The sequence below is a fragment of the Bolinopsis microptera genome, chromosome 4 (assembly GCF_026151205.1).
Source record: "Bolinopsis microptera isolate Bmic1 chromosome 4, MBARI_Bmic_1.0, whole genome shotgun sequence".
Taxonomy (NCBI): Eukaryota; Metazoa; Ctenophora; class Tentaculata; order Lobata; family Bolinopsidae; genus Bolinopsis; species Bolinopsis microptera.
The window spans coordinates 3131620-3260581 of NC_087075.1; the positions used below are offsets into that span (position 1 = coordinate 3131620).

At 38.2% G+C, this 128962-nt stretch overlaps 7 protein-coding genes across 9 annotated transcripts in view; 4 read left to right on the forward strand and 3 right to left on the reverse strand.

Annotated features, from left to right (window-relative positions):
• The window catches only part of LOC134813947 (adhesion G protein-coupled receptor E3-like), a 3375-nt gene extending 3364 nt beyond the window's left edge, over positions 1 to 11 (forward strand). Inside the window, exon 1 of the mRNA XM_063821892.1 lies at positions 1 to 11. This exon is cut by the window's left edge and continues 3364 nt beyond it. The gene's annotated coding sequence lies outside the window, so the exon portion shown is untranslated.
• Positions 12 to 1981: 1970 nt separating this feature from the next.
• On the reverse strand, positions 1982 to 12847 carry LOC134813951 (beta-1,3-galactosyltransferase 5-like). 2 transcript variants are annotated; one of them, XM_063821901.1, is made up of 9 exons: positions 12656 to 12847; positions 12327 to 12448; positions 12101 to 12205; positions 11728 to 11876; positions 11469 to 11610; positions 11089 to 11235; positions 10245 to 10335; positions 8547 to 8633; positions 1982 to 2461 (listed from the first exon to the last, which is right to left on the reverse strand). In XM_063821901.1, exons 1-9 carry the CDS (start codon positions 12725 to 12727, stop codon positions 2249 to 2251), a joined length of 1128 nt encoding a protein of 375 aa, XP_063677971.1. In that variant the 5' UTR covers positions 12728 to 12847; the 3' UTR covers positions 1982 to 2248. The 2 variants fall into 2 exon arrangements, with proteins under 2 accessions (XP_063677971.1, XP_063677972.1); XM_063821902.1 differs by lacking the exon at positions 1982 to 2461 and adding an exon at positions 5632 to 6466.
• A 15236-nt stretch (positions 12848 to 28083) lies between these two features.
• LOC134814360 (transformation/transcription domain-associated protein-like) lies at positions 28084 to 74801 on the reverse strand. The gene is given in 88 exon segments (XM_063822457.1): positions 28084 to 28298; positions 28435 to 28535; positions 28772 to 28909; positions 29143 to 29202; positions 29403 to 29600; positions 30072 to 30170; positions 30369 to 30439; positions 31295 to 31381; positions 31602 to 31676; positions 31870 to 31947; positions 32157 to 32277; positions 33233 to 33350; positions 33663 to 33763; positions 33955 to 33962; positions 34093 to 34245; positions 34375 to 34473; positions 35120 to 35261; positions 35836 to 35976; positions 36196 to 36328; positions 36538 to 36708; positions 37190 to 37314; positions 37534 to 37723; positions 37982 to 38083; positions 41469 to 41593; positions 41766 to 41949; positions 42167 to 42259; positions 42404 to 42547; positions 42717 to 42898; positions 43186 to 43294; positions 43420 to 43638; positions 43754 to 43837; positions 43839 to 43949; positions 44116 to 44330; positions 44487 to 44638; positions 44890 to 45292; positions 46151 to 46332; positions 47109 to 47182; positions 47331 to 47533; positions 47846 to 47991; positions 48244 to 48437; positions 48667 to 48789; positions 49237 to 49332; positions 49913 to 50052; positions 50297 to 50384; positions 50704 to 50852; positions 51171 to 51291; positions 51469 to 51620; positions 51959 to 52062; positions 52244 to 52389; positions 52642 to 52809; positions 53016 to 53143; positions 53629 to 53749; positions 53986 to 54147; positions 54339 to 54470; positions 54828 to 55007; positions 55268 to 55462; positions 55572 to 55688; positions 55944 to 56111; positions 56337 to 56455; positions 56710 to 56762; positions 56938 to 57020; positions 57022 to 57083; positions 57242 to 57374; positions 57654 to 57780; positions 58074 to 58165; positions 58346 to 58507; positions 58727 to 58863; positions 59115 to 59208; positions 59427 to 59515; positions 60398 to 60470; positions 60709 to 60848; positions 62405 to 62548; positions 62710 to 62886; positions 65737 to 65818; positions 66136 to 66270; positions 67565 to 67713; positions 67931 to 68033; positions 68274 to 68384; positions 68527 to 68724; positions 71046 to 71228; positions 71533 to 71728; positions 71944 to 72095; positions 72274 to 72402; positions 72585 to 72689; positions 72805 to 72945; positions 73112 to 73233; positions 74029 to 74058; positions 74582 to 74801. Coding segments are annotated over 88 exon segments (11649 nt in total). The 5' UTR covers positions 74745 to 74801; the 3' UTR covers positions 28084 to 28154.
• Positions 74802 to 81098: 6297 nt separating this feature from the next.
• LOC134814361 (zinc finger MYM-type protein 1-like) lies at positions 81099 to 82249 on the forward strand. Its single transcript, XM_063822459.1, has 3 exons — positions 81099 to 81668; positions 81827 to 81949; positions 82181 to 82249. Exons 1-3 carry the CDS (start codon positions 81099 to 81101, stop codon positions 82247 to 82249), a joined length of 762 nt encoding a protein of 253 aa, XP_063678529.1.
• Positions 82250 to 83787: 1538 nt separating this feature from the next.
• LOC134813901 (prefoldin subunit 3-like) lies at positions 83788 to 84521 on the forward strand. The gene is given in 2 exon segments (XM_063821833.1): positions 83788 to 84040; positions 84043 to 84521. Coding segments are annotated over 2 exon segments (546 nt in total). The 5' UTR covers positions 83788 to 83793; the 3' UTR covers positions 84342 to 84521.
• Positions 84522 to 84681: 160 nt separating this feature from the next.
• LOC134814147 (mitofusin-2-like) lies at positions 84682 to 109050 on the forward strand. 2 transcript variants are annotated; one of them, XM_063822186.1, is made up of 21 exons: positions 84682 to 84810; positions 84937 to 85016; positions 85182 to 85294; positions 85469 to 85547; positions 85678 to 85778; positions 86359 to 86480; positions 87347 to 87455; positions 91659 to 91769; positions 91943 to 92050; positions 92307 to 92399; positions 104017 to 104138; positions 104327 to 104454; positions 104950 to 105047; positions 105269 to 105371; positions 105989 to 106064; positions 106178 to 106356; positions 106494 to 106660; positions 106765 to 106884; positions 107038 to 107114; positions 107369 to 107503; positions 108007 to 109050. In XM_063822186.1, the coding sequence occupies exons 1-21, from the start codon at positions 84701 to 84703 to the stop codon at positions 108068 to 108070; spliced, it is 2295 nt and encodes a 764-aa protein (XP_063678256.1). In that variant the 5' UTR covers positions 84682 to 84700; the 3' UTR covers positions 108071 to 109050. The 2 variants fall into 2 exon arrangements, with proteins under 2 accessions (XP_063678256.1, XP_063678257.1); XM_063822187.1 differs by having other exon boundaries at positions 84687 to 84810; positions 106497 to 106660.
• A 6295-nt stretch (positions 109051 to 115345) lies between these two features.
• On the reverse strand, positions 115346 to 116503 carry LOC134814362 (uncharacterized). The gene has a single exon (XM_063822460.1). The coding sequence runs from the start codon at positions 116501 to 116503 to the stop codon at positions 115346 to 115348; it is 1158 nt and encodes a 385-aa protein (XP_063678530.1).
• Between the last annotated feature and the right edge of the window lie 12459 nt (positions 116504 to 128962).

A 128962-nucleotide genomic window follows, 5' to 3' on the forward strand; every position in this document is an offset into this window, starting at 1 on the left:
TTTTTGATTATGCACTAAGTTGTCGTCTTACGACCAAAATCAAACGGGGAATCGTTTAAGATTACTTTTACTTTGAAGCTTCTCATTCTATTTATGTGCTTTTTATGAGGAAATACGTCAGTAGCCTTTTAATTTGAGCTTTTTGTTATCTTTTAAAAGTATTCCAAGTGGTTTATATAAGTGTATATATTAATTGATACATGTTTCGTATCCCAATATCAGAGATAATATTTTCCGCCTTCGGCGGCGCGCGCTTCGCGCGCGAAAAGTGGCATGCAACGTATGTCAATATACATACAGTCATCATCGGTATCCAATCAAAGCCTAATGAACCTCATTAATACACGCTAACGCCTTACTCTTGATCAGATTGGGTGACGAGATCACTAATTGAGTGCAAATATCACTGACTGAGTGCTCGGATCACATATCCGATGGATTTGAAAATGGTCATAACTCAGCCATATTTAAACTAATGAACTTGAAACTTTTGGAAAAGTTTTCAATTATCAAGCCAAATGTGTGCAAAAAATTTTGAGTTCTTAGCTTAAAGCGTTCTCATTTTATGAAGACAATAGTGAAAAAGAGGGAGTGTCACGCCACGCCCACTGTAATTGGGCGTGGCTTACGAAACTTTCAGGAAATCTAAGTTTGACCCATATCTATAATCTCTGAAATTTTGGTGCAATTTGGAGACGAATTACGTGAGTTATTAAGAGGTTGCGTGTGGGTAGTCACTTATGGGCCACCCTGTATTAACTCTCAATACATTGGGTAGGGGGCGAAGCCCCCCCAATAGCAGGTGTCTGGGGGCGGAGCCCCTTGTCGGGGGATAGGGGGGCGAAGCCTCCCCGAAAATTTTTAAGGAAATTAGACGATTTTGACGCATTTTCCAGTACTTGAGGGACACGAATTTACGTTAGCAGCAACTAAAAGAAAAAGTGCTCCCACTCTCCCTCCCTCCCTCCCTCCCTCCCTCTCTCTTCAACCCCCTGGACGGAATTCATCCATCGTTCGTGGTAACTGGCATGGTATTTAAAAATAACACAATGTAGGGGGGGCTACAGTGCAGTGGGGCTACAGAGCAGTGGGTGCGAAAACAATTTACTGTATACCATAGCCGTCTGGTTTAATGTTATGTTGAAGAATAAATTTTCATGTTTTTGTAAACTTGTCCCCCAAATCCCAGGGGGGCAGCTGCCCCCCTGCCCCCCCCCGGTGATGTAGCCCATGTTAGCGGGTGATACTCGTCGTAAATTATTTGTTCCAAGACCAAAGACCATCGATGAGTCCAACTCGTAGCGCATCTTGGTTTACTGGGCCGCGCTCAGCCTGTCCTTCCGCCGAATCTCTATTCTATGTTAATGAAGATTATAGCCTGAGGTCCCCAGGTAAATCTTGGTAGATTATGAACTTACAAGGAATTTGGTGTTGTTTGCGCGCGTAAATTAAATCAATTTTCCTTGTGTCAAAGAGATTAATAAAGACTTCAACTTATTACGTTAAAATATTTTCGCGCGTTACGTAAAACACTCAACTTTTATGCAAATCTGTTCCAAATAAAAAGTTCGAAAATCGAGTGTTTTAGTGAATAACTTAGAATATATTTTTGATTTTCTTGAGAACTGACCGACAGAATTTTCTTCAACTTTCCAGATAGTTACATGGCTATAAGACATGGCCCTTGATATTTTCCTCTTTGATTGTACACCATAAACACGAATTAAATTGAAATTTTGAAGATGTACTTTGAAATGTTATCGTTTACAAAATACATTTACTGCATGCTACTGCATATTTCTGTACAAATTACTTGAAATTCCTAAGATTGATCATCAGCATAAATAAATCATCAGCAAAATTCATTGAAAAAGGTCTTAAAATAATTGCCAGCTTGAACAAGCAATATAACCACCGTTATATCAGAGTAAATTTGTTAGTATATGTATATGAATCAGAAAACCTCGCTGAGAATCCAAACTAGTATTAACAGCTTTCTGGAAACAAACAGACTTCTGAGCATATAATTTACACCACTTGACACAAACCCACCAAGTATTGAAAACACGGAAACATTGACTATCCAAAATGAGAAAAACATACTAAAATGAAGGTCCAATAAGTTAATAAAAATACTGACATGCAACTCAACTAATAAAACAATAGCTTATCAAGTCTATTCAAATCTGTGAAATTAAGCACACTCCTTTTCTCAGCGGATTAACTTGAAATCAATACTTTTAACAAACTAAGTTTTCTTTTTCTTAGGTTTCTTAGGATGATCCAATTTCCACTGTTTAATATGTTCCTCATCACAGAATGTTCCTATCTTTTTGTAAGTTTCCATGAACTCTCTCTGATAGATATCTTTAACATAGTGAGATAGGGTGAGTTTGGGATCCGCACAGTTGGAATGGGGACTGAATGCTCTGAAGGCCCCGTTAAGGGCCACCGGATCTATCTGGAATGTGGGGTTAGGTATTTGGGGCATTTTAGTAATTTAGAATTAGGGAATGTGGTAGATTTAAAGATGAAAGGTAATATGTAGTATTCCCATATTTATTTAGAGAATTGTTAATAATTTATATAAGGAATTCAATCTTCTGAATTTTTATTTACGAAATAATATCATGTCGAATGTATATCAAAACTCAGGTCTTTAGTCACTCCACTGCTCACGAACTAGTCACGTGAGTCGTGACATAATGACACATTATTGGCCCAAATATTTGCAGATTACCTACTTTTAGAAAATACATAATCGCCCGCTAAAATTCTTTACGTATTTTGACTCCACATTATGGGGGGGGGGGGGGGTGACATGTCTCCAATGTCTCCAATGTCTTTTGTCTTTTTTGAAAAGATAGGGTGCAGAGACATGTCCTGGAGACATTGGAGACATTGGAGACACAGCTTTTGGAGACATTGGAGACATTGGGGACATAAGAGACATTGGAGACAAAGCTTTTGGAGACATTGGAGACATTGGAGACACTGGAGACGTAGATGTATGATTGGAGAAGGAGGAGGATCTAGGAGGAGGATGACCCAGGAGGAGGACTCAGGAGGAGAAGGAGGAGGATGAGGACTCAGGAGGACTCAGGAAGAGGACTGAGGAGGACTAAGAAGGAGGAGGACTGAGGAGTACTGAGGAGGATGGCTGAGGAGGATGGCTGAGGAGGATGGCTGAGGAGGATGGCTGAGGAGGATGGCTGAGGAGGATGACTGAGGAGGAGGACCTAGGAGGAGGAGGACCCAAGAGGAGGAGGACCCAGGAGGAGGACTCAGGAGGAGGAGGAGGAGGACTCAGGAAGAGGACTGAGGAGGACAGAGAAGGAGGAAAACTGAGGAGTACTGAGGAGGATGGCTGAGGAGGATGACTGAGGAAGATGACTGATAGGGAGGAGGAGGAGAAGAAGGACTGAGGAGAAGGAGAAGGAGGAAGACCTAGGAGGATGAGGACCCAGGAGGAGGACTCAGGAGGAAGAGGAGGAGGAGGACTCAGGAGGACTGAAAAGGAAGAGGACTGAGGAGAACTGAGGAGGAGGAGGACTGAATAGGAGGAGGAGGAGGAGGGGGACTGGGGAGGACTGAGGATGAAGAAAACTGACGAGAAGGACGAGGAGGAGGACTGAGGACTGAGGAGGATGAAGAGGAGGAAGACCCAGGAGGAGGAGGACTGAGGAGGAGGATGAGGACTGAGGAGGACTGAGGCGGATGGCTGAGGAGGATGACTGAGAGGGAGGAGGAGGAGGAAGAGGACTGAGGAGGAGGAGTAGGACTGAGGAGGAGATTGAGGAGGACCTAGGAGGAGGAGGACCCAGAAGGAGGACTCAGGAGGAGGAGGAGAACTTAGGAAGAGGACTGAGGAAGACTGAGAAGGAGGAGGACTGAGGAGTACTGAAGAGGATGACTGAGGAGGAGGAGCAGGATGAGAAGGACTGAGGAGGAGAAGGAGAAGGTGGAGGAACTAGGAGGAGGATGAACCAGGAGGAGGACTCAGGAGGAAGAGGAGGAGGACTCAGGAGGAGGACTTAGGAGGAATGAGAAGGAGGAGGACTGAATAGGAAGAGGAGGAGGAAGACTGAATAGGAGGAGGAGGAGGGGGACTGGGGAGGACTGAGGAGGAGGAGGACTGACGAGAAGGATGAGGAGGAGGACTGAGGACTGAGGAGGAAGAGGAGGAGGATGAAGAGGACCCAGGAGGAGGAGGACTGAAGAGGAGGACTGAGGATGAGGACTGAGGAGGAGGAGGAGGACTGAGGAGGACTGAGGAGATTGGCTGAGGAGGATGACTGACAGGGAGGAGGAGGAGGACTGAGGAGGAGGAGGAGAAGGACTGAGGAGGAGAAGGAGGAGGACCTAGGAGGAGGAGGACCCAGGAGGAGGACTCAGGAGGAGGAGGAGGACTCAGGAGGAGGACTCAGGAAAACTGAGGAGGAGGAGGAGGAGTGAATAGGAGGAGGAGGGGGAATGGGGAGGACTGAGGAGGAGGAGGACTAAGGAGAAGGATGAGGAGGAGGACTGAGGAGGAGGATGAGGACTGAGGAGGAGAAATGAGGAGTACTGAGGATGATGGCTGAGGAGGATGGCTGAGGAGGATGGCTGAGGAGGATGGCTGAGGAGGATGGCTGAGGAGGATGGCTGAGGAGGATGGCTGAGGAGGATGGCTGAGAAGGATGACTGAGGAGGATGACTGAGAGGGATGAGGAGGAGGAGGAGAAGGAGGAGGACCTAGGAAGAGGAGGACTCAGGAAGAGGAGGAGGATTCAGGAGGAGGACTCAGGAAGAGGACTCAGGAGGAGGACTGAGAAGGAGGAGGACTGAGGAGAACTGAGGAGGAGGAGGAGGAGGACTGAATAGGAGGAGGGGGACTGGGGGAGGACTGAGGAGGAGGGGGACTTGGGGAGGACTGAGGAGGAGGAGGACTGACGAGAAGGATGAGGAGGAGGATTGAGGAGGACTGATGATTGAGGAGGAAGAGGAGGAGGATGAAGAGGAGGAGGACCCAGGAGGAGGAGGACCCAGGAAGTCCGGAGGAGGACCCAGGAGGAGGACCCAGGAGGAGGACCCAGGTCCCAGGAGGAGGACTCAGGAGGAGGAGGAGAACGACTGAGGAGGACTGAGGAGGACTGAGGAGGAGGAGGAGGAGGAGGAGGAGGAGGAGGAGGAGGAGGAGTCTCCAAAAGCTGTGTCTCCAATGTCTCCTATGCCCCTAATATCCATTTTATGTCCCTAATGTCCCCAATGTCCCCAATGTCTCCAAAAGCTGTGTCTCTAATGTCCCTAATGTCCCCAATGTCCCCAATGTCTCCAATGTCTCCAAAAGCTGTGTCTCCAATGTCTCCAATGTCTCCAATGTCTCCAATGTCTTTGTCTTTTTCGAAAAGATAAGGTGCGGGAGACATTGGAGACATGTCACCCCCCCCCCCCCCCCCCCCATTATGTTGCTGCAATGTACTGTACATATTGTACGCGAGCATGACCATTAGTCATTACGCTCTATAAGTGCTTAATGTATAAGCCCGACACTTCAATTTTAAGATGTTTCAACATTATTGTCGGACAGCCTCTTTTAACAAGCGGCTTAATCGTTATTTTGAAGTATTGAACCAATTAAAGAACTGTGATCTAGAAAATTCTGCTCGTAATTATGTTTAGTAATATTATCAGAAATAAAAACATGCCTTACCTATATAAAATCATAAATCATAATGTAATTCTATAATCTAAAAACGTAACAGGATTAATTAACAGTAGCTACATCAACTGTATATTAAATTCACTATTGTGACGTTACACTAGAACTATATAACGTTGCATTTATCTTCAATCTGTTTACCTTAAAATTTCTACATTAATGTATAATCACTATTTATTACATATTTAAGATGTTACCCCGTATCAACAATTACAACAAGTACTTAGTGCAACCATACAATCTATATAATCAACTATTAATTTATAATCATAAGAAGAAGTAATCCGCTACTTAAATAAAGTGTCAAATCTTCAAATTACAAGACTCAAACACAATAATGACTCTTTAGTTAATTTTAGATAGCTCTTCAGTAAATATTTTTAATTATAAATGAAACCCTACATGGAACTGGTATTGATGAGTAATGCTCTTCCAGGATATTACAGAACTAAACTCTGACAGCTTCTTAATCGACCCCACTACAACTCACATTGGTTGATTCTCGATCAAAAACATGGATGGTAAAATTAAACAAATAGAACAACTTAATAAGAAAAAATAACCAAAGTAAACAACTAAACCAGGTCACTGTTTATGATCAAAAACCCATTTTTCATTACAAAACCTCCCCATGGACTTATGAAACTCCATGTAAGTTCGCTGGTTAGACTCTTTAACGTAGTGTAATAAAGTCGACTGGTCGTTGTAACAGAACTTGTGGGGGCTGAAGGCACGGAAATAGGGCACTAGTTGGACTGGGTCTATCTGAAAGTCAGCGCAGGATTAGCACCAGTGCAATATTAGCACGTGCTCGGTGTAAATAGCACGTGATCCTTGGCGAATAGCACACGTAAAATGGGAAATCATGCAGTTTGGTGATCAGCGGGCTCATGCATTTTTTAAAGGCTGTTTTGAGTTAATTAAATCATAGGACACCCCGGATAAGTCAGCCAAAATGGAGGGATTTTAGACAATAATACACGCTATAATATAGTCATATTCATAGTGTTAGCATCTATTAGTTGGATAATATCCGGTTGTTAGCATCTATTAGGATAGAGATTATAGGCACAGAGGCGAAACCCCAATGATGTGTCATCAAATATTGGGAATATTTGGGATTATATAATTATATCAATATAACGATCTCACTTAATATCATAACAGATTGATTACTGGGGACGCAATGAGATTCTCCTCTTACTATAATATCAGTTTAATCTAATAGTAAGACGTGATTTTAGTCCCAAAGCATTGCCTGACTAAGAGCATGTTACTGAACAGGGCGTATCATTAGATAGTTCTGTAGATGTATTATTGTAGCCGGGTATTAATATTCATATTGTATGAATTACCTGGTAAAGATGTTTATACTGGTCTGTAATATTTCACTTAGCTTTTGTTCGAAATGAACGTAATGTAAACCACCTAGAGCTTACAGAGTTACAGTACAACTTTTTAATTATATCACACGAGAGTTAAGATCGTATTGTTACATAGACAATAGACATCAAATTATATGAAACCTCATCAAAGTGCATATAGGGGCCATATAAAATATATAACTTAATAGAAAACATTAGTTTTAATACTTTCAACACTACTATATAACAAATAATTTGAGAACTGAAGAAGACGTAGTTACGTGGAATGATTATTTCTATTCAATAAAGTTTCTAGCTTAAAGTCTGCTGCTTCAATTTGTTCGCAAGTTAAGAGTGTAAAGAGAAATTCTCCAAGAGAAATCCAGAAAACATTAGGTTAACTTAGATATTTATTGAAATTTGATTAAGTTATGTCATATTATTATATCATATCCATTCTGATTGGAATTAATTCGTAATGTTTCATGACACACTGTAATCATTAACTCAGATAATTTACGATTTATCGTCTTCAATAACACAGAGAATAATACAGAAGTCACATACATGTACTTATGTACTGTGTACAATTACATGTACTGTGTACACTGAACAAGTATATGTACTGTGTACAAGTACGTGATATGTACAAGTACATGATATGTACAAGTATATGATAGTACATCATGATGTTAAGTAGTAGTACATGATATGTACATAATAATGTAAAGTACAAGTTATGTACAAATCTGTACATTGTAGAATGTAGATATATATGTTGTCCCGTTACGAAGAAGACTTAAAAGCAGAGACTCTGTACAATGTTTCTAGGTAGACATGAGATTCATCTTCAAAAGTTATGATCCAATTTGATTGTTTTCGTATTTAACGACAAATATAATTTATGAGAAGAATAAAAAAGAAAACCCGCGAAATTAGATAAAATTAGAGCTGATCTTCTATAAAACGGAGATGGAAAAATTATAATAATTATGTAAATATGTAATACAATATTACGATGTTAAATGTACGTTAAAATAATAAATAACCAACAGTGAAATTTTTAAGAGAAACTGTACGGTAAATAGGCAGAAATCAAACAGAAACTGTTGCTAAAATAAAAAATAAATAAAATAATTATTGCTTGCTAGTAGCGAGTTGTTTTAAACCAAATATTGTAAAATGATTATTAACATTTATTTCGTTTAAAAACAACAAAACAAAATCAGTTAAATTATTATTATTTTAAACAGATTGGCAGCCAGCTGCACATGCTTCAATCGTAATTGTTATCATAGTATTCAGTAACAAGAGAGTGTAGTTACAAAAGTAATTAAAGTTACAAGAAGTTTGGTAACTAAAGTAACTAAAGCTGCAAGAAGTGAAGTAACTAAAGTTACTAAAGTTACAATAAGTTTAGTAACTAAAGTAACTAAAGCTGCAAGAATACAGTTACAAAAAGTACCACATTCTTTACATACCTTAGCATGATAAGCCAGTGTCCCCATAAAAGCATCTTCAACCAGAAAAACAGGTTGGACACCAGAGTAGTGGACATCTAGAAATTTCTGAAATTATAGGGTTATGTAAATTATGTTAGAGTTAAAGTTGTAGGTCACAGAGTTACGAAGGGATTAAAATTGCTATTTTTCGCTATTATTCGAGAATTACCAAGATGAACGATAAGCGATGATGAGCCCTCCAAATGTACAGGGCCTTCTTCTTAATACTAATCTTTCAATTCAACAAAAGTGCAAAATCCAAGTTGGCAGTTTGGTCTTTGGTGCAATTATGGAGAGACAGGCGGGTGTCAGTACATTACATCGGGCGAAGTACGAACTTACGTTTACAAGACTATAGAACTAAATAGTTAATAATAATAGTTAATAGTACTATGGTTACAGTATGTACTGAATAGAAGAGGTATCCTAGCAAGTTTCCTGAAATTTTAACAGGTACCCCTCCTCATTTAACCCTCAATTAAGTTTCCTATCATTCGGCTGAGTCGACCGAGGAGATCGCATAGATCCAATGGATCCTTAGCTACTCCCTAAAGCCGTGTGATATATTATCCAGTAAAAGGAGGTTCCTGCAGCACCTTGGTGTGGTTTACGTATTTAACAGTATCACAACTTGTTAAACAACAAAATAACAATATCACGCTTCAGCGAGGAAACACTTGATGTTTGCATTGTGTATTATATGTAATACTGTTAACGAAATACTTGGTGAAACCTTGCTCAAGTTCCTCTGTCAATTTGACCACGTTATATATAATAATATATATGTATAATAATGCATAATTTGCATATATGTTATAACTTTATATCAAACAGGATCTTGTAAGATATCTTCTTAGTTTAGTTTGCACAGACAGATCTTAATCTGTAAGTGCTTTCTACAACAGACTTATAAAGAATGACATTGCTAGTAACCTACATTAGCTGCGCCAGCATTACTTTTCTACATTTAAACGTATTATACATTATACGTTAATGTTAAAACAACTATCCAACTTCTTACACATTTCCCGCTGCTACAAAATGTAAAAGTGCAGTGTAGACTGTAGTACACAGTTGTACGTTAAGGACCAGTAAAAGTAGTGTTGCAGTACAGTGTCCTACATGTTCTACATATCCTACATGTTCTACATGTCCTGCATGTTCTACATGTTCTACAAGTCCTACATGTTCTACATGTCCTACATGTTCTACATGTCCTACATGTTCTACATGTCCTACATGTTCTACAATCTACATGTCCTACATGTTCTATTTTCTGTGCATTGTAGTAAAAGTAGTGTTGCAGGCTACACTTACTCTCAATCAGTACAGTGTTCTATGTGGTGAGTGTAATACTACGTGGTGGGGAGGGACTGCACTTTAACACTGTGGATATACGTGTAAAAGTTCGGGGTAGTAACATGGGACTAGGTGAGGTGAAGTGGTGAGGGAATTTCTGAGGCATTTTTAGGAGGGGTGTTTTAAGATATTATACTGGGAAACAAGACTTGCGGTAGTGCAATGTGGCTAATGACCATGAACATTTGATAATCTCGTGAGTCGTGAGATTGCTAAATAACTGTGTATGCATTGTATTGCTAAAACTAGGTTAGAGTAAGTAAAAAAAGTAAGTAAAAAAAGTAAGTATAAAAGTAAGTATAAAAAGTAAATGCTCACATGAATAGCTTGACTGTTGAGAGTGTAGCCGCCACCAGAACAGTAGGGAGAGAACTTATCAGGGGCCCACTCTTCAGGCTTCACTTCATACCTGAACAAACGGGTAGTGTCAAACCCAGCTGTAATAATATAGTATAATGGTAGTAATATAATGTAAATATATAATATAATATAAAGATCAAAGAAGGAGTTTGTACATTTTTAATGTTTAATCATTTACCTCATAAACAATAAACATGTGATCTTTACTGTTTATAGTAAGTGTAATTTTCAGCTCTATAAATCAGTCTACGATAATTCAATTGGTTTCATGATAATTACAACAAGACAAATCTATTAAATTTGCTGAGGTGATATCCAGTTCATAACTCTGTCGAAAGCCGAAGTAAGTCGAGTTTTCACAAGTGTGTCACCTCCTGATGACATCACACAAATAACGTACTGGGCGCTCACAATCAGATAAGTGATTAGAAAAGGTAACCATCCATTTTTTGTGATCATTACACGGGAAAATAGAGGCTTTTTCTTGTGCAAGACGACTAAGCAAAGTGTTAACACACAAAAACAGGCAGTCTGGAAATTGCAACCAAGTTCAAACTCAAATCGAAAATATCTTCAGGTCAGAACGAAGATGATAATTTAAATGCTGCAGTGCTGTAAGAGGCAGTGCTGTAATATATTTCACAGAAATAATATATTTCACAGAAATAATATATTTCACAGAAATAATATATTTCACAGAAATAATATATTTCACAGAAATAAGACAATAAATAAGACAATAAATAAGACAAGAAATAAGACAATAAATAAGACAATAAATAAGACAATAAATAGCCCTTACCGGCCATGTCTAAATACAGGCATGCCCCCGAATCTGACACCTCCAAAAAAGGGCACTGAGAGATCTTGCTGTTTCATCAGTTCGTGGTACTTGGACATGTTTATTATTGTGTCGTCATCACACTTTACCATGGTGTCGAAATCATATCTGTCGAGTAAAAATATCGTGTTCAATAATGATAATAAATCATGCTGAGATATTCCTGAAATATATGTACCGTGGACCGTGGTGTACAATCCACAATCATGTCATATATTATCAAAATACATAATATTATTATCATGTGAAATATTTGGATTAGCTCACATGAGATTTTGTTATCATCTCAGATTTCAAAATCATTACTAAAATCGATTCAATCATAGACATATTCAGCAAACCTATTAACAGCCCATTCGATGAGCCACAAGCTTTTAAAAACTAAATTCTTGTAAGAGTCCTCAAAATTTCCGATTAGAATGTCACCAAATTCTTTGGCCTCTTGCAGTACTGCAGCATTTACATTCTCATCTTCATTCTGGCCTGAAAAGGATGGGAATTATCTAACTTACTACACAAAACGTTGTTTTCTAAATTTCAACCAATATGGAATTCTCCACAATTACGTAACTCAAAGTACAACAATAAGCTGTTCCTAACCAACAACGAAGAAGTGTTTCCAGTTGATAGGTTTGCCCTCAGAGTCCGTCCAGTTATAGGCCCAGTACCCTTCATCTCTAATGAGAGCCCTTATTTCTTTTTTACCGGGGGCAGTTATTACTAAAACTAAATACTGTACATACTCCTTCCTGATAGCAGGGATTAATGTTAATGAACGATTCCTGCACAATTTAAAATAATTATATATTACTTTACTTTACTTTTATACATTTCATGAAGTTTCAAGATGTTGTGAAAGATAACTATGGTCGGATGAGAACTATTTGTAGATAGAATGAATTGCGCACATGGCTATAACTATAACATGTATAAACTTAACATATTGTATAAACTTATATTTCGTTTTACTTACTGAGTGACCATATCAGCGATTATATTTCTGACCTCTGCGGCACCATCTGAATCTGGCTCAGATATTATAGCAGACGGTGAACCCTTATATTTGTTCCTTAAATTCCTGAAAACAATCAAGAGTAAGCCGTGGCACTATTGGGTGTCGAACAATGATGAACAACACTGCAGTTCTAACAAATTGTTTGAATAAATTTTCAAAATCAGTCTTGTTATTAATTACAAACCTTATAAACAATTGTAGTTTAGTGCGGGGTAAAAATAAGTAGTATCTGAGTTTGTTGAAAGTCTGGGCAAATGATGATGATCTGTTCTCGTGGACTGCCCCCTCTGCTTGCAGGTAGAGAGTCTGTGAATAATGATTAATGGTAGGTTAGTAGCTAACTAATTTGTTTTACATTCCAGAAAACTGTGCTCTGATTGGTACAGGGATGCTCAGAAATTTTAATTCTATCACTTTTTCTTTCACAATGACAATTGGTGCAGAAACAATATATAAATAGTGCATCACTTAATATTTGAATCAACTGTATGTATTAAGTACTTTAACACTAACCTGGACTATCATGATCGAGACTAAAGCACACAGTCCTATAAAAAGGAGAAAGAGAACTCTCATTAATCTCATGACTAGAATCTTTTTAAATATAGGGAGGGGGTATAAGGTAAAGCCCTTCAATGTGCAATCAATCTCTCATAGTCTTTCGTCAGAATATTGTATATGTCATAATATTTACATCTGAAGTTAGATAGTTTTAGTGTGGTCATGGTACAGTAAAACCCTGATTTAAGAAGTAGTTTGGAAGAAAGGAAACATCCGCAATGAATCAGGGTCCACAGGTAAATCAGGGTTTTACTGTATAAAGAAATGTGTAGCTAAAATAGTTTCAGAAGCAAAATCGATCAAAGACACAACCCTAACAATAATTACACATTGTTTTTCAATTAGCACAAAAACATCTTTGATTTCTCTATTGCACATGAATTTGCTGCAATGTAAATTCGTGAAAACTATATAATTTATAAAATCGAGAAAAGTACATTTTCAACTTTTTCCAGTGATGACCGTGGTTTAAATATTAATCCATTGATAGAATGGATAAAAGAGCACGACAGCTGCCACACTTCATGTTAAAAAGTTAAATACATTTTTTTTTAAAGTGTGTCCAACAGTATATTATATAGTTATATACAATAAAGTAATTCAAGTGTTGCAATTGGCAGAGCACAATTATTGTGCTGCCGTTCCCTGAGAGAAGGCAGTAAGTCCATTTTTCGAAATTTTGAGATATTGGTATCAAAATTTTCAGGAGAAGATTCTCTACAACTTAAGCTATGAATCACGTTATAAAAATACTGTTTTAGCTGTCACGAAATGCAGTAAGTCACACAAAACTTGACAATTTAGCACGTTATCCCAAAACCTTCCCTGAGAAAAGGCAGTAGGTCCATTTGTACAGCCTTCTCTGAGGGAACTTTTTCCGTGAGTGAACTTTTTCCCTGAGAAAAGGCAGTAAGTCCAGATTTATTTGCAGTTTTTATAGTTTTTGGCCTATAACTTCCACAGTTTTAGTTATATCGAAATAATTTGTATGTGGTCGTAATCAGCTCAGCAAGCAAAAAATGTTGGTACTAATAATTCAAAATTTAAAGAAATATTATTTTCAAAATTTTTGAACCTGAACACAAGGGTCCCCCCTTGTGTGAATTATTGAAACATTTTTTGAAAAATTTGTTGCTTTGAATATTGTTCAAATATTTTTTTCCAAATTAATGCATCTGACCGAGCTGAATACGATGCTGTAAAAATTATTCCAAAATATTCGATATTTAAGAAGTTATTATAGGCAAAGCCTGCAAACTTGCAATAGATTTCTATAGTCGTCTTGAAAGCACTGAAAATGAACTTCTCTCCGCTGCATTTCACGAGCAGATTATGCTGGGCCTTCCTTGGTACACCAACATCTCTAATCTTCTCACCAAATATAACTTCCCCCACTCATCCTCTTCTAAATCCAAGCTCTCTACCCAAATCAGTCACAACATGAGGGAAGAATTTGTGGATACCTGGAAATCTGCCAAGGCATCCTCACCTAAATTAGAATTCTACAATCAAATTAAACATGATTTTGAACCAGAAACATACTTAGGAGTGGTTAAGATACCCGATGCTCGGAAAAGCTTAACAAGGTTTCGTATTAGCTGCCACAATCTTTACATTGAGAGGGGCCGTTACGAAACCCCCCTAGTACCAAGAGAACATCGATGGTGCACTTTTTGCTTTTTCAGCAAGGGGCTTAAGCCTATTGAGGACGAAATTCATGTTCTAACTGACTGTTTACCCCAGTGGAATAAATTTTAAATATGACTAGGAATCCAATTTGGGAAGAAAAAAAGGCTATATATTTTTCGGCCGCTTTGCGGCCGACTTGTCACTGGTCAGCTCTTCTCCCAGGTCAAGATTAGTTTGAAATGCTTAGCGTATCCATTAGAATAATTACCGGATGAATATGCAATTGCAAATTTTGAAATTAAATAAAAAATTTCTGAGAATTCTTTAATTTATTTGAAACGCAAGGAAATATTTTTTAAAAGAAGTATAGACCCTAGCCCACAGTCATCTCCATACTATTCTTCTTACTAACTCGGTAGATCGAGTTTAAAAGTTTGACTCTCATCAGCATGATCAATTATTCGCTACTCTGAAAGTGGCATCGACCTTGTGTCGATATTTATGGCCTGACTTTGGATCTGAAGCTTGCTTCTGCCAGGTTAGATACAATATTGGACAATGAACAATGATAAACTTCGGACTTAAAGCGGGATAGGGATGTATAATGGAGGGGGTTGTCTGCACTGTACTCTAGATGATCTAGGATGTGAAGCTTGCTTAAGCCTAGAACACACGAGTTCCCCTGATATAGTAGCAATGGCTAGATTCACTTCCTTCCCACTTGCACTGTTGTTGACTTGTAGCTACAATATTAAATTGATTCGTGGAAATCGGTCTCGGATGTGAAGCTTCCTTAAGCGCCAAACCCTGAGAATACTGTATTACTCGAACTTCGAGAATTTTCTAAATGAATCTAGACTAAAGGAGCCAACTTGAATCCATAAAATTTTGAATGCTACATTTTAAAATACCGCTCTATATTTACACCGTTCACCAGTTAATATGGCTGGGAGGATTAATAAAACAAAAGTTAATAAAACAAAAGTTAAATTTATTACCAATTATTCAATCAATACATATCATAAATTCTAATATTGGAAACACAATGCAGAATGGATGTCTTAAACTATAATTTGTTGTCACTAATAATCTATTTACTTTCAAAGTTGAAATTTAGTTAAGTATGAAATGCCACCACATCATAGTTAGGGTAAAATATAATTCTTAAAAATTTTAAAATTAAGAAGATTGCTCTATGACTTAAAATTTAAAATTTAGCTAAAGATGTCTAATTTTTAAATAGTTGGTTACAGTTTATGACAGTACTGGCATGACCAATTTTATTGTGGCTGGTAAAAGGACCCAGTTGCCTGTAAGGGCTTTACCGAACCCCTGGGGACCACAATGTGATAGGATCAGGCCAGATGTTTCTATGTAGAGCAATTTATTTATTTCGGAGCTATGGTTACGTGGTATAGTTGGTGGTCATGTTTAAAGGTCAGTTTATCCTTGTGTGCTAATTATCCATCCAGATGCTTAGTGATGTGAGTAAATCATGCCCTTCTACATTATATAACGTTTAACTATAAATTTGTTTTTACCACAGAAACTGTGGCACTAAGGTCAAGAATTAAAAATTTGTACTCTCATTGATAGTTAAAGCGTTTTTTTTTTTTTTTTCCCCAGCACTACTACACAACAAAAACCTGTCGGCCCACCGAGGAAACACAGTCGCAGAACAAAGAACCCAATTGTGCTCCTCTATTCTGCGATCGTGTGTATTTACTATAAACTAGCTAAATGCAGTTAGTAAAATTTTCTGGAATCATTCAAGTCGTTTGATTAGTTTATGTGTCAAAGTAATGTCCATGATAATCATATTTTTGGATCCCCGGTGGGCAAACACTCGTCCCAAAGGCTAAGGCAAACCTGTCAATGTTTCCCCATACGAAGTAAGGAGAACACATACTCAGCCTACAACTCCACCCATGGGACGAGACGTCGTGAGCCTCAAAATATATAGCATATACCCAGTCAGCAAACACTATACACAACATACATACGATACCAATCAATGTATAATGCCATTACTTCATTTAAAAGAAAATACATCTGCTATCTAATTTTAAAAAATTGAAGAATAAACCTGAAGAGAGGAGAAGGAGAGAGGGGTTTGGGAGAGGTAGAGTAGGAAAACAACAAGATCCTGTGCCGCAGGATTTTAAAATTTGTTGTATGATGATTCGTTTTGTGTCGTCTCTTAGATTAATATAGGTCTGATACCCTTGTCATGGTTTTTTGCAATAACACCGTGGTTTACTCATGTGATTATGTTTACTAAATCAACCTATTTCAATGATAATTCATTTGCATCAAAGTTGTAACTGCACCAAAGTTGTCGGTCATATTTAGACTGTATTGGGAGGATTCATATTAGATTGTCGATTGTTTAAGATTAACTTGATATTTTAGCGTATCAGAGCTGAAATTTTGCATGACTATTTCAAATGACTATTTTACATGACTATTTTTTCATATTCCGGGATGTTGAGGAAGGAGGAATGGATAGCTCGCGTTTTCTGCGCGTTTTTTGGTGTCTGAATGCGCAAAAAATAGTCAAGCAATCTTATAGGTAAGAAATAGTCATGGAATCTAGGAATGCGCTCGATTCGAACTTCGAGTCGATAAAATGATGTAACATCGCGTTAGCCCTGAGAGCGACCAATTTTGATTTAATTTTAAATTAATGTGAATATTTTTTCCACAAGAATCTTTTTTTACCGGTTATCAACAAATTTTGACTAGGTGTTAAATTCCTGGACGCCTGACTATTTGCCACTGGGCTGTTTACTCTACTCCTCAGTTAGAGAAAAATTTAACTTCCATCCCAAAAATATTACTGACCTAGCCGGTTTGCTATCCGATAAAACACTAGACCCTACAAAATTTACTGCCACAGCAAGAGCAATCCATTCAATTCTCTCTGTGAACGAAAATTTTACAGCCTACTATAAGAGCCCAGATTTCCACTCAAATACTGGCCAATGCATAATGCTATAGGACCTCAAAAATAGTATTATAAAACATTTCTATTTTATCCCTACACATTTGTAAATAACTAGAATTGTGTAACCTTAAATTATTTCAGAATTATAACTATTATGAATTCAATAAAATAATTATCACTTTTGTATCCTTGTATCCTTGTATCCTTTGTATCCTAGGCATTTTGAGCGAGAAATTATCCATTTTTCATCAATATTACACACTTGCAATGCACAGGAGGCCCACATAATTATATTGCAAGGATATGATCAAAGATATAGAAATGTTTTATTTTTTGTGTTGACTTTATCTGAGGAAAAATGGACTTACTGCCTTTCTAGAGAGGAATCGGTTGAAATCGATCCTGATAAAAGGCAGTAAGTCCGCAATTCCCTCAGAAAAGGCAGTAAGTCCAATGCGGATGGGAAAATAGTTCAGTTATTCTGGAGAAAAATGGTTTTTATAGATCAGTGTTGGTGAATTTATGCTTTTAAGCATGTTTAGGACATATGACAATAATTCATTTACACATAGATGTCAAAATTAACCCCGTTTATACGAATAAAATTACCTAAAAAACGACAATCACGTTTGTCCCATTTTCTCAAAATGACATCGATGTGACTTACTGCCTTTTCTCAGGGAACGGAAGAATACAGAGGTAACGGAAGAATACAGAGGTAACGGAAATTTTCCACTGCTACCAATATTATATAATATGAAATATCAAAAATCAAATATATACACATCTACTCCATCATAGGGGCAGGGATGAGGTTATAAGAGACTTCTGAAAGTGGTTTCTCATATTTGCTGTCCATTTTTTGATTTTTCCCTCTGTACCCTCGTAGAGCAATGAGTGTGGTTCTTAACATTGCAAATCTTATTCTTGTCCTCACATGTCTTACCACATCGCAATACCTCTCTTTCCTTTTCCTGGCGATGAGGTCTGCTACTCTATTTACAAATCGCTTACATTCTTTGGACATGCCTCCAAAAGTTAAATAAATTGATCTTTATATTATATAACATTTGTAGCGCAACGCGATTGGTGATGCACTACTGGGCGTCGCACATCAAATAACGGGGGATACTCGTAAAATATTTTGTATTTATCCCAAGACTGTTCATGATTCCAACTGGGCACGTGTTATAAATCAAGAGGCTTGCATATAATGAACATATTGACACGGGTGCAGAGTTGAGTCTGTACGGAACCTAGTAGTTTCAGATCCTTGTTTAACTTGCCGTACAGCAAGGTCATCCACTACTTTAGCCCGGCGAGGCACATAACTCCCTCTACAACTCCATGACAAATGTTTCATATATACTAGCCGAGTTCACAAGAATATATCCTAGTGTTTGAGAAGAGCTCGTTAGAACTGCTTCCTTTCCCTTCAGTATCCCACAGTCTCTCGAGTTTCGTAACTGCCAGAGAACTCTCTTAAACAATTACTAGACTCGGTGATTATAAATCAAGAGACTTGCATATAATGAACATATTGACACGGGTGCAGAGTTGAGTCTGTACGGAACCTAGTAGTTTCAGATCCTTGTTTAACTTGCCGTACAGCAAGGTCATCCACTACTTTAGCCCGGCGAGGCACATAACTCCCTCTACAACTCCATGACAAATGTTTCATATATACTAGCCGAGTTCACAAGAATATATCCTTGTGTTTGAGAAGAGCTCGTTAGAACTGCTTCCTTTCCCTTCAGTATCCCACAGTCTCTCGAGTTTCGTAACTGCCAGAGAACTCTCTTAAACAATTACTAGACTCGGTGATTATAAATCAAGAGGCTTGCATATAATGAACATATTGACACGGGTGCAGAGTTGAGTCTGTACGGAACCTAGTAGTTTCAGATCCTTGTTTAACTTGCCGTACAGCAAGGTCATCCACTACTTTAGCCCGGCGAGGCACATAACTCCCTCTACAACTCCATGACAAATGTTTCATATATACTAGCCGAGTTCACAAGAATATATCCTTGTGTTTGAGAAGAGCTCGTTAGAACTGCTTCCTTTCCCTTCAGTATCCCACAGTCTCTCTATATCATAATAAACCTACAATGTTTCTTGCAACCAAAATACAAATTCTAAACACAAAACAACCAGATTTTATTCAAAGTAAGCAGTTACAAGTTAATAACAATTTATCCTTAATTATAAATCAACAATAAAACTAAAAATATATAAATATTCGGTGATACAATAAGGATTAGTCATAAAATAAATAAAAATTTAGATCCATGAAATGCTATTCTAACTTAATGTTTAGTATTTGATATGTAAACTGATCACTGTTTCATGTGTGACTAATTTGCAATTTATAATTATGGTCAATATCTGGATCATCATCACTTTACTTTCAGATTCTTGCTCATATAATGTTTCCATCATTTTCAATTTGTTGCTACATGCTATGAAAGTCAAAGTTTTTATATTTTTGGTATAGCTGTTTTATTATATAATTTATTATATATTTATATCTGGTTCTTTTGTCTTTGGGCTGAGAATTTGTATTTATTGACACGTTCAAAGTTGGGTATTTTGGTTGACGGATTGCGGATGTTACTCGTCTAAATTTCTTCGAAGTAGCGCGCGCCGCTTTCTTCTCGAAAATGGCCCGATGGCAAGTGCTACGAAGTAGCGCGCGCCGGGCCAGATCATTGACAATGGTCAAGTATTTTGGTTCACCTAACCATATTATAGGTTTATATAAGTAGGTATTAGTAGTATTCTATATTATATAAAAAAATTATATATAGTAGGCTATACAGCTTTTTCCAGTCACAAAATATGATCTATGAAAATCAGTATGGATTCCGTAAAAATCACTCTACTAGTCATGCCCTGAATTTCTCAGTGAATTATATAGAATCATGCCTTAATAAAAAGCAGCACGTGCTCGGAATATTCATTGATCTAAGCAAAGCATTCGATACCATCTCAGCTGACAAATTACTGAGTAAGCTAGATAATTACGGAATTCGAGGCAATGCCAACAAACTCATTGCTAGTTATCTCTCTAATAGATATCAATACGTCTCGGTCCTAGGAGAAGAGTCTGACAAGCTTCCAGTTCTCTTTGGAGTACCCCAGGGATCTTGTCTTGGTCCGTTACTATTTATTATTTATATCAACGACCTATATAGGGCAACTGAACTAGGCAAGTTCATTCTATTTGCTGACGATACAAATATATTTGTCGCGGATGAATGTAAGATAAAGTTATATGAACGAGCAAACCAAATTCTCAAACTGGTACAACTGTATATGAAATGTAATCTCCTGCATATTAACATTAAGAAATGCTGTTACATTCACTTTAAACCAACGAATAGAAAAAGCAAGGTAGAACATAATGAAGAAGAACACGTACTTACTCTAAACAATGTAGTAATAAAGCAAGTCAAAAAGGTGAAGTTTCTTGGTGTTATTATTGATGATCAGCTTAAATGGGATGCTCATATACGGTCGCTCAACACAAAGCTGAAATGTGAAAGTGGGAAAATTTGTAGAATACGGCACATTATTCCAGAAAAACTCTACAAAGAACTGTACTACACACTATTTGAATCACACTTGCGATTTGGGATATCAGTATGGGGTGGCCTTAGTAACAACAGGCTTGAACCAATATTTATCACTCAGAAGAAATGTGTTAGAATACTATTTGGTAACCGAGAGGCGTACTTAGAAAAGTTTAGAACTTGTGCTAGAACACGAAGTAAAGACAAGCAAAAATTAGGAAGCGACTTCTATGAAAAACAGCACACAAAACCGCTATTTAAGAAAAATGGTTTACTAACCATACACAGTTTGTTCAAACACACATGTTTATTAGAAATGTTCAAAATCAATAAATTAGAATCCCCAGTCCCACTCCTAAATCTATTTAACAGATCATCAAGACGTGCTGATCGATTCATCACTCCAACCCCATCCACCTCCTTCATATATCAATCGACAAAAATGTGGAACGATTGTAGAAACACTGCTAGCAATATCAACTTCTCTACATCAACGAACCTTGTGAAATCCACAATAAAAAAGGAGTTACTCGGCATGCAGTCCAGGTACGACGAAATAGATTGGTGTGAACTGAACTTCGATTCCAACGAACTGAAATTCTAATGTCTACTCAATGAAGATATGCTGAGCGCTAAAGCCGATTGAAAGTTAATGTCTAAAGTATAAAATTTCGGCGGTCACGCCGCGCATTTTGCGCGCTGTGCCGCTATTTTTGGCCCATCTTATCAGATATTATTTACAATGTACTCGCACAGTACATGCAGGGCATGCCTCAAGATCATATTAGTGTAGGAATCATTATGTTTTCAACAATTCATTATATGTCGAATTCAGCAGTGGGTCCTCTCTTCGTCCGGTTTGTGTGTTTGTCGCCTGTCTGGACTAATTTTTAATTTTTAATTTCTAATTTGTTATTTTAATTTTAATTTTAATTTTTCAATTTTCTAAATGTGTGTTCTGCTCCGGGACTCGATTACCGTATCGGCTTTCTTGAGACTGTAAATTTGGAAAGCCAACTATGCGGGGCGCCTGCCCACCGGCACTGAAGAGTGATCAAAGAATTAACTAAAATTTCCTAATATAACGATTGAATATAGAGTTGTTTAACCGGCGCGGCCATGGGTGTGTGGCCTAGCTTTGGCTGCACACCTATGACTGCGCTGTTGCTGGTGGACAGGCGCAGTTTTTGTTGTGCAGTAGTGTTGCAAGAGAATAAAACCAACTTATTATGTACTAAATGGAATCAAGAATATTATTGACTATATTTGATAACGATGAATTGTAAATTTCGATCAATTTATATTTTTCGGTCTCCAATTATTGAACTGCGGAAGCTGGTTGCCTCAACAATGTTGACTATGCATGGTATGACTGAATTGTAAAAACGTGATAATTGAACGAAAAATAAATGATGAACATGATTCAAAAACTGTAAACCACCAAATGAATTATCGCTTAAATTTAAATAAGTATTTAAACAAAAACCACCATGTGCCGTTAAGCAGCAGGGCGCGGCTCATCTGGGCCACAGCAAATCGGCGAAAATGGGTTCGAAAAAGCCACTATTGGCACTCGAGTCCTTGATCTTTCCGATGGTTCACTGGGGCTTTTGAGCTGCCGTCCTTCAGCTTCTGTAAACTGAAATTACTACCAATCCAAGTTGAAGCAATCAGCCGACGCGCGGCTTTTATGGTTATATATGATATGTTTAATCTGTAATAAAGATCAAAATTCAAATTTGTTTCTCTAAAATTTGTTTCTCTATATAGTAGATTTTATAGTAGCTATAGTAGATTTCTTTCAGGGGAGACAGAGGTGCGAGAAAGAAATTTTTCAATATTATAGATAGTTTAGATTTGAACTTGGAGCCACATGAAGGCCAAGGGTGATTTTCATTTTATAATGATGTGATTTTCTTTTATGTTATTTTATATAGGGTCATTGTGATATTGTGTGTAAATTATTTGAAAAAACACAGCCGCACATGATGGTTTATTAAAATTAAGCCATACTAGCCATTATTTCAGGATTTCCTCGGGTAAAAATCTAAAAAATTAGTCAAATGTGTCCTTTCTTGGAATAATTTTCTGCAGTTGCATTAAATCAACTCAAAAATAATCGTATCGCGTTAAACTAAACAGGTGATATAATACTCGTAATATATTTGTTTCAAATTCAACGAGTCCAACTCGGCCCGCGTCTTGGTAGGTTATAACTATATATATAAACCTACAAGATCGCGTTTGCCTAAATAAAAAATGTTTCCTAATTTCCGAGGGCGCGGCGAGAAGTACCCATTTGATATTATATTTGTATTCTTTATCGAATTTTGAATATTGTCACTTCTTGTATGTTTTAGGTTTATAACATACCACATACCATGCCAAGAGGCGCGCTAAGTTGGACTTGTCGACGGTCTTTACTACTTGGAACATATTATTTGTCATACGTTGTATGACCCGCCGCGCACGAGTGCGCGGCTCCCCCTTTATCGTTGAAACTCTACTATAGCTATATAGTGAAACGACCGTGGGGGTCACGATGTGATACAACATACTTTGTATCACGTTGCGACCCCCACGGTCGTTTCACTATGGTGAAATCGTCCTGACGATACAGGGGGAGCCGCGCACTTCGTGCGCGGCGGGTCATACAACGTATGACAAAACATACTATATATTGATTAATATTTTATATATTTTCGAGCAAATATTTTAAGAGTATCACTCGTTGTGCGTTGACATACGTTGCATAGCCATAACACTTTTCGCACGAAGGCGACTCATATTTAGATAAACAAGCAACATGTGCACGTACTAGACCATTGTGGCCTATGGTTCGCTTCTTTCACGTATGCATGATCCCGAAATAAAAAGAGCGCGGTGCATAGGGAGGGCACGCCTGCGCCTGGTAAGCTAGCAGTAAGATAACTAGTCGACTTACCTATTCGCGCACCTGCATTTGCAACCTGTGCGCGGCAGGCCCCGTTGAGACCCACAGCGTGGGTTTTGGGGCAACAAGCGCCATAACACGAACAAAAAGAAACGAATTATTTTAACTACAATTGACAATATCAAAGAAAGATGTTGTACATCCAGCACCATACTGAAGTAATCAAGTAACTGTAATAATACAAAATGATGACTAAGTCATGGGGGTTTAATCATAAATGAACCCTCATCGGCTAAATAAACCCACATCGGCTCAGCGTGTACAGAAACTATAGTCACTTTTCCCGTTTTAGCTTCATGCTATTTTATAAGTTATCTTCTCATACTTGATGAGTAGTGAAATTTAGTGTCTAAGCATTAAGAACAAAGAACAAAGAACAAAGAAGCAGTTTAAAATATCTTCGACTGCTGGAATAAACAACTATCCAATCATATGACACAGACAAGGTTGAAGGTATAATTCGTGATAAATCGTCAGAAGATTTTATAAATTGGTACTTTTTATGTATTGTAATTTAATAGCTGAAGTATATGAGCAAACGGTAGGACTAAAAGTTAAACATTTAATATCCCTAACAATCTAAATAAATCCGCTTAAATCTGATTTGCCATTATCAAAGTAACAGTTCACACTCACAGTTCATTTAAGCAATATTAATAATAATTTAAGAGTTAAAAATATCAATACTTTGTAATATAATAAAATGATATTTCCTAGAGCCGGATCAGTATTTTACTTTTCAAGAAGCTTGCAGTTATTTACGGCCAACATAAACATGGAACAATGATTTCTGGGCCCATAAGATTAATATAGGCCTTTCTCTTTCCAAAATGTTCTTAAATGCCTAAGCACGACTAGTTAATCATTTTGGCAAAGTCAATAAAGACAGGATAAAATACTGAGTTAAATTGGTAACTCCAGTTATAAAATAGAGCCAACATATAATGCCACCATAAAACTGTTAAAAATAAGTTTAGAAAACACTAAATAAGTCTCTCATGTACGAGAATAAATCGTCCAGGAAGGTTTGTTATCTACCCCAACTCAGTTTGAAGTGTTCCGTATATATAATCAAGGTTAAACTTCGTGTTTGCAACTCCCGTAAGAGCCGACGTAAACACTGTAAATACAGAATTCCTTCATCAGATTTGTCATTTGTAAACAGACAGTCAAGTATGTCTAATCCTGTAAATATTGTAAAGAATCCTCTCTGTATCAGTACATGGGATGTTACTTCTCTTGTCAGTAATTCCAGTAAGATGTATCAATTAGGAAAAGGTGTTGATGATTATGGACTAGAGCTCCTTGGGGTAACTGAAACACATATGGCTGGATCAGGAACTCAGACTTTGAGCAATGGGGCTGTTTTGGTTTATTCTGGCAGGAGCGATGGAGTACGGAGAGAAGGAGTTGGTGTTGTTCTTTCCAAAAAGATGAAGAATACTCTCATATCATACACCCCTGTATCAGGACGGGTTATGACTGCCCGTTTACATAGCAAACACATCAACATTAGTGTTACAGTTGTGTATGCTCCAACTGAGGATGCTGAAATCAGTTTAAAAGACTCATTCTACAAGGAATTGAATGATGTTCAATCGGGACTACCTGCTCATGATATAAAAATAGTTTTAGGAGATTTTAATGCTCGTGTTGGAAGGGATACTGATGCTCACCCTGGTGTTATAGGAAAACACTCATATCACACAGAATCAAATGATAACGGAAAACGGATGCTAGATTTCTGTACAATGCACCAGCTGACGATTGGAGGCACACTCTTTGAACACAAGGATATCCACAAGACAACATGGAGATCCCCAAATGGTAACACCGTCACTCAAATTGACCATATGTGTATTTCGACGAGATGGAGCCATTCTTTGCTTGATGTCAGGAGCATGAGAGGAGCAGATATAAATACTACTCACTATCTGGTTAGAGGATATGTATCTATTAAACTTAAGTGTCCTCAGAAAAGAAAGAAGCGTGTAAGACAGCCTGCTTTAGAGCACCTGCGTGATAGATCTAAGAGCCAGGAATATAGTAACAGAATAGCTGAAGAGTACTATAACAACGATCAGGAGCATGGAAACTCTCCTTTAGAAGAACAGTGGAAAAATTTGAGAGATATAATAACTGATGTTTCATTTGAAGTTCTGGGTGAAAGGGGCCGGAAAAAGAGAACAGAACATCTCTCAAGGGATACTAAGAATCTCCTAAAAGAAAGAGGGGAGATTAAAAAGAAACCCAGCACTGCTGAGAACCGTGCTAAGTACTCGCGGATTAACGGTCTTGTTAGGCAGAACTGTAAAAGAGATGATAATGCTTGGGCTGTTAGAATAGCTGAGGAATTAGAAGATGCTGCCAAGCAGGGTCAACAAAGAGATGTTTGGCAGAAAATAAAATCCCTTACAAACAAGAGAGTAAACAGATCTGCGGCAGTGCGGGATAAGAATGGGACGCTTATATCAGATCCCGAAGCTCAATCACATCGCTGGGCCGAATATTTTGAAGAACTCTTGACGCCAGCAGCAAATGCGGTGGATTTCTCTATATTGGATCAGGATGAACAGTTACTTTCTTTTGAATACCTTAGTAATGATGATGAACCACCGTCCTTGTTTGAAATTGAGGAAGCTATCAAGAAGTTGAAGAACTACAAGAGTGCTGGAATTGATGAAATTTCAAATGAGCAGTTAAAGTACGGTTCTCCTGGACTTCTGCCTTGGTTAAAGGATCTTTTTGAAAATGTGTGGAAAAGTGAGGATATTCCCAATGATTGGAGAAAAGGAATAATCACCATCATCCCAAAGAAAGGGGACCTCACATATTGCAACAATAACAGAGGTATAACTTTACGCTCAACTATATCAAAGTTATTCCAAATTGTGTTGTTAAAAAGACTGAGTAATGGGCTTGAAAAATTACTCAGAGAGAATCAGTGTGGTTTCAGGAGAAACCGTTCTTGTATAGATCAGCTGTACTCACTTCATTGTATAATACACAATTGTATAGAATTCAACGTCCCTTTGTACATAAACTTTATTGATTTTAAAGCTGCTTTTGATTCAATCAATCGTGACTTTATTTGGAAAGCTTTTGAACATTATGGTCTTCCGACAAAATATATCAATGTTTTCAAAGCGTTCTTTAGAGCAACTGAAAGTGCAGTTCGTGTCAATGGAGAATTGACAAGATGGTTTGATGTCGATTCGGGGACTGGACAAGGTGATGTGCAAGGGCCCCCCATTTTTAATCTTGTACTTAACTGGGGATTAGAACTTGCAGAGAAGTTTAAGAATATATCCCGTGGTTTTACACTTCAGTACAGACAAAGTTCCAGACAACCGGAAAAATGTGTCATTGATCTTGACTATGCTGATGACATCGCAGGAATGGATGACACTGTTAAAGGACTGCAAGAAACTACGGACAATATTGCGAAATATTGTGGGCTTGGGGGTTTAAAGATGAACGCAAAGAAAACAGAGATCATGGTCATTGGGAAAGATACATCGCAGCACCCACTCCCAGAGAATAGGACCATAGATATAACTGTCGATGGAAACTCTGCAAAGCAGGTCACTCAATTCACTTATTTAGGTGCCAAAATTACATCAGATGGCAAGATTGATAAAGAAATAAGTGTCAGGATTGGAAAAGCAACCGGAGCTTTTAACCAACTCAACAACATTTGGAAGAATAAGAACATAAGCATTAACAACAAAGTGCGAATCTACATTGCAGCTGTTCTTACCATTCTGACCTATGGATGTGAGATATGGAACACGACTCAAGTGCAGACAAGAAGATTGGAGTCTTTCCATCAGTACTGCTTAAGAAGAATCCTGAGAGTGAGGTGGTTCCATCGAGTAAGTAATGAGGATGTTTTAAGAAGGGCATCAATAACTGCCCTTGCTGACATAATAACAACAAAACGGCTGCGTTGGTTTGGACATGTCAGTAGAATGCCTGAAGATCGGTTACCCAACTATTTACTTGAATGGAAACCCAAGCATGGGAAGAGATCAAGAGGCAGGCCTAGGAAGAGCTTAAATGATGTATTCATTGAGGATGCTGAGCAGAGATTGGATCGTAATGGACTCACGATTGATTGTATGAGAAGATTAGCTGCAGACCGAAAGGGATGGAGAAATGTTACCCGCCGAAGTTGTATAATACAAAGTAATGACGCAGTCGACGCAGACTAATCCTTTTGGATGGAGATCTCGCCATGTAACATGTATGTATGTAAACTTCGTGGAAGGTTCACGAACACTGGAATTGGTGACATCACGTTTTATTATGATGACGTCACGTGACATTTTGATGACGTCACACCTCTTATAACCAAGGATACCATGCTGGGTCCAGTCTGCACAGATTCTCGGGGGTTGTTGTCAAACTTATAATGGAGGGTAACTTGCTTTCTGCTTTGTCAAAGTTCGCTGCCGTCTGTAGGCGTGACATTATCTGGTTCACTGCCGACTGGGGACGAGAGGGTCAATCTCAAACACAAGGAAAGTTTTATTTGATTTTAAAGTTATTTTTGCTGATCACAGTTATACAATTTAGTTTTATTTTGAATTCAAAGGATATTACACTCCAATCCATTTAATTTTACCTGAATATCTTCAATCATACTGATGACTCGCGGTTCTGTCATATCTTTGATACTAGCTTGTACTTCGTCTTTCAATATGGCGGCCAGTATCGCCTCCGTGCCTGAAAAGTACGAGCACTTACAAAACGTAACATTTCTATTCAAATACACAAATAATCTTAATGTTTGAAGGAAGAAATTGTCATAGCTCAAAAGTCAAAGGTTAACATTTCAATTTCACGAGAAAAAAGACTTATTACTACTACTATTATTATTATTCCGTTATTACTCCGTTACTATTATTATGATCAGGAGATTAGGACAATTATTCTGAAAACTGGTAGACAAGACTACTAACCTAGTTTAGGGTCGATAAGACACCTTGCAGCAGCTATCATGGAGAATACCATCGGACCCGAGAGAGATATTGGACCCATCAGTGTAATCATGTTCGGTGTCAGACGGAACGGAATATGCTGCTCGTGTACAAACTCTCCTGAGGTAATGAAGTCACGTGAGCTGAGGGAGTGCGACATTACTTGAAAGACATTTTATCTGTTCAGAATACCCCTTCTATTGTTGCAGTCTCCTTCACTTACCGGTTTCCTTGCTGATAGGGATATGATAATGTACAGTGGACAAGGTGCCAGTCTCCTTCACTTACCGGTTTCCTTGCTGATAGGGATATGATAATGTACAGTGGACAAGGTGCCAGTCTCACTCACTTACCAGTTTCCTTGCTGATGGGGATATGATAATGTACAGTGGACAAGGTGCCAGTCTCACTCACTTACCGGTTTCCTTGCTGATGGGGATATGATAATGTACAGTGGACCAGGTGCCAGTCTCACTCACTTACCAGTTTCCTTGCTGATGGGGATATGATAATGTACAGTGGACAAGGTGCCAGTCTCCTTCACTTACCGGTTTCCTTGCTGATAGGGATATGATAATGTACAGTGGACAAGGTGCCAGTCTCACTCACTTACCAGTTTCCTTGCTGATAGGGATATGATAATGTACAGTGGACAAGGTGCCAGTCTCCTGTGTTATGTAGATGTGTTCAGGTTTGAGACTGCTGAGGAATAGAGCGAACTGGACCAAACAGTCGAGGGCTGTTTGTCGGGTTATCTGGTGCCGGAAACTCCAGAACATTACCGGGTCTGGGTACGTCTTCTTAGCCCAGTCTGAGAGAGGTCAACTAATTAGTTAATTAGGTAAACTAATTGGTTAATTAGGTATACTAATTAGTAAATTAGATCATCTAATTAGTTAATTAGGTCTACTAATTAGTTAATTAGGTCTATTAATTAGGTTTACTAATTAGTTAATTAGGGCAACTAATTGGTTAATTTATTAATAGGTTAATTGTGTAATGAGCGAATAAGTTTGATGATTCTATTTAGGTCCAATCTCCAGTGAGAGGATAAGATTTGGTGAGAGGATAAGTGCCATGATATCATGTGAGAGTGTGTGACGTCACGTGAGTTTGTGTGACGTCACGTGAGAGTGTGTGACGTCACGTGAGTTTGTGTGACGTCACGTGAGAGTTTGTGACGTCACGTGAGTTTGTGTGACGTCACGTGAGTTTGTGTGACGTCACGTGAGAGTGTGTGACGTCACGTGAGAGTTTGTGACGTCACGTGAGATTAACTTACCTAGGAGTACAGTGGGAGGAAGAATGTTTGTCTGTATAAAGTGGTATATTTTGTTCAGAGCAATACGGTTTAGCACTGATCCCTCGTTCTGCATTCGACCTGAAATAATTAACCAACTAGTTAATTAGCTAATTGGGTTACTAGACAATGAGTTTGTTTATTCTGCATCTAATCTTGCGGAGGACAGCACGTTACGCAGATTTACAAAGTTACCTAACAGTTTACAATACGAGCAATCAATAATATCTTTCCAATTAACCAGTTATCTCTCAATCGACCAATTAGACCCTAAATTACCGAGCTGTTCGTAATAGTAAGCAATAGGGGCGTCTACCTCCATTTCTGGGGACCTGTTCTTGCAATACCACCTGCATTATATTATTGGTGTTTTAAATAAATAATAAACATTAAACAGTCATAAAATATACACTGATTGATCATTTAAATTTTAAATAAGTTTAATTTATAATTCAGAGCATATATTACTGAGGGGGGGGGGGGGGGGGGGGGGGGGGCAACCATATTAAAGTATATTAAAATGTAGGATTTTTCCCGATTTTGACCCGGGGATATATTTTAATATACCTACAATATACTTTAATATATCCCTATCTCCTTGGAGGCCTACATCAAAAATTGTTGCCCAAAATAAGCTTGAAATGCAATTCTTAATCGATTCCAAAAAGTTCTCGAAAAAATATTGAAAACTGATGGAGTTATTTCAATTTTAATGAAGTCATTTTGGCTAGTATTCCGAACCGAGATATTATGTGCAATTTTCCCAATTTTGTTCATGGAGGTCTTTTTACTTAGTATCCACTATATTCAACAAACACTGAGTTATATCTTTCACATTGAGTTAGTCTCATTAAAAAATATTGAAATTTTATCGAATTTGGGCAAAAGCGAATTTGGGCAAAAGCGTATGCCCAAATATGGGCATATTTTTTAAAGCTCATAGCTCAGCCAATTTTTGACCAATCTGGATGTAAATTCATGTACTAGTCCTAAAACAGGCTTATCTTGCGAATCTGAGTGAAAAATATAGTTCATCATGTAAATCTTAACGAAGAATATAAATCTTCTAATTGTAGGTATATTAAAGTATATTAAAATGTAGGATTTTTTCCGATTTTGACCCGGGGATATACTTTAATATACTTTAATATGGTTGGCCCCCCCCCCCCCCCATTACTTTTTTACTTGTAGTGATATATATTAACCTGTATATTTCCAGAACCGATATGTTGCTGGTGTTGTCCTCTATAAGCCTGGACCCGGGCGCTGAAGCTACCACTTTAGGCACACTCCTGAGATTAATCAGTTAATTAATTAATTAATCAATTAATTAGAATTTCGATCAATTTATACTCCCTGCAAAGTCCAACGAAATTGAAATTAGATTTAGAAGGTTTGAAGACACAGTTTGGAGAAATTATACCAATTCTCTAGAAACTCTAAGATTTACAATTTAACCAATATGAACTCGTTATTTAGCAAATGTGGAGAAACCCATAGTTTTATACTCACCATTGTAAATTCCTGCGACAGGACTCTTTTCTCTGGAGTAGGGACTTGTTGAACATTCTTAACAGTTGTAAGAACCTGAAATATAAAGACACGTTGTAAGAAACTGAAATATAAAGAGAAATAATTGGTTGTGTTCAGCTTGGAACTGAGATTTATAAGTAAACTTGTAACAAGACAATACAATATTCATATAAAAGCTGCACAACCATTAAGTCTAAGTTATAAGTGATAACTGATAAAGAGTAAAGTAATTTTACAAATTTCTAACCTCTCTTCAGATCTGGCCAGTTTGACGTGAGATGAGGTGTTAACCATCAGATAAGGGTACACTTTACCGTTACTTCCCCTGTTAACACAATATATGGGTTAATAAAGAGTTTGAAATGGTTTAACACAACATCTAACGTTAAGCCACAAAATGTGCACTCGACCGGATATATAATTTAATGTGGGGAGAATTAAGATCTCACACAAACTACGAATAAACTAATTTTTAAATAAGTTCACACAATTTATTAAGAAAAATTCCATTAGTTAAAATGTATATTTATATACCGAATAAAGAGGCGCCTAGCAGTGAGGCTGTGTTTTCTGATCGTCTCAATCTTAGGTAGGAATCTAGCTATTTTCACATAGTGAGCTTTCGGGTTCAGGAACTCTCCGATAAGGTAGACCTCTGAGGAGTGTTTAAAATAGTTAAGATAAGGTAGACCTCTGAGGAGTGTTTAAAATAGTTAAGATAAGGTAGACCTCTGAGGAGTGTTTAAAATAGTTAAGATAAGGTAGACCTCTGAGGAGTGTTTAAAATAGTTAAGATAAGGTAGACCTCTGAGGAGTGTTTAACATAGTTAAGATAAGGTAGACCTCTGAGGAGTGTTTAACATGGTTATTGGTTAAGATAAGGTAGACCTCTGAGGAGTGTTTAACATGGTTAAGATAAGGTAGACCTCTGAGGGGTGTTTAACATGGTTAAGATAAGGTAGACCTCTGAGGAGTGTTTAACATGGTTAAGATAAGGTAGACCTCTGAGGAGTGTTTAACATGGTTATTGGTTAAGATAAGGTAGACCTCTGAGGAGTGTTTAACATGGTTAAGATAAGGTAGACCTCTGAGGGGTGTTTAACATGGTTAAGATAAGGTAGACCTCTGAGGGGTGTTTAACATGGTTAAGATAAGGTAGACCTCTGAGGAGTGTTTAACATAGTTAAGATAAGGTAGCCCTCTGAGGAGTGTTTAACATGGTTAAGATAAGGTAGACCTCTGAGGGGTGTTTAACATGGTTAAGATAAGGTAGACCTCTGAGGAGTGTTTAACATAGTTAAGATAAGGTAGCCCTCTGAGGAGTGTTTAACATAGTTAAGATAAGGTAGACCTCTGAGGAGTGTTTAACATGGTTAAGATAAGGTAGACCTCTGAGGAGTGTTTAACATAGTTAAGATAAGGTAGACCTCTGAGGAGTGTTTAACATGGTTAAGATAAGGTAAACCTTATCGTGAGAAGAGATATCTATATTAGAGATATCTATATTCTATGGCGAAATTAAATTTAATTAAAATTAAACGAAAGTGAAACTAAAGTGAAACTAAAGTGAAACTAAAGTGAAACCAAAGTGAAACTAAAGTGAAACTAACCAGCGCTGGAACTACAGAATTTAGACAAGTAGGAGCAGCGTTCCTCCATATAGTTCTTACTATTGTTGCTCTGCGTCTTATCCAACATCTTAACCCAGCATTTCAGTGTCTTTAATACCTGCAGTATAATTCAGTAAGATGGTTATTGTTCATATCCTTAGTAAGAGTAGGAGAAATAAAATATTCTTCCACAAAAGGGAAAAAGTCGTGCCTCAAATATACATCCATCTACTGAATACTGGACTCCGACAGAAGGGTGAACGAATGAACTTAGGACAGTGATTTCAATTTGGTGGTTAAGTAAAACCACTCAGTCATTCTATTCTCACTAATCAAATAGTAACCCTAAAGTTTAAATATTTACACCAATTCTTCTCCTCACTAAACATACATAAATAAATAACAAGAGGATGGGGGAGGCACTTTTTACCTTATGTAGCTTCTTGCCCTGGTTGTTACTGAAATCAAAATCAGCTTCAAATCTTTGTTTAATGGTAGTCTGCTTGCTAGCGTCCCTAGATTTTGCTGGAACTGGAGAATATTGTGTTTAAATTCTAGAATTAAGGAGAGATTTTCAAGGAGATATTTAAGGAGATATTCAAGGAGATGTTCAAGGAGATATTTAAGGAGATATTTAAAGAGATATTTAAGGAGAGATATTTAAGATAGTGATGATCTAAGTAGCAATCTCCCGTGAATCACATACTCAGTAGTGACATTACAGCCGAAGCTTTAAACAGAACGATTAAAATAATCTCCCGGGCTGAGATGAGGAATTGGACAACTATAATACCCAAGCTCGGAATTAAATGGTACATCCCCAAAAGGTGGTCGTTTATAACTGATGTAATGTGACGAACCAGTGTTGAGGTACTGCATAATCCCCGGTTATGTATTTGTAAATCTGCTGAGATATCTTCACGTTCAACACGTCTTGTCTGTGGTCAATCTCAAATGCTTCGGTCTCGCACATTTGTATAACTGTGTATAACTTCTGTAGAACCTCGTCGTACCTGAGGTGATGACGTCACGTGAGGGAGTGTGACGTCACGTGAGGGAGTGTGACGTGAAAGCAATGATAGTATCTAAAACAGTCAGGACTAGTTCCCCATCCTAACTTCTCCGTTGCCATGGTTACTCACCAAGCATCCTTCATGTAGTGTAGAGTTTCTATGATACTCTCCAGTGCGTTCAGCATAGTGGGGTGTATCTCTCTTAGCACGTGCAGTAGTTTGTTACACCTGATTGTTACTTGTTTAGCACGTGCAGTAGTTTGTTACACCTGGTTGTTACTTGTTACAAGTAGTTCTTATTTACAAATAATGAGATTGACAAAAAGTAAGAAAAAACGTTAGGCGGAACTATGCAAACGCAAAACCAAACGTTTTCCTTCGTAAAGTAAAAGAGCTTCAAGTTTAATTCGTTCTTATCTACATTTTCACTAGTATAATCCTGAAAGCAAATCTTGTGATACACCCCAAGGGGGAGGGGGGGGGGCCAATGACTACCAATGGAGACTTTTGGGGACTAATGGGGACTAAAAATCATGGGGACTAGAGGTCAACTCGTTGCCGTAATTCACCATTTTTCCCCATAAGTCCCCAGAATTTTTGACAGTTATTTATGGTTTTCAAGTTAGTTTATACGATCGAGATGTTTTGTCCAAGATAAGAGTAGGATAAATCTAAATGGGGACTAATGGAGACTTTTGGGGACTAATGGGGACTAAAAATCATCTAAATGGGGACTAATGGAGACTTTTGGGGACTAAAAATCATGGGGACTCGGGGTAAAATCGTTGACGTAATTCCCCAAGTCCCCAAAAGTAGTCATTGGCCCCCCCCCCCCCACCCCAAGACTAGGGAAGACTAGTTACAAAATTCTAACCAAGACATCCTAGGTTTGAGTCTAGCAAACTCTGGGGGCTGATCAGGAATGTCCTTCTTCATAGGGTCCCCGTCAGGTAGGTTCCTGTTATACTCCACTACACTCTTGTGTCTAGCCATAACCTCCTGGTATTCTCCTCGCACTGAAAATACGGAGTCACGTGAGCTGGAGTTTGTGACGTCACGTGAGCTGGAGTTTGTGACGTCACGTGAGCTGGAGTTTGTGACTTCACGTGAGCTGGAGTTTGTGACTTCACGTGAGCTGGAGTTTGTGACGACACGTGAGCTGGAGTTTGTGAGGTCACGTGAGCTAGAGTTTGTGAGGTCACGTGAGCTGGAGTTTGTGACGTCACGTGAGCTGGAGTTTGTGACGTCACGTGAGCTGGAGTTTGTGACGTCACGTGAGCTGGAGTTTGTGACGTCACGTGAGCTGGAGTTTGTGACGTCACGTGGACTGGATTATGACGTCACGTGAGCTGGAGTTTGTGAAGTCACGTCACAGCATTTTAGTGCATATGCTACTTCATAAGTTGAATATAAACATGGCTATTGCGAGTCGTTTGCACTTGTCCAGAAGTCTCTAGCCATAACTCATGCATAGGTGCATACATATTTTGCGACAAAACTATTTGAAGGACAATTTCAATTACTTAAAAACAAGGCACTATCAAGATGATGGAATTAAAAACAAAAATTTAACGAGTTATAATTAGTAACCTGTAAGGTAGACGTTTCTTATAGGAAAGTAAAGAGCCTGAGGGTGGACTCTGCCAATTGTTTGTAGAATAGCATGGAATACCCGGGCTTCCTTTGAGCCCAGTCCAGCAAGCAGCTGTGGAACCCACTCCAACCACTTCTCTGGGGTTATCACGTGGGTTAGAAATAACGTCACGTGGGTTATCACGTGGGTTATCACGTGGGTTTTAAATAACGTCACGTGGTAAACTTTAAATCATGTGTGCTAGAGATTTCGCTTTCTAAAAACAAAAGACGTCAAATGAAAACGTCAAAATTGAAAATGTACAGCTACGAAAACAAACCAAGTTATACAATGATAAACATTAACTCAGAACGAACCGATATGAACGCTGGTATGGAACTGTTCCAAACACTTGGACAGCACCTCCTCAACAGAGTCAAATGTCAGCAGCCACAAGATACGAGATATGTATCTCCGAACTTTGGAGTCGTCTTTCTGTTTACTGCAAGCCTGACAAGTAATGTCGGAGTTCAGAGCTGGTACCTTTTATTACGGTCCAATGTTTTCTACTATATTCTTTTAAAAACCAAAAGTTTCATCCGAATAACATATTCACCAAAATTAACATACAATGTTCTAATTTATAATTAACATAAAGTTCCAACCAGAAGCATATCCACAACTACAGATAAGAACACCCCATATAATAACTAACTAACCTGTAAATAACAAGCAATAGCACTCTCCGCGTGGTACAAGTTAGCTTTGTAAATATTGATCCGGTCCATGGGACTAATCTTCTCCTGGCTCGCCTTCTCCACCTCGTTCTGGAACAGCTCGTCACTGTACTGGGCCCACAGTGCCCACGCTCCCGGTACTTGGTCATTAGTCTGCAATTAAAGGTCATTAGTCTGCAATTAAAGGTCATTAGTCTGCAATTAAAGGTCATTAGTCTGCAATTAAAGGTCATTAGTCTGCAATTAAAGGCTGTGTCTAAAAAAGTGTAATTTAGTGACTTTTTTGTCTCACAAAGGGTATGTTTTATCCTTGTTTTGCCTTTGGAAATGTTCTATGTGGAAACTGACGGGAAAATAATAGGGAAAAAAAAGATTTTGAGAAGGTTAGTGTAAAAAAGTGTAACTTAGTGTACCTTTTTTTACTACACTTTTTATGTGTATAAAAAAGTCAAAAGTGTAGTGAACACTGTACAGTTTACAGTTGGGGACACCGGACAATCAGTTCGACCTACCTGTATAGCTAGCCAGATGTCTTATCTCAGACTGTCCGCTATACCCACGTGACTAAACCACGTGACTAAACCACGTGACTAAAACACGTGACTAAAACACGTGACTAAACCACGTGACCTACCTGTATAGCCTGTGAGAAGGTCTTCATAGAATCTTCACTTCTCCCCAACATAGCGAATATGTGGGCTTTATGAGAGAGAATATCTGCCTTGTGCTCCGGCTTGTTCATTATCCTCATGTTCACCCCTAGCGTTATTAATTAATTTAATAACTAGCGTTAGTAATTACTTTAAATTTAATAAGACTCTTGTTTAGTGCAAATGATTTTAAATACCTAATGTTACATATCAATATATTTTAGTAATCACTATAATCTGCTAAAAATGTTCATTCTTCAACAACGTTATCGCTCGGTTCAAACACAAATTACAAGAAGAAGAAAGCGAAAGTGAAAGAGAAACAAACCCTCAATAACGTCAAGAGCAGCCAACAGGTCCTGCTGAGAAGCGGGAGGCAGCAAGTGGACCTTGATCTGCTCCTTTAGCTTCTTGTGACAATCAGTCAGAGGTACACTGGGAATGGTGTGCACTCTGGCCAGCCACTCTTGTGCACTAGCTGATAACCCGTGCTTTCTAGCTAGACTCGCGTACGTGACCTGCAACAGGTGAGTTGGTGAAAGTGAAACTAATATTTAAACATTTGGTGAATCAAGTTGAACAAGTGAAAGTGAAACTAATTTAGAAACAGCTGATGATGATGAGACATTTATGACAATTCGAACTAAATAAAGATTTACTTGATATAATGATTTATAAAATGAGAAACATTGCTCGTTACAAACAGAGCATTGCTCGTTACAAGCAGAACATTGCTCGTTACGAACAGTACTAAGTACGTTACCAAGGTTACTCACCATGGTAGTCGCAGAGCTCTGCTGACCAATGAGAAGGAGGTTGGGAGCGTTAGGATCTGCGTTAAGATCGATACCGGGCTGGGCATCCAGAGCAGTGTACACCTGCAACGTGACGATATAGATTATGTGTGACGTCATATATTATGTGTGACGTCATATATGATATGTGACGTCATATATGATGTGTGACGTCATAGATTATGTGATGCCACAAATCGCGACAGAAAAGTCAGGTTGTTTTTAAACAATCTGACATTATACCTTCAAGAACTACTTGACTTCAGTCTGAAAAATAACATTTATCCGACTTGTTAACGCCACAGACGATCATGATTTCCCAACCATGTCGATAGTCAGCAACATTAAGGACTACGGGTGGAAGATGAATAATTAAAATTCCAACAGCATCTTGTTCCCTTCATTGTGCTGATTCCGGGAAGCATTCTCTTTACGCTCTGATCATACTTTAGAATGAGATATCGTTTAGAGGAGCTGCGCAATTATGGCATCATCTGGTATCATCTTCTGAAACCCAGCACTGAGTAACATCACCACAATCATTTGTCATCTCACCTGACCTTTAAAATCCAAACGATATGTGACTAATAAGTAATAGCACTATAACACTCACACAGAAAATTAGATAACACACATTATGTTCCTTCTACAGTATATTCTCTACTTTGTGAAATCACCGTTTTCTTGCGTTCCTGAGTTTACTAATACTAAATACTTCTCTCATGCTGTTTATAGTCCAGTTACTAGACTATTGGCATTTCCTGTTCATTAAAAATTCGGAATCATCATCTCCTATAGTTTTCAAGTCATTCCTATTGTTTCGATTTTGGTATAAGATTAGAATTCCAAAGGGGGGCTTAACGTGCCAGCTCCACACTCTGATAAAATTAGAGTACGTTACATTCTATGAGATCATCGCACATAACTTTGAGTTTGTTTATCTTCGCACAAATCTTGTTTCTCTTCGCATTGATCTAACAATTCGTGCTGTTACCTGTTGATACTTAATTCTAGGCTCTTGTATCGCTTCAAGACGTAGTACTGTTCCGGGTAAAAGTTTCTGAACGATTTTTTCCAACTTTAATATCTGTGAAATTGAACTGCAATTAAATAATACGGTATCTCCAACAAGCCTTCTCTATTACATATCGCACGAATGTTTTATATAGTGGGTACGTTGGTATTACCAAGGTATACTGTATAATATGCTTAAATAAACATGATAAAGCCAACTTAAACATGATATTACATTTTCTTTTAGATCATCATTAAAATGAACGAAGAAACAATAATCATAAAGCTGAAGGACGGAGACCCGCTGAATGTCTGCAAACAGATATTAACGAAAGCGGAAAGACAGCCGAATGTTCCGCTACATGATACAGGAACTGAATTATGATGAGCTAGACCTGGAAGACTTCAGCTCTGTGAGTGTAACATTATTTGTTAAATTATTGGACGATAAGAGTGTGGGAGATTTGGAGACAGCTCAGTTTAAGGAGCAACAGAAGTTAGGTCACGTGTTCGAGGTGGTGTGGCTGGTGAAGGAACTTAAGGAATGGCTGGAATGCAGGATGGAGAAAGCTGTGACGGATGAGGAGAAGTTGTTTGCTTTTGAAGAGTCCCTCTATATAAGGAACAAGTGGGAGGAGCATGAATTAATGAACGGTTTTATGAGCAGGTTTTCTGGAAGGTACAACTATTCATTCGTGTTGCAGTACATGACAGAGTGGGGTAAATTAGATTTAGACGTTGTTCAGATTGATCTCATGTTGATTCTTGGAGGATGTAATACTGAACTTTTCCTTCGAATAATGTTAATGAACTTGGAAAACAATAAAATCCTGGATAAAAACAGTAAGTATCTTCTAAGCCGAATGGATCTCACACTTTGCTGGGAGCAAAACAAAGATCTGTTTTTAGAGATGTGTGAGAAGATACAAGATTTGTTGAATATTTCAGCAGAGGATATGAAATATGCGTTTAAACTGACTACAGAGGTAATGCAATCAGCTAGTTCCCGTAGCACACACACAAAGGAAAGGACTACAGAGGTGTGGAACCTTGGTAAAGACAGTAAGGTGTCGAGCAGTTGTAAAACAATCAACAGTTTTACAGATGCGATTGCAGGGAACAGCATCACCTCCATGTTTAAAGTTGTTGAAATGCTGCTTGTAGTTTTCTACGAAAATCCTCCAACCACGGAAGAAACAGAAGCATTTATTAAAATCTTGGAATCATCCTGCAGAGACAAACACCTCCAAAAGGTCTCGAAGCAGCACCTGGATATGATGATCAATACCTTAAACTACTCTCCTTTATCGCAGAGAGTTGAGCTTATCTCAGTGTTGAATGAAATAACCAATAACAACCAGCTTTCTAGTTATCATGAGAATGTTACCCTAAATCAGGATAAGTTGATAGCCGTTTCACCAGGTATTGGACAAAGAGTACTCAGTTCATTGAAACATTTCTTCAACAGAGATGAAAGTTTATCATCAGGCACTGCTTACAATTATCACTTTTCTTTTAAACACCCGGCAATTACATCACAGTGTACAGAGCCTGGTAATTGCGGATTCATCTTGAAGAATTGTAAATACAGAACACAAGGCACCGGCAATGTGAACTTTAACTGGGTATATAAACTGTGCTCAGACAACAGCGACTATAATGGAACAGGACTACATTTGCATGATGTGATCTCTGCTAGTGACATGTACCTTTCTGATACTGTGTCAGGTAACACAGCATCTGATATCAGGGTTCCGGTAACAGCAGGGGCAGGTAATTTAAGTGTATTTTGGTGGGGGAAGTGGTTACCAGATATGACTTACTGGCAGTATAATGAGCATATCTCTGAACTATCTTATAACGTATCTGATTACGTTGTCGCTAAACATGACTAATCATACACTCCGCAAGACTGTCACATGATTTATTTTAAGTGTTTTATTTTATATTTTGGTTTTTGTTTTAAATCATGACGTCATTACAAATAATGTTAACATTTTTAATACGTATTCTACTGTAATACTGCCTTATAAGTTCTGTGTATTAAATCAGTTGATTTAACAGCTAACTTCATAACAAAGCGACTTAGTAACCGAGGCATTAGATAACCACTCATCTTACTAATTAAAGAGATACAATCATGATATTCCCTTGAGCCCTTGGTAATATAGATTGACTAAAATCAAACAAGAAAGCATTCAATGATGACCAGGTCCAATAACTTCCTCGGCCTCTATGATATCATATTGTCAACAGTATGATATTTAATTCTGGTGTTTGATTGGTCAATAGTCGAAGCTGAATGGTCTGTCACATGTCAAAAAAATATGTTTCCAAGAGAAAATATCAAAAAATATCAAATATAGGTCATGTGACGTAACACCAGGTCATGCGACGTCACACCACGTGATATGACGTCACGCCACGTGATATGATATAAAATGTTGTAACTTACCTCAATGATTTTCTGATGATAGTGCTGTCTCCAAGAGAAGATATCGTTCCAGTGCCCGATATCATCAGATATGACAGGCGGTCTATTTCTCCACGCTTTCAATGTCGCCTTGATGTCTATCTTGCCTGCGTAACAGATACGTTACAGATACGTAACAGATACGTAACAGATACGTTACAGATACGTTACAGATACGTTACTCTACGTAACACAACTCTACGTGGATAATTAATTGTTATTACAATATATTTCAAGTACTCTGGTACCATGGTGATGGGAACTAAAGAAAGCACGTACTATTAGGAATACTAGCGCGGTTAGGAAGCAAGTTCTTCTGGATAGACTGAGACTCGTGCAGCTCGGTAGCTTGCTGCGCGAATTGTAACAATGGCACGTGCACGTTTCCCACTATCCGTGGCAGTTTTCTCCATTGTCTGAGCGCGTTTATGGTAGCTTGTTTCCAGTGTGACTCTACCGGGCCCTGAGGGTTATGGGGCTGGTGAGTGGGAGTGTTTTGTTAGGCGTTAGCTGATCATAAAAACTGAGATATTTATCCATGTGTTCGAGAAATATGGACAGAAATATGTTTTAGCGTTTAAAAATAATATGAATTTTCTTTTGTGTTCGACAAATAAGCATTGAAATATATATCTTGTGTTTGACAAATAATACAAAATATTTCCTTGTGTTTGGCAAACCTCAGGACCAGGATCATCGTCCTGTTGAAGGGCGAGATAACCCTTGTAAAGTGAGACAAGGTGGGACGCTCCGTCCGGCATTATCCTGTCCGCCTGTGTAATACAGAGCAGTCAAAGTGAGGAAGTAAACATGATTACAAATTACAGACAATCAGATGAACGGATTATCAAAGAAAAGGTAGTCTTTTGAGTCATTTAATCGCTAAAATAATGTTTTTAAATACGTTATAACTGTACCTGTGAGAGAACGTCCTTCATGGTGTTCCAGTCCCCAATCCGCCAGGAACTCTCGAGCAGCAAGGAGGGATGTTGGGAACCCTTAACTTTAGCTATCTCGTTCAGTATGTTCCACTGTGAGCACTGTCTTGTGCACTCCATCCACTGGTAGGTTTTATTAACGGTCATGTGATCGTGTTTATAGAAGCAGGCTTAAGATTAAATATAATTGAATTATCTAATTAATTTAGGTTGCAACATTTGACGCATGATGCTTCTTAGTCGCCTTTTCTGTTGACTAACGGCCGTCTCACTCGACGAGCTGATAAAAAACCTGGTCCTTCCACAGTTTGAACTCGGGCTGTTGGTTGGTGGTAGCACAAGCGTTCTTCAGTTGAGCAGCTGCCGTCTTGGTAGCACTCTCGTAGGTAGCTTGAGCTAGCTCGTAGAAACCCAGGTTTTGGTATCCTAGCGCTTTTATTGTTTCCGGGTGCTTACATCTTCTGAACCACAAACCTGTCGCGTTTTGGATTGTTAGAAAACAGTTTGTTTCAAGAGGAAAACAGATGGTTAGACAATGAAGGACAATGAATTATGGAAATCAAATATAATGTTTCGCAATATTTGAATTTCAGATCAATATATGCTCTGCCAAAAATGGCTTAATCCTATTATATTGATAACAAAAACAAAGAAAGAAAGAAACAGACAAAGAAAGAAACAAAGAAAGAAACAAAAAACAAAGAAAAAAAAAAGAAAGGAACAAAGAAAGAAACAAAAAACAAAGAAAGAAAAACAGGTACCTGTCCACATGTCATGCTCATTAAGTTGAGAGTACAGTACCGTCAGGCAGTCGATAGCATCGTAAGCTACCCTATCCTGGGCCTCTGTTTTAGGGTACTCTCCCATCACCTGAGATAACAGATTTACAGAAAGAAGGTACTGATACAGCTGGATATTAAATAGTGAAGCAACGGCACCAGCTCGATCAGAACAATGACAGATGGCTGAAATAAGAGAGTAAGAAAGACACGGACCTGTTTCTGATGAAGCTGGAATGAAGCGAAGGTTTCTCCCGCAGTTCCCATTTCCTCTAACCTGAGAGCTACCTGGTGCCAACAGTTGTGCACCGAGCCCAGGTACTTGAGATAACAGGGCTTCAGGGGGACGGGCACGTCACGGAGACTCTCTAGGAAGCAACCTACACTGGAGGGCTGCAAGTCTCCTTGCTCGTGGAGCATTGATGCGCACAGGAACTGTGGGTTGTTTAGTGTGTCAGTCAAATAGCTGAGTAATTAAATAAATTAACAGCAAAATAATTAATTAACAAAATAAATGATTGATAAACTAATTTAACATCTAAAGTCTGACCTGTGGAAGATCCCTACAGAGTCTGGACTGCTGATCCTTGCTGAAGGTGTTCCATAACTCCGCAAACATCTTCACCCACAAGGTGATTAGCAAGTTCAGTGCTGTCGTGAGCCAGCTGACAGACGCTCTGAACAAACTCACAACTCTTGTGGTCTTTCAAGCTCTCTAGGAAGGTGCCGTGCTTCTCGGCTAGCACCTGGGGAATAACTGTGTTATAAACAGGCTAAAAAGAGGTTATAAACAGGTTATACACATGCTAAAAACAGGTTATAAACAAGAAATTAACATTTTACTTAAAACTTTGGAGATAAATCAAACTCCCCGGGACTTTGTGGTGATACTAATTATACAAAGAAAATTACCTGTAAGTTGCTAGGAGTGGGGGAAGTAAGGGGTCCCTCTGAGATCTCCATAGCGGCCGGTACAGGGTTATCAAGTGTAGTTGTGAACATTTCCAGGGAGCTGGTGGAACTGTTAGCAGGGTCGGGCATGGCGGAGACCATCAGAGAGGGCAGCATCAGGTCCAGGTTAGATACATTCAGAGATTTAGCTCCGTCGTTTACTGTCAGCAGCATCTCTGGGTCAGTGTTTGTTAGTTAATTGAAGTTAAGATCCTGTAGCAATATCGAGATGGATAAATATCGGGACTAACATTGAGTAATAAATGAGTGAGTTGAGTTGAACCCAAAAACCTGAAAAAATTATTGCAACTTATCTATTCAATCTGGTTTACCTATGAACTGTTTGATCCAGAAGTGAGGGCCGATAAGTTTCCAGTTGAAGTTGTGAGGTGAGATAAGAGCAACTAGTCTCTCGAACATGTCTGCTGATACGTTCTGTTTCAGTACTTCTGTGAACTTGCAGCGCAACTTCGGGTCTGTGAACCTGCAGTTGGAGGTTTAGTGAACCTTTTTTGGTGTTTAGATTGTTTTGGTGTTGATTTCATTTTATATTAGGGAATTATCATTTATATAAAAGTACTTCGCGAAAAAGGAAATATCCCCAACAGTTTTGTTACAATATTGATCATGGTCGTCTTGGTTACGATCATGGTCGTTATGGTTACGATCTTGGTCGTCATGGTCACGATAATGGTGGTAAAAACAAGAGTTTCTACAGAACAATGTCCAACCAACCTCAAGCCAGTCATGAAAGCGCTCTCCAGTTTAGAGCCCAGCTCAGCCTGCAACACATTATCTGTGTACACATGCAGGATAATCTTCAAGAAGGAAGCCATCAGCTCCTGATCGTTAGGGAAATGGTTCTCATAGTTCTGGTTCATCTTGGTAAGGAGAAGAGTCTTCTCCTTGAGGGTAACCCCGGAGGTGGGCGACTGTACCCAACTAGCCACCACGTCCGTTAGACTCCGCAATAACTTGGGGTCCGGACTTTTCTCTATCAGGGTTATCAGGTTACCGAAGAACATCTTCCGGTTGATGTCGTTGACGAGGATCTCCACTTGGTCCTTGACTAGGTCTATGCAGACCATGATTAGGTCGGATGTGGAGACGTTTGGTGCGGGTCGTTCTCGCGGGTTTCCTGTGGACATTTCAGTAAAATTCACCCGGATTTCTTTCAAGTAAGGATTTAAATACCATGTAATAATTAATATTATTATCACCATTGAAGAAAACTGAATATTCTGGAATCAATCTGACAATTAGCGGGGAGGAAATGTAACAAGAATTGCGCCCGTTCACCGTTGTTTCGTTTTGGCGGACGCTAGATTTCCATTTCACTATAACTATTAATATAAGCTCTAATCAGCTCACCTTATAATAATAATATTGAAACATCAGTATAGACTACGCGTGCCACATTCAAGTTGGGCTTATTACAAAATACTATACATGACTAGTATACATTAAAATACGCTCGTGCCGCGCATTCATTGACCACAGACTAGCTATACACCACATCTCCGCAAGCAATCCCCGTGCGCGTGCGCGCGGCAAGTTGACATGGTAACGAACGGAAGCAAGCAAGTAATCTAAGTAAACTATAGGTAAAAATATAATATTAATCATAAGCTAAAATGTACTAATCTTTGTATTCTAAATGGGGAAAAAGAAGAAACATTGTCAGTCAGTCGAGAAAATTGTCAGTCAGGCTATATGGCAGCTTTGTAGATGTTGTGACTATGCTAGTAGTGGTCCCAGGCTTGCGACTGGAATTGCGGTGTTAAATCGATTTAATGGTACCAACGATCCACCTCCCACTTGTTGTTTGGAACACGACATATATTTGACCCACCTACCGCTATCTCCAAAATCCACGTTTTTCTGCAAAAACGTCCATTCGTAACCTTTCACTATTGCCTTTTTTCAAAAGGGTGAAAAGGAAAAAATCTTGGAAGATGATCAATTCCCGACATTCCAACCAGTAGAAATATCGTACCTCTTTGAGCATTGTCCCTTGCCGAACTACAATGCTCCTTCTGCAACTTCTGCAAGCACTTTATATACTCCTTCACAAACTTCTCCAGATATCGAGGAGATGTAGCACAAGCTGCCTTCAGTATCATGAGAGGAGAGTAGAGGATATCAGCTGCTCCCACAGGGGTCTCCTTGTTCTCGTATCTGGTGAGGAGGGGTTAGGAGGCGAGGGGTTTAGAGGGGAGGGGTTAAGAGGTGAGGGGTTTAGAGGTGAGGGGTTAAGAGGTGAGGGGTTCAGAGGTGAGGGGTTCAGAGCTGAGTGGTTCAGATGTGAGGGGTTTAGAGGTGAGGGGTTAAGAGGTGAGGGGTTCAGAGGTGAGGGGTTCAGAGGTGACGGGTTCAGAGGTGAGGGGTTCAGAGGTGAGGGTTCAGAGGTGAGGGGTTCAGAGGTGACGGGTTCAGAGGTGAGGGGTTCATAGGTGAGGGGTTCAGAGTCGAGGGGTTCAGAGGTGACGGGTTCAAAGGTGACGGGTTCAGAGGTGAGGGGTTCAGAGGTGAGGGGTTCAGAGGTGAGGGGTTTAGAAGTGAGGGGTTCAGAGGTGAAGGGTTCAGAGGTGAGGGGTTCAGAGGTGAGGGGTTCAGAGGTGAGGGGTTCACAGGTTGGATCTTAACACATTAACACAAAGAGTGGAGAGGTTGAATCACGATAGTATAGTGGTAATATCATGGAAAATAGTGTGATTTTGAAGTGAAATCGAGTAAAATTCAGTGGAGAAGTTAAAGGGTGTTATCATGGTGGACATGGTTTATGACAATAGAAATCATTCTGAGATTGATTTTAACAAAAAATTGAACCCGTCCATCAATAAAACTATCATTGAAAGTAATCACTATTACCATTATAGTAGTGATTATATAACTAGTCACCACAGCTATATACTAGTTATAACTAGTCACCACAGCTATATTGTCAAACATACCTTTCAGCTCCCTTATCGTATCTATCCAGTCCATTAGATATTATCTCATTTACACTCTCGTACAAAATACTGACCTAAATTAGACGTGTTATTATTTAAATTTAATTTTAATTCATTTGAGTACTAATCTTATCTTTATTAGGAACTGATGATGAACGAAATATTCGGCTCATCTAGTAAAGATTTAATTGTAACTTTAAGAAAGGTTGTGTGATTGCTAACCTCCTCGTGGTTCACCCTCTGTTCAATAGGGAACATAGTAAACATCTTAGCAAGAAGGGAGTGTACTGTCTTGGTGATCTGCAGGTTGGGGGACTGCATGCAGAAAGAGAGACCACGTGTCATGTGGTAGATGTTCTTTAGGATAACGTCCCGCTGGATGATGTCTAACAGGAACTCTACTAGTTGCAGGATCGTACAGATTCCTGGATAGTTTGGGAATTAGCTGGACACCACGTGAACGTCATCGAAACACCACGTGACGTCATCGAAACACCACGTGACGTCATTCACAATACCACGGGATGTCATCACAATACATGTGACGCATCATCACAATACCATGTGACGTCATATAAACACCACGTGACTTCATCACGACCCTCAAGTGACATCATAAAACTCCACGTGATATCATCAGAACACCACGTGAGGTCATCACAAGACCACGTGACGTAATCACAAGACCACGTGACGTCATCACAAGATCACGTGACGTCATCACAACACCACCCTACCTTGAAGGAAGTAGGCAGGGTTAGTCCTGTCTGGCGGTGTTTTTATTCTTTCTAACTCCCTGTTTGCCCAAGTGTAGATCTTCGCACTGCAGTTCTTAAAGATATCCAGCTCTGGCTTCATGCCTAGTTTTACTAGTTGAATACACCTGGAAAACAGGGAAATATTAGATTAATCCCACGGAATCCAGGAGTTTATCTCACTTTCCTTCACAGATTTCAATCCTTTTAAAATTAAATGGTAAAATGATTATCAAGATATATAGCTCTTTTAGTTTTGATGTTAGAATAAAGTCAACCAATTGTTCAACTATACACGAAGGCTCAAAGTAACAATGAAATTATGAAAACAAACCATAAATATTGAATATATATGAAAATAAACCATAAATAAAACTCACCTCTTAGACAAAGCCTCACTCTGCTGAATATTAGTGTTACTATCACGTGTATAGGCAGAGTAAGAGAGTCTCAACAAGAAGTTGAACACTCCGTCTCCATATCGTGTCTCAAACGAGGACAGAGGCTCAGGAGGGGGAGGTCTCAGAGGACAGGGGTTCAGACTGACTTGGCTGGGAGGTCGGTATGAAGTGACCTGAGTTGGGTTTATTAGTTCAACTTGGGGGTTCAAAGTGTAAAATCTGTGATTGAATGGACAGTTGTTATAATTGGAATTATAAAACATTAAATGAGAAAAAAATAAATTAAAAGTGTATTGTTGAATAGTAAGTTTAATTAACAAATTATCTATATACTAATCAATAACTTGATTAACTAATTACTTAATTACTAATAACCAAATTAAGCTATTACTTGTAACTAACCTCGACCTCACTCTGGTTTATCAGTAACCCAGTCTTCATGGCTATGATATTCTCAAGTTGCTCGTCTGTGAGCCCTACTCCACTAGCTTCGTGTACTCGCTGTATTTCCCACTTTATCACTACCTGGTTAGTTAATTAATTGGTAATTTAATTAACTAATTTGTCAATTAGCTCTTTAGAATACAACAATTGTGTACTCGCTCTATCTCCCACCCTACTACAGGATACAGTGTAGAAAACTCTAACTCGATAATAGACTGGTGCAGTCAAGGAGGTGGTCCGCAGATTGTGTGGTGGCCGTGAAGATGCCCAATTCTAAACCTCTCAATAGGTTCAATAGGTAGGTATCACCACTTGGTTAATTACACAGTATATGTCATATTGGGGACGACATGAGGACGAGCTGAGGTGACTAACATAAATTGGAGTCGAATTCAAATTCAAATTACAGATCATTATAACATAACATAATATCAAATGAATATAGGAAACGAGAGCGGTATATTAGAAACAAGAGAGGAGGGCACCGCCCTTGTGTCCGGTTCCCTATCGATTAGTTAGTATTCTTACCTCTGCCAGATCGCAAGCTAATTTCTGATGCTCGATGGTAACAGCTTGTGTGAACGCAAACTTCTGCATCGCAGTCAACATGTGTTGTATCAGATACTGAAAGTAAATAACTTGACGGTGAGTGATTATAGGTGAAGATAATAAGTTAAATTTAAATGCAGTTAACATAGCCATTATTTTAAACTTTTTAGGATATTATAGAAAATATGTCGAGTTATGTATAGCATGACGTATAGACCCATAACTGTAAAAAAGTGCGACAAAAAGTGCTTAGAAATGGAAACTTAAATGTTGAACTAAATAATCAGAAATGTTAAACTAAATTAAACTAAATTAACCTAAATCAAACTAAATTAACCTAAATGAAACTAAATGAAACTAAATGAAACTAAATGAAACTAAATGAAACTAAATGAAACTAAATTAAACTAAATTAAACTAAATGAAACTAAATGAAACTAAATGAAACTAAATGAAACTAAATGAAACTAAATGAAACTAAATTAAACTAAATTAAACTAAATGAAACTAAATGAAACTAAATGAAACTAAATGAAACTAAATGAAACTAAATGAAACTAAATTAAACTAAATTAAACTAAATGAAACTAAATGAAACTAAATGAAACTAAATGAAACTAAATGAAACTAAATGAAACTAAATGAAGCTACACACCTGCCTCCAAAGATAATAAACGCGGTACTGTTTAACTATCAAGTTAAGTAAATGTACTAGTTGCGAGACGGTGTGACCATCCTCTACTATTATCTTCTTAGTCCAGTGATATAACATCGCCTTACCGTCGTCCATTCGTCCTGGATTATTATAGTTAATTGGTTAATTAGTTAATTTACCAGTTTTACTTTTTGAGTTTGGAAAAATATAGTTTGTTTTTGCAGGATTGCCTGTTTCTGGGTTCGGCTTTAAAAACTTTTAAAAACTAAAAAAACAGTAATGTTTTAATCAGATCGTACATAGTGCCATAATATGGCAATGGTTGAAGTTGTAAACAATAAGAGGACAATTAGAGGACAATTAGAGGGCAATTAGAGGACTTACTGGGCATAGCAGGGGTGATGATCTCCAAAGCTTGGAACACTACGCTTCTACACTCTAGATTGTGTGCCTTCAGCAAACTGTGGAACACCTGACAGGGGAGAGTTCAATTAAATAAACTTATCAGTTGGTGCAATTAAATAAACTTATCAGTTGGTGCAATTAAATAAACTTATCAGTTGGTGCAATTAAAGAAACTTATCTGTTGGTGCATTTAAAGAAACTTATTGATCAAAAAAGTTCATAATCTAATTAATTAATCAATATCATATCAGTTCATTCAAAATTTCAAAAAATCAAAGTTATCAGCTAAATTGACATTTAATTTTACCGAATATTATTCAATCATGTACTTTTCAATAGAATAATTTAAAGTGATGATTAATTGACCAAGTTATGAGATAATTAACCTGAATAACGATCTTCTTGTTTATGGGGAATTTGCTGATGATAAGGGAGAGAACTAAGTGACCGTAGTATTTAGTGGTAGGGTCCTGACTGGATTTGGGTAACATGCTCGGCCATGCGTACTTCATCAGCTTCCTTAGTTTGTCTCCTTCTGAGGTTGTGGTACATTTGGTTACTTAGTAACTGAGTAACATTAGTAACTATCAGTAACTATTAGTAACTGAGTAACTGAGTATCTATTAGTAACTATTAGTAACTATTAATAACTGTTAGTAACTATTAGTAACTTTAAATATTTAGGCAATAGGTGTTTGCATAATAAGTGTTTGCATAATATATCCAGGTGGATATTAGAATATAAATTATGAAAACAGTAAATCTAACTCTATCTTCACTATCCCTACCCGTATATTAGCTCATTAGGGCCATTAGGGGTATTAAGGCCACATGAGGCACCGGTAAATCTAACCTTGTCTCCTGGTACAGTTGGTGGGGTGGATGTACTCAGCAGCATGCCGTACAAACTCAGCAGACAGCTTCAGCAGATGTATCCTGACTACATCCAGAATGTCCCGCTCGTCTACTATTATCTGAGATCAAGGGTTTATTACTTAGTGATGTTAATTGGTTACCAAGTAACTCGTCATGTTTTCAGGTTCCATGAAGACGTTGATATGGTTAACTACTAACTAGTCACCAAGTAACTCACCCTATTTTCAGGTTCCATGAAGACGTTGATATGGTTAACTAGTTACCAAGTAACTCACCCTATTTTCAGGCTCCATGAACACGTTGATGATATTCTCTGCCGGGTTTGCATTTCCGTCTAGTCCCTGACTTCCTTCAATAAGTTTCTCTGTGTCGTTCTTCTCGAACGAGTATTGGAACATGGGTACTATGATGTACTGTAGGATTTTACCTGTGAAACAAGGTTTTTATTTTATTACATTATGTTTAAGTAGATTAGAAATGGACACAGATTTGTTGCTGGAACTGGGAGGAACGCGCATTTAAACAAACTCAAAAACTAGGTTACTTCTTGACTTAGTAACTAAGATTAGGCACAATCTATGTTTAATAGTAACTAACAATGCAACAAATGAACCGAATTGTAATATATTAGTAACTAAATAACAACTAAATAACAACTAAATAACAACTAAATAACAACCAAATAACAACTAAATAACAACTAAATAACAACTAAATAACAACTAAATAGTAACTTAACAAAGGAAGCATCAATTATTAATTTACCCTTGAGCTCCTGAGTCCAGCGTGGTGGACGGCCCTGTACGTTAGGAGCCTGGAATATCTCCACAAACTTAAAGAAACACGCTCTCCTCTGATCTATCGTGAACCTAGGAGGAAGATGTATTATGGTTAATGTTCAGCCAAACTTTATAACAGAAAACGTCTCCAGCTCTTGAAATTGTGTGAAAAGTAAAAGGAACACTGACTTTATGATTCCCAGAAAAGGGAACATCATTATAACTCCTACACAGAAAGGAGATGAAGAGCAAATATTAATTAATTAATTACCCTTCTATAACATTGTTTTGAATGTGATCTTGCAGGAACTTTATGTTAGGGACGTAGATCGCATCGTAGATCCGGAGAAGTTGGAACAGCAACTCAAAATCGTGTGGGTTGCACTGTAGATACCTCAACAAACACTTCGCCAACAGCTAGGGAACATCAATCAATTAGCTAATAGAATAATTAGGTAATAATTAAATAATTATCAGTTAACTAGCTTTGCAAATAATTACACAAACAAATTTGATTATAATTTTTTGGGTACTCGATCACAAAACCAGCCTAAACAACTGGAAACTTAGTTACGAATCCAAAAACATCCTGTGAATAACAGAAATCGTGACAGTCTCTCACTTATTCTACATACATCATAACTATAATGCAAATGCATTAGCCCTAACCTTAGGTTCACGCCACTGGTGAGTGGGTATCTGTAACTTATCAGGGTTCTTGAACCGCTCTTGAAACTGAGCCTGGTTCCAAACTGCCCGGAGGTGGTTCACTATCTCTCGGTTCTTGGAGAGGAAGTCCGGTTCGTGCTTCACCAGCAGCGAGATTATCAGGGTGCCCTGGGGTGATGATGTGATTAATTCAAGCTAGTAATATCAATTATTATGTAATAGTTTATAATAATTTAGAATGTAATAGCTCAATCGATTAGTCCACGTGACATTGTGATGACGTCACGTGACAGTGTAATGACGTCACGTGACAGTGTGATGACGTCACGTGACAGTGTGATGACGTCACGTGACAGTGTGATGACGTCACCAACCTGGAAGAGAACCTCCTGGTATCTCATACTAATATCTGAAATGGCAGTGTAATCCCCATCGTGTGTCTGTTGGCTGATAGCCCCGAGTAGGTTCATTGGCATGCCACACAGGTGAGCTCTTAGTGGACCTGTGTAGTGTGCTAGTTACACAGCAATAAAGAACTATTGACACAAACTAACATACACACGAACAATGAACATACACACGAACAGACAAACTAATAAACAGACAAACTAACGAACACACGAACAGACAAACTAACAAACACACGAACAGACAAACTAACAAACACGTGAACCAGCGAACTAACAAACACGCGAACAAACAAACTAACGAACACACGAACAATGAACATACACACGAACTGACAAACTGACGAACACACGAACAGAGAAACTAACAAACACACAAACTAACAAACACACGAACAATGAACATACACACGAACAGACAAACTGACGAACACACGAACAGACAAACTAACAAACACACAAACTAACAAACACACGAACAGAAAAACTAACAAATACGCGAACATACAAACACACGAACAGACAAACTAACAAATACGCGAACATACAATCTAACAAACAAACAAATTAACAAACCAACCTCCTTCGTTGTGTTTAAGGAAGTTGTAGAACATTCTGTTCATGCTGGGTTCGTGAAGTTCCTTCAGGAACAGGTCAATAGCATCACCAGGGTGCTTTAGCACGTACTTAAATAAACCCTCCTAAGGTGATTACAGGTTTGAGAAATCTGTTCAACAGTATATTATATCAGGGTGCGTTGGGCTTGTGGAAAAGCAATAACCATTCTTGCAAGAAATCAGCTATTTCGCAGAAAATTAAACAAATCCGCGTGTTGATTTTGCTATTGCTCAACATAAAATAGACATGAAAACAGAGATAAATAGCATTAATGCTATATAATATTACCTGGAAAACAGAGATAAAGTTATAATGTTACCTGGAAAGGACTGCCGACCTCCACATTAAGATATTTCTCAGCTCTAACTACGAGAGAGATAAGCGTGCTGAAGAAGTTTTTAGAGGGAGGTGGAACCAGATGAAATGTGTTGATTATTGCTTTGCATCGGAGTATTTCCTCTGAGAAACCGTTTGGAGTTCGCTGTGATTTAATTAGCTCATTAATTAATAAAATTATAGTTAATTGATTATTTGGATTCATTAAACGTTTAAAACTCTTGCTATGTCTAGTGTCTACATAAGAAGATAAGAATTTAGGGCATTACAAACCTTGATGGAGTGCTGGTGAGGGCATTACAAACCTTGATGGAGTGCTGGTGAGGCATTACAAACCTTGATGGAGTGCTGGTGAGGGTTGGCAGAGAAAATATAATTCTCCATCCACTTTTTAAGATGCTTCAGCAGCTGGTCGCAGAGCTTGTCATTAAACAGAGTGGAGAACAGTTCCATTAAGTGGGTCAGAACCTGAAGTTAAACAGATTAGCTAATTAGTTAATCACATTTAATTATATTAGCTAAGTAGATGATTGTTTTTGTTACCCCGCTTATACAGAATATAATTGAACAGAAACCCAGTTCAAATTGTTCGCCATCTAACAAAGTGTGAGTATGTTGTATGTGTAGACGAGGGAGGGTGGGGTCGGGGCACGAGCAGTGGCGTAACGTTGCCTGTTGGCGCCCCCTATTGGCATCAGGCACCCCCTCCCTAAAATTGAACAAATTAGGTGATTTTAGAAGATACGCCGGTAAAATCTCTTAAGGGGGGTGGGGGGGGGTGCACGAAAGGGGGAGGGGCCGGGGGCAGTAGAAAACATCCCTCACCTCCAGAAGATGGACAGTAAGATGTTTCCAGTCGGTAAGCTGAGTTAACAAGGGTCGGATCTCCTTGTGGACAGTGTCCAGTACTATGTCATCCTTTTTGTTCTTCTGGTAGAGCTGGATGGAGTCTTTAGCACAGAGCTGGAGCTCCTTGTCTGTGCCGGTGAGGATATCGTACATTACCTGAGAGATAAGGCTGGTGAAGAAGGCGTTATCAGTGCAAATAGATTGGAATTTAAGATAATTTAGTAGTAGTGGTAGTAGTAGTAGTAAAGATAATGACTAACTATGTTATCTGCACAAATAATGACACTGGGATATCAAGTTTATAGTGTATACTGTATAGTGTATACACTACAAACACTAAAAACACTACAGGAGCGGCAGGAGGTAAAACGTGATATTAATATTTGGTCACACCACGTGACATTTAAACTCCAAACCTTGAAAATCTCAGGCTCGTGTTGAGTCAGATAATGGCAGTAGGAGAGGACTTTGAGAGCAGTTTTCTTCAGAAGAGTGATATTGGAGGATTTCTTGTAGCAGCTGAACTTGCTCAGTAGTTCCGCAGGAGAAAGACCACAAATAGTCAGTACTTCTTCCAGCTGCTTCTTCCTGCCCTGCCCTTCAGCAGTCGGCTGAGGGGAAGATGATTATGCTGACTTGATTAAGAACAGTTATTTCAAATGATTGAATTTGTTAGATATTGCCAAACATTGGGAAGGATGTTTCCAGGGGATCACTAACCGTAACATCCAGGGTAATGAGTCTCGGTTCTAGAGACGAGCAGAAAACAATTGACTCCATACAGGCGAGTTGTTTGGTCTCAGGAAGTGTGAATAGGGACTGCTTCTTAGGCCAAACCTGAACAAAGACTAGCTTTTAAAATTGGAGACAGATTTAATTTCTTCGTGAATTCTATACAATGCGCGCGAAGTGGAGCGTGCTTGGCGCGTAAATCTTAAGAGCCACGTAAAGTCCGTTTGGCGGCCGCGCCATCCGCAATTCACTAACAAAGCAAAAGATCACATTTGCGGGAAACACTGCCAATCATAGTTAAAAACATCGGCATTTTATGAGTGAAAAAAATGCTCATAGATACACATTAACAAAACGAACCGTCTCCGTTATAAGATCTTTGGGAAGGCTGGGAGGTTCCAACATTTCCTTGACGGTTTTACCGGTGACCTCGGAAAGTACCAATAATGCCTGTCTCGCTTGCTTTCTGACCACTGGATACGGAGACATAATATCTTTTACTAGCAAATGTACTACCCCGTGGAACACCTGAATAAACATTAACTTGTTACAAATCTGTTACACATCTGTTACACGTATGTGATATGTTGCACATCTGTTACAAATCTGTAACACATTTGTTACATAGATACATTTTTATAATTGTGATTGTTTCTATTGTTTGTCTCTTGGCAATTACACAACAACTAATTAGACTTTCATCTGAATAATATAACACAACTTTAGCACAGTTAAAAACCCCTTATAAAACACCTTCTCCTGAGCGGCGCTTATAGCAGGTAACGGGTTAGGAGTGTTACAGTGTCTCATTATCTTCTCATAGAGAGCCTGGGCTCTACCCATGGTACCGTACGACACTTCCTCGTGTAGATCTAGTGGAATATGGGTTTTCGTGGATAACTTTGTTCATAATTATTAATACTGTGTAATGATTCTGGGGTTTGATTGGTCGATAGTCGAAGCTGATTGGTTAAATTCTGTCACGTGCCAAAAGATACGCCTCACCTCCCACTAGATTCCACAACTTTAACAGTCTCCTTAGATAATTTCGTTCATATTTTTTCGAATAATGGATACATTTTTGTTGAAATGATGGCACACATGCGAGGTAAGTACTATTAATTACCTATCATGATGTAAATTGTAGCGTTGATGAACAATTGCTGATTTCGTATCGTCCTGAAGTTAATGTTGACAGTCAAATTAAAACACTAAACTAACATGACTATAAACATTTACATCGTGATGACTCAGTCACACAATACACAATTACACAACCAGTCACATGATTGGTAAAGTCACGTGATAGCAATAACAAAGTCACGTGATAACACTAACAAAGTCACGTGATTACCATAATAAGGGAGCATTGTTGATGAGCCACTCTATCGCAGTCACACCCCCGACCTTAGTGTACCAGGCCCGCTCATAACACAAGTCCACACAACTTATCCACCAACACGTCAAAGAAGGGGATCTGGAACGCGCGCTCAGCGGACCCTAGTGGAAATAAAGAAATAGTAGACTTGATAGAAAGCTATCAATCAGAGGAAGGAACTAACACCACGTGACACAGTACTAGTCTTGACTTCTTGGTGAGGAATGAAAATTAATTATTATCACAACACGTTTAAAAGCACTAAATAACAGTTCCTTACCAAGAATATACTTGCAGGTTTCTGTAACAAGTCTTATAGCTTTCTCTCCAATGTTCGCTAGTTCACTCTGCTCCGAGCCCATACACTCAGCTATAACGTCTACTAGCACGTGTACATCCAGCGAGTTTGTGGACTGAGGTGGTTATTATCAAATCATCACACGTGTTATAAAGTCACGTGACGTCACGCCATGTTTTGTGACGTCACGCCATGTTTTGTGACTATAATCACGTGGCGCAAAAGAGAATTATGTTTAATAACAATTATACCAAAACTTTATTACTTCCACATGAGAAGCTAAACTCTAACAAATTAGAAGAGAAAAGAGAAAAAAAAAGATTATAAAAAGGAAGAAAAAAAAAAGAGAGAAAGAAGAAGCTAGAGAAAAGAAAAGAAACTCCAACAAACTTACCTTCTTTTTTATTGGAAAGACACCAGACTGCTGAACAACTGTCAATAAAGAGAAATGCCTCACAACGCTCATCATAAACTGGGTGGTGTCCGTCCTTAACTGCTTGGTTGCTGTAGCTACAAACAAACTGAAACACAAGGAAATGTTCTAAAGCAGTATTATCTGTAAAATATATATAGTTAGTCTAATTATGATTTTCTGAAAACAAAACAGGGTAAGTTTTACGTTCTTGTTATAATAACTATGGATACGTTAGCAGCACCCATCTAATCATAGACTTCAAATCACGCTCCATCATAGACTGTTTTACTCTGAATTTCACTCTGGAAATATTATCGAATCCTTTACTGTAATATTTTATAGTAACAAGTTAATAGCTTACTAATTAGTTAATAGCTTACTAATTATTTAATAGCTTACCCCATCAAGGCAGTCTTGAAAGCACTTCTTGTAGGTTCGTCTGTGCAAACAAAGCTGTTTTTAGGGGCAACTTGAGGGTGGGGGGCTTGAGACTGCAATATTACACAATTACTCTTTATTGCTACAAAATTGGGAAAATGGTCACTTAATTGAACAAGGTTAACCTTACCCTTTCCTTTCATGAAATCTCAAAACAGTACTAACACGGTGTCACGTGGTGTTAGTAACACCACGTGACACAAACAGATAACTAAGCATGTAGGATGTTGCACCTGTTTTCTACTGATAGTAGCGAGAAGCTTCTGTATCTGCAACGTGGTATCACCAAGGTTTATCATGGCTATAATATAGCTCTGACACACGTGTAAACTGTGCTGCATGTAGAATAAGTCCTTGTTCGGGGACTTTAAGATGTGGAGGGCGTGATCAAGTACCTGAAATAGGGATTAGCCAATCATGAGCTAGTATCTTAGACACTTGATATAATTCTCAAATTGATAACGAAGAATTCTTGTTTACATAAAAAATTATTGATTCATAATATACGATAAGTTCTAAAAACTACATACTATTTTTAAGTAAATATTATGTAAATTAACACAATTAATATTAACGTTTAAACAACACTCCCGATTAAAACAAGGAATTCTCACCCTCTGAATAGGAAGCTTGACAGGGTAGTTGCAGTTTGGGAACCAAACCAGTACACTAGCTGCAGTAGCGTCTGGGTGGACGTACTCTAACTTTGGTGCGTCTTGTAGTGTCTTTCTGTTCCGTGCACCGCACTTACCTGCACGTGCAAATGGTTACAATTTCACACGGTGCACGTGCAAAGTAGTACACGTGCAAAGTACAAGGGTTAATATGATGATATATAACCCCCGCCCCAGCACCTCGGTTGACGTTTACTAGAAGCAGTCCTTAGATTGCTCCTCTTTTTGCAGAATGATATGTATTGGTCTCAAATCCTGCTCTAATTTTATCAGGTTAAACTTTACACAAATAAAAATAAATCCTTGTGTTTGAACAAGGTGAACATACCGAGCACTCTGAAAGCGGTTTTAGCGTTGTTGTCGTTCTCACTAGAGTTCTGCAGGGTTTGCCATAAAGACTGTATCAACTCAGCACGTACTGGCTTCCAGAGTTTTTTAATTAGTTAATTAATTAATTCTTTAGTATTTAACAAACTTTTACAGAATTATAGTTAGTTTATGAGTAAATATGGCGATTATTTTTAACAACTTGATCCAAACCATTAGAATATTTACATTATGGACTACCACCTCATTCAGTTGAAACTTCAAAAAGTAACTTGATATATTAAGAGATATCCATAATATTACTTAAATATACCTCTATTTTATCATAGAAGAAGTTTGGTTGTAAGTTATCAATACAGAGCTCCAGAGTTCGTAACCCTTGCGCTATTAACGTATTTGATCCTGCACCTCAAGGAAATTTGTTATCAGAGAGTATTACAATTAATGGTACTTAAAAACGTTTTCCACATTTTTGTTATTATATAATACTAGAAAGCCCGTGGTAACAGGGACGAAGCTAGTAGTATTCTTTGAAAGAAAGTTTTAATCGCATCAAAAAATATCCATCTCAACCGAAGATACAGCCGATTTAAATAGAAAACACTTTAAACACAACGTAATTACCACAAAACCGATCAAAATGACGTTAAAACAATCTTTGCACGTGCACGTGCGCATTAAAACACCGTTGCTATGGAACGTTTTGGTTGTTACCTAAATTCCTATTTTTCGTCTAATTTGCACGTGGGCGGTCGTACATACATACATACAACAAAAACAATTCTTTGAATTATTATATAACTAGAAAGCCCGTGGTAACAGGGACGAAGCTAGTAGTATTCTTTGAAAGAAAGTTTTAATCGCATCAAAAAATATCCATCTCAACCGAAGATACAGCCGATTTAAATATAAAACACTTTAAACACAACGTAATTACCACAAAACCGATCAAAATGACGTTAAACTTAAAACAATCTTTGCACGTGCATGTGTGCATTAAAACACCGTTGCTATGGAACCTTTTAGTTGTTACCTAAATTCCTATTTTTCATCTAATTTGCACGTGGGCGGTCGTACATACATACAGCAGAAATAATTCTCTGAATTATAGTAGAGATATACTAGATCCGATTTTTATTCAATATTTTATGTCCCCGGGGGTTCCAAATAAGCGTTTGGAGGTTTTATATTTTTAGATTTAAAACGATAATAAGTAGTAACCCAAAAAATCTATTTCAACATTGATATAAAAATGTAAAGTATGTAAAATATCACAGGGTTTACCATTGAGAGCGGACACAAGGGGGTCCATTAGAGCAGGAAGATAAGGCAGCAGATTACTCAGTCTGACTGGTACCTGTAGTTAATTAGCTTAATTAACAATTAACTCATTAATTATCTAGTAATTAATAAGTTTAACTCGCCATCAATTTCACTCATTCACGAAACTTATCCGGGTTCACATTATAATAATGTTTGATATTAAACGGTTCATGGTTTATATTTAGTCAGTCACCAAAATGGGTACGAAATAATCTTAGCATAAAATATTATCACGTGGTTACTGCAGCTGTCACGTGGTTACTGGCTCGTACCGTTAAACAGAGTTCTATAAAGATATCCTTCATCTGTTGTTTGTGTACACCGCTCTGGAGTCTGTTCAGACTCTGCAGTAAACTGGGGAGGAGCGGGAGGAACTCACTATACATCTCATCATACTTCGTACTGGTGCTGCCTGAGGTGTGAGGTCACTATTTAGCTTACTCGTTAATCAATTAAATAATCAATTAGTTGTACTGGTGCTGCCTGAGGTGTGAGGTCACTATTTAGCTTACTCGTTAATCAATTAGATAATCAATTAGTTGTACTGGTGCTGCCTGAGGTGTGAGGTTACTATTTAGCTTACTCGTTAATCAATTAGATAATCAATTAGTTGTACTGGTGCTGCCTGAGGTGTGAGCTTACTATTTAGCTTACTCGTTAATCAATTAGATAATCAATTAGTTGTACTGGTGCTGCCTGAGGTGTGAGCTTACTATTTAGCTTACTCGTTAATCAATTAAATAATCAATTAGTTGTACTGGTGCTGCCTGAGGTGTGAGGTTACTATTTAGCTTACTCGTTAATCAATTAGATAATCAATTAGTTGTACTGGTGCTGCCTGAGGTGTGAGCTTACTATTTAGCTTACTCGTTAATCAATTAGATAATCAATTAGTTGTACTGGTGCTGCCTGAGGTGTGAGCTTACTATTTAGCTTACTCGTTAATCAATTAGATAATCAATTAGTTGTACTGGTGCTGCCTGAGGTGTGAGCTTACTATTTAGCTTACTCGTTAATCAATTAGATAATCAATTAGTTGTACTGGTGCTGCCTGAGGTGTGAGACCGTTACTATTTAGCTTACTCGTTAATCAATTAAATAATCAATTAGTTGTACTGGTGCTGCCTGAGGTGTGAGCTTACTATTTAGCTTACTCGTTAATCAATTAAATAATCAATTAGTTGTACTGGTGCTGCCTGAGGTGTGAGGTTACTATTTAGCTTACTCGTTAATCAATTAGATAATCAATTAGTTGTACTGGTGCTGCCTGAGGTGTGAGCTTACTATTTAGCTTACTCGTTAATCAATTAGATAATCAATTAGTTGTACTGGTGCTGCCTGAGGTGTGAGCTTACTATTTAGCTTACTCGTTAATCAATTAGATAATCAATTAGTTGTACTGGTGCTGCCTGAGGTGTGAGCTTACTATTTAGCTTACTCGTTAATCAATTAGATAATCAATTAGTTGTACTGGTGCTGCCTGAGGTGTGAGACCGTTACTATTTAGCTTACTCGTTAATCAATTAAATAATCAATTAGTTGTACTGGTGCTGCCTGAGGTGTGAGCTTACTATTTAGCTTACTCGTTAATCAATTAGATAATCAATTAGTTGTACTGGTGCTGCCTGAGGTGTGAGCTTACTATTTAGCTTACTCGTTAATCAATTAGATAATCAATTAGTTGTACTGGTGCTGCCTGAGGTGTGAGCTTACTATTTAGCTTACTCGTTAATCAATTAGATAATCAATTAGTTGTACTGGTGCTGCCTGAGGTGTGAGCTTACTATTTAGCTTACTCGTTAATCAATTAAATAATCAATTAGTTGTACTGGTGCTGCCTGAGGTGGGAGGTTACTATTTAGCTTACTCGTTAATCAATTTAATAATCAATTAGTTGTATGGTTATCATTATTTTCTTACAATAAGAAACCTTATTCCAGTGCTTAAACCTCAGAATAACTGAATTACCTATAGCCCTGAAGAGTAGTCTCAGTAGCGTAAAGTAAGGAGCAGGATCTTTAGCAGTCTGCGCTAGCACCATACTCTGGTTAACTATCCTCTGTAGGTGAGGCTTCAGTATACCGTCCGCTTCCACGTCATCACGGTCACCACCTGATAGTGAAAGTGAAAGTGAAAGTGAAACTGTTAATCGTACTCTTGACATCAATAAAGTCACCAACAACAAACAACAGCACGTATGAACAAATCTAAACATGGTATATGAACCACGTGACTAAATTCAACAATCGAAAACAAAGCAAATATACTCGTACCCTGATTTTGAACGGAACCGAAGAGTAGTTTAAAGAGTCGGGTGTAAAGGACGGGTCTGTCGTTAGCGTCACTTTCTCCTAGTCCCATATCTTCCAGTTTGTTTACAAGGTATTTAGCTAGCTGACACGCGAATATAGCGGAGCAAGGAGAGTTGTGCAGCATGCTGTCTCTCGATACTGAAACACAAGATTTTATATTTTAGTGTGCTGTCTCTTGAGACTGAAACACAAGGTTTTATATTTTAGTGTGCTGTCTCTTGAGACTGAAACACAAGGTTTTATATTTTAGGGAGCTGTCTCTCGATACTGAAACACAAGGTTTTATATTTTAGTGTGCTGTCTCTTGAGAGTGAAACAAAAGGTTTTATATTTTAGTGTGCTGTCTCTCGACACTGAAACACAAGGTTTTATATTTTAGTGTGCTGTCTCTCGATACTGAAACACAAGGTTTTATATTTTAGTGTGCTGTCTCTTGAGACTGATTAAGGAATCAAACATGCAAAATTTAACAACTACTTCTCAAATATAGCTTCAAACATTAAAGCACAGATTAGTGCTAGACAAACTTTTGATCCTGGGGGTTTTAGTAGATATCTTAGGAACCCAACATCGAATTCGATGTATCTTAGGCCGGTAACACCAACTGAGGTGAGTGAAGTGATTCTAAAATTTAAGAATAAGTCAACACTGGATACCAAAATTGGGCCGATGAAAGTCGCAAACCATGATAGCAAGTTCACCGGTGTGATTTCTACTATCATAAACTCATCATTTACACAGGGCATATTTCCAACTGCTCTTAAAACTGCACGCGTAATCCCTATCCACAAGAGAGGTAGTAAGACAGATGTCACTAACTATAGACCCATATCTCTTCTTAGCTCATTCTCAAAAATTTACGAAAAGTTAATGCACACTAGAGTCCTTGAATTTCTTGATAAAAACGGCTCTCTGTTCGAAAGCCAATACGGCTTTAGACCGGGGATGTCATGCGAGCATGCTATTCTTAATGCACAGAACTCTATCCTTCATTACCTTGGCAGGAAACAAATTGCGGTGCTCCTACTGTTAGACTACTCCAAAGCTTTCGACCTACTTGAACATAAAATTTTGCTTAAAAAACTGGAACACTACGGAATTAGAGGTATAGCACTAAGCTGGTTCGACTCCTATCTTCACGATCGTCATCAGTTCGTCACAGTCAACGGGGTTGATTCCAGTCCCAAGACGATCAATTATGGTATTCCTCAAGGCTCTATTCTGGGCCCCCTACTCTTCGTCATCTATATAAACGACCTCCCCGGAATCTCAGACCTGGCCAAGTTCATACTTTACGCCGATGATGCAAATATTATAGTCACGGGCCATAACGAGGAAGAAATTCAAAGTAAGCTCTCTATGATTGCAACACTTCTAGTGAATTGGGTAAGTAGCAACGGGCTTTCTTTAAACCTGAAGAAGACCCACTATATGGTCTTCAGTAACCGTAAAGTAGATTATTCCAAAATAAGTCTCAACATATCTGGAACAAACATTGAACGGGTTACTGAGGCACGGTTTCTGGGTGTTATAATTGATGAGAAACTAACATGGTGTAAACATATCACAGCGGTAAGATTAAAAATGAGTAGGTACATAGGCATCATGTTCAAATTAAAACGACATCTGCCCCTAAAAGTGCGACTACAACTCTACCATAGTTTTATTGAGGCACATGTTAACTACTGCTCGTTAGCCTGGGGATTCGCGGCAAAATGTCACATTGCATTGAGACATTATTCCGTAAACAAAAGCAAGGAATGCGGATGGTTATGCCAGGATATGTAAATTACTTTTACAAAGACGGCAAATTGCCAGCTCACACCAGAGAAGCATTCTGCAAATTTGAGATTTTGACAATACACGGCATCATCGTAAAGAATGCGCTTACATTAATGCACCGCATGAAGCACTTTCCTAACACAGTACCTGTATCAATTAGAAATTTGTTTCCAGATAACATACCCACGCATGGTTCAAATCATGAGAACAGTAGCGAATGGCTAGATACGTACAATAACCGATGTTTCAAAGCATCCATCTTTTTTAAAGGACCTTTACTAGCTCTAACAGACACCAACAAGAACATCACGTCCCTACCTAGCTTATTTTCAATAAATATTTACAAATCGAACGCAAAACGCGTGCTTCTTGAGCAACAGTCAACACTAGCTAACTCAGAGGACAGCTGGCCAGCATTTCTGCTACACAACGTACCTGGTTTGAGGAAGTCCAATAGATGAGGGATGATTGAGTAATACAGCGACCAATAATCGCTAAATCATGACATCATATCATAACATAACATAACATAGGACGACAGCAAACACACAATAAACGAGCAGTAATAAACAACGTTCGCTTAATGGACTGACATATTTCAGCATATTTTTCACTGCCAAAGCGCTGATAACAGCAAGCCTTACCCCACTCCGCGCGGCTTTTTAATGCACAAAATCTTAAAGATAATTCTCGCGATAAAATTTTCATCCTCACGCTTGAAAATTTCTAGAAATTAGAATAGCCGTATATTATAACAAACTATAGCAAGCAGAATTAAAAGATAAAAGGTTCTGGGACTTAAGTGGTACAAATAAAATGAAAGGCATGCTGATGCTAATCATGCTTACGTACTGTAATGTGTCGAGAGTTTTTTTTTAAATTTTTACTATTTGACAAAATAATTGATCTTTTTAGTGTGAGTGTGATTTCAACTTTGAGTTTGAAAATATTTTGAAACGACTTTCGATATTATTGATTATTATATTATATTTAATAAACTGTCTCAAAGCCCTTAGAGGTGGCTCTATACGGGTCTTTACAACAACAACATGTACTTTAGACTTACAGATGTTTTCTTGCTAGAATAGTACAAGATACAAAAACAATTGTTGTGAAGACAAAAACAACAACTTAAGATATGAAAATATCTAAAGATATTAAAAGCACTTTAAACGAAACTCAGAACCATTTCCTTGTCAAGCTCACCCATAAAGTAGTGTGGTATCATGGTAAGAGAATGGTTCTCTTGTATACTGTCTATCAGATAATCCATATTCGTCTCGAACACCTGAACAGTATTTGTAACTGATTTGTTATAGTCATCAAATAAAACAGTAAAGCTAGCGCAGGTCTACAATTATCAGCACCATGTACTAATAACTAACGTTAACATTGAACAGTCATAGTTAGTTTAGGAAGATTAATCTTATAGAGAGTCTACTGCTATCCTCCCGGGATATATTAACCAATCATTAACTATCCCAACTATTAATTAAATTCACTTAATTAAATAATTAATTAACTAATCAACTATTAACTATCAACTATTAACCAATCATTAACTAAAAAGTAACACTATATTTCCCACTTAATCAGTTGACTCACCTCCCTGAAGGTGCTCCTGCTAGAATACACAAAGACACTAGCGAAGTGCTCCACAATATCCTTCTCCTCCTTCGACCTGATCTGGCTGTTGATGGCTGCCCGTACGTACGTGACCCTGTTCGGCGGTGGTCCAACCTGAGGGACGGTGGCTAAAGTCAGGGAGGCAGTGAATGTGTGTTCAGTGGTTTGTAGGTTCCTTGGCTCCAGGGTTTGACAGCCAGAATTGGTTTGAAGCTCCGATAATATGGTGAGTACACAAAGATGATTCCCGTACTGTAGTGCGACACGTACCCTAGTGCGACACGTACCCTAGTGCGAAACCTTCAAGATCGACACTGTCGCACTAGAGTACGCTACCTGGATCCTAGTGCGACACGTACCGTAGTGCGACAGAGAATTTTCAAGGCCGACACTGTCGCACTTCAGTGCGCTACCTGGACTGTAGTGCGACACGAACTAAAGTGCGACAAAACACTTAAATCACATTCAATAAAAAAAATTTGACATTGCAATATCATGTTTTTAATCCGGCCATGACAGCATCCCGTTGATTCCAGATCCAGTGAGCGTAGAGGGGAGAGGAGGTTTGTGTTCCGACCCAGGTACGTTCGTAGTAGTCAGCAAAGGAATCCATCTCCGGGGGAAGGGTTTCTTTCACTTTCAGCTGCGTCCAGGTATCCAGTATGTCTCCAAGGTCCACGAAGGCAATGGCACCGATCATCTGAAAGTACTTCCGTACTGCTGAGTTCTCTGCGTTGTATTCCGGGACTAAGTCATGTTACTGATGTTGTTCGATGCTTCGGTAGAATCATCGTGACCTTATATATGGCCCAAGCATATGAATTTGTTATCCCAATCGGAGATAACAAATTCATATGCTTGGATATACCTTCATACGAAGCGTGTGATAGGAATGAGGATCATATGCTGCTTACGAGTTACCCAGTGGATCACATACTGCATACGTGGCTTGAACTGACCCGAAGGAATTATGATCAGTGGATCACTTCGAAATACATGATGTGTCGATGTGAACCGACGAATCGTATCCGCAAGATCACTTCGAAATAAGTGACGTGAACCGACCCGACGAGTCACCTAATGGTCCATAAAAAGGATAGGATGTGACCTGAACTTGGAAATAAGACAGGATCTTTGTCGCACTAGAGTACGCTACCTGGATCGTAGTGCGACACGTACGGTAGTGCGACAGAGGGTGTTTTTGTCGGACTTCGCACTAGAGTACGTGTCGCACTACAGTACGATTACCCACAAAGATAGAGAACACAATGTTTAAAATTGATTATTCACAATTAACATGACCAATAAAAAACTCAACGACATTTTTGTTAGCATGATGTAACATGTCATAATATTATCCCTGTATCCAGAAACTAGCATAATAAAGGTATATTATAAAGGTACGCACCTGTATCCGGTAGATGTTGAGGCATTTTAACCCGAATTTAAGGAGTCTAATAAACAGATAGGTCTCCCCTGGCTGGAACTTCTGTTGGTTTTGAGTAGGTGGGTGTTTGTAGGAACCCACCGTCCACGTGATCGTCTTTACTCCGCAAACTACCGGGGGAGAGAGAGTTTAGTTGGTATTGTTTAACTTTAACGTCGTTTAATAGCTTAGTTAACTTACAATTTGCTTGGAATTCATCATAAATTTGCTATTAGTTAATTGAACTGAATTTTTTAGATTTCGCAAACAGAAATTAGAAAATGAGTATGTTGAACATACTATGTTCTAACCCAGAGTTTAATTAATTTAATTCTAAATTTTTCTAACCCAAAGTTTTGACGAGGACTCTACAATCAGCTACAGCCACAGCTAGACTACTCTGTCCCTTCTTGTTGGACGCTGATGACATGGCTGCTTCGTTAAGAGCCTCCTGGTGCAACAGACATTATGTAAAGATAATAGTTGTGTATTTATTGGTATTAAAGGAACAGTACTGAAAAACAATACTGAAACAGATTTGCATTGCTTAAACAAATATAAAACTTAAATAGCGATAATATACGTTTTACGACAGAAAATAAGCGGTGATTTCAGTACCGATTTCATAAGCACGTCTGTGAAAGAGAAAGTGAAAGTGAAAGTGAAAGTGAAAGTGACGACTGTAACTTACTGCCTCGCGAGGGAATGAAGTGGGAATCTCCGTGCCGACTTGCTTGGCACATCTAGCGAAGAGTTTTGGTAACTGGTGTTTGGCTATCATCTGGAACTTTTGTACAAACACCTGGGACAACAATTTGTTAGTGGTTACTAAAGCGCAATAAGCAACATTTCAGGAAACTTTATCAATCAACAAGAGTACTAATAACCCAATTAGCAATAACACTTAAAGTACTAATCAGCTAATTAGTTAATTAGTTAATTACCTCCAGCATCCTCATCATCAGCTCACGTCCAGTATACAGTGTCTCCTTCTCACTCTTCTTATTGATAAAGTCCACAATGTTAATGAGGATTTTACATGCCATGTTCTGCATGCTTGGAGTAAGGTCACTGTCATGTACATTCTTACTGAACAGGTTCACTATTCCTGCTAGCTGCTTCAGTGACAACTTATCTCGTACCTGAGCGACGGAATGTGAGTCATATAATGATACATGTTAAAATAGGTTATTATCATTTATCAAAACAATTCCAATCAAATATTTTAAGTCCGTCAATGCTGCAGGGTCACGTTATCAGTTGACTTAAAGGACCAGTTAACTGAAAAAAAAGTTATACTCATATTTTGACAGATTGTGACAAATAGCAAACTAAGCAACGAGTCGAAATTCCTAAATCTCTAACTGCTCTCTAACGCGTGTAAATAGCGTTTGTATTATTTTGGCGATGACGTCACGAAGTCCCTTGCGCGCGCAGAGGAGCTCGTGAGAATGTATTTTACAGGTAAAAAATGGACATAATACAATGTTTTTCCCCGAATAACTCGAAAAGTAAGTAATTTAGGGTACATGTTGCTTCATAAGTTGTATATAAACATGGCCATTCTGCACAATTTGCACACATTCAAAAACCTTTAGGGCCTTCATAGCCCAATTTACCAGATACCCATAGTTTTGCATGATTTCTGGAACCGAAAATCAGTTTTTCGCCAATAACTGAAAAAGTAAGCACTTTAAGGCATATGTTTGTTCGTAAGTCATATATTAATATGCTAATTGCGGTTCTTTTGCACCCTGTCTAGTGTCTAAAGACTCTATCACGATCCTATCGAAAATGGGCTCAGCACCACGCCCAAAATGGTTTTTGGCGAATTTCTCGAAAAGTAAGGATTTTAGGCCATGTGTTGCTCGATAACTCCTATATAAACATGCATATGTGGCTTCGTTTAAGCCTATTTTGAAGTCTCTACGACCTTCAGAAGCAAGGGGTCGGTTACGTTATTGGGTCAATATGGGCGTGGTCCTCCTGGGTTTTCTCCACTGTCAAACAAATGTCTCCAAACGAAAATCGTTTATTCATACCTTCGGGAAGGTCTGTGCAAAGTTTCGTGAGTATCTGAACATTTGCAGGTTCATTTCCATAAATGTCCATAAATGACTGGATTACACAACTTTAGAGTTAACTTTAGAGAAACTCATAGTCATTTATCTCAAATTAAGCTGTTAGTGTCCATGATCAACCTGTGGCGACAATGTTTTACGTGAAATGTAAAAATCAGGAGTAATATAAAAAGTGTATTTTTAGATTAAAGTGCTAGCTCATAGTTTTAGAATTGTATAGATTAACGTTGGTCGTTTAACCATCTAACAATCGATCGTGCCGTATTAATATATGGCCAAAGAATAATAGGATCTTGGAAATTCTATATTTGTTCAGTGGGTCGATTGACTGAACACGTTTGCACTTGGTATTTAAACTTACCTGTAGTTTATTTATGTTATGTACCGATGATAATGCAATTAGGATAACAGCTAGGTAAGCCGAAGTATAATTCAAAACTGTAACACACCGCACACCGTACACTCCAATCACTATTACTATTTGGTAGACCGGGTATTTTGGCGGGAATTCTGTTCCCACGGCACTGTTCTGATAGAAGCTACTTCTACTAATGGTCCCAGAGGAACGGCCGTAAAGTAGCCAGACTTCTTGTCTCCTGTACTGGCTGACACATGCAGATTAAAGTTAGAAATTTCGCTATGCTATAAATATAATTGCTCTCGGAATTGAACAAACTAGCTCCTACTTATCTAGATCCTTTTAAATTCGTTAGAGTTTCATGGACTAGGGAAAAATAATCGGTACAGTCTCCCTGCTTGTGTAATTAAGCAATGAAAACAATCCAAAATTATCACATATGACATAAGAACTGTAATAGCAGAAACTTTCTAACCGTACATTCACCCGCCTCTGTCCAAGAACCTATATCACTGTTTAAAATCATGACGTGAGCACTGTACATCCAATCAGCTATTCCTTTAGTTAGGATGATAGCCAAAACTATAAGGATTTTGGAGAACTCGGGTAATAGTCATAATTCTAAAATTTGAGTGAGTAACACGTGTTTTAATGACAACGATAAACATTTGCAACGTATTACGCTATGCCAGCGCGCACTGAGGGACTTCGTGACGTCACGAGGCCACAGCTTATTATTGCAATAACACGCGTTACACGTACGCTAGAGAGTTGGTTCTTTCGGCGATACGATTCTTTACCAGTTTGTCACAGCTGATTTAAATCTTAGCCAAATTGGAGACTACAAATTTTTCAGTTAACTGGTCCTTTAAACCGGGGACACACCACTACTCATTCCCCTTCACCTCCTTCAGGTTTGCCATACCCCAGAGTAAGGCAGTGAGGCAGAGCATCCTCATGCTATCCTCTCGTGGGCCATCTAGGTCCAGCCTCTCTTAGAAAGGGAAAAAAGAAAGAAAATCACCTGGTGTATGAGATCAGCCAGGGTACTGTAAGCTAAACTTCTGCTCCCCTCCTTGTTGGTCCATCCTGTCCCGATCAACACACTCTCGTCCAACAGGTCGTCCATGAAGTTAACCATACGGTACCTGAAGCTCAGCGTCTCGGGTTGGTTGGCGGAAACGAGGTGTCTGCAAGCTACTATCACCTGATAGGGGGGAAATTACTAATCAGTTACTAATTAATTACTACTAATTAAGCTACTATCACCTGATAATTAGTAACTAATCAGTTACTAATTAATTACTATGATTTCGTTAATATGTCTAATAATTACCAGTTACCAGCCCTCCTTATTACTACGGTCGACAGTAATAGTCTGCACCATATAAACGATATAATACGATATAATACGATATAATACGATATAATACGATAGTTTGTAGTCTGTTCTAGTCTGGTGCTGTAAATAGTATAAAAGTAAATCCCACAAGTTCCTCTCTTTTTATTACCTCTCTTCTAAGATGAGGTGCTTCAGCGGGGCAGAACTTGAAGCAGGCAATGAGCCCCTTTATAAAGTTAACACTGTCGTTCTCTATGATCTCGTGATAGGGTCTGTGTTTTATCATGAAGGCTAGGAAGCTGATAGTCTTGATCTGGACCATGATGAAATCCACAAAAGCTTCTTGTACAAAGTGTTCGTGGTTTCTAGGGGAGAAAAAGGGTTAGCAAACTGGCTTATCGATTAAATTATCATCCAAATTAATTAATTAAATAGTAATTAGAGAGGGAGTTCACAATAATGGACAATACCTACACTAAAATGTAGAATTTAGACTCACGAATAGAAACAAACAAGACGTAGTGGTAAGGTTAAATAGCTCTCCACTATCACCAACATCTAGAAAATAAACAATCCTTACTTGATAGCATGCTCAGGGTGTAGAGTTAGAGTACTGTTGATCATAATGTGGATTAGTTTAGAAACATCTTCCTCGATCTTGCTCTGGTACGCTTGGTAGAAGATAACAACTTGTAGAGGCAAGTCTGCCAGTACTTTTAGTGACTGTGTGGCCTGAGGGTATTTATACCAGGCTAAAATGGGTAAAATATTTGATTTAATATCCCAAAATTTCCGATTTCATCAGGTCAATTGCAAAGGGACGTATTTCTAGATACATTTAAAAACTTCCGTATTTAATAATACATTATGTTAAAACATTAAATGTTATTATATATAATAATAACGTTACCTTGGGTATGTTTCTAGGTTCCCTCTGTCCCCCAGTTTGCCCAGATGGTGTCTCGTTAATCAGCACATGTCTCATTGTCATGGGCAGGTTGGTGAACGAGCCTATGACGAACTGGAGGAACTTGCGGATCTGAGAATAGTTAGAAAGTGTTAAAACTAATAAGTTATATTTCACCAGCAGCCTGCAGCCACGGCGGGGCGTGGGCTATCCCTGCTATGCGACACCGTATAGTAGTAGCCTGGATACGTTAAAATGATTGGTAACGGTGATTTTTGTGACATTTGTTAAGGTTAAAAAATATATAAATTCACCTCATTAGCAGCATCTTGAGCATCTTGCGGGTTTGTAGGTTTAAAAGTCTTGTGAATTTCGTGAATAGTCCTCATACAAACTTGAGCACAATCCTCATTTTCCCTCTGCAATTTAATAATTATTAATTTACCGTAATTACCGAAAGATCTAATATAATTAAATCTTTCTTATTAAATTTCACACTCCCACTAAAAGTGGATCCCCCTCATGGCGGCTAACCTCGACGAGTCTAAACATGATGCTCTGTATCTTGCGCACATGGGGCTCCAAGTCGGTATTGCGCGGTAGACGGTGTATAATCTCCAGTACCAACTTTCGGATCTGAGCTTTGGAGTTTTCTTGGTAGATTGGTTCTCCAGCCTGAGATTAATACTTAGTTAACATTTGTAGAGATAAACCATGAAGCAACAATCTATGTAGTATTAATCAAAGAATCAAGAATGTAAATATTTACGTCATGGTCAAAATACCAATGTTTGTTGTTGGGTACAAGGTTAAAATACCCATAATAGCCTACAATACGTGCCTCGATAAACTTTAGAAACTCGTCCAGAAGATAGATAAGAAACTCGTTATAATAAGAGTTTTGTACGATAAACTCCAGATGTTCGCTAAGTTCCTGCGCGGCCTTGAACTTGCTTCCTTCATCTGAAATTATGTTTGCTATTTAAGATTAAAATAGTTCTAGAATGGTCCTGTATGTTCCGTGATGTTAACTCAAATCATTCCAGCAGTGATTTTATAGTCATTTCAATTGTGGACATTTAAGTTAATTTTAAGGTAGAAAGAAATGAACGTTAATATAATAAGAATAAAGCGGACACGACTGTATAATCATTGGCTTACTATATGGTGGAAGTAGAATAGTTTTCTGTGAATATGTAATATGTATGTATGCTATGCTGAATGAACGTGTTCCTGATGGGAGGGCTTTTGCCCTAAAATTTTAAAATCCGGAGCATCATAGCACGTGACTTTCGAGAAATCGTAAACTGGAAAATGTGGCGAGTTATATCAACAAAAATAGAAATGAGTTAGTCTTATTCATTGTTATTGGCAATGATGGCAATCAAAATTTTAACCATTACATTTTCATGAATATTGTTGAATAATATTGGGAATTGGGATGCTTGCTTTTAAATGACCCATACTCTGTCAAAATGGGCATCAATTAAGATTAAAAAGTTCAAATCACATTAGATAATTAACCAAACATCACTTAAGTCAGATTCTCAGAATTAGGGAAAGCTGATTTCAAGGCTGTTCAATCCACTGTCAAAATTAAAAAAAGAAGATGAAGATTAAATGATAGTGACAGTGTGTTTCAAGCAAAACAGTAGCCGTAATACTGCAGAAGGCTACCGGTCAAGAAAGCTAATCTAAAGAGTAACGTCACCACGAGGGATGACGTCACGTGACCACGAAAGGAATCTGGCGACTTACCCAGATTGTTGACGATATGTAGAGGCAGATCTGCGAAAGTAACAAACCTTAGATAAAGAAATGACATAGTTGTGGTATACCATCTAAAAACTTTTAAGACTTAACATGCTTTGAATTTCATGAGTAATACTGAGCTGAGTAATGAACAATATTCTGAACGTCGGGAAGGAGCGAACGTCTCACGTTGGTAAGTGCCAAATACTCTCTTTAACTTTAATGGGTCTGACTATTAGGTGCAGTAAGGCTTAGTGAGCCCTTTGAAAGTTGTGAAGTGGTTTTACCCTATGTTTTATTAATTCATTAAATTAATAATACTTCAATGTGCATTATAAGGAGTAAGATGAGATACTTTATGGATAGTGATTGATTAATCTACGTAACTTAACAATCTTCGGTATGGGTGTTGGATTTACACAACTTGCAGACCTAAATTAATTAGTTTCAAATGCTTTGAATTTCGATAGGTGTGCTAAAACGTGCTAACCTGGTTTAAACAGTCACAAAACCAACTACAACACACACAAGATAAGTAAAGCACACATAAAGTAAGTACCTCGTTCATTCTCAGTAATGATACTGACGTACTGCTTAAACTTCTTGAAGAAGGTGAAATCGTTGTCTGTCCCCAGCTGTTGTTGCTGGGGTGGAACGCCAACCTCCATGGGTTGGGTGTTTAGTGGAAGGTCCATATCATGGTTACCACCTGTACCTGGCATTGTACACCTCTCACAGGCTCACATCTCCTTAAAGTTGAAATTGCTACATTTGCTTAAGGAATGGTTCAGTGTTTATAAATAAATATTTAAGGAATATTTTGTTTTAATGGGATGGACTAATTTCATACAAAGTTAAATGCAAGTTAAAAACAAACTGCAATTTCAATGTTTAATTGTTATGCTCATTAAATAATTATGTTTGTACTAGTGATTGATCTATTACTATGTTGGAGGTCTGTTAAACAATGTTTCCGTGAAATCAATACATTTTTATATAAAAGTCATAACAAATTAACGAGTACCTATCTGCATTGTTCAATAGAAATAGGTTAAAAAATATTGCTCTATACAAATACAACCCAGAATCAGAAAACTTAAAACGCACTCATAATGTAATGTTTTTAAAATTATCTCAAATTATGTTTAAAACAAATTTCAATTTAAAACAGTGTAGCAACTTTTGAAGGCATGTGATCCATGATAATAATCCCCTTATCCAATGTCTGCTCGGCGAGCTCATCAACAAATCCAAACCAGTATATGACCAGTCCTGAACCAAACCTATTCCAATAGCTCCAGTACTGCTCTCTGAGGTACTGCTTGTGTGAGACCTCGTCACCAAAGGACGCTTTACTCTCAATCCAATTGATAACATGATCCCCAATTGCTATTGGAACTGTCAAAAGTAAATCTGGTGTTTTATCATAACCCTGATCACGAAGAATGTTTTCATCTTTGAAGGGTACATTCATGAACGTCAGTTTGTCCTTAAGAATTAACTCATACTCTTCACCAATTGATTTTTTAATAAGATCAATGCTTGGCCCAAATTGGTCATCATTCTCAAGACAGTACTGAACTTGATCTCTGAAAATTGTGTTTTCAATAACACTTATATTCCTGAGAATGTATGTAGAGGTCTGATTTTTGTCTAACTCGTTAATCTCAATGAACATCTTAGCTAACATAACAGGTGGAAGACCCATTCGTTTGGCAACATTGTATATTGCTTCTTTTGAACAATCTTTCTGTGATTTGAATTGTTTCCAATGGTCTGTTTGTACTCGTTGGTCACAGTAGAGGTATGAAACTTTTCTCAACTTTTTCTGAACAATCTGCATGAATATAGCAAGAACAGTGTTGTGAGTGCACTGAAAAACTGTTGATGCTTCACTGATGTAGGATGCTGCATCTTGATCTGATGACTCAACAAATTTAGCAATTTTCAGATATGTTTCCATCAACATTTTTCTCTATTTTCTGATAACCTTTAAAACATTCCTGCTAACCGAAATTTTAACACATTTTTATTATTTAAAACATAAAGAATTTAATATTACCATTTTGCCCTACAAGATGAGTTAAAAAGAACCAGTCTAAATCAATCTGCGATTGCACATGGCTTGTTATATTTGTTTTAAGCATGATTTAGCCAGTGCGCTCATAATGTTTTACTTCAACACCCAACTTTCAAGATGTTTATCCAACGTTGCTAATATTAAGGGGGGGGGACAATGGATATTTTTTTGTGAAACTTGATTTCGAGATAGCAGTTGACCAACAAACTAGGACCAGTGACCGAACTTTTGAGGGGGTCCCGGACCCCAACCGCCAAACGGTGCCCGCGGGGCAGCCACGCCCATATTTGGTCCAAATTAGGCCCAATTTAGCCAAATACCCTGAACATGCCCAAAACCCAGATTTTAGGTGCTCTACTTGTAGCTAGTGGTCTCCTGAACTCGTATATGAAATTTCATCAAGATTGGACAAAAAATGACTGAGTTATGGGCCAAAAACCATATGCCCATATTTGGGCATACCCACCAAATTTGGTAGATTTCGTCCCATAAATTGGGCAAATATCAATATTTTTGAATGAAACTTACTTTATAAGAAAGGTAAGCCTAAACTACATATTCTCTGTAAGTTATAGCTTTATATCTGTTTAAATGTGGATACTAAAAAAAACCACAAAAAATGAACTAAATTGCCCGTATCTTGGTTCGCGATATTCGCGGAATTGATCTCATTAAAATTGTAACAACTCAATCAGTTTTCAAAATTTTTCCATGAAATTTTCGGAATCGACTCGAAATCGCATTTCCACCTTATTTAGAGAACAGAATTTTGATTTAGGCCTCAAAAAAATTTGGCGGCCAAATTCTGAATTTTTCCGGGAAAATTTTGGAATTTGGCCGCCAAATTTTTCCACCTGTTATGTTAGCCAAAAAAAATTTGGCGGCCAAATTCTGAATTTTTCCGGGAAAATTTTGGAATTTGGCCGCCAAATTTTTTTGGAGGCCTAAATCAAAATTCTGTTCTCAAAATAAGGTGGAAATGCGATTTCGAGTCGATTCCGAAAATTTCATGGAAAAATTTTGAAAACTGATTGAGTTGTTATAATTTTAATGAGATCAATTCCGCGAATATCGCGAACCAAGATACGGGCAATTTAGTTCATTTTTTGTGGTTTTTTCGCCTTAGTATCCACATTTAAACAGATATAAAGCTATAACTTACAGAGAATATGTAGTTTAGGCTTACCTTTCTTATAAAGTAAGTTTCATTCAAAAATATTGATATTTGCCCAATTTATGGGACGAAATCTACCAAATTTGGTGGGTATGCCCAAATATGGGCATATGGTTTTTGGCCCATAACTCAGTCATTTTTTGTCCAATCTTGATGAAATTTCATATACGAGTTCAGGAGACCACTAGCTACAAGTAGAGCACCTAAAATCTGGGTTTTGGGCATGTTCAGGGTATTTGGCTAAATTGGGCCTAATTTGGACCAAATATGGGCGTGGCTGCCCCGCGGGCACCGTTTGGCGGTTGGGGTCCGGGACCCCCTCAAAAGTTCGGTCACTGGTCCTAGTTTGTTGGTCAACTGCTATCTCGAAATCAAGTTTCACAAAAAAATATCCATTGTTCCTCCCCCTTAAGTCGATGTATCATGATAGTGGCTGAATAAAATGAGGCCGGGTCAGTTTGTTTATTTATGCAGCAAAGAGGTGTGGTATGAATTAAAGACCGAGAGGCTAGGAGATAGTGATGACTCAAAATATATCTAACTACTGCAATAAATCCAAACTCTCAAAGCTATAAGGCTGACGATCGGTAAAGTAACCTGACCTGAGTTTAAACTTGAAATTGTATGACAGTTTTTTAAAGCTTGAAGCTTCATACCATTTAAGCCATATCATGTGAATCATATTCAAGGAACTTTGGGAAAAATACCATTCTCACTGTAATCTACTCATCCAAATTTCCGATAAACTTAGCTACAACAATAGTCAGTGAGCACGAATCTTTGGGTAATTGCTAGTAGGGGGTCTTGTTAAAAGATCATAGATCTTGTAGGGGCATCATTAAATAAAAATTAAAAGGGAATAAAAGGTACCCCTTCAGCACTTGTGCTACAAATATACTAACACTAGCTATACTATACTCCACTAGAACCGTTAAGCACGACATGAAGTGTATTGTTTCATTTTCGAAATGACATGATTAAGAGTTGAGAGTAGCGCTCGATTTTGTACAATACTCCAAATTTTAAACACAGACCAGTGAATGTGCGCGGCGCGCACCTACATCCATTTGCTGTGTACTATATAAATTACTATACAATGTGTATATACAATATAGTGATGAGACATTCTTACTTGATTGATGATGTCAACCCTTCCAGATCGTTGCTTAGCTAATTAACAGAGCAACGATCTATTTAAAAAACCTAATCAAATTTCTCAATAGAATGAAAATTTATAAAATACTTTTATGCCACACAATATAAAAATTGGATAAAATCAAAAATAATCGTTTTGTCATAAAATGGAATATACAGTAATAATAAGCTATAGTAAATTCGACTTTTTGCTCAAAACGACAGCTTTTACTAATTTGCTCGCCCAAAAATTATTACGTGTTTTGGGTTTTTACGGTTTTGATATATATGGGATGATTCGGAATTAGCGTCCAACAATACACTGATCTTGATTATTCTTTTATGTCCTACCCTGAACACTTAATTAGGGTCTTTTTTCAAGAATTTTCCAAAATTTGGGCCAGCGATTTAGTGGGAGCGCAAAACGACGAAAGAAGTAAAAGAAAATCGGTATTTTATAGAGATTCACCTTACATAAAGGTGTAACTGCTTTATACCATCATAAATCGACAGAAGTAGAGGAAGAGGTCAGGAAGTTTAAAGTAAAATACAATTTTAAGTAAAATACAATTTTTATTTTCCACAGAAGAATCAATACATATTAAATTATAAATATCCGATAATTCCATTAATAATCATTAAAAGTTGCTTTGTCATTTGTAAAATCAAAAACGAAAAGGCGTACGCTGAACTGTGAACGCGCGCGGCGTTTTTCTGCAGCTGTACTGCAGCTGTACTGCCTAACTTCAAGCTTGTATCCGCTAGCATCAAAGCCGCCGCGCGCGCCCAGTGCTGGGTGCATTCTTATTAACAATTAAACTTGGTCAAAGATAGTTATATACAATTCCTAAATTAAATCAATAATCATGTTAATATGAGTATTCGACACTACTCGACATTAAATATTTGCCGGCCCATCAACGATTCAGTCGCCGAAACAAAAATCAAATGTTTGCTTTTTCGTTTCGGGGACTGTTTGCACTCAGTACTATATCCGACTAATCATACTTTATAATGGTTAAAATACAAAGTAAAAAGATTTTCTTCGATGGGCCGGCATTCGCTTGTAGCGCGATGCGTTACTGTGCCGCGCCGCGCACTCAATGAGGCTTCTCACAGCGACACGTTTTGAGTACGACAAACGATGACACCACCACCAGCTGTTAATTAATAAGTCCATGCGTGACGGGATAAAGTTAAAGTAAGATGTGTAATTTCATATTGCCTATCACCTATCACCTAAAGGCTATGAGCAGTGGCGTAACGTTATTTTTAGGCTCCCCCGCTCCTCTCAAAAAGTGCTCCCCTTTCTGGAGCGCGCTCTCTTCGCTCGCAAGATGTGTTTTAGGGCCATCGAATTTGATGATCGACGCCACAATTTGTAAATGTTAAATTATCATATGTAGTCAAGGGATGCTCGATGTATACAATAAAATATTTTAATAAGTTAGCCAGCAACATTGTAGTTTTAATTATGTCGAAGAATAAAAATTGAATTCTATGATGAATTTTGTTAAAATTTAAAATTAAAACGCGCGCTAGTTTGTTATCACTACGCCGCGCATTTTATCTAAACTGGTTTTAAATTATATTGTTTACAAGAATCGAGCGCTTGTCAGAACATCCCGATTTGTATTTTGTCCGTCAATCATTATATCAGAATCCAAAATCCATATGTCGGTTCGGTCGCAAAGTGTAAACTTTCAGTTATTAGTACCAATCATAAATTGATTCTAATTAACTATTAATTCAAACACTTCCTTTTGTTTGTGACTTGTCAAATACCAATTGGCAGTGCAAATTAAATAATACTAAAATTCAAAGCTTTGTGGCTTGTGCAGACAGTAAAAGCCAGAAATCAAAATGCTGTGCTCTGTGTGCTCTTCCGAAATGTGATTTTTGTGAATCTCGTACTGGCTACTGCATACTGTACAATTTATTTAAAATCTTTGAAGTTTATAACTGGTTACTGCACTGGAGAATGCAGTTGGTCAGCTACTAGAGATGTATTTTGGGGGGAAGATATGGAGATATCAAATGGACAATTATAATAGCCAATAGAGTGGATATTATGTTATATAATGAGGGCTGATTACCGATTTAGATCTTGAATAGTTCAAGTTTAAAGGGAAATAGACAAATACCCGAGTGATGAAGTATAATTGTAAAGTGGTGCAGAGGAAACGTACCCTTGCTAATAGATATGACTGCCAACAAACACCATTATCAAACTCGAAAGAAAGGCTACTACTTAGTAGCGTGTTACCGATTTGTTGTAAATTGTAAGATTGGAAATTGTTTTTTTAGTACTAGTCTGTGTGCCTTGTGCGTCGTGCATTTTTGATGTTTCTTAGCTCAATAGGCAATATAATGATCATCACTATTCACTCTACGACCTTTTGGCTAGATCATAATTCTTAGTTGTCACTCACCATAAATCACTGACAGTACACACATCACATAGCACATACACATTCGTTGAGTTAATGCTTGATGAATTTCAGAAGCTGCCATGGAGACCCTGCAGCTGTTATCGATAAAGGAATACCCAACAGACAAAGAACTCTTTAGGGACGTAATGCTAACTGCCGATCTGAAGAGGAACATTATAGACCAGGGTCCATGCCAGCCTGCTATCCTGCAGAATTATTACACTTGTCAGCACAGAGGTATCAAAATTCTGAGAAAATGGCTATGATTTTTGCCGACATCAAAAAAGCATACTGCAACATCTGCTGGATGTTTAGAGGAAAGACTGAGTGGGCTGATGGCGTGACCCTGAGCAAGAAGGACGGGCTTGTGAAAAGAATTGACCTACACGAGAAGTCAATTGGACACAGAGAGTGCCATAAGAACTTTGCTATGTGCAGTTCAAAGATAGTCCCATCGACCATGCGATGTTTGAAACAGCAAGGAGAGGAGGAGAACAAATGGTCAAAAGTGATAGAGCGGGTCATTGCTGTTATCACAAGTGCTGCAAGCATGAACCTGCCTCTAAGGGGACACAGAGAAACAGTGGGGGATGGAGCGTGTAGTGGAGGCAATTTCTTGGAGTTAATTCAATTGCTGGCACAATATGATGACTTGCTGAGCCAAACAATTGGAACAGAAAAGGGTCGCCACAAATACTTGAGTCCTACCGTACAAAACGAGATTATTTGCCTTATAGCTAAGAAAACGACCGACAAGATCGTCGAAGAAGTTATCAATGCTCCTTTCTTCGCATTACTGCTTGACTCCATGACCGACATCAGCAAGGTTTGTTTGCCCTTGAATTTTGAAACTATGTCATGAGAACTGAATAAGTAAAATAGCTTAAGTTTTATTTCTGTCGTCAACGTGCATTACAATTTACTTGAAATTACATACAGAATATTAAAGTATGCTTATAACTATATAATGCTTTTTAATTTCAGATCGATCAACTAAGCATAGTTGTACGGTATGTTGTCATGGAGGACGAGAAGTTCACAATAAAAGAGAGTTTTCTCGGATTTGTTGCGATGAGTTCCTCAACTGCGGAGAACGTAGCGGAAACTGTAGTCGAGAAATTACGGGACTTGGGTATAACAATTGAACGTCGCGTCTGTTGTGTCTCCGTGCTATATACTAGTGTATTGTGCTCTGCCAATTGTATCATATGGTTAAATTGAATGTATTATCTGATTGAATGATTTTCAAGAGTGAGAGGCTGGAAAGGGACATTCTGTATATAGGGAGGCATAAATCAATCGGCCATATTATGAACACATAGTTCTTTTCTTCCGGAGAGACTTTGTCAGAACAAACTCCCTCTGGACGTCAAGAACTCCAAGAAGAGAGCAGAGAGACAGCTCTAAGTTTTAAAGTTAAATTGGAATGATTTAAAAATGGGAAAAATGTGACTTTTGAAAGTTTTGTCAATGATTGTTATGTTTGGAATGTTTTGAAAGAAGAATTAGGAAGAATCGAGGAAACCAATAATGGTAATAACAAAGGGAAACATAATGAATATCTTGCATTAAAAAAAGGTTTTAATAATTTTTTACTGGGTATTTGTTTTGTTTTTTTAACAGTAAAAAGTGTGTCAAACAGTATATATTATATAATACATTCAATTAAATCAAGTGATGCAATAGGCAGAGCACAATCAAATTTTAAGTGTTGCAATTGGCAGAGCACAATTCATTGCTACCAATAATTTCATGATCATGATCTACTCCATATTATAGTATAGGGGCAGGGATGAGGTTGTATGAGACTTATGATAGCTGAATCTCACGTTTGGTGTCCACCTTCTTTCCTCGGTACCCTCGTAGAGCAATCAGAGTTGTTCTCAACATTGCAAATCTTATCCTTGTTCTTACATGTCTTACTACATCACAGTACCTCTCCTTCCTTTTTCTTGCAATGAGGTCTGCTACTCTGTTGACGAACTGCTTACACTCTTTAGACATTCCTCCAGATTTGAGGAATACAGTCGGGGTGAAAGTAGCCTTCTCTACATTCAACACTCCCTCCAAGTACTCGTCCTTCTTCTCCTTCTCGTTCTCTTCGTATACTTCTTGAAGAGTTTTTGTCCTGTTTGATAAGCAATTGGGGTGTGAAACCCTTATGTCAAGAAAGGTCTTATCAAATGGAGTCCAAACTCCTCTAGCAGATACATCAAGCCGAGCTTGGTCACCTGTTATAGTCTTGGGGTTGAGGCAGTCACCCTCATTTACCTTCTAGTTCTGTAGCTGGGGTCCAACTTTTACATCATGACATACCTCACGAAGGAGATTTGCCATTGTGTCTCTGATGTTGTTGTGGGTCATAATCACGAAGCCCCCTAGCTTACAGGTGAAAAGGTGGTCAAGATCACTTGTTTTCCCACATCCACAGGTGATGGGAGTGTTTGGTATCCACCAGCTGTAGCGTAAGCAGACACTGTCACGAAACTCCTCTTTGTGCAGAGTGTAGCCATACTGCTGAAGTGGCAATGTGTTGAGCCAACTGGACGCTCCCTTTTCTCTTGCTGCTAGTAATGCTCTCTTAGAGGAGGTGCCACATCTTTCAGCTATAGCATTAAACTTGGCTTGGAGCTCGGAATTCTTCAATGTTTTGATCATTTCTTTCCCCGATTTGGTGAGGTTACTGGATGCAGTGTACCTAACATTTCAGTTTAATTATTAATTTTTAGAAATATCCTTGATAATGTGTGATGATTTGATTGGAAACTTTCATCAAACGAAAGTTGTGTCATTATTATTCGACTCGATTTGATTTATAAATATTTCCCCTTAAAATGTATATGGAAAATGTCCCTACAATCTTCAATGTCCTTTGAACAAAACAATTAGTAATTGTTGTCAAAAATTGAAATTTATTATGATTTATTGTGACCATCAAATATTTAGGTAGGATGGGTGCCGACAAGGTAGACAAGGTAGACAGAGAACACAGGGGCATCCCTCAGGCAGTCTTTCTTGAAGATGTGGACAGTTACATGTCATCCACTACCCCTGAAAAGAATGCAGCTGCAGTACTCAAAGATTTTGATGAACAACTCCAAAAGTACAAATACATGGAATTGAATTTGCTGCAAAGAAAGAAAAGACTCAGAGCTCAAGTTCCTGACATCGAAAAGACTCTCGAGATTGTCCAACATATGCTGAAGAAGGAGAGGAGTTTCAAACACATTTCATGCTGTCTGATCAAGTCCACGCTCTTGCCACAGTTCCTCCTACAGATAAAGTGTTCTTGTGGCTTGGTGCTAACGTGATGCTTGAGTACACAATTGATGAAGCAATCACCCTGTTGACCAAGAACCTGAACACTGCCACTGTTAACGCTGACCAGCTGGAGGATGACTTAGGTTACCTCTCTAACCAGATAACCACCATGGAGGTCAACATGGCGAGGGTATATAACTGGGACTTCAAGCGAAGGAAGGCTGCTGCTGATAAATAGTCTGATCACCTCTGTACTTTTAGTATTTAAATGTAAATATTTTATAAAGGATCTTTTTCACTTCTCTGTCATAATCATATTATCATTCTGGTGGTTTTTTTCCTACTGTTTGCACTGTGTGAAAATGTAAAAGGTGTTCAATGAGATCTGGAATTTGGTTAATTATATGGTATTTGTTAACTCTGCGTATTTACTTTTGTTACAAATCAACTAAGTACTACTGTTGGAATGCAGTGAAACTAGAAAACAATAAGTATCCTTTGAAAGAAAAGATATACTGTGTTCTCGCCCTTAACTGATCCCCATGTTGTGTCTCTGTGTTCACTAACCCACTGACCCAGCTGAGTGTATCAGATGACATGACGCAGACGGGTTCCGGCTCCCCTGGCCTCCGACGTTCTCTCTCTCAGATGGATTATGAGCTCCTCAAGCACACACCTGATCTCACTAACATTCCTCCATTGCAAAGGTTTGTTCAATTCCACTTTTTACCCATTATCAAGGTAATGTAAGAAATTTATAATATTATATATAATTATCTTGTGTTAAATTTAAATTTGATACAATTCCATTTTAACCCAATTTTTGATATCAGGTTTGGTTTTGCAAAGAAGCGAATCAATGAAATATTTGAGAAGTTCAAAGTCCACGTAGAAGAAATGGATGCCTTCATTGGTGAGTGACTAGGGTGAAGCATGTTATTAAACTGGTTAATCAACTTAAGTACTGTATTGTGAATGTAAAAATATTAAAGAAAATAAAAGTACCTATTGTTCACCGATTATTAAGAATGTTGACAAGAAAACAACCTCCGTTTCTTGAGCAAATCAATAATATCAGGTAACTCCTACATCAAAGAAGCTAATGATTTGCATGGTGAACATCTCGATACACAGAACATGTTACGCCAGATTGAGAGTATTGTACAAATCATCGACAGAGATCACATGAAGGTTTGCTTGTTACGAAGGTTGATTTTTACTTACTTGAATTGCAACTATTTGCTTATTTATTGGAAAACAAAGTTATTATAATAATTTACAATGAAAGAAATTACTACAAATACTTGAACTTGAAGTATAGCTATGGATTGAGTATATCACGACTTACTGAGTTAATTGTTCCAGGTAGCCTTCTTCGGTCGGACCAGTAACGGAAAGAGTACAGTAATAAACTCTATGTTACGGGATCAGATTCTTCCTTCAGGTAATAACTCTTAAGTCACGCGACACATCTACTCGGAGCTGCAATTATTTATTTGAAGAACAGCTTTAAGTACAAGTTATATTGAAAATAAAGCCTAGATTCCTGTTCTCCATACCTCTCTCTCTGCCAGGTATTGGTCACACTACTAACTGCTTCCTCTCTATTACCGGGGTTGATGTCCAGGAACCCTACCTGCTTAGACCTGACTCTCCCGACAAGAAGAACGCTCAGGTGCGTGCAGCTGCTAAATCTTATATTCTTGAGGGGGCTATCTTACATTCTTGAGGGGGCTATCTTACATTCTTGAGGGGGCTATCTTACATTCTTGAGGGGGCTATCTTACATTCTTGAGGGGGCTATCTTACATTCTTGAAGGGGCTATCTTACATTCTTGAGGGGGCTATCTTACATTCTTGAGGGGGCTATCTTACATTCTTGAGGGGGCTATCTTACATTTTTGAGGGGGCTATCTTACATTTTTGAGGGGGCTATCTTACATTCTTGAGGGGGCTATCTTACATTTTTGAGGGGGCTATCTTACATTCTTGAGGGGGCTATCTTACATTCTTGAGGGGGCTATCTTACATTCTTGAGGGGGCTATCTTACATTCTTGAGGGGGCTATCTTACATTCTTGAGGGGGCTATCTTACATTCTTGAGGGGGATAGGGTTCTGTAAATAGCAAGTGTAGTGAAGTGCACGTGCAGCACCCAGCTAGGGGTCTGTAAAGGCAACACCTTTCTTCGAGACATTATTTAGAATTTATGATTGTTTCTGTATAAAGCCTGTTTCAAGCCGGCTTTTATTTCAGACAATAAAGCGGCTATCAAACTCTCTGAGTAAAGAGTGTTTAGATCCCAATGCTATTGTCCGACTGTACTGGCCTAAAACTAAGTGTGCTCTTATACGAGATGAGGTGGTTCTAGTGGACAGGTAAGATTGCTTGAGCCAGGAATTAATATTTAATTAGGCTAATTAATTAACTAAACTGATTGTAGTCAAGACAGGGTGGTCGAGAATATATGTGGTGTATTAATAATGATTTTAAAGAACTGATTTAGATAACCCTGTACCCTGTACCCTGTACCCTGTACCCTGTACCCTGTACCCTGTACCCTGTACCCTGTACCCTGTACCCTGTACCCTGTACCCTGTACCCTGTACCCTGTACCCTGTATCCTGTACCCTGTACCCTGTATCCTGTACCCTGTACCCTGTACCAGGCCATGTACCCTGTACCCTGAACCCTGAACCATGTACCCTGAACCCTGAACCATGTACCCTGAGCTGTACCCTGTACCCTGTACCCTGTACCCTGTACCCTGTACCCTGTACCCTGTACCCTGTACCCTGTACCCTGTACCCTGTACCCTGTACCCTGTACCCTGTACCCTGAGCTGTACCCTGTACCCTGTACCCTGTACCCTGTACCCTGTACCCTGTACCCTGTACCCTGTACCCTGTACCCTGTACCCTGTATCCTGTATCCTGTACCCTGTACCCTGTACCATGTACCCTGTACCCTGTACCCTGTATCCTGTATCCTGTACCCTGTATCCTGTATCCTGTATCCTGTACCCTGTACCCTGTACCCTGTATCCTGTACCCTGTACCCTGTACCCTGTATCCTGTACCCTGTACCCTGTACCCTGTATCCTGTACCCTGTACCCTGTACCCTGTATCCTGTATCCTGTATTCTGTACCCTGTACCCTGTATCCTGTATCCTGTACCCTGTACCCTGTACCCTGTACCCTGTATCTTAAACAAATAATCCTGTACCTTGCAACAACCCCTCAGTCCAGGTATTGACATGTCTCCGGATGTAGACGGCTGGATTGACACGCACTGTCAGGATGCTGACGTGTTCGTGCTGGTTGCTAACTCAGAGAGTACCCTCATGCACTCTGTAAGTAGTTTTACAGTAGTAATTATTGTGAGTTATAATTATATAATAATAGAATGTAAATCTAGTTTAAAGTGATAAATAATAGGGGACAGTTCGTAGCCTGATGGTATGTGAAGGTGTGTGTTTTAATGATGGTGGTATGTAGCCTGATGGTATGTGAAGGTGTGTGTTTTAATGATGGTGGTATGTAGCCTGATGGTATGTGAATGTGTGTTTTAATGATGGTGGTATGTAGCCTGATGGTATGAAGGTGTGTGTTTTAATGATGGTGGTATGTAGCCTGATGGTATGTGAAGGTGTGTGTTTTAATGATGGTGGTATGTAGCCTGATGGTATGTGAAGGTGTGTGTTTTAATGATGGCGGTATGTAGCCTGATGGTATGAAGGTGTGTGTTTTAATGATGGTGGTATGTAGCCTGATGGTATGAAGGTGTGTGTTTTAATGATGGTGGTATGTAGCCTGATGGTATGAAGGTGTGTGTTTTAATGATGGTGGTATGTAGCCTGATGGTATGAAGGTGTGTGCTTTAATGATGGTGGTATGTAGCCTGATGGTATGAAGGTGTGTGTTTTAATGATGGTGGTATGTAGCCTGATGGTATGAAGGTGTGTGTTTTAATGATGGTGGTATGTAGCCTGATGGTATAAAGGTGTGTGTTTTAATTATTGTGGTATGTAGCCTGATGGTATGAAGGTGTGTGTTTTAATGATTGTGGTATGTAGCCTGATGGTATGTGAAGGTGTGTGTTTTAATGATGGTGGTATGTAGCCTGATGGTATGAAGGTGTGTGTTTTAATGATGATGGTATGTAGCCTGATGGTATGTGAAGGTGTGTGTTTTAATGATGGTGGTATGTAGCCTGATGGTATGAAGGTGTGTGTTTTAATGATGGTGGTATGTAGCCTGATGGTATGTGAATGTGTGTTTTAATGATGGTGGTATGTAGCCTGATGGTATGAAGGTGTGTGTTTTAACGATGGTGGTAATATGTAGCCTGATGGTATGAAGGTGTGTGTTTTATTGATGGCGGTATGTAGCCTGATGGTATGAAGGTGTGTGTTTTAATGATGGTGGTATGTAGCCTGATGGTATGAAGGTGTGTGTTTTAATGATGGTGGTATGTAGCCTGATGGTATGTGAAGGTGTGTGTTTTAATGATGGTGGTATGTAGCCTGATGGTATGAATGTGTGTGTTTTAATGATGGTGGTATGTAGCCTGATGGTATGAAGGTGTGTGTTTTAATGATGGTGGTATGTAGCCTGATGGTATGAAGGTGTGTGTTTTAATGATGGTGGTATGTAGCCTGATGGTATGAAGGTGTGTGTTTTAATGATGGTGGTATGTAGCCTGATGGTATGTGAAGGTGTGTGTTTTAATGATGGTGGTATGTAGCCTGATGGTATGTGAAGGTGTGTGTTTTAATGATGGTGGTATGTAGCCTGATGGTATGAAGGTGTGTGTTTTAATGATGGTGGTATGTAGCCTGATGGTATGTGAAGGTGTGTGTTTTAATGATGGTGGTATGTAGCCTGATGGTATGAAGGTGTGTGTTTTAATGATGGTGGTATGTAGCCTGATGGTATGTGAAGGTGTGTGTTTTAATGATGGTGGTATGTAGCCTGATGGTATGAAGGTGTGTGTTTTAATGATGGTGGTATGTAGCCTGATGGTATGAAGGTGTGTGTTTTAATGATGGTGGTATGTAGCCTGATGGTATGAAGGTGTGTGTTTTAATGATGGTGGTATGTAGCCTGATGGTATGAAGGTGTGTGTTTTAATGATGGTGGTATGTAGCCTGATGGTATGAAGGTGTGTGTTTTAATGATGGTGGTATGTAGCCTGATGGTATGAAGGTGTGTGTTTTAATGATGGTGGTATGTAGCCTGATGGTATGTGAAGGTGTGTGTTTTAATGATGGTGGTATGTAGCCTGGCCTGATGGTATGTGAAGGTGTGTGTTTTAATGATGGTGGTATGTAGCCTGATGGTATGAAGGTGTGTGTTTTAATGATGGTGGTATGTAGCCTGATGGTATGAAGGTGTGTGTTTTAATGATGGTGGTATGTAGCCTGATGGTATGAAGGTGTGTGCTTTAATGATGGTGGTATGTAGCCTGATGGTATGAAGGTGTGTGTTTTAATGATGGTGGTATGTAGCCTGATGGTATGAAGGTGTGTGTTTTAATGATGGTGGTATGTAGCCTGATGGTATGTGAAGGTGTGTGTTTTAATTATTGTGGTATGTAGCCTGATGGTATGAAGGTGTGTGTTTTAATGATTGTGGTATGTAGCCTGATGGTATGTGAAGGTGTGTGTTTTAATGATGGTGGTATGTAGCCTGATGGTATGAAGGTGTGTGTTTTTTTATGATGATGGTATGTAGCCTGATGGTATGTGAAGGTGTGTGTTTTAATGATGGTGGTATGTAGCCTGATGGTATGAAGGTGTGTGTTTTAATGATGGTGGTATGTAGCCTGATGGTATGTGAATGTGTGTTTTAATGATGGTGGTATGTAGCCTGATGGTATGAAGGTGTGTGTTTTAACGATGGTGGTAATATGTAGCCTGATGGTATGAAGGTGTGTGTTTTATTGATGGCGGTATGTAGCCTGATGGTATGAAGGTGTGTGTTTTAATGATGGTGGTATGTAGCCTGATGGTATGAAGGTGTGTGTTTTAATGATGGTGGTATGTAGCCTGATGGTATGTGAAGGTGTGTGTTTTAATGATGGTGGTATGTAGCCTGATGGTATGAATGTGTGTGTTTTAATGATGGTGGTATGTAGCCTGATGGTATGAAGGTGTGTGTTTTAATGATGGTGGTATGTAGCCTGATGGTATGAAGGTGTGTGTTTTAATGATGGTGGTATGTAGCCTGATGGTATGAAGGTGTGTGTTTTAATGATGGTGGTATGTAGCCTGATGGTATGTGAAGGTGTGTGTTTTAATGATGGTGGTATGTAGCCTGATGGTATGTGAAGGTGTGTGTTTTAATGATGGTGGTATGTAGCCTGATGGTATGAAGGTGTGTGTTTTAATGATGGTGGTATGTAGCCTGATGGTATGTGAAGGTGTGTGTTTTAATGATGGTGGTATGTAGCCTGATGGTATGAAGGTGTGTGTTTTAATGATGGTGGTATGTAGCCTGATGGTATGTGAAGGTGTGTGTTTTAATGATGGTGGTATGTAGCCTGATGGTATGAAGGTGTGTGTTTTAATGATGGTGGTATGTAGCCTGATGGTATGAAGGTGTGTGTTTTAATGATGGTGGTATGTAGCCTGATGGTATGAAGGTGTGTGTTTTAATGATGGTGGTATGTAGCCTGATGGTATGAAGGTGTGTGTTTTAATGATGGTGGTATGTAGCCTGATGGTATAAAGGTGTGTGTTTTAATGATGGTGGTATGTAGCCTGATGGTATGTGAAGGTGTGTGTTTTAATGATGGTGGTATGTAGCCTGATGGTATGAAGGTGTGTGTTTTAATGATGGTGGTATGTAGCCTGATGGTATGAAGGTGTGTGTTTTAATGATGGTGGTATGTAGCCTGATGGTATGAAGGTGTGTGTTTTAATGATGGTGGTATGTAGCCTGATGGTATGAAGGTGTGTGTTTTAATGATGGTGGTATGTAGCCTGATGGTATGAAGGTGTGTGTTTTAATGATGGCGGTATGTAGCCTGATGGTATGAAGGTGTGTGTTTTAATGATGGTGGTATGTAGCCTGATGGTATGTGAAGGTGTGTGTTTTAATGATGGTGGTATGTAGCCTGATGGTATGAAGGTGTGTGTTTTAATGATGGTGGTATGTCTTCTACCCAGTGTCATCTAGGTGTGTAGTTTTACATCTCACTTATAGCTCCTTATCTTAGTTTTAACTAGAAATTCGGAGTGTGGCCAATATCAACCTGGGCTTTAAATAATGAATAGGACTTTCAAAAGTTAAATACTCAATGTGACGACAAATGTGAAATTTTAAATCCAGTTGTCGCTACATGCTTACATAGACCGGCCGAATATAATACCTTACAGTTAAAATTATGAATCATGTTAAATGACCATGATTTGAGTGGTGTGATATGATTTACCCGTTATTCTCGAACGTACGGAAATGTTAACATTAACATTAAATAATCCCTTCCTCATTAATTTGTTTAACTCTATTAATAGTTTCTTTATAGTTTCATCACGAAATTAATTTTGCAGGAGAAGAGTTTCTTCAAGCGAGTAAATGCAAAGTTGTCACAACCGAACATTTTCATTCTCAACAACAGGTGGGATTGTAGTGCTGGCGAAGATACGGCTACTAGAGATGAGGTCAGTTCTATCACAATATCACGTGACGTCATCACAATATCACGTGACGTCATTACAATATCACGTGACGTCATCACAGCACAGTGTGGACCCAAAACAATACATGGGTTTTGAACTCTTTTCTTCCACGAGATTTTCAAATTTTGGAATATTCAAAAGTGGCTTTACCCTAGGTGCGGTCCCAACATCAAGACAGAACCATTGAGTTTATTGTGGATGAGCTGGGTCTGATGACGAGAAAGGAAACAAGTGAACGTATCTTCTTTATCAGCGCTAAAGAGGTTAATTAGTGGTTAATTAGTGGTTAATTAGTGGTTAATTAGTGGTTAATTAGTGGTTAATTAGTGGATAATTAGTGGATAATTGGAGGTTAATCAAAGAGTCATCTTTCAGCCTATTATTGGTGATCATTATATCATTAAGTAATGCTGCTGAAGGATAGTGATTGGACATCTAAGGAAGCGAAATGAAAATAGTTTTAAATTTAATGTTTGTTTTCTATTTTGTTAAGTTTATTTTTTACTGTTTATTTATCAGGCTCTGAAGATAAGGATGGGACAAGCATCAGATCTCGCTCAGGGCTGGGAAGAAAGACACAAAGAATTTGAGGATTTCGAACATAAATTTGAGGTAATTTTCAATCGTGACATTAACAGTTCAATTAGTTAATTTACATTATAATTCTGACTCATTCATTGTTATATCGTTATTTTAAAATTATTTCACATTATTGGTGTACATGTTAATATTTTATGCGTAATATGGCCGTTAATTTGTCTCTGAAGTAGAACTAAACAGTGTTCCATACAACACATGACACACTATCATGTACAATATAACTTTTAATAGTATTGTGTGACAAAGTTCAGCTTGCTTGCAACCGTGTGATAATCAATCACGTGATGGCTTGTGTGTACAGTGTAGGTTAGGTATTATACATTACATTATATTTACTGTGCATAACATTATATTAAATGTACGAAACATTATATTTACTGTGCATACCATTATATTTACTGTGCATAACATTATAACATTATCACGTACAAGCTACAAAGGCCAGTAAAAGGGAAACACACGTACATTGCAATTGGCTCATCTTAAAATTACACGAATTATCCTTTGTGGGGTAATGTTACTTCTAAATACATCTAAATACTTAACATAGTTGTCGTGTGATAGCTAATTAATTATTTATACCAGTGGCCAGCATATCAATTATGCATATCAATTACAAGTTCATGTGATAATTGCTTACAGTTTAATATTTCCCGATTTATCGTTTTTGCGATAAGCACAGTTTTTGGTAGGGGTTTATAATCTTACCTCTATTTTATCGCTACATTGTAACTGCCGCTGTGCTGGCACTGTGTTTTTCTTAATTAATACAAGTACAAGTTTCATGATGGAAGACCTGGTTTCCCTTTAACACTTTGTAAGTTTACCTATGTTACTACTGTAAAGCGTGAGGACTAAAACGGCGGGATCTCGACGCTAATTACTGAAGCTATGAGTTGAGACGATAAATCAGTGTTTTCAGTATGTTTAAAAATAAAAAGCCATTGAAGGCAGATTTGGCAAAACTCTTGTTTAATGGTAAATGTAACTATTATGTGAGCAATATATGTGAGCAATATCCTGATAATATGTATACGAAATACGAATTAAATGCAATTATGGTTTCCTCTGTCTATGTTTTATACATACAACGTATATATATACATAAATACATACAACGTTACAACAATGAACGGCGTATTACGCGCTGTGGTTGAATTTAATACTGTTTAGAATGTGTAATAGCTTGATTGCTATTGCTGTAAAATCTTTTAATTTACAGTTATAGATGAGACTATAACTGGCACGCAATTATCAGAATTTTCAAGAGAGCCGCTGTAACGATAAAATAAACAAAGTGTATAATTGAAATAAGAGTAATATTACGAGTATCAAACACATTACACGGCAACAAAGCAATCTCACAAGAGTTTTGGAAGCAAATTGATTTTCGGCGAGCTTAAAACTTTTCAGAACTTTGAGAATGTTGTAAGTTATATTAGATATCAATGATCATCATATTCAGCGAGACGTTTCACCTGTACGATTATCTGCACTTTCAGGCAACTGACGCTCAAACAATAGATTCTAACATTTAAGATTCACTGACCACTGTTTCTTGTGGGGGGTATCCAATCGTGAAAAATTGTGAAAATTGGTGAATGATTTTTATGGTGAATCGAGTTTCCAAATTGTAAAATTTCACCATTTTTCACCATTTTTCACCATTTTTCATCATTGGAAACCCCCTTTCTTGTGTCTTCATCAGCTCCTTCTTTCAATATTCACATGAGATGTACGTTGCTTCAGTTTTCATTCCTTTGTAGCTGCAGATTCTCACTCAAGCTAGACTCTATCTCCTTCCTTGAATCTTGCTCCCAATCCCCCCTAAACACCTCCCTGTTCCCCGGGGTGGGGTGGCGATGAGCCCCCTCCCTGTTCCCCGGGGTGGGGTGGCGATGATACTATCTCTTTGTACAACCAGTACAGTACTCTTTACAAAGAGACACCTGTGTTTGGTTCTGTCCCAGTGTAGGTAACAGTAGAGGAGAGAGCATGTTTCACATTTAAACTGGTGGGGGAGGTCATGTTGAGTGCAAGTGGGGAGGCAACACGTGACTCCTAGTCGGGGGTAATCCATACTGTAGGTGTGGGAGTTAGTGTTTTTAATTTGAACAATGAAATCTTTATATTAAAATATTATAACAAAAACTGGAAAATAAATCTGCACACGAAATAGTGGTACTCGCAACTGAAATGGAAAATGAAAGAAAGAAGTTAATACCGATCACTATCATCCATGGGCTGAAAGGAACTTAAAAGATTAGATAGTGTACTTGTCTGATTTGAATCAGACAAATTCTTGGAGATGTGAGACTTGGAAAAAGTCATGATTAGAAAAGTCTAAACGGTGGGAAATCGGCAATGCTGTCAGTGTGGAAGTGGAGTTACCAAGAAACTCAAAAATCTATCAAGAATGACATTATCAATTCCACAAATAGCTCAAGCTCTCTTGGGCGTGGTTCAGTTCACTCATGTAGGGTATAATGTTACAGTATTCTTACTCAAAGTTGTTTTTGGCTTTTTATTTCTGTCACAACTACGGATTTAATTTAGCAGCATGGATGGGGTACGACCCTTAATTGTGAGGTGTTAAGCCACATTTGTAGGAGTCACATTTGTAGGAGTCACGGACTCAGGGTCAGATCCAGGAGTCACGGACTCAGAGTCAGAGCCAGGAGTCACGGAATCAGGGTCAAAGCCAGGAGTCACGGACTCAGGGTCAAAGCCAGGAGTCACGGACTCAGGGTCAGAGCCAGGAGTCACGGACTCAGGGTCAGAGCCAGGAGTCACGGACTCAGGGTCAGATCCAGGAGTCACGGACTCAGGGTCAGAGCCAGGAGTCACGGACTCAGGGTCAGAGCCAGGAGTTACGGACTCAGGGTCAAAGCCAGGTGTCACGGACTCAGGGTCAGAGCCAGGAGTCACGGACTCAGGGTCAGAGCCAGGAGTCACGGACTCAGGGTCAGATCCAGGAGTCACGGACTCAGGGTCAGAGCCAGGAGTCACGGACTCAGGGTCAGAGCCAGGAGTCACGGACTCAGGGTCAAAGCCAGGAGTCACGGACTCAGGGTCAGAGCCAGGAGTCACGGACTCAGGGTCAGAGCCAGGAGTCACGGACTCAGGGTCAGATCCAGGAGTCACGGACTCAGGGTCAGAGCCAGGAGTCACGGACTCAGGGTCAGAGCCAGGAGTCACGGACTCAGGGTCAGAGCCAGGAGTCACGGACTCAGATCCATCAAAATAACTACACAAAATAAGGACGTTTAAAGTTTCTGTTGGCCTTCATGTTGTTATCCCGGCTGCGGCCGTGGAAGAATCGCTTATATCGATTGTGAGAAAATGGCTTTAAAACGATAGAAAAAGTATCGCAACACAAGCATTTGTCTAATTTCAAAATAAAGCAAGAGTATAAAAGACACTCACTCCTTTCATAATATCACCTTTATGTAAAGATGTCACGAAAGAGACTAAAGAGCACTTTGGTCTATTGACAATGTGATGACTATTTGAACCGGACGCGGACATATTATTTCGACAATGAATATCACAGACTTGATTGCGCCTCAATACAATAAGAATTGATCTTTATTCAATTTGCTTGCTAATGTTGCCAGGTTTGTGATATTATCATTAGTATTGCTGTCGTGACGTAGTTTACCCTATTATGTCCTATGTTGAAATTACATAGCATGTTTTAATTATTACACATCATGTAGACGAAAGTCAAAACTTATGTCGTTTTGACCAAACATGGGTCCATGTTACGATAATGTCGGTCAGAGATAATAATCCACTACAATCTAGAACTTTTGATAGCTCTAAACGAAATTTTCATACTTCTTAATCATTAAGATTGTATGGAGACAATTAAGACGGCACAACTTTAACTTTATCGATAAAAGATATGCAAATACAGAAACTGTTCATACAATTGAAACATATATAATGCAAATTTCCAGTATGTATAATTATATAATGTATTCCCTATGTTATAATAATTCTGGGTACCTAAGAAAAATAACATTAACATTAAGAGCACAGCTAGCGTTACGATGTTGTGGTGCATCACCACTGCTGTAGTGAAATACAGCGGGAGTTGGGCCACTGCTGTAGTGAAATACAGCGGGAGTTGGGCCACTGCTGTAGTGAAATACATCGGGAGTTGGGCCACTGCTGTAGTGAAATACAGCGGGAGTTGGGCCACTGCTGTAGTGAAACTTTCATTAGTTTAACAAAAACTTTCACTTCCCCGATATTTCCCACATTGTTCCTGCTGATTCATGAAGATGCTAGGATAGCCCTACTCTGAAAACCACACAGCTTCTGTGGTCTTGTTACCGGTGGACATTTCAATGAAAAATTGAGAGATTCTCGTAGTTCATCAGCTGTTGTTTCTTCTTTCGTAATCTCCAATGCTTGGTAGAAATCTGCTATTCTCCCCCGTGAACTGTAAGTATGGGCTCTGAAATTATATAACTTTGTGAAGTTTACTTGAATTACAAAATAAAGTTTAATATCTTAAAATAAAGTTTACATACTATAGAGTTAAGAGTAGCAGATATAGCATATATATGTACATATATATATATGATATCTATACTATATTTTAAACTTGACGAAATTTCCCCGGCAACGGGGACATAGAAGAAAAAACACCGAAAATCGACCTCAAAATGACCCTCTGGTGAAGCCAAACCCAGCTCGCAAATGGAGTTGAAACCTCGCCATTTTTAGCAGGGTTGTAGAAAAAGGATAGGAATAGGCTATAGCATTCTTAGAATTTTGATTTAGGCTTTAGATTTTTTATAATTAACGTCGGAAGTGAGGTTAAATAATCGTTAGAATAATGGCGTTATTTTAGCAAAGGTTTACTGCGCTGTTGCGTAGCAACGATAAAAATGCACGTGCGCGAGCAAGAACATCTTAACTACGCGCGTTGTTATGCTGTATGCTACGTCATAACTTCAAAACTAGCTCACATTTACGCTCACGCTATGACTTATATTCATAACTTTGGTTGTGATTGGTATTTTTTGATGCGGTAAAAAGTATCGTTTTGGGAATCCGAATACTAACAACGCTGTCGCCATTGTTAAATAAATTCCATTATGTCTACTGTATAACAGAGCTGTATGATGAAGAGAAATTAAAACATAACTGATTTTTAAAATTTCCTCGAACAAAGCTTTCGACTAGCGGGTTTCTAGTATTATATATAGCATAGTTCATTAATACTGCTTCTGGCATTAATTCCTAATGGTTTTACCTACCTCTCATTGTTGGATCCTGATAGCTTGAATAACTGTATTGACTTGATTAAGTGTCTCGCCCGATGTATAAAACAGAAGCCATGTTTGCAGTTCTCGCAGTATGCAACCTGACTAGCTTGTGGTGACTGGGTGTTTCTTTCATATCGTGTTTTTACTTTCGTATTGTTCAAATGCACTTCAACCTGCAATCAGTGATGGGATTAGTTTTTGATTCCTCTATAAAATAGACACGTTAATTGAATTATTAGCCAATATTATCAGTTCTGGACTGTAAGAGAGGTTACCTGGTAATAACCTGGTAATAACCTGGTAATCTAGTGTTGTCTTTTCAGCTGGCTGATTCCTAATCACAATCTTATGTGGTCTAGTAGCTGGTGGACGTTTCAGGAAAAAGTTGTGAGATTCTCGTAGTTTATCAGCTGTTGCTTCTTCTTCCCCAATCTCCAATGCTTGGTAGAAATCTGTTATTCTCCCCCGTGAACTGCGTCTATCTGCACTAAAGGTTTTTAGCTTAGTGAAAATTGCAAGATAACGTAACTTTAACATGGTTAATGCTTGAGATATTCACAATTTCTTGATTTTAGCTCATGTATGAAATTACCTTGGATTATATGGCACTTTTTGTTGAGCTGAAGTGCGGAAATCTCTACCATTTAAACCATTTCCTGCAACACTTGGTTTGTAACAAAACCTCTGCTTTTGTATCTTGTAATGTACTGGTACAGGATGAAGGTGCGGTGTCTTGTTTTGATCTCCACTTGGTTTATTACACTCTTCATTTATGTGAATGTTTACCTGAAGTTGATATTATTTAATTTATTCATTTATTTTATATTAATTTGTATTACCCTTGGACTAGAGATGGTTCGGTTTACCAATAAAAACTGTATACACAATTGAAACTCCTGAAAAATCCTTCTCCCATCATTTAAATGTTACACTCAAATTTACATTTATCAAAGGATCCTCATCATGCATCATTGGTATCAAATCCCCACATTCAGGACATGGCACTTTTCTTTGGGCCCGTAACGACATAGCAACTGTTAACCTTCAGAGTAAAGGATAATTTGAAAATGGTATTAACCCAAAATGCTAAAGATGAAATAGAAACAATTTGTTTAAATGTGGAGTTATCTTGCCTTTGTCCAACTCATGTGAAGACTGTTCCAGACTGTTCTAGTACAATTTATCAAAGGAACGTCTTAAAGTTAACATATTTGCAAGATTAACACATTTACAAAATTAATTTATTAACAATAGCACAATTGAATACCTGACTACATAGTATATATACTAGTGAGCTGGTCCTGGAAATAAGAACAAGAATTGCGCCGGTTAGCGGACGCTAGATCTCCATCAACCATACGCGTAGGCACTAGGCAGTTACAAGTTTAAAGAACAAAAGTCATCTGAACAAATGAAAAACCGGCTGCTATCAAACAATTTTTGAGCTCATTGTTTCATGTAAACAGTTTGTCAACTGTAAGCATCTAAGACTTAAGTTACCAGGAGAGTTTGAAACGGAGAAAATGTGAGAGTAGGACGTAAAATTCGCAAAAATATCATTTTACTGGCGGTGTCAAAAAAGGGAAAGTTTCTATTCGGTACACAATATATTTACAAGTACAAACCCGGCCTGAATATAAAAAACTATAATTCAGCTTACAGGTTATACCATTAAAAGGAGTAGACTTACTATAATCAGGAGGTGACCGGGACATGATTTCAGGCCTGACCGGGAACGGGACCGGGACCGGGACCGGGACCGGGACCGGGACTGAGATTATCAATTTACCGGGACCGGGACCGGGACCAGGATACAAAATGTGACTTGACCGGGACCGGGACTGAGATTATCAATTTACCGGGACCGGGACCGGGACCAGGATACAAAATGTGACTTGACCGGGACCGGGACCGGGACCAACAATCCAATTTTACCGGGATGACCAGGATGACCGGGATGACCGGGATGACCGGGATTACCGGGACCAAAACTGGTATTCTCATATTGAAAGCTGCAACTTTCATTTACATTATAATTGAACAATTTGAATAAGTAATAACTAGAATATTAAATTAGAAAAAACTAGAAAAAACCCGTCAATACTCAATATGGGGCATGGGCCTAATGTACTACACCAATAATGTTCATGTACTGATTACTCAAGTTCACCCTCATTCCTCATTCCTCAATCAATGATCCCTCAAATTATTCAACAGTTTCATTCTCCAATTCCAATTGACAATTGGGCGTAGCCCGAGTTGAAAACTTGATGTTACTTTGCACTTATGAGTTATGTAACGATATTAGTTACCGAGTAGAAATAGCTTTGATCTACACTGTGTACACACTACACAGCAGGGCAGTGTAGTGAACACTCCCAGCGAGCAAGACCACGATCTACGTTGTTTAAAGATGAAATTCACAATGAATGAAAGTGAAAACTTAAAATCACAGTGAATGAAATTATGTAAAAGATCCCGGTCAAAATCCCGGCAAATTTGAGTGATTGACTGGGACCGGGACCAAGAATCCTGAATTAACCGGGACCGGGACCGGGATCATAAATCAGCATTTGACCGGGACCGGGACCGGGATGAAAAATGTGACTTGAACGGGACCGGGACCGGGATAGCTCAAAATTGCCAATCCCGACTATAATAGCTACAATAATAACCCAGATAGCTCGAGATCACAGTCTGATCATGGACATTGAATATGGGGAGTAATATATGAGAGTAAAAGATCAAATTCATAACATAAATTTTAGTGGTAGTTTCAAAACAAAAAACAGGGCAAAATATCTTTCGGGAACACAATAGAATTACACGTAAAATTTCGGCCTAAAATTTCAAGGTTTATCAACTGAAATAGTGAGCAATTCAGCAATTTATATAGAAATAGGATAGGAGGTGAGCTGATACATTCTTTGTATCACTATTGCCGTGGGAAGTGTAGTGTGGAATAATATGGGGATACTGCTGTAGCCACTGTGTATCAATCATCATAAATATGGTGCACGTGCAAACTGTTTTTTAGTTCATTAACTATTAGTTTTAACTTTCAAGCCGCAAAATGTGACCTTCATCTGCATCTATTAGCTACATGTTGCCAGATTGTATCTCGTTCTTGCGGGCTATATTATGTCATATAGCCCGGCGGGCTGAAACATGTCATTTGCTCGCGGGCTGTATCATCAGCATTCAGCAGGCTGAGAAATATCGGGCCCTTTTTCTAGCGGGCCCGCTGTAGTAAAAAGAGTCCGCTAGTGGATATAGTGGAGTACACAACCTTAACATAAAAACACTGTTAAATGCAGCACATGTTTTACGTTGTGACACCACGAACAACCTACCTAAGCTACTATACCCATTCTCAATTCCTACCACTTCTAACCATCTTATACTTTTTTAGAAAAAAAAAGAAGTTGATGAAAAAATATTCTGGAGGGAGTGAAACAGTCAAATCTCAAAAATGTCAGTAAAATGATTGCAATTTTAACTCAAAAATTGATGATATCATAGCATGGGCAGAGCACAAAGCTATACAGTACAACAGAAGAACTAGTCTCATCAAACAGAAACAATATCTCAGTTATCTCGCATACCATTTTACTATCACTGCGATTGTCAAATTTTCAATCTTCCATTCTTCTACTGCAAAGAATGGAATTCTGAGGAACTCTACCATTCTTCTACTTCAAAGAATGGAATTCTGAGGAACTCTACCATATGGGTAGTTGCGTCTAATTATAAAATAATATACATAACGAAGACATATTTGTAACAAAGGATAAGGGAACAAAGACTAAGCATATCTCTTATCTATTATAATATTATGATTATGATACAAAGGTTTCTTTCTGCACGCACAACAAATACCCACGTACAAATGTGAGTGTTTCCAAAATTGCAAAATGCTCAACTAATATAATAATTATCTTTCTGCGGATGTATTTATATTTATTTTGAGCTTATAAAACGCTTATGAACTTATTCTTACTTATAAAAACATGTCGAATAAACAGGAAAAAGGAAGTTCCTGCTGTAGATTTTGCATGTTTGCGTTTTTGTTTAAAACAGAAACACGGATCAAGCAACAATAGCTCTTTTGGGCAATTCCACGGTAAGGTTCCACTTGGTGAAAATGAAAAATGTTAAGATAGGCACCTAATTTTGGTTCAAATATGTTCATTAGACTCTTAACCTTACAGGTCAACAAAAGTTTTTTGTTTCATATTGCATTAACTTTTGATTTTTCTCATTCAAAGGAACACTACTCGGAAATGAAAAAAATCATTCAAATTTTCAAAGGGCCATAGTTTGGGTATGCAGCAATATTTCTCTATGAAATTCCATACACTTAAGCATAGGCATAAGAATGAGAGCCATGGAAAGTTTCAAAACCGTTACTCAAATACTTTTTCTAAAAAATGTCCACAAAGATGGTGTCGCGTCCGTCACAAAATTAAGCAAAAAAGTTTTTTCAGAGCCACATAGTGCTATTTATATTTAAAAAACCACTGTAACCTATCTCTTCTGAAGGTAAGGGAGTACCGTAGAAATTATCAGGCTTGTATCTTTTAAGAAAAAAATTTTGGAAGGGGGGTCCCAACTTGTCGCGTCTGTCACATTTTTTTGAAAATGCTCCAAAAAATCTTTTAACAGACTTTAAATGCATTTTTGTTAAAGCTGAGACCGTTCTAAACAAAACGATGTTGTCAAATCGAAAATTGGACAGAAAATGACTGAGTTATGTATAATTTTGTATATGCCCATATATGGGCGTACGGCTCACTTTTAGCCATTTTTATCCATATTTCCATTATTTTGACTAAAACCAAGACAAATTGAAGTCAAACAAGGTTTGACTATGTTGACTAGACTATCAAATAACATCATATGCAATTCAATAATTAAATTTACTGAGTTTTGCCATTTTATTTGCCTTGACCTTTTTCAGGGGTAAAAGGCACAAAAAATGGACTTTACCCTATTTTCGCATATTTTTGAAGTAAAAATTCAATATCTTCCACATTTTAAACACTAAAGTAATGAAACTTTTGGGAGATGGTCTCAACAGTGTGATGTGTTGAACATAGATGAATGTTTTACCAGAGTTATAAATTTGTTCAAGTAGAGAAATAATTGCTGCCCCTTGATTGATACCCTCGCGTATGCCCAAAATGGACGATTTTGGCTATTGCAGACCTCATGGAAGTACTAGCGGCCTAAAAATTGGCATAAATATAGAATGAAGGTCACTGAACAAGATAAAAGTGTCAAATAGAAGATTTGGAGAAATTGAAAAAAAACGTGTGTCCGTCACAGTCACGTCCGTCACAATTTGAAAATGGCGCCACGCAAACAAAAACTGAGCAATCTCCAAAAAAATGGTATCTCAGAAATCCCTAAACCTTTTTCTATCACTGCATGTCCAAATTAGAGATAATAGATAACGTTTTGAGATAGATTTGGGTACCTTCTGAGTAGACACCCAAAAAAAGTGTCATATTTAAGTCGCGTCCGTCACAGGGGTGCTATCTCAGAAAGTAATAATAGTAGGGGTCTGAAATTTTCACACAACCTATAGAAAGGTTAAATGTGGACTAATAAATAGTTTAAGCTGATAAAGAAGCAACATCCTGAGCACAACATTCGTTTGAACTTTAAAAAATGGCATAATCGTGGTGTCCGTCACGGTGGAATTGCCCTTTTCATAAAAGAGTTGGGAAGAGTTGGTTTTTTCCAATATCGAAGATTTAACAGGAAATAATTACAGACCAGATGAGGGGAAACAGTTCTGTTGTTTTAACAGAAAACTGGCCTTCTTCTTCCTCATAAAATGATAGAGAAACTTCTTTTCTGGAAATACAATTTTTAACACTGCGGCTTGGTTTGTCGGTAATTGTCTTGTCGTTATTATTATATACTAGAAATCCCATGGTCACAGAGACATAACATTCTTATGTAAAACATTCTAAACACAACGTAATCACAAAAACCGATCATTCCGTTTACACCCTCGTTACTAAGCAAAGTTCTAATTTTACCTAACTTGTACGTGGGCGGTCATATACGCACAAAGAAAACTTTGAATTATAATACTAGAGAATTTACGTGTAGCAAACTAAGCGAAATAACTGCCCTGTTCGAGATATGTTATCAGAATGTTTTTATGGCATGTTATCTTAAATATTTGCTTTTGATGAGGTTACGTGTCATGGTGAGTTGGTTTGGAAGAGATATTACGTTGGAGCTGCTGGAAGGACACCGTTGTAATGTGTTATACATAAACCCATGTATATTGTATAATCACCTGTATATGAAGTTTATAAACCATATTTCAGAATTGTTTATCAGCATCGGCTATAAACACAAAGTTCCATTCTCATGGACTGAGAGGCCGTGACATTGCTAACAGCTTGAACGAATCTCTCAAGAAAATGGAGGAACTATCTTTTAATTACAGGTTTTTGGGCGCCTTTTTAAAAGTTCATTTTATAATATTGGAGTTTCTGAAGTACGATATCAGCCAAATAGTATGATGCTGTTTGATCGCTGATTATCAGGAAAAAAAGGAAATCACTAGATTATAGGTCATGCTGTAATATGTGAAGAATTTTCAAATAGGATTGCTAACTATTCACAATACAACAGGAAGAAATGTGAGGAGGAGAGAAAAAGAAAAGAGCAACAGCTAGACTTCGTCTTGAAGGAAAGTGAAGCAATCAAACATTACTTTAAAAAGAAGATTGAGAGTGTCGGATCTAACGTAGAAGAGTTAGGTAGGACATTATTTGGTTTATTTTATAACTATTCAATCAGTAGATTATTCTAGAACTTATCTTTGAGGCCCATGGGCAACTTGAGGCGACTTATATCGACCGGTCGATATTAGTCGACATTGGTCGACATTAACCGGTATCCACCTTTTTGGAAAGGGGGAGCACTTGGCCAAGCAAAGCGAAGCGAGGTCGGTCAGGCCCATGGCGACTTGAGGCGAATAATATCGACTCGACCAGTCGATATTAGTCGATATTTTGGCTGACTCTACGCCTTATTTTAGTACATTACATAGTATACATTGTATATTAACTAAAGGTTAACTGGCTCCGACTTCATAGCCTCAACAAATGTAATTACTTGTAGTTGTGAAATTAATTTATAATTTATATCCTGAATATTTAGAATATTTAGAATATGCGATTTATAACAGAACTTTCTTTTCGTCCAAACATTTGTGGTATTTTGTTTTCGGTAAACTTTATTTAAATTATCAGTGTCGGATGCGTTGAGAGAGGAGATACTTAGGCTGTCTAACACTGTTGATTCCTTCTCGTACCCCTTTCAGAAAGATTTCATCAACAAATATAAAGCAGTAAGAAATGAAATACAGCTTTCTTCGAGCAGTTTTTTGATCCGATGTTTTTATTATCTCAACCGATTGGCGAGACTCCGTCTATGAAATCGGTGTTTTGAAACATAATATAAATGTACCCAAAAGCTACACCCAAAAGCTGTTTCTGTAACTTTACAGCTAATTGATTTTGTCATTTGTCAGAACACAATTAGTCTTCTAACATTCTCGGTTAATTTCAGGAATTAGAAAATCATCTGGAAGAACACTTAGGAAGAAATCTGATGGATCGATGTCATAACAGGATATCAAAAGTGTACGAAGAGATGAAGAACGAAATGTGTGGTGAGTTGTACGTATATCTAATCATGTTAATCATATCCTGTCTCATTAGTTATGGCAGACAATTAGTAGTCTATCCATTGCTTTGCAACCAACTTGTGACAAAATTGTGGCAATTACCATATTTATAGAACTAAAACGTATCGCGCGATCATATTTAAAAGTCGTGAGCGTCTTCACAACCGTCTGCTCTACGCGCGCCGCATTCAGAACACGCGCGCACGTGAGTGGCATGGTGTCAATGGTGTGAGATATGAATTTGGTTCCGCGCTGCATGCTCGAACCATCTAGCCTACGATAAAAATATCCTCCGTTATATAAGTATTACTCTGTAGGTTGTAACAGTATAACTTGATGCAATCCCTGGCCACAGTTATTTGTCTCAACAAAAATTCAAGCACGCAATTAAATATTAAATCTATACTTCTGCTCTATTTATGAGCTTTTCTGGCTCGAACTCCAAAACGAAGGTTCTAGATCAATTTTACGTGAGGGCCAAGCTAAACTCTGTCATCACAATTTAGATGGGCGGTACTGAACATACTAGAGTAGTAGTTGTCTATTTTGTGCTCATAGCTTTTAAACAAGCAAGAGAAAATAACTGACGGTAGACTTTGTAGGAAGGATACAGCAACTTATGGATGTTCAGCAAAGTGCAGCGATTGGTCCTTCTCAACCTGCAATCGAAATGCAAAGGTTGGTATATTCGCTGGGTAAATTTGATGAGCGTAAATATTACTAAAATTCCCATCCTCAGAACCAGTTTCTCGCTCAAGCTTTCTCGTTTTCTAATCATCTAAACATTTCAGTTCATTTGAGCCGATATACCAAATAGACTGTCAATCCTTGTTCATGGGTTTTCAAAGTCAGCTAACTTTCCAGTTTTCGTTTGGTCCCACTGCAATGGCACGCCGTTTCCTTGGACCGCGATATTCTTTGTTTCTGCAAACTTTAGGGGAATCCTCATCTCCTCAACCTACCCCTAATCGTGAGTATAAAAAACACGAAAACAGATAATCAACGATAATAATTGTAAGAGTTGAATTAATCATATAACATCTCAACAATGCCATTGATAATCTCCTAATTCTACTTAAGATTAGTATTAAATACCAACAACCCCAGCAGCACGAAGTCAGGTGACCCAGAGAGTACGGTCCCCAGAAGCGTCAGTAGCAAGACACACAACCTCAGTAACTGGAGATGATAACGTGCTGCTGGTGTTGGCTACTCAGCTCTTACCTGCTTTCAACACTAAGACTGCTTTCACTGCTACTGCCGTCATCGCTGGAGTGAGTTGTGTTTCTTTTTCTTGTGTTTTGTACTTTTTTGAGAGCTTCAATTGTTTAAAAACGCGTAATTTCCCACAAGTTTCTCACACCACTCTCTCCTTCAGGTGTATAACCTTGTAGGGTGGAGAGTGATAGCTGCTACTGGTGGGGTGTATGTGGGTCTGTACGGATACGAGCGCTTAAAGTATACCGAACGAGCCATGGAGCGGAAATTCAAACAACAGGTTTGTGATTGCACTATTAGTTGGATAAACGGCACTATATGATATTTCTAATTTATGATTTTCTAACTTATTATTTTCCGGTATTAACATCAGGACTCAAGTAACATCCTAGTTGCTAGTCAATATTCCTTCAAAATAAACACCCTTTTTCAGTTCTGTGACTATGCCTCAATTAAGTTACACGACATTGTGACTTACACTGGAAATTGCTGCAGCACTCAAGTGCAACGGTCAGTCAGTTAGAAGCTACTTCTTATATCTATATATAAATATAGATATAAATATACATATATATATATCTATATATGTAGATATACTTTTATAAGTTTAGATGATTCCACCTGAGCTGGGATTTATAATTACTTTAAAATAGTTTCATAGGTAGGTTGACTGAAAGTTAGTGAAATAAAGGTTGAGTATTATATCTAACTAAAATGATTTCCTACCCTTCTTATCTAACTACAATAATTTTTATCCCCGCCAGAGATCTCAGCTCCACTCTATCACGCCTATTAACATCTATTAACGGAGGTATTAACGTACTCAAGACACAAATTGCCACTCTTTCTGCCGAACTGTCCAGAAGTAAAGACGTGTATGATTCTGCTACTAGCAAGAGGTTAGTGTCCATCACGTGATATGATATGATCACGTGATATGATATGATCACGTGATATGATATGATCACGTGATATGATATGATCACGTGATATGATATGATCACGTACCGTGATATGATATGATCACGAAATGGTACAACAACTAAAATAGATATATATATTACAATGTAGATAATGTCAGATTAGCGTACTAACAAATCCGAAATCCAAAGAGAAATCTGTTATCAGTAAAAGTGTTCACGTGATCTTAATCATGTCATTAATTGCTATTATTGACAGAAGTAATCAGTATTTTACTGTTGTCTAGCAAACTTTCCCTCCTTTATCTTTACTATTTCACCTCATAGTTCGGGGATATTGTGATTTTCACTTGGGATAAAAATTAAACGTACACAAATTGCGCCTAATAAAAACCAATTATACTTCGTTCGAAGTATAATTGTCTCAGTGAAACAACATTGCACTGAAATAATCTTATGTTCTATTTAAGTTATCATTTCAGGATTCTAAACGACCACTGCAGAGATGAACTGGAGCACTTCCTAAAACTATTCAGCGTCACGTGATCTGATTTGTTCTGTTATTCCAAACTATAATACACAAACTGAAGTTAAGTCACGTGATATGACGTAATATCACGTGATATGACGTAATATCACGTGATATGACGTAATATCACGTGATATGACGTCACATCACGTGATATGACGTCACTGGTCCGTGATCCCACCAGCCGAGTGGCAGTTACTTTGAAAGAATGCGTCGTGCGACCATGGCCGAATTAGGAACTAAACAGTCGAATATATAAACGAACATGAAACTTTGTACTGAGTTAAGTTTATTATACGATCAGCTTAGCAACCACTTTTATTAAATTATATCGATAGTTTATAAAAATTGTTTAAATCTGCGGCTAATTTATACGAATTTTTAATAACTTTAATTTTCATTCAGTAATAATACTTATGATCTGAAGGCGCTGACTTCAAATATAATAAGGCTCTAACTTATAGAGCTTTAATAAAGAGCAAGTTAGTCAGGTTAAAAGAAGTTGGTCAGGTTTTCACTAATGTGGATCCGGGCTGTATCACTATTATGTGACCACGTGATATATTGCTCCTTCTGAAGCCACGCTATCGTTAATCATCATATGTGGTCAAATTGTTAACAAGTTGTACCCATAACAAAAGAGACGTTAACTTTTACTTTGGGTAAATAAGTCCAAAGTTGTTACATACAAACGATTGGTTTTTTACAAAGACATTAAAAGTAGGGGTGATTATACTTTTTGGAAATTAACGGGACCAATTCTATTTCTATTAAGACTTGCTGCCAAAGCATTTTCGTCAAACTTATGATTTTTTAGTTATTTGAGCTTGTTCTTGTGTGAATTCGATCTTCAAATTGGAGGACAATTATTTTTATGAGATAGCTCTGATTTTCTATTCTCGTGTCGGTGCAATCTGTTTGATTAGTTTTTATTTGTTGCAACATTTTGTATAACTTATTTCAAAATTCAAATATACGAAGTTCGTAAAATTATCAATTATGCAGTTTTCCTGTATCGGCGTAACATGTGTTGTGTTATGGTAGTTTCGAGTCTTTCAAAGTGAAGACAAATGGAAAGAAAAAACATCAAAACTGATAATATAAATTATATAAATGATAAATGGTTCTTTAACATTCGCTTGCACATTGAAACAGTTGGTATCAGTAATACATCTCAACATCAGTGGAAGAGAGTTCCATGCAACCGGGGCATCTTTGGACTTTTTATTCTTTGGTATCTTGATTGTTAATGGACAAGCCCGGCGCGCGCTACTTCCAACTTCGTAGCACTTGCCTTCGAGAAGAAAGCGGCGGTCGGTCATCTCTGATCTCATGCATGTCGACGGTCTTTAAATAATTAATTTCCGTCGACGGTCTTTAAATAATTAATATTCAAAACAAATATTTTACGAGTATCACCCGTCAAGATGTTGTCACATTAAAACGTTGAATAATTCTTTTCCTGATATTATTAATGAAGTTATGAGTTTACATAACGTCTAAATTTCTTCGAAGTAGCGCGCGCCGCTTTCTTCTCGAAATGTGCCCGAGGTAGGCAAGTGCTACGAAGTAGTGCACGCCGGACTATAACAGACTAGTCCATTAACAATGGACAACCCAACACCAGAGAATACTGAATCATGTCACAAAATGAGTGTTTTTATAAAATTATTCTTCAAAAAAGCACTAAATTCAATGGCGAATAATTTTTACCTGGGGACCTCATATCAGGCTATTATGTTCATAAACATAGATTAGGCGGAATGACAGGCTGAGCGCGGCCCAGTAAATAATTTTATGAAGAAGCAAAATAAAAACACTTTTCGGTAAATTTTCAGAATGCTTGAACAATTATTTAACAACAATATCAAATATGTCCTCAATGCTCAAATTTTGAATAAAATCACTTCTTAAAGGTGTAAAATCAATTTGAAAAGTTACTACTTTGTCAAAAATCAAGTTTTTAATTGTATCACGTCGTGACTTTGTATCACGTGGTGACCCCCACTGTCGCTTCACTATTGTTCTTACAATATGCAATACATGGGGAGTCTTAACCATTAACGGGTGATACTCGTATAATATCTGTTCCATATATAACCTACAAGGGGAGCCGCGCATTCGTGCGCGGCGGGTCAATGTTCATACAACGTATATATGACAAGTTTTTAACAATTAACTTGATGACGTCATCAAGTGTGAAGTGGTGATGATGACTTTGAATTATTTTTTAACATAATGTTAACTAAAGCATAAAGTCTAACATCTAAACAATTACCTTTAATACCTGTGGTCCGAAATGGCTGTATTATATCGTCAATGGTTAAAGCTTTTGAATCTACGGACACTTGAATGTAGGCTACAATTGACTACCAAAGCGTCTATACATCACAATGCTGGAAAGCACGACCGCACGACCGCCACCCAATTATATTATACTCACCATACTATGTACCCCCTATCGCTCCTACTAAATCGCTCGCCCAAATTTTAAGAAAATTCTTGTAAAAAGGCCCTTTGGTGTTTGGGCATGAAAACGATCTAGATCGATGTATTTTTGGACGCTGATTCCGAATCACCCCGGCCCCCCCATGACGTAGGGTTAAAATGCTTCCCTGGAGAGTTATGGGCAAAAAACCGTTTTGGTCACGTGACAGGCTAGTAAAATACGATCAATTCGATTGTTTAGGGCCCGGGTTAGGGTTAGGGTTGTGGTACGTAAGGGTTATGGTTAGCTTCGGGGTTATGGTTAAAGGGTTAGGGTTGGTATTAGGGTCTATGTAAAACCGTTTTGTACGGCTGCAAAACCATAAAAACCAAAGTCACGTGAAATTTTTGGGTGAGCGAATTAGTAAGAGCCACACCCTATACTTTACTATTATACTCCCTTTACTAGGAGGTGCACCATAAAAATAAACTTGCTCGGATTTTAAAAATTTTTGTACCATTGTTTTCTAGAGACTGTGAGAATTTTCACAATACCAAATTTGTCATACCTTTTTGGAAAGATCAGTGAGTTTTGCCTAGGTGCCATATTTGATGGTGCGCGGCTTTTGGAGCAAAATTAGCTGTAAAATGTAAAAGTCGCGTAATTTGACCAAATTTGACAAAATTCGTTGATTTTTGTCGTATTATTTGGATATATCTTCAGTTCCTTGAATGAGATCATTCTGAAAATTGGTGACAATCTTCCAATAGGGCTTTTACAACTGTCCGAAAAATTTGGTGGATATCGGAGTTGATATAGTGATCAAAATAGGGCAAAATACACTGCTTTTAGCTGTAACATAATGTTTGATGGTTGGATATGCTTTAAACTTTTCGGACACATTTCTTGTAAGTCTATGAGTAATCTTACCAATTTTTGTTGCAATCAGAGGTCGGGAAGAATACTTAATATCTATTTGTTTGAAGAAAATTGTGCTGGCCGAAATTAGCGCTAAAAAACCATCCCACAGTCGGCACGCGCGGCTCACTGTCGATGGCGCACTACCTACCTTTACTGTTTCAGGCATTAAGACTCACCGAAAGTAACTTAGTTCAACAGGCATATTTGGCAGTATCCAAATAGCCTGACCCCTGTTCGCGAACAGGTGTTCGTGAACAACTTATGACAGTACATGAGTTATTACTGCATTAATAACAGTACACAGACTTGCTTGCGATGATGTGAACCCCTTGATATGATTTGATATGACACTGAATCAAGCAGGTTTCACGTCATTAGGAATAGGAAGTTTTTCTGGAATAGGAAGTCTCGAGCATTCTCTGGAGAGGCCGTGGGTCCATTAATTTCGTCTAGTAGACAGAAGAGTAGTCTGTAGTCAGGAATTGGAATAGTTGTTGTCTTCAGTCTTGACACACGCTGCAACCCCTTTTGATCGCGCGCGCGGCCGGCGTGCACGCTTCGCGTGCACGAGAAGTGTGCAACGTGTAGCAATTTGCAATTGTTGTCATACGTTTGACGTTGTATGACCCGCCGCGCACGAGTGCACGGCTCCCACGCCCTGTATCGTAGAAACTTTTCACTTAGTGAGACGATAATGGGGGTCACGACTTGATACAAAATAGTTGGTGTTGTTGTTGTTGATGATGACGACTGATAATACTCCACCAAAAACGAACGACTTATATGGCTCTTACTAACTTGCTCGCCCAAAATTATCACTGATCACGTGACTTTGGTTTTTATGGTTTTATTACCTGCAGGGGACCTCAGGCTATCATGTTCATAATAGAGATTCGGCGGAATGACAGGCTGAGCACTTACACTTTAAACACAACGTAATTACCACAAAACCGATCAAAGTGCCCCTCTCAAAGTTTTGCACGTGCACGTGCGTGTAACAACCCTCGTTACCATGGTTGCTATGCAACCTTTTGCTTTTTACCTAATTTGCACGTGGGCGGTCGTACAGACATACATACAGACAGAATAATTCATTGAATTATAAGTGAGACTAGAAAGCCCGTGGTCACAGGGAGGAAGGTAATATTATTTTTATTTATCTTTGGTAAGTTGGTAGTCAGTTTTTATCAAAAATATCCATCACAACCGAAGATACAGCCGAATTAAACGTAAAACACGTTAAACACAACGTAATTATATCAAAAAACCGATAAAAATGCCTTTCTAACAATCTTTGCACGTGCACGTACGTGCGTGTAACAACCCTCGTTACCATGGTTACTACTTACTATCCAGCTTCCTATTTCTCATCTAATTTGCACGTGGGCGGTCGTACATACATACAGACACACAGACTAGAAAGCCCGTGGTCACAGGGAGGAAGCTAATATTATTCTTTGCCTTTGGTAGTAAGTTTTTATCGTATCAAAAAATATTCATCACAACCGATGATACAGCCGATAATATCTTAATATGTAAAACACACTCCACATAACGCAATTACGTCAAAACCGCGATCAAAATGTCACTTGCAAATCTTTGCACGTGCCGAGCGCTTTTGCGCACCGTTACCATGGTTATTATGCAGCTTCCTATTTCTCATCAAATTTGCACGTGGGCGGTCGTACATACATACAGACAGACAGACAGACAGAATAATTCTTTGAATTATAAGTAAGACTAGAAAGCCCGTGGTAATACTAATTGAGAGGAAGCTAGTAGTTTTCTTTGAAAGAAGAATGTAATCGCATCAAAAAATATCCGTCGCACATCCGAAGATACAACCGATGTAATCGACACTCTTAACATAACGTAATTACTACAAAACCGATCAAAATGGCGCTCGCAAATATTTGCACGTGCACGTGCGTGTAACAATCCTCGTTACCATGGTTACTATGCATTATGCAACTTCCTATTTCTTATCTTATTTGCACGTGGGCAGTCGTACATACAGACAGACAGACAGAATAATTCATTGAATTATAATTAAGACTAGAAAGCCCGTGGTCACAGGGAGGAATGTAATAGTATCCTTTTATTAAATCAAAGTTCTAAACAAGGGCAAAGGGATAGTTAAAAAACAACGCCCAAGTCTAATCTTTCCCTAAAACAAAACTAACAAGAATTGCGCCCGTTGTTTTGTTTTGGCGGACGCTAGATTTCCATTTCACATTTACTATAAATTTAAGCATAAGCTCCAATCAGCTCACTTCAATCTTCATGATAATAATATTGATAAATTATGCATCAAATACGGGAAACACTTGAAATTCAGTTCAATTGCCGTAGAACTTAACTTGTATCTGTAATTCAAGAAATTATCAGCAAAGGTAAACTATACTCGTGTACACATCAATACACTATGCGTGCCACGTACAAATTGGGCGTATTACCTAATAGTAATATTATATATTACATGCATCATATACATTAAAACACAGTCGCGCCGCGCATTCATAGATCACAGGCTATCTATACATCACATCTCCGCAAGCAATCCTCGCGCGCGCGCAACTTTTTCGTTGCATGGTAACGGACGGAATGACATCATATTCAGACCCTATACTGCTATCTCCAAAATCCACGTTTTTCTGCAAAAACCTCCATTCGTAACCTTTCACTATTGCCTTTTTTCAAAAGGGTGAAAAGGAAAAAATTAAAAACTTCATTGCAAATTCCGCCAATATCTCTTGTCATAACTCAAATTACGGAGATAATGCAGGTCAAAGATATTATTCAAATAAAGATTTCTTTTACATAAATCATGCACAATCAGCGAGAATAGATTGCTTTGGGGTCTTCCTCTTCTCCCTGGTAAGTCCAGTGTATTGATGGCAAAAATGAGGGAAGAAAACGCTGGTCCGTCAATAGGACCCCGCAAAACATGTCCTAACATTCTCCACCGACTACGGGCCACTTTTTCTGACAATGGTTCAGCATTGCAGCGTTTATACAAGTTTTTGTTGGAGATGACTCCTGGGTACTTTATATTCAAAATAGTGCGAAGATGTCTGCGGTGAACAACATCTAGTTTTTCAAGGAATATTTTGGGGACGGCCCAACAGGATGAGTTGTACATAAGAACCGATACGACTAAAGCATTATACAGTATTAGACGTTTGTTTAGGGGCAGTTTATCACTCCAGGCCTTCTTGTAATTGTTAAAGGCAGCATATCCCAGGTTTATGCGACGCTGAATATCAGCTTTGCTACACAAGACGGACCCTAGAGTGATACTTTTCCTCCATGCTTCATTCCCCGACACTAATTTTCCATCACTGTCGACTTCACCCGTACTAGCTAAATAAACATGAGTGAAGTCCGTTTTGTCTTCATTGACAAAGAGGTTCCATTTCTCGAGTATAGCTGTTGCCTGGGGCAAAATAACTCTCAAGTTGTCTTCCTCTTCATCATTGAAGTCAACATCATCAGCATATTCAGTGTCAAGTGGAAGGCCAGCAATAGTAATCGGGGGGATCGGCCTATCTAAACTGATTGTTATAGTCCATCTAAGTTCATTCAAAGCACCAGCCAAGACAAGGGTGAACAGACAGCCGGATAGACAGTCACCTTGGAAAGCTCCAAGGAGACTTAAAAACTCAGCTGAAAGAACTCCATTTACCTTCACCCGTAGCTTTGTGTTGGACAACAACAACCGGACAATCCTCAGCTCATCCTCAGTACAGCCACACAGTTTCAGGAGTTCAAGAATCGTAGTACGTTTGATCGTGTCAAACGCACTAGACATATCAATGCCCATGCGATGATACTCCCATTTCTTTCTTTGGACAACTGACAGTAGAACTCGTTGACACCAAACAATATACTTACTTTGAGTACTTTGAGTAGGTTTGGCTGGGATCGCTTCAGGACAACAGTATCAAGTACGTCCTCCTATCACTCCACAGGGGTCTTTTTGTAAGTACCATTCCAAGAGTGAGTTGTTGTTAGTAGCGGTGTATCCTTTAGTCGGAGGTGTGTCGGGGAATTCTTTAAGGAATTTAGCCAGTGACGATTTTAACAGGTCCAAAGTAGAGATGGAATTAATTTCTTTGGGGAGAAGATTCCACAGCTGTGCCGCTTTCACTCCAAACGAGTTTTCATAGTGAGTTGCCACAGAACGCTGTGATTTGTTGTTCAGTGCTGGTACAGTAGATTTTATTCCATGTCGGGGGTTGTTTTTGAACAGCATGCCAATATCAGCACAAGAACGAGCGCGTTTATATGCACACTGCCATGGACCAGTGAAAGCGTTCACTTTTTCTTCTATCCTTTTAAGAGTAGCCATAGACAGAATTTTTCTGGCTGCATTGGACAAGGTGAGTGGACGTAAATTCTTCAGAGGACCAATAGGTTTTTTTGGCTTTTGTAAGGGTGTTATAGTAGCCTCTCCAATGGAAATGGGGAAAGTATGTGTCTCGAAACAACTGTTTATGATTCCAGCATAATGTTCATGGACTGTACTATTAGAGTACTTAATTAGCTCGTTGGGTATTCCATCGGGACCATTTGCCCTCCCATTTTTCAAGCTAGAGGTGGCTGCATGTATTTCAATTCCAGTAAAAGGGACATTGAGAGCACGTGGTAGACCCTCAAAAGGCTCGAGAGGTTGCTCATTGCGAGTCAGCTGTTTTTCGAGATAGTCTTTAACAACAGAAGCTTTCATGTCGTCAGATGCAATCAAACAGCCATTTTCATCATGAACACCAATCGAGTTATTAGGTGGTTTACTTTTCTGAAGATGTCTTACTGCTTCAAACATTTTCCTAGAATCGTTTGTGTTAGTAATATCACTATAGGTCTGATCAGCTTGAGCAGACCTCACTTCAACTAATCTTTTCTGGATACTATTAGTGAGGTGGTTGATGGATGACCTCAATGTAGTTCGATCAAGAGATTGATTATTGTTAAGTAGCTGTCGGAGATCGTGACGCTTTTCAACAAGCTCTTTGAGAGTGTCATCACTGCTGTGATGTTTCAAGCGAGCTTTAGGTTTTGGGCCGATGGAAACATTGGCAGCATCACGAATATGAGACATAAGATTTTGAAGGTCGGTTGTGTATTGTGATATTTATGTTGTATGTATCCTTTTATAGTAAGTTTTAATCGCATCAAAAAGTATTCATCCCCAAATATTCAAGTATATTATATCTTCGAATCAATAGTTACAGTATCAGTATGTCATTTGTAAAGTTACCCAATGTACTGACTCTCATTCTGACTGATGAAGAGTCAGTACATTGGGTAGTATGAAAGTATGAAGTAATTAACATTTTTTCTTTTTATTGTATCAATTTGCACTCGGCTGCGCCTCGTGCAATTAATATTGTAATCGCATTATACGCAGTTAGATCGGTGTATATATATGGCTCATTGCTCATAATATATTGATAAGATTACATAATTTTATTTAAAATAAGCAACAAATTTATTAGACTACACGTTTTTAAAAGCTATTATATTATATAATATTGCATGACAAATTTACAAACTTCTTCAGTCAGAGAAATTTATTTTTCATTACAGGTACGTGGCTATAATTAAAGTATTAAACACGCTTATATAAGTTTGTTTCTTTTTTTAACTGTCAACGTTTGTCTCGTAATTATAGGTGTGTAACATTAATAATGGTGTTCTGCTTGTTATAAATTATAATATATTTGATAAATTATAATATGTTCTGTATTAACATTTAACAATGGTCAATGACAATAGAAAAATTGTTTTAATTCCACCATATTTTATTGGGCGGCGCTCAGCCTGTCATTCCGCCGAATATCTATTCGGCGGAATGTTTATGAACATGATTGCCTGGGGTCCCCAGGTAACACTGCATCTTTAACTTTCTGAGCCAAAAGAACCTTACATCCCAAGTTCCAACATTATTATATCAACCTCAATGACATTGGTTGGAACGGCTTTTACTAATTCGCTAATATAACTAACATGCAGTTTTGCAGCCGAACCCTTATAAGTATAACTCTGATCATAACACTAGCCAGTATCCACTAAATAAACAAGAATTGCGCCCGTTGTTTCGTTTTGGCGGACGCTAGATTTCCATTTCACTATAACTATTAATATAAGCTCTAATCAGCTCACCTTATAATAATCATATTGAAACATCAGTAGACTACGCGTGCCACATTCAAGTTGGGCTTATTACAAAATACTATACATTACTAGTATACATTAAAATACGCCAGTGCCGCGCATTCATTGACCACATACTAGCTATACACCACATCTCCGCAAGCAATCCCCGTGCGCGTGCGCGCGGCAAGTTGACATGGAAACGAACGGAAGCAAGTAAGGAACACGACATATATTTGACCCACCTACCGCTATTTCCAAAATCCACGTTTTTCTGCAAAAACCTCCATTCGTAACCTTTCACTATTGCCTTTTTTCAAAAGGGTGAAAAGGAAAAAATAAATAAATCACCCTATTTAGTCATATTGTATATTTACATGCTAAGGAGGTGATTTGAAATCAGCGTCCAAAATATTTATATTTTGTTCATAACTCCCCAGAAAAGCGTTTAATGTTTAAGGGGGGGGGGGGGGGGGGGGGGGGGGGGGGGGGGCCAATGGGTATTTTTTTGTGAAACTTGATTTCGAGATAGCAATTGACCAACAAACTTAAACCAGTGACCGAAATTTTGAGGGGGTCCCGGACCCCAACCGCCAAACGGTGCGCGCATGGCAGCCACGCCCATATTTGGTCCAAATTAGGCCCAATTTAGCCAAATACCCTGAACATGCCCAAAACCAAGGTTTATGGTGCTCTACTTGTAGCTAGTGGTCTCCTGAACTCGTATATGAAATTTCATCAAGATTGGACAAAAAATGACTGAGTTATGAGCCAAAAACCATATGCCCATATTTGGGCATACGCACCAAATTTGGTAGATTTCGGCCCATAAATTGGTCAAATATCAATATTTTTGAATGAAACTTACTTTATATGAAAGGTAAGCCTAAACTACATATTATCTGTAAGTTATAGCTTTATATCTGTTTAAATGTGGATACTAAGGCGAAAAAACCACAAAAAATGAACTAAATTGCCCATATCTCGGTTCGCGATATTTGCGGAATTGATCTCATTAAAATTGTAACAACTCAATCAGTTTTCAAAATTTTTGCATGAAATTTTCGGAATCGACTCGAAATCGCATTTCCACCTTATTTTAAATACGGATTTTTGATTTAGGCCTCCAGAAAAATTTGGCGGCCAAATTCTGAATTTTTGTGAGATAATTTTGGAATTTGGCCGCCAAATTTTTTTGGAGGCCTAAATCAAAAATCCGTATTTAAAATAAGGTGGAAATGCAATTTCGAGTCGATTCCGAAAATTTCATGCAAAAATTTTGAAAACTGATTGAGTTGTTACAATTTTAATGAGATCAATTCCGCAAATATCGCGAACCGAGATATGGGCAATTTAGTTCATTTTTTGTGGTTTTTTCGCCTTAGTATCCACATTTAAACAGATATAAAGCTATAACTTACAGATAATATGTAGTTTAGGCTTACCTTTCATATAAAGTAAGTTTCATTCAAAAATATTGATATTTGACCAATTTATGGGCCGAAATCTACCAAATTTGGTGCGTATGCCCAAATATGGGCATATGGTTTTTGGCTCATAACTCAGTCATTTTTCGTCCAATCTTGATGAAATTTCATATACGAGTTCAAGAGACCACTAGCTACAAGTAGAGCACCATAAACCTTGGTTTTGGGCATGTTCAGGGTATTTGGCTAAATTGGGCCAAATATGGGCGTGGCTGCCCTGCGCGCACCGTTTGGCGGTTGGGGTCCGGGACCCCCTCAAAAGTTCGGTCACTGGTCTTAGTTTGTTGGTCAACTACTATCTCGAAATCAAGTTTCACAAAAAAATATCCATTGGCCCCCCCCCCCCCCCCCCCCTTAACCCTAAACGTTTCGGAATCAGCATAGACAATCGAAAAATACATGAAATGATGTTACTTTCATATAATATCAAGGCCCTTCTGTAAACAAGAATTGCGCCCGTTGTTTCGTTTTGGCGGACGCTAGATTTCCATTTCACATTTACTATAAATTTAAGTATAAGCTCCAATCAGCTCACTTCAATCTTCATGATAATAATATTGATAAATTATGCATCAAATACGGCCACGGGAAACACTTGAAATTCAGTTTAATGCCGTAGAACTTAACTTGTATCTGTAATTCAAGAAATTATCAGCAAAGGTAAACTATACTCGTGTACACATCAATACACTACGCGTGCCATGCCACGTACAAATTGGGCGTATTACCTAATAGTAATATTATACATTACATGCATCATATACATTAAAACACAGTCGCGCCGCGCATTCATAGATCACAGGCTATCTAAACATCACATCTCCGCAAGCAATCCTCGCGCGCGCCCAACTTTTTCGTTGCATGGTAACGAACGGAAGGAAGGAAGGAAGGACACACGACATATTTAAACCCACCTATCTCGTTCTCCAAAATCCACGTTTTTCTGCAAAATCGTCCATTCGTAACCTTTCACTATTGCCTTTTTTTCAAAAGGGTGAAAAGGAAAAAATTAAAGAACCTTTCCGAGTGATTTAGTGGGATCAAAATTTTACGGGCAGTATATGACTGACTTTTTATTTTGAATCGCTCTGAAAGTATTAAGCATTTAGTTATAAGTTGATAGTTTGCACTGGATTCAATTGCGCATGCAAGAAATTGAAATTAAAATGGCAAGCTAGTTTTTCATGATGCTTGTAGTTGTACTGAACAAGTTTACATAACCAAGATAATAATAATTCCCCAATTTAAATATAAAATACGAAAATATTCAAAATATTATCGTTCGTGTTTCTAGGACTAGCATGCATACTTTGGATAGGTCACTTATCCAGAGTATGCATGCTAGTCCTGAAAACACGAACGATAATAATATTTTGAATATTTTCGTATTTCATATTTGATATTTAAAATTGGTGATATGAAATTTCCGGTTATAGCTATTTACTCTTCTAAGCATGTTATTATTGAATACTCAATTTATCGCAATCATGGGGCAGATAAGACTTACAGTTATGGTCAATAAAGTGGCGTACAAATTACATATTTCGAAAAAACCTGTCGGATGAGTACCAGTACCACCGATAAATATGACCTGTCCTTTATAAGTTTATTATCATACACGTTGTCATGTAACACTAACAGTAACAGTATATGAGTAACCCCTTATCGCGCGCATTCTATTTCTACAGGTTCCACCCCTGGTTCAGCAGATTTGGGGCACGTAAGGTAACAAACGATTCTTTCTGTCTGTAGCTGTCTGTACAACCGCCCACGTGCAAATTAGACGAGAAATAGGAAGTTAGGTAAAAACCAAAAGGTTCCATAGCAACAGTGCAAATATTGTTGGAACGACATTTTAATCGGTTTTGTGGTAATTACGTTGTGTTTTACATTTAAAATCAGCCGCAGGTTGGGATGAATATTTTTGATGCGATTAAAACTTTCTTTCAAAGAATACTATATACTAGCTTCATCCCTGTTACCACGGGCTTTCTAGTCTTAATATAAAAAGGAAGAATAATGACATAATGACATAGATACCACAGTGATAATAATACTACTTTATCGGATGTTATTTGAATAGATAAGGCATTCAGGACGAGTCAGCTACAAACATGATCCCAATTTCCGGGAAACAGAAATAATTACCGTCTATAATTGGGGAGCTGTCTGATATTGTAGTATTTCATGGAATCACTAAATACTTCTTATTCTCGTGGTGAAATAAAACAAAATACGGTGCACCCCCCCCCCCCCCCCTGGTATAATTGCAGATCTGTACCGTTTTATGGACTAGCTACTGACAAAACCACTAAAAATTAAAAAATTGTTCATCTTTTTGGGCATCCGCATATCTCGAATTGACACGGGATCCGGATATACAAACTGCTATGATAGTGATACTGATCTGCGTGTCTCTGCTGTCTACAAAGTGCGATGTTGTAATTGTGATACCTAATTCTAAATATGCATGTTGGGAAAATAAAATAAATCACAGGAAAGTGGGGAGGTACTCAGGTACTATAGGGCTTGTCGTGATATTGTCATGGACCAAATTAGTTCCATCGTGATCTGGTAATACTCATCACACATCGTTCTGCGGCCTCTATGGATCATCATTTCGCACAACTTCGTAAGAAAAATAGGTGCTTGACATGTGAAAATTTGCAGGGGAAGTGGGGAGGTATGAGTTCAGTACATACGTTCAAGAGGTCGGCTTCCGTACGTGGCGTGGCATGCACAAAATTCATGGTTAAAATATTTTAGTAAAAATTTGACCGCAGAACTTGATTGGTTGGTTTTGGAGCACCTGATTTACCTCCAACAGAGGAGCGGAGGTAAAGTTTGTCGTTACAGGAGGCACATTTCTAAACAGTTCATTAATAGATTGACTCATTACAGTAAAAATGATTCTCACTTTCCTGAGCTTCGGAATGCTAATAGGGCTCGTCTGGTTGTTAAAAAAATCAGTTGAAAAATATTGCAGTGTCGCAGTGAGACTGAATAATACTATAATATTAATACAATTACTGCTGTCTTTTTTACAAATTCCTCGCTGATTATTTATCTAAATCTAATATTATGTTGATTAGCTAGTCTATCCAATTCTTCAATGATCGATTGGCGACTTCACCAAATGTAAACTCGGCACTAATGCCTGAAAAATTTCATTTGCAATAATCATAGAAAAAAATAAACGCGTAAAACTCACAAAAATTACGAGAGTGGTGAACACTCCTGGCGACTCCATAACGGTTCGAAATAAGGTTTCTTATTAAAATTCGAATTAAGATAGGTCTCTTGTGCCATCCTCAGTGACTTTGCTAAATGGTCTAAATACAGTCAAAGCTTAAACAGTGAAATTTGGGTCGCGGAAAGCTGGAATCCGATAATGTCCTACCAGTAGGGCATTGTCAACGTTTTTATTCCGTCAAAGTTTTTTTCTGGATGAATAACTTCTAGTTATACCTTGATGGCGACTTGTATCACTCGTTAGGGTTACTGTCTTGTAAAGGACGGGTTTAGGTTTTAGCATGTGTTCAAGTTTGTGATTGGGTTAAAGTTAGTATGGGGTCATTGTAGAGACTAGAGGGTTAGGGTTTCGAATAGTCATTCTCTAGGTTTCTTTGTTCTATAGACTTCTACGAAAGCATGGCGAAAAATCTGTGGTACGTGAATTTTTCCTGACAAAAGAATAATCCATGATTGCATGCAGAATAATTAATAATTAAAATTGCACGCAACATCGCATATTGTTAATGTTTCCGCTCATTTTTTACCATGATCGCGACAATTCTGCAATCAGATTGGATCTAGATAGTGTTAAAACATTTGTTATGCAGAAATGCAAATTTAGAACAAAAATATGATAACAAATTGAACTAGGCCGGAACTACTAGTACTGTTGCACACAGCGGCAAAAGATTCGAACTTCAAAAAGAATTCTGGAATTGTTTTCTTTCTAGTATGCCACTGCCAGCTAGTAGCTAAGCTACGACGAAATCATAAGATGTTTCCAACAATAAGCTAACTGCACGATAAAAAGATCGGTAAGTGTGCACCATCACATGCTATTTTCCTATGAAGCTCGTCTTATAGGCCATCTTCTGTGATATGATTGCAAGGTAAAACGTAGAATTAACATGACACACCTCACGTCCTCACGTCAAGTTAATACCTATGTCATACCAATTCAGATTTAAAAAAGGGAACATTGCACGTGGGACTTGTTATTGCTATACTAAGTGTATCCTGCAGGAATGTTATCGCAACGCCCATGAGCTGATAGCATGTGACACGTCGCCAGATGAAGATTGTAAATCACAAGGCTTCAACAAGGTTAGTAAATAAAGGATAGAGCTTTTATGACACCGTGGTTATTGTGAAAAGATGATAATGAAGGTATAATGATTGTCTTATGCTTTTGAACGATCGTAATTGAAAGTTGTTTTATAATCTGTTTTATTACTACTTGGCCCAAGTCTAAACCCGATTAAAAAGTAAGTAACCTTGGATGGTAACTGGACGGTAAATACTTGAATATGGTACAAGCTAGAGTGAACTTGATGTGATTTCATGAATAATACCTGATTCCGGAAGAAAACTACAAAATTTACAACGCAAATCAATAAACAAACTTCTGTCTAGGAGTATCTCTTTACAAATGATACGTAAAACTGGAACAGTGCTGTATTTCTTCAATCATTTTATCTTGTGGGAGAAAAAAAATATTAAAAATCATCTGCTAGTCTAATGAGTAATGAGCACATGCGGTAACCGTCTAGATTTATACTAAATAGTTGTCTTGATACTCTTGAATTTGATTGGGTTTTGAGTTCGAGAGAGGCACTGGGCAAGTGCCAAGTAAATTATAATCTTGTTCTGAACTACCTTACTCGGGAATATTATAGCGGGTTAATTTATGACTGGGAAAATTAATGACCGGGAAAAATATGGCGGACTTCCCCAAAACCCGCCAAATTATCCCGGTCATGTATTTACCGGTGGCCGACCTTTCAAGTTTTTTTCAGAGGTCAACAAATTTTCAACCGAAATTTTTGTTTTTGTTACTTGTTAAAGAAGTTATTTCAATTTACAGTTATTGATATTACTCAGAAATAGAAAAAAAAGACACGTCTATTTTAAGGAAAATAAATCTAAGCAATATTATATAACTTTATTCAAATCAAAAATAGAACATAAATGAACATCTTAAAGATCTGATAAGTAGCCAGAAAAAAAGAAATACTGATACACAAGCTATAACAACTTCTTCCATCCCGCTCTATCAGAGGCTAAAAGTCTTAAATTTACAAATCGTCTGTATTTACAAATGGAATGTTCCTACTACCTAAATCAAATTTAATAGTCTTAAGCAAGTTCGACTGGTGTCTGCCTACTCTACCCTTTTTGGTACTCTGACTCTCTACTGCAAAGTGTAATGCAAGCTGTGCAGGTGAGTTGTTATCACTGCGAAGGACATGTCCGAGCATCCTCCATCGTGCACATGCAACACGCTCACTGAGTGGAACCACTTCACATCTCTTGTAAAGGGTGTCGTTTTTGATTATATTAGGGTAAGTCATTCTGATGATTTGCCTCAGATGCTTTCTGTGGCAAATATCCAGTTTACTCAGTAGCTGCTTTGAAGCAGCCCAGCAGCTACAATTATACATTAAGACAGAGACCACCTGGGCTTCGTAGATCTTAAGTCTGGTCTTAAGAGGTATGCGTTTACCTTGTTCCCAAACTTTCTTGTAGGTTTGGAAAGCAAGATTTGCCAGAATACATCGTCTTTTTATGTCCTCGTTGCTGCACAATTTGGAACCAAGTGAGATAGATGATCTCCAGGGCTCTCTTCCTCGAAGTGGCTCTCCTTTGTCATCAACTTCGTTCTTCTCGGCCAGATAGATATGTGTGAACTCTGTTTTTGATTCGTTGACAAAAAGATTCCACTCCTCCAATATCTCCTTGCATATTGGTAACATGGACTCCAAATTCTTTTTATCCTCGTCTGTGAAGTCTGCGTCGTCTGCGTACTCCCACTCAAGAGGTAGCAGGTTTTCAGCAAACGGAGGGTTGGGTCTTAGATAAGACATAAAGGCACGAAGGTGATAAAGTGCGCCAGCCAAATACAGGGTGAAAAGGTTTCCAGACAAACTATCACCTTGGAACGCACCTATCGTGACAATGAACTCCCCTGATACGGTAGACCTCACTTTAATCTTCAGTTTGGTACATGAGAGTAGGTACCTTACCAGTCGGATGTCGTCTTCACTACAACCAGCATCAGCAAGAAGTTCTAGCAAAACTGATCTCTTAATGGTGTCGAATGCAGATGACATATCAATACCCATTTTGTGTAGAGACCAGCGTTTCTCCTTCACAACTGAAACTAGGATCCGTTGTGTCCAAACAATATTTGCACAGCTATGGCCAGGCTTGTAGGCATTTTGCCAAGGTCCTGTGTACTGAGAAACTTGTCTTTGAATGCGTCTAAGGACTATCATGGACAATATCTTCCTGGTGCCGTTTAAAAGACAAAGAGGGCGCAGACTTTTTAAAGGTCCACGTGGCTTACCAGGTTTTTGCAGTGGGGTAAGGAATCCTTCAGTGAATGAAGGTACATGTTCATGACGTTCAAATGATTGATTGGTCAGCTGTGCAAATGTAGAATAGAAAATAGGTGGGGAGTGTTTAAGGAATTCGTTAGGAATACCATCAGGACCAACAGCCTTACCATTTCTTAGCTTTTTGGCAGCTTGTTCCACTTCAAAGGATGTGATGGGGTTGTTTAGTGGCTGAGAACTGCCAACAAACGGCTCAAGTGGAGGTTCACTGTCTGGTCCTGTGTAGTGTTGCTCAAAATAGTTGCGTATAATGTCAGCTTTGTCACTCTCATTATCTACCAGTTGATTGTTGTCGTTAAAAACAGAGATGGAGTCTGATTTCTTGTTACCTGATAGTTGCCGGACAGCTTCAAACATTTTACGGCCATCGTCTGTATTATTGATAGAGTCTGCAAGACTGTTTGCAACTTCTATTCTGAGAGTATTCAGTCGCTTCTTAATGTCATTTGAGAGTTTGTTAATTTTTGATCTCAAGTCCTTTCTGTCTCTGTATTCATTATTATTCAGAAGTTGTAGCAATCGTTTTCTTTCCTCTGACATTTCAACAACTTCACTATCAGAAGAGTGGTGTCTCTTTCGCTGTGGCTCGCGTAGACCCACAGTGGAGATAGCAGCAGTCTCAACACTTTTAAATAGTTTACCGAACTGTTGACAAGTATCATTAGAAGAATAGTCAGGTTCAGATACTAGTCGGTTGATATTATCAGTAAGTGCAGATTTAAACTGTTGTTGCGCTGCAATGCTACCTACAAGAGTGGTTGTGTTGAATGCCTTCTGAGTAGTCCTCTTCTTCCTGTAGAAACTATAACGCAGGGAAAAATCTGCTTTCGCAACTACAAGCTTGTGGTCACTGCGGTGCTTAGTTCCCGCATATGACCTTGCATCAGTCAGTAGTGCTTTGCTCCTGGACTTGCAAAGTATATAGTCTATCTGTGAGAAGTATGGTTTACTTTTTCGGGTGGATTGGTCTCTTATCCATCCAGTGCGTGTAGTTATATGCCTGCTGCTGTGGGAGAATGAAGTATTGGTAGCAAATAAGCCATTTGCTGCCAGAAAATGTAACAATCTCTCTCCATTCTCGTTCCTTCTACCAACACCATGCCTACCTATGTGCTGCTGTAAACCATTTTCTTCATCAACAAGTGAACGCTTGCCTAACTTGGCATTGAAGTCACCTAACATCCATACTTCAAATCGAGCAGGAACACTGATAGCCTCAAGAAGCTCACCATAAAATTGATCAGCTAGTTGAGGGTTCTGGACTGATTTTGGATTAGTAGGACTGTAACAATTAATAATTCTGATATAACAAGGTGGTTTGTTTGTATCTAAGCAATAATAAGTCAAATCTTCATTAAAGCGTATTCTCATTCTCATTATCGCTAATGTCCCCTCCATTATCATTATTGATATCCCCCTGCTGCTGACCGTCAAATTCGAAGTTGTATTGTTGTCTTAACAAGACTTTCATTTTGTCCGCTAATGGGGCTACTGCTCTGAAGGTCAGCCGGAGCTTAATTTCCTGCCCACCGCTTGGTATTGGGGAACGTCTTGGCTTTGCATCTTCAACTGCTCCAGTAATCAATCCACCGTAAAAGCTATTCTAATCTTCAATCTATTATATTTATCTAACTGTCCTAGGTGGAATCAAATTTCTATAGGCTGCTGTTAAAAAATGACAGCCGTGACGAAATTGTCATTTTGTAAGCCATGTTTTTTTGGAAGATTTCAAAGATGACAATTTTTATCGCCAAATTTACGGTTTTTCGATCAAATCAACCCCCGGGAAGAAAAATATACTTGTTGAACTACGGTATACCTATCTGGATAATAAAACATGAACAAAACTCATTTTTGTGCATTTCAGAGCCATCTCCTTTTTACTGTCATTTTGTAAGGCCGATACGGATACCCGTAACATATAAATTGTTTTCTTCTCTACGATTCACTAATTCGTGGGCAAGAGAAGTGAGAATCACGGTCCACCCTGAAATCTGATTTCTATAACCAAATAGTGATTTTTATAACGAAATTATGGTAGCAACCGCCAATAAAGTTACAGCCCTCCATCCACTGCTTCAAAAGTCTTCTCTAGCACATATGAGACTTCAGGTAAAATATGATGATCACCACCCCCTTGGAACCCCATAATCTGAGTCGGCGGGTTTTTTTTGACCGGGAAAAATATGGCGGAATCTTCCTAAACCCACCACTTTATCCCGGTTATAATATTCCCGAGTAAGGTAAGACAAAAACGTAGGAATCCACTTTCCTGGTCCCACATTGTCAACAAAATCTCAATTTAATCGTGGGTTACAGTAAACGCAAATTTGAGCTCATAGACTAGTTAATACATTAATAACATTTGTTATTAATTGTTAATTAATTTGTTTTGTTATTTTCCTTGAGCTGTGATCCATTTCTTAATGTTATCTTCCTTTTTTCATCTCCCAACAGTTTAAACTATGTTAAACTTAAAATTCAGGATTAGTTATACGCGTGATTTAGTCAGTAGCCCAGTAGACAATGTAATTACGTAAAAAAGTGTTATCATTAATTTTTCTGAATATGCATTTACAGTTATTTATAGAAGCCTAACAGAATAAAGCCTAATGTAGTAAACTGAATTATCTTACTGTCTCTTACTATCACAGTTATTGTTAAACAACTGTTAATTACACGAGAGATTGCAGCTCTAATCAAACAGACAGTCCAACAGACACAAATCGCTCATTCCAAGCTGGAGTCGAAACCGCAACCGAATTCTCTAGCGGTTTTACACATTCCCTCTTTCCACAAATCCTGTGGTATGAATAACAATTGCGGAGACACAAAGACCTGACGTACATCGGCGTATTCTTCAATGATTGGAGAGTTTTAACCTAATTTTCCTTATTCCAGCCATGTTCAAAGAATTCAGCGGCTAAAAACAGACCCCGCCCATTGCTCAAGGTTTGCGACCCTCTTAGAGTTTGTTATTGTTCACGGCAACTGTGAGGTAAGCTCTTATTTGTTGGCTAACCGCACTCCGCGCGCAGGATAATTATTAACTTTAGCCTCAGAATCAGGTTTCACCAAAATTTCATTGGCCGCTAGGCCCCACTTTAAACAAATTCGTGATCAATTTAATCACGAAATATTTATATAATAAATTTATTCACGATAATCCTATACTAATAGTAATAATCCCAATAAATGTGTGTACGTGTGTACGTATGTACGTATGTACGTGTGTACGTGTGTACGTGCGTACGTGTGTACGTGCGTACGTGTGTACGTTTGTACGTG

What these genes read in the sequence shown, in the direction of transcription:
- LOC134813951 (XM_063821901.1), bottom strand. Translation starts at nt 12,727, where the DNA reads ATGAGATTAATGAGAGTTCTCTTTCTCCTTTTTATAGGACTGTGTGCT. An exon ending in TCTCGATCATGATAGTCCAG is followed by an intron (nt 12,449 to 12,655) that starts GTTAGTGTTAAA and finishes CATTATTCACAG; the next exon opens with ACTCTCTACCTGCAAGCAGA. An exon ending in AAACTACAATTGTTTATAAG is followed by an intron (nt 12,206 to 12,326) that starts GTTTGTAATTAA and finishes GATTGTTTTCAG; the next exon opens with GAATTTAAGGAACAAATATA.
- LOC134814361 (XM_063822459.1), top strand. Translation starts at nt 81,099, where the DNA reads ATGGCTATGATTTTTGCCGACATCAAAAAAGCATACTGCAACATCTGC. An exon ending in CCATGACCGACATCAGCAAG is followed by an intron (nt 81,669 to 81,826) that starts GTTTGTTTGCCC and finishes TTTTAATTTCAG; the next exon opens with ATCGATCAACTAAGCATAGT. An exon ending in CGGAGAACGTAGCGGAAACT is followed by an intron (nt 81,950 to 82,180) that starts GTAGTCGAGAAA and finishes TTTCTTCCGGAG; the next exon opens with AGACTTTGTCAGAACAAACT.
- LOC134814147 (XM_063822186.1), top strand. Translation starts at nt 84,701, where the DNA reads ATGACGCAGACGGGTTCCGGCTCCCCTGGCCTCCGACGTTCTCTCTCT. An exon ending in AACATTCCTCCATTGCAAAG is followed by an intron (nt 84,811 to 84,936) that starts GTTTGTTCAATT and finishes TTTTGATATCAG; the next exon opens with GTTTGGTTTTGCAAAGAAGC. An exon ending in TCTTTATCAGCGCTAAAGAG is followed by an intron (nt 92,051 to 92,306) that starts GTTAATTAGTGG and finishes TTTATTTATCAG; the next exon opens with GCTCTGAAGATAAGGATGGG.
- LOC134814362 (XM_063822460.1), bottom strand. Translation starts at nt 116,503, where the DNA reads ATGTCTCATATTCGTGATGCTGCCAATGTTTCCATCGGCCCAAAACCT.